The sequence below is a fragment of the Pimephales promelas genome, chromosome 20, assembly GCF_988280905.1.
Source record: "Pimephales promelas chromosome 20, fPimPro1.hap1.1, whole genome shotgun sequence".
NCBI classification, from domain to species: Eukaryota; Metazoa; Chordata; class Actinopteri; order Cypriniformes; family Leuciscidae; genus Pimephales; species Pimephales promelas.
In genome coordinates this window covers 14,460,307-14,593,471 of record NC_142788.1, presented here as the reverse complement: position 1 = coordinate 14,593,471, position 133,165 = coordinate 14,460,307, and the positions used below count along the sequence as shown (strand labels likewise).

The 133,165-nt window shown below is 38.4% G+C and overlaps 3 protein-coding genes across 3 annotated transcripts; all 3 read left to right on the top strand.

Moving 5' to 3' along the window:
- Positions 1-21,360: 21,360 nt before the first annotated feature.
- xkr7b (XK, Kell blood group complex subunit-related family, member 7b) lies at positions 21,361-84,256 on the top strand. The gene is made up of 3 exons (XM_039653155.2): positions 21,361-21,931; positions 72,218-72,417; positions 83,162-84,256. The coding sequence occupies exons 1-3, from the start codon at positions 21,468-21,470 to the stop codon at positions 84,136-84,138; spliced, it is 1,641 nt and encodes a 546-aa protein (XP_039509089.1). The 5' UTR covers positions 21,361-21,467; the 3' UTR covers positions 84,139-84,256.
- A 6,611-nt stretch (positions 84,257-90,867) lies between these two features.
- On the top strand, positions 90,868-104,219 carry ccm2l (CCM2 like scaffold protein). The gene is made up of 10 exons (XM_089124115.1): positions 90,868-91,047; positions 94,277-94,444; positions 94,517-94,600; positions 94,699-94,882; positions 96,413-97,026; positions 98,303-98,432; positions 99,272-99,335; positions 99,691-99,841; positions 101,577-101,715; positions 103,157-104,219. The coding sequence occupies exons 1-10, from the start codon at positions 91,018-91,020 to the stop codon at positions 103,435-103,437; spliced, it is 1,845 nt and encodes a 614-aa protein (XP_088980241.1). The 5' UTR covers positions 90,868-91,017; the 3' UTR covers positions 103,438-104,219.
- A 373-nt stretch (positions 104,220-104,592) lies between these two features.
- cables2b (Cdk5 and Abl enzyme substrate 2b) lies at positions 104,593-132,914 on the top strand. Its single transcript, XM_039652702.2, has 9 exons — positions 104,593-105,150; positions 117,072-117,164; positions 118,787-118,864; positions 125,076-125,184; positions 125,377-125,530; positions 128,409-128,503; positions 128,914-129,020; positions 130,213-130,417; positions 131,531-132,914. Exons 1-9 carry the CDS (start codon positions 104,657-104,659, stop codon positions 131,669-131,671), a joined length of 1,476 nt encoding a protein of 491 aa, XP_039508636.2. The 5' UTR covers positions 104,593-104,656; the 3' UTR covers positions 131,672-132,914.
- Positions 132,915-133,165: the final 251 nt, after the last annotated feature.

The window sequence follows — 133,165 nt, the reverse complement described above, 5'->3', positions numbered from 1 at the left end:
CAGTGTGGCGGCATCTCAGTGTGTCTTACATGACCAATTTATATTTCAATGCATGAATACTCTACCATTCAAAAGTTTGATGCTGTTAACATTTCTTTTAAATAATTTAATATGTTTATTCAGCAAGGACACATTAAACTGATCAAAATGTACTTTTATTTTTATTATATAAAGGCTTTCTGTTTCACTCCATTCAGTAAATAATCCTGGAAAAATCTTACACTAAATATTAAGCAAGATCTGGTTGCAGCATAATAATAAGTATCAAAATGATAATAAGAAGAAATGTTTCTTGAGTAGCAAATCAGCATATTCAAATTATTTCTGAAGCTTCATGTGACACTGAGGAGAACTGGAGTAATGATGCTGAAAATTTGCATAAGTTAAAAAAAGCAGCCCGTTCTCATCCCAAGGTGACATATACTGACAAGTTTGACAATGCGTATACATCCAACGCACATGGCACCCTTTAGCGTCAATATGAGACACAGATATATGGGTCAGAAGGTGCCTCCTAGTGGTCTAACCAAAGCGTGTTATTTTGACGCTAAAGGGTACCATGTGCGTTGGATGTATATGCATTGTCAAAAGCGTCACTATATGACGCCCTAGGATGAGAATGCGTTGAATAAACATTGTCTTGGTTTGCATAAGAAACTTTTTATTTCATTAAGTCAAACTTTAAAACAGTAAATTATTGACTCTTTCCTCGCCAGCGTTACTTCACCTCTGGAAAGATGAATGTGTATTTAAAATGGGTAATTTATGTAGAAGAAATGTGAAATTATTTTTGAATTATGAGCTTACTAGACTGAGAAAAGCCAGAAGATGTATTTGTGGCTTATGTGGATGAAAGACAACAACTCCCAGAATGCACTTGGTTCGCAGCCCTGGGAGGCCACGCCTACCGGTAACAGAGCGCAGTAGTTTTAGGTAAATAACAGGTCTGGATCTCCATCTTTTTACCAAATTACGACAACAAAAGCACTTGAACACAACAAACTGTGTTGTATATCACAAAATATTTCATAGCACGTGAATGCACCATAAACCACATCCCTTCATGCCATTCACTTGCTAAGTCTTGTTCACTCGGATGTACGTCTCATTGCTTAGTCTGCATGAGTGACCACTACTGGCAGAAACTGCAATGGGCTGAATTGGAACGTCCTAAGCCCCTAATAACTTGGAATCAGCTATGGAGTTGATTTATTATTTATTTATTTTTTTCCCTTTAAGAATTTGTTTAATCCAGCATCCAAATGTATATTGATGTGTTTGGTGTAAGAAAGGCTGCGCAGATGACTGTATAATCGTGTATGCGCAAATCTGGCGCATATTGATGCGCTCTAACACACTATAAGCGCACACGACGAGCAGTGCTCTGCTTTGTGAAGATTCATGGATGATAGTGAAGAAAGTGTGCGATGGGCATGGTTGGGGCGTTATGTAATCAGGATACAAAAATCCAGTAACTGTGATTCGTTACAGTTACATCAAAAAACGTAGTAATCAGATTATAGTTACTTTTTGAAAAGGGGGGGGGGGGGGGGATACTTTCAGGATTACAATGGTTTCATTTAAAGCGAAGTAAATCTGTATTTTGGCATAATACACTATGGCTGCGTTCCAGTCGACACGCACTTGCGAACTTCCCTAAGCACTTCCCCTCGGGGTGCGTTCCACTGAAGTGCGTTCCACTTCGTGAAGTGAATGAGGGAAGTTTATATGGACAGACACGAAAGTTCAAATGCACACTTCAGGAATCTATGTCCCACAATGCAGTATGATGTGACGTAACCACAGATCGTCTAATCACCACCACAGCAAACACTCTATGATATATTAATTAGAATTTATTTCTTTATTTTAAAATAACCCAAACACACCTATTTACATGTGGATGCTGCATTAAACAAATTCTTAAAGGGAAAAAAGTAAATAATAAGTTAACTCATAGCTGATTCTAAATGATCAAGGGCTTTGGACGTTCCAGTTCAGCTCATTGCGGTTTCCGCCAGTAGTCGGCACTCGTGCAACGTAAGCAATGACGTACATCCGAGTGAACGAGACGAGGGAAGTTAGCGTGAAGGGCATGGAAATTTTGGACTGGAACGTAGCCTTCATTAATTGCTCGCGAGTCGTGACACGAGTCACGTGTGCCACCCGCTGGTGACTGCGTAAAATAACAGCTCTCGACAACAATCTCCTCAGACAGATTAAATCACTGCTGCTAGAAACGATGCTGCCCACAGGTAAAAATGCTTTCATTTCTTGAAAATTCCGCTGCGCGCTGCTATTTTGTTTTTGAAGAGGAAAATTCCAACAACATGTTTTTTCATTGCAAACTGTGCCTTGTTGTTAGCTAGTTGGCTATGTGTTTTTTACTGCTTTAAAATTCAGTGGTTCGCTGTTGTACGTTTTCTAGCGATGCTGGAATCTGTAGAAATTAAGAGGGTAACGTTAGCTTCCTAAAATGTCCTTTCATAATCTTTTGTCAGTCTCACTTTGGGAGATGTTCGCTGCTAACGTAGCTAAGGGAACTCCCACTGCCAACGGCCCAAGTTCAATCGGGCAAGTTAAGAAAGAAGGCATTAGTCAACAGTTTATTTCCTATTTTAAAATAAACTAATATGTAGATTGTGTAGAATTTTTAAATGTTGTGTTTTGATTACTTCCTTGTAGCCTACATAATACATAATAATCTGTAAAACCATACTGTAGCCACTAGATGTCTCTATAGCCCTTTAAATAAATATATTTCAGTGAAATTCTTAATAAGTAAAAAGTTTTTTTTTTATTAATATCTGTCCTTGAAGTAATCCAAAAGTAATCAGTTACTAAAAAGTAATCAGTTACGTTAGAATACTTGCGTTACTGAATACTTTTTTTTTATTAAGTAATTTGTAACTGTATCAGAATACATTTTTAAAGTAACCCTCCCAAGCCTGGTGATGGGACGACGCTGCTGAGATTGTTCACTGTTTGGAGAGTGTTTAGATTCATATTGTGTGTGTCACTGCTGAAAAGTAAGTGTTTCTGTCTTCATCTGCTAGTTAGTGATTAAGATGATGGTGTTTGTGTGTTTCAAAAATAATTTCATATTTATCACATTGATGCTAGAGTTATTGTGTTAATCACACAGCTAGTTTATTTTCATTACTCTCCATGTATATTTCCATTATGCATCCAGTGCAAATATTATTTAGCTATATTGTGGATTATGTAGTTATATACTTTGAATCCTTTAAGTAGTTAACGTTATATTAAATACAATCCGTTACTCGTGTATTATTGCCACTCACGTTTCTGTACACGTGACACCACCTAACGGCATTTTGTATGCATCTGACTGTTAATAGTTATTGCACTGTTTAGTGTTGGAGTGTACAGTATGCATATGTATATTTAATTCATAATATTATTTTTCTATTATTTGTTTTATTTAGAACCACACATTTGAACATACAAATTGAGAATCTGGAAGCCCATGCCTACCGCAACAGCCATCTAATCGGCTATTGGTCTGGTTCCTGTGTTCTGACCGACACCCGAGAGTGATTACCACACAAAAGCAGTTCCAGCAATAGAAGTATAATACAGTCATTTTAAGTCTCCACACCATTTGGAATGTTTTAAATAATAATAAAAAAAAAAATCATAATTAATATATCATAGAGTTGTTTGTGATGGTGGTGATTAGACGATCTCTGCGGTGACGTCACAATTGTGTTGAATTGTGGTATATGGAGCTTCCTGAAGTGTACATATGAATTAGACTCACTCCCTCAGTCATAATCGAGGGAACGAGGGTCTGTCCATATAAACTTCCCTCGTCCACTTTACGAAGTGGAACGCACTTCAAAATGGAACGCAGCATCGGGCAAGGACAGGTACACCTTACCTCTCTTGTCGTCTGCTTTTGAGTTACTGCTGGGAGCCCAGGTCTTCACCAAGTTAGACCTCTGCATTGCTTACCACCTGGTGCGAATTCGTGATGGGCAGACTCACTCCCTCAGTCATAATCGAGGGAACGAGGGTCTGTCCATATAAACTTCCCTCGTCCACTTTACGAAGTGGAACGCACTTCAAAATGGAACGCAGCATCGGGCAAGGACAGGTACACCTTACCTCTCTTGTCGTCTGCTTTTGAGTTACTGCTGGGAGCCCAGGTCTTCACCAAGTTAGACCTCTGCAATGCTTACCACCTGGTGCGAATTCGTGATGGGCATGAGTCTGTCTGAACTTTCTGAAAGAACCGGTTCGCTGTAATGAACCAGTCTTCCCATCACTAGTTTTGATCAGAAGATTCGGTACTCTTTCAGAAGTTGGGGAATAGTGTCCCACTACAGTATAATTGTGAAAACAAGGAAAGGCAGAGATTTCTGTCAATGGTGAGGAAAGAGTTAATAAAATAGATTAAAATATATTTTCTTACTTTCACACACATGCGCGCACACACAGGAAGTGGTATAGGCCATATATTGTCATGTCTTCGGTCTGATAGTCTCTGTTGTCTGCATGTCTCATTGTTCATGGTTTGTTGCATGTGATCATGGTTTGTTTTGACATTTCGCCATGTGCCCCACTCTTTGGTTTTCCCATTAATCATTTTGCTCACTGCTCTAACCTGTCATTGATTGACTTCCTCACTTATTCCCCTATTTATTCCTCTTGTGCCAGATTTTTGTGTTTGCTACCTTGTACTCCAGCCAACTGAAATATCTTGTGCTGTCTAGTTATATAATGTTAGTGTCCTGTTTCGAGGCTCCAGTGCCTGTTTTGTTTCTTTTAGTTTTGTTTTCTCACATTTCTCTGGCGTCTAGACTGCTTTTGCATCTCTGCACTGGCTATCTTTCCGCTCCTCAGAACCATCTTCACTCATCAAAGGCTCTCATTCCTTGCCCACCAGCGATCTTCTCTGCGTGACATGTCACTCCGACAGATTAAATCTGCTGGATTTATTTTATTTTATTTTCTGTTGACTGCTTTTGGCCTTGTGTGCTATTATTGTAAATAAACTTGAGGTTTTTGTGCCCACAGCTAAATCTCATCCTGATTCCTGTCAAGGCGCTCTTTTGGGACAGCATGCCACAACAGTTTACCACCACTTCATAAGAGGTTGAATTCCTATCAGTTTGGGTGGTCGAACTCAACACCCGTATTGAGGAGCTCCAGTGAGATGCTCCGTTGTCCAGAACAGTCAATCCACCTGCCCAATCTCCTCTCACCACGAGCCCGGACCTCATGCCAACAGCCCATCGCCTTACGATGTGGACCCAAACTCCTGTAGATCATTTCTATAACAGTGTTCTCTGGTATTTGATCTGCAGTCCCTCCGTTATGCCATGGGGACTCTATGAGTCATATGTCGTAACTCTGCTCAGTGGAAAGGCTAGTGAATGGGGAACTGCCGCCTGGGAATGCTCAGGCACCCTTTTGTCACTATTTTGTAGTTTTCCATGATGAAATGATCAAGTTGTTTGACCGGTCTGCCCGGGGAGATGAAGCGGCTTCCAGGCTGGTGCGGCTCTTGCAGGAAGATCATTCCGTCACAGATTTTGCCATTCAGTTCAAAACCTTAGCCTCCTGTGACTGGAACGAGGGGGGCCCTTCATTTCAGGTTTCATGAGGGGCTCAAGCATCTTGTTTGGCTCTTCTCCTAGCTCTGTGTGTCCTTTTTTGCAGATGGAGACCGCAGATCTGACCAGAGTCCCGGCGGAATACCACAATCTTTAGGTATTTAGCCATGTCCTTACCTCCTCAGCGGCTATATGAATGTGCCATTGACCTCCTCCCAGGCACTTTGACCGCTTAAGGGTAATTATATTCCCTTTCTGGTCCTGAAAGAGAGGCCATGGAGAGGTATTTTCAAGAATCTCACAAAAAAAGCCTCATCCATCCCTCATCATCACCTGACAGGGTGGGGTTCTTCTTCGTTGAGAAGAACTACGTCCATTTGACCAGGGGGTTGAGTTTACACCACACTCGATGGGCACTCTTTTGGGCTGTTCAACTTTACTGTCTAGTACTTGCCAGATTCCAAAAATTTTTAGTAAAAAGCCTGATACCCTCTTTCGTCCTGAGGAGGAGGCACTGACACTGACTCAGGCCATCCTTCCAAAAGGATAGGGTTCATACCCTGGGATGTCAAGAGGCAAGTGGAGGAGGCCAGTCGAGCGGTGGAAGTGCCGGATGAGTGTCCGGAGGGTCTGTTGTTTGTGCTGTTTGCATTTCTGACACGAATCCAGTTTGGCCTGTCACCTAAGAATTCAGAGATCGCTGGCTCCCATCTGCAGCAGTTTTGGTGCCCCTCCATGGGATGTCAGACAGTTTGTATTGGCATGCTCAACATGTACTCAGAACAAGAATTCTAGCTGTCCGCCTGTTGGTCTGCTCCAGCCCTTGTCCATTCCCTCTCAACAGTTGCCGTGGATCGAATATGCCCACAACTCCCTTCTGGTAGAGTCTATGGGTGTGTCTCTTTCTCAGAGTTCTATTGGTATAGTCCAGAGGAGAGGAGTTGGGTTCCAGCTTGGGACATCTTGGACCAGAAATTGATTAAAGACTTCAGTTGGCAACAAGGTTCTGCAATGTCTGATCAACCAGATTTGTTGACTCTCGTGGTTGTCTGCATGTCTCCTTGTCTTGGTGCTCATGGCATTGTTATTGTGGCATTATCCCCACCTGCACTGCCTTGGCTTGCCATCCCGCTCCTTGGAACCGACTTCACACATCCCAATTCTTCCATTCCTCACCCACCAGCAATCTCTCTGCCTCACGTGTTGCCCCACCAAGCAGGGGGCCCCGATCCATTGTAATCTCTCCGTCAGATGTATCACCCAGCCTAGCCAGGTGCTGAGATCCTTTGTATTATCTGTTTCTCATGTTCTCCTGAAGCCCGCATGTAAGTTGAGCTTTCTCCTTCCTGGTCAGTGTATCCCTGCCTCTGCTTAATTATTTATTACAAGGTAAACTTACCCCCCCCCCCCCCCTGGTTTGATTAAAGTCAAATTAATTTTAAAATGCGCTACTTTGGCTGGCTCTACAATAGCATTTACGTGCATCTAGATGTCCCGAGGCACGATTGAGGCGTTTAGCGTGGTAGACACATGGATGAGGACCATAAGACAATAAAACTTGAATGGACTGTACTTCTATCACTCTCAACGTCATTTTCAGTTTCAATTTTATGTGACTGCAGCAGTGACATAGACACCACAAAATCTCATCTGCAGCTGATATGAGCTGTGCAGGTAAACCTCACTCTTTTGTTCTCTAGACTAGAGGTTATACCCTGAACAAGGTTCATAATTCTTCCTTTATGAACTTACTGCGGGATATCTGTTAGTTTCGGCATGCCATTTGAAGCAGTTAACATGTGTGCGCTATGTACGGATGTAACACAAGCCATTATGAGGTCATTCATCACATATCTCTGTTACACACACAGTGTTCATACCCATACTTACCTGCTCCTTTATAAAGACATTTTACCTCGTTACCTCTTTTCCTCATGTCAGCCAAGCAAGTGCTCTCTCTCTTTTCCGCTGTCTCTGTCCTCCTGGGGTTGCCTGTGAATGACGATATTCTTCTGCTTCAGTGCTTTGATGAGATTTTGTGGTGTCGGTGTCACTGCTGCAGTCACACACTCCTGCGTGTCTGTATATGTGTTTGCCTCTTTTCATTTCTTTCAGTAATGTCACTCTGCTTGCCAGATATTGGATCAATGTGCAACATAAAATTCAGATTTAACTGCAAAGGTTGTAACATTGATGGCTTTGATCAATACTTGTGTTTGCTGTAAAAAACACAAGCTTATGGGCAGATTTCTTTGCAATGTGAATTTCTAAGCCTTTCCCATTTGAAATCCTGAACGAAAGGAAAACATTCAAGAGAGAATTACTGTTGAGATCTTTATGTACAGCTTCAAGCTTCAACAAATATTGGGTTTCACAGTAGAGACTGTGATGAACTCTCTGAAGACTATAATCCAAGACATTTGTAAAATATATAGTTTCCTATTAGTATCCATTCCTAAACCCATAATGTAATATATAACTAACATAATATTTTCTCAATCAATATCTTCTTTAGTCTGAACTCACTCATCAAAATGTTTGTGGCAGTTGAGTGCCATCCAAGTTATTGTAGAAATAGTCTCATGTAGCCTGACTTCTTCCAGCCGAGAACATAGAAAAACACAGCTCGTTTTGTTTTTATATGAGGTTAAGGAATGGGCATTTCTGAAATAGTTTATACAATAATAAACCATTGAGGATAGATAGATAGATACTGTAGATAGATAGATAGACAGACAGACAGACAGACAGACAGACAGACAGACAGACAGACAGACAGACAGACAGACAGACAGACAGACAGACAGACAGACAGATAGATAACAAGAACAAGTTCATATACAATTTTTTTTTGTTCAATGGCAAGTCTGTCTTTTACAGTCATAAAATAGGCCTACTCTAAATATTTAGTAAACGTTTTAGGATGTGACAGGAGCAGCAAGAGCAATGGGTATCTGTGGGAAGAAAACCGGTATCAGGCTGTTCCAGCTCATTAAATGACAATCTTATATATCCATGTTTGAAAAGTTACATCAAAACAGCTTTACCTTGTGCCATCTCATCTATCAGACATTTAAGTTTAAACTCGTCAAACGCATTGCTCGACCACAGTCTATGCTCCACTGACTTACACAGTTTTTCTCCATTGGTTGGCTCATTTCTTGAAGCAGAAATTACATTCTCAAAACAACATGGAAAAAACCTCCAAACCACTTGGCAACTGTTCAAAACAGAATTGAATTTCTCATTCATTTCATCAAATTGCAAATGTCCATGGATGCCTTAATGTCTCAGTACCTATTTGCAAATTATTATCTACATAGCCTACATTTAGCGCAATTTCCAAGTGAATAGATCTTGTTGATCTAAACTTGATTGTTGATTCTCAGTCTAATGGTTGTTGGCTCCAAAACGTGTCAGCGTCATTTCATTGTATAAGTCATCACATGCACTATAGTCTGTTCAATAGTCAAAATTAGTCAAGAACATAATACCATATATGAATCCCCTGGAACATTTGATACATTTATTGCAGCAATTGACAGTCAGGTGAAACTGGGACTAACAAAGGAGTTTCACACATCTCAGATGACCAATCAAACAATAAATGTTTAGTTACTTGACAGGTGCTGTCCATGACTGTGAATGCTGCCAAACATGTATGTAAAGAACTTGAGCATGCAGGATCATTAGGGATATTTCAATGGTCCTCTGCCATAGTGACAAAACATTTAAACATTTTAACTTGCAATGCATACACAATGCCAAAGGAACGAAGCATTTTAGGGGCACTGACTGTTTAAATGAGAAGAACATTTAGATTTGACACATGACTGAACTGTTTTTGGGAGAGGTATGAGCTTTTGCAGGTGAACCATGGTGTTGTGCTGAACTGTAAGACTGTTTTGCCAAATTATCTTAGAGTTTTGAGAATATAATTTCTGTTTCAAGAAATGAGCCAAACCAATGGAGAAAAACTGCAAGATCCTGTTGTCAGTGAAGCGCACGGCAACTTTTACATATGACAGCAATGTCAAGTTGTGTTTCAGTCCTGGTCGCACATTCGAAACTTCCATGGTGGCGCGGCCACGTCGTTCACTTTGAGTGTATATCTGGTGTATGCTGCGTGCGTTCCAATCAGATGTTAGCTGCGGCGTAGGCTATATGTAAACAATAAAGGTCAAATGTGAGTCTACATTTACCTATTTGTACATTAATAATTTGTTTCCCCTCAGAAATGACTCTTACAGAACACCAAATGACAAATGTATCCAGTTTTAACCAGTTTTGCACAGACTACCCAACATTGGTTTACATTGATCTAACGCTGCAGTTCATAGATAGATAGATGGTTGATAGGTGATAGGTTGATATATGGGTGGCTTTTATTGAATACTCTTCAGTTAAAACACTTAGCTCTGAGTGCATGTGTGTTTTGTTTCCTCCTGTAATCCCTCACATGCTGAGATGGTCTAACTGAAGAAGACACTTTTGATGAACCAGCAGCATCAGTTCTGGGCAGAGCCCCCCCTACAGCTCGCTTGAGTAATTAAACTAAAGGAATTAAACAGGCAAATGAAAACCGAAAATGAAATAAATAAGGGAGCAATAACCGCCACTCAATAACGTGAGAGTGCTGAGTATGAAAGTCCAGGAGGTGTGCATGTTTGGCGAGGAGAGCCGGGAGACTATTTTCATTAGGATATAGGCCGGAATGATGCAGAACTGCTGACGGGGGCATTCATAGATTCCTAAAGCTAATCTTCCTCTCTTGATAAAAACTTCTCCCTCTGCTCTGTTAACGGCGCTCAATGCGCTCAGCACTCCTCCCTCGCTTTCGCTGCCCTTCTGTCTTCCTGTCTCGCTATTTAACACTCTGCAGCGCTACCATATCCTGCCTCGACAATAGGCTCCTGTCCATTACAATTAGTCATTCTGCTTTATTCTTCATCGCCCTCTCGCATTAAACTCCTTCTCTTTTCTTCTAGGAATTATGAGCCTTTTCTCTTTCTCTCTCTGCCTTTCTCTCTGTAGAAACATACTTCATATAAACCTATGTCTGATGTGTAACGTTATTTTGCTAAATATAATTTGCTGGTATGTAAATGGCAATCTACAATGTGAAAAGAAAAGAGTAACTGTATTATAATTAGAGTAGTGAGCTCTGACAACTCAAAATATTTATAGCCATAATATTTTATCACTCTTAAAGTACAGTGTGCAGTAAAGGCAATAGCAAGCCAAAGCAGAGTCTGCAAAGTGCTTTTAGAGATTAACAGTAAAGCGCATAACCTTACAATCTTTTCTCAGCTGCAAGGAACGTCAAATCCATCAGCGTCGCGTTTTGGGCGTTTTGAGCGTCAATCAGAAAGTTGAAAGAAGCTCAACTTTATGGTAATGAGCTGTGACACGATCCAGCGGCAAAACGGCAGCAACTAATCGGAAAATAGACGTCCTTTCACGCTTGCTGATTCCAGAGAAACATTCAATGTAAACTTTCGTTCCTAAACTTTCCATTCAATGTAAACTTTCAAGAAAAGATTGTGATGTTTTAGGAGAAAATGGAAGAGAATTTAATCATCGCCGCTGCTGTGTTTCCTACTGGTTTCGTATCATTTATGACATGACGTCGTTTGCTTATAGGGACCGCATGAGCGCAACTTTTATTTGAAATATTTACGAACGCTTGTTTTAAAGCCGGAATGCAATTAATTCAACCCGATCTCACGACCAAGTCGTACGAATTCGACGAATGATTAAAAAGTGGCTAATTCGTAACAATTCATACGACCTCACTCGTACGAATTAATACGATTTTGCTAAATCGTACATATTTTACGAATTGGCCAATTTGTATGAATTCGTACGAATGACCTACCCCTTACCCCGCCCCTAAACCTAACCATCACGTGGGTTTAGACAAATCGTACGAATTAGTACGAGTGAGGTCGTACGAATTAGTACGAATTAGCCACTTTTTAATCATGCGTCGAATTCGTACGAATTGGTCGTGAGATAGTGTTGAATTCATTTGCTCCTGGTGACACTGATTTGACCACAATAATAATAATAATAATAATAATAATAGCTAACTATTTTTTTTCACAACCAAATGTGACCAAAACGTTTTTTAAAATGCTGTCATTAAAAAAAGGTTTCTTTAATGTATTGCCTGTTTTTTTCTGTTTAATACATTTCATGTTGTGACACTTCTATTTTCCCTGCAACGTTGAGCGTTCAAAGCGTCCAAAACGTTAACAAGCTTCCCCGTACTTTTATACAAGCGTCCTTGACAGACCTTCTTTGACGCTCAAGTCGGCGGCAATGTGAACGTACAGTAATGGGCATAATTTAAAAGCTGAGACTCACTTATTGTTTAAGTTTTGGACATATACTGGCCATAATTTAAAAGCTGAGACTCAAAGCTGGGACAAACCAAATATTCATGATGAAAGCTGAAAAGTTACCCACTGTCTCTGTTCAACTTTTTCGTCATAAACAAATAAATACAAAATCTAGCCTATTGTCCTGTAAGTTTGTGAATAGAAATTAAAATGTGCAGTCTATAATGGCTTATTATCATTATAATATAAAAATTTTAATTACTGGTATAATAGATTATAACAGAATTGTTACGACCCTGTTAAAATGACGGACAGTGCAGAAGTACAACACGGCCTCTGGGTTGAACCCTGATTTTATTACACACTTGTGTCATGTGATTGTGGAACACAAAAGCAGAAATGTATCTGGAAAAAATACAATAAAAACATCATATAAAATAGTCCATTTAGTACGTACTGTATGTGGGGTGTTCTGAAGCCATAGTTTTGTCTGTGGAACAGACTGATATTGAAGCTGTAGGGTTGTGATGAGGCCAATTACCATTGATGATATAATCATTAAAGATCATACAAAATGTGACTCAACTTTGGGTCTGTTAATCAGAAAGTGTGAATCATTCTTTCCAGAGCTTGCCAACTAGCAGCACAGCTAAAGGGTTAAGAACACATTTGATTGAGAAAATAGATGTGGCACCAACAAGCTGATACACTTATGATTGCTGAACAGATGTGACTCATTTGGAGTTAATACATCGTTTAGACTGTTTGATACAACAACTTATACTCCTGCACCATAGATCAATACTTATAAATTACACATCTCCCATTTATTTACAGAGGGAGGGTCACACATTATAATGCTATGTCCATGTGGTTGGATATTTGGTATAATTGGTAATTGGCTGGTATAAAAGTGCTGAGTAAAACATTTGCTAAAAATGTAATAACTTGTGGAGCTAATTAAACATTCTTATTCTTATTTGTGGTGCTTGCTAAGGCAAGAGTCAATATTATTATTGAGCAATTTATTATTGGTGCTGGTAAAAAAAACGAAATATGGTAATATGTGTGATTTCAAAAGCACATCAAGAGAGTTCACGTCGACAGCCAATGCTGCGTTTACACTGGCAGTCATTAAATCTCTGAATATCGTTGAGTTTCTTGCAACCTTCAAGTGGAGTCAGAAATATCATATTTACGAGTTCTATGCATCATAACTATAATGTATGGTATGGCGGAATACCATAGCAAGTGCTTGGGAGCACTTCGACTCGGTGCAGTTATATCATCACAGGATTGTTTTATCATCTGATCACTGGTGAACACCGCGAGATGTCTGAGTTTCGATATTGATCCTCGTTTTATTTCTCCTTTTGTCCTAAAGTCTGCTTGCCATGGTCCATAATGTTTAAATGAAACAATAACAGCTTAAGGGTGCCGCTAGACGTAATGCAGTTGGCCACGCCTGTCACCATAGTTACTATGGCAGTACAAGCAGAAACCACGCAGATATTACGTTATTACGCGGATATTGCGTATTATTTGATGGATCCGTCATCAAATTGATCAGTTTAATTATATCAAGTGCAGTGAGAAAAGGCTATAAATCTCCACCTCCAACATCCTCACAAACAATATAGCTTATACTAGCCAAGACTCCTTCTTTATGTATAGATGTGATGTAATGACGCAAAAACATGCTTCCAAACTTCTGTTTTCTTTGTGTCCTTCCTCTATTGGATTTTCACAGATGACTTCAGTCGCTTCATTGCTTTTTTTACATCTCCCCCAACGTAAGCCTTTTATATGGCAGATCACCAGATTGGTGTGGCAGCAGTGGCTTGGCAGTCGTCTTACTGGGGTGAGAGGACCAGACAAACAACGGAGAGCGGGCATGGCAGCTGACAGCCTGCACGAGATTCCTGCCGCTAACACACAAACAAACTGAGCATTTCAAACACGAGACTCGCGTAACGTCACATGGCTTCAAGCAGTAGAGTAATGAGTTTGGCACATATCACGACAAACAGCCACTTAGAGAGCTTGGACTGTCGTATATGTTGGAAAAGATTGTACTTAAGAATTAAGAAAAATTAAGAAAAATTCCATTAAAATGGAATAGAAATTTTGGCACAATGTCGTTCATTAATTCAGTGTGGATCACTGAGACCATAACTTAAACGTACCTGGGACATAGACATGTGACAGATGTGCTGATTCTTTAGTGTATAACTGTCACTAACAGAAGAGGAGACGTACATTCACAGATACCCTTCATTAGGGGTGGGAATAGGCACCTCACAATCTGAAATTCGATTCCGAGAGTCATGATTTTTGATCTACTTATTTTTTTTCTTATTAATTACTTTACCGAATTTTTTAAAATCTATTTTTTATTTAATTGCATATGTAATTATAAGTAGGTTACTTTTTAAAATAAAAACAAATAACAAACATTTATTAAATAATTGTATGTTAGGATTTTTAAACATAAACTAATATAGCTTCAAAACATGAAAGCAAGTCGTAAATAATAAAGAGGAAAAAAACATTAGAAGCGATAAACCAAGAGTGATTCAGTATTTAAGAGTATCTGACTTTTTTCCATTCAAGAGCTGTGAGTGATTTTTCTCTTCCTTAGCTTCACTGTTGTAAGACACAACTGACTGTGTTTACATTATTTGCATCAGAAAACCATTTGGAGATGCAAGTACGTTTAATCACTTAAGGAGTTGTATGCACAAGCCGCAAGCACTCTTTACACAGCACACATGAGCATTTGAAAATGAAAGCAGCATTTTGTTAGTAAGTTTAATATTTTTCATATATAAGCCCACTGCATTAAATTACATAAATGATGCCTTCATAAAGCATTTGTACAGAAAACACTGTCGGGCGAGACCGCACACTGAAAGTGTAACTACCCGGAGGGCAGCTGGAACCTGGAAGAAATGGGTCACCGTAGGGACCACTGTTAAGGCCACCCAGTCTAATAACAACTCCTACAAGACCTGGTGTGGGGCAATCCGCCTTGCCTGGTGTCAGAGGGCTGATGGAGGAACTCACAAGATCACCGTTTGTTGGGGAACCAACAGAGCAAAAAACGCACGTATCCAGCCCATAGGACGGGAATGGCGTAGCAAGCTAATATGACCTAATGCCTCACACTACTGGCCGCAGCGAGTACACGGGAGGAAACAGGATCAACACGTAAGCTATAAAATCTAGCAAACGTGTTAGGTGTCGCCCAGCCTGCAGCTCTACACGTCTGCCAGCGAGGCGCCTTGCGCCAGCCCCCAAGAGGAGGCAACACTCCTAGTGGAGTGTGCCGTCAACCGAGAAGGGCAAGGCACGTCCTGGGACTCATAAGCCCAGACGAGCTGCTCTGAGGTCCTAAAGCTTTGCGTTCTGTCCATGTGACAAAGCAGAATGTGGCAGACAGAGGAAAGCTAGGGCTGTGTCTGCCTCCACTTTGGGCAGCGCTTGCAGGTTCACTTCCTGATCTACAAACGGAGTGGTAGGAAGTGGAACCTTGGGCACATGTCCGAACTGGGGTCTCAGAACAACGTGAGAAAGATCTGGTCTGAACTCCAGGCACGATTTGTGGAACGAAAATGCCAGTAGATATCATACCCACTTGAAAGAAAGAGAACAGAAGAGCTGTCTTCATAGACAAGATGTTTAACTCTGTCGCATTAAAGGGCTTAAAAGGCGGCCTCTGGAGCGCTCTGAGCACTAGAGTTAAGTCCCAAGAGGGTAAGGGATTACTAGGCAAATTTAGCCTCCTAGCACACTTAAGGAATCTGATGACCAGGTCTTGCTTTCTTAATGACTTATCATCTATTGTATCGTGATGAGCAGCTATTGTGGCAATATACACTTTGAGGGTGGAGGGAGACAGCCTTTGCTCCAACCCATCTTGCAGGAAGGAAAGCACGACTCTGATCTGGCAAGTTCGGGGTTCTTCCCAGCGGGAAGAGCACCAAACGACGAACAGGTTCCACTTCAACACATAGAGGCGCCTCATAGAGGGGTAGGCCACATAGAACCTCTGCGTCCCGTCCAGGGACCAGACATGGACTCTCCAGAGGTCTGGATATCGGTGCCATAGAGTGCCCCATCTCTGAGAAAGCAGGTCCTCCCTCAGAGGAATGGGCCAAGGAGGTGCTGTGGCGAGGAGCATAAATTCTGGAAACCAGGTCCGGTTGGGCCAATATGGAGCAACTAGCAAGACCTGCAGTGTCTGTGTGAGAAGGCTCACTGGGGGAAGGGCCCCGGGGCCAGCTGTGCGCCAGTGTATCCATGCCGAGGGATCCTCCGGCCAGGAAATAAAACAACTGGCAATGGGTTGTGCCCGGAGAGGCAAACAGATGTATCTGAGTGGGTCTGAAGTTTCCCCATATCAGCTGAACCACCTGGGGTCAGAAGTCACCATTCTCCCAGAAGGGGTGCCTGCCATGAGAGCTCGTCTGCTGCTCGGTTGAGCACACCATGCAGGGATGTGAATGGCCCGAAGCAACCTCAGATGCTTCTGACTCCATAGGAGATGGCGGGCGAGTCGCGACATGCGACGAGGACATAGACTACCTTGATGGTTGATGTACGACACGGTCGCAGTGCTGTCCGTATGGACCAGTACATGCTTGTGCAGAAGCAGCCCCTTGAGGTGGCACAAGACTAAGCGCACTGCTTGCAACTCTAGGCAATTGATTTGACAATGCAGTTGAGGCCCCGTCCACAGACCTGAGACTGCATGCCCGTTGTAAGTGGCCCCCCATCCGTTGGCAGAGGCATCCGTGAAAACCACAGCATGTCTGGACATCTGGACTAAGGGCACTCTGGCCCATAGAAAGACAGGGTCTGACCAAGGACTGAAGGTTTGGCGACAGTGCAGGGTAATGTTGACCCGGAACGTTCCACGTCTATCTCAGGACTCGATCGTGAAGCCAGCGCTGAAGCGGTCTCATATGCAGCAGGCCGAGTGGCATTCCTGCGGCTGCCATATCCCCCAGGAGCCTCTGAAACTGTTTCAGTGGGACCTCTGATCTGCCCTGAAAAGACTTGGCAGACGAGGCAGTTGAGCACTGACTGGACGCCCTCCTTGGTGAGCAGTCTGACCGACCGAGTCCAACTCCATACTGAGATTCTCTGCATGGGGCAGGGTTTGCTCTTGTCCCAGTTGACCTGAAGCCCCAAATGGCTGAGGTGCTGAGGCACCAAGTCCCTGTGTTCGCACAACAGATCTCACGAGTGAGCTATTATAAGCCAGTCGTCAAGATAGTTGAGAATTGAGAGTTGAATGCTATGTTCTCTCATGAGAACAATGGCCGCCTCCACGACTTTCGTGAAGACACAAGGCGACAGGGCCAAGCCGAAGAGTAGGACCTTGTAGTGATATGCCCAATCCTTGAACGTAAACCAAAGAAACGGTCTGTGTCGAGGAAGAATCAAGACATGAAGTACGCGTCCTTCAGGTCGATTGCTGCAAACCAATACTGGGGTCATGCTCTCATAAGAACCCGCTGTGCGCACTCAACCAAATACCAGCTGAATACCAATACCAACCGAATACCAACTGCCTTCACTCCCTTGCGTGATCCCAATTCGTTGGAAACTCCTCAGACGAGACGCAGGAGTTCCCGAACGAAAGGGAACTTATTTTATTGACATGGCCTCTGAGAACTATTTCAAATTTTTCTGTCATTTTTGCTTTATTTCCAGATTCAATCATAGGCTTGTTCACGTAGGCTACTATAGAGCACGTTCGCACATGCATACTCTTCAAAAACGGTGTGTAACAATGACTATATTTACATGAACAGCATATTCCCCTCCTCACCGGAACACTAACTACTTTCATACATGTACTCCGCAGTACATGCAAGCTCATTTACATAATGTCGCCTGGGATCTACAGTAAATTAAAGCAACGTTAGCCACAATTAGCTATAGTCTGTGGTCACACACCAAGACACCTGCCCAATTCTCCACTGATTCTCCTCACACCACAACTCTATCACAACTCTCTCTCCTCTGTCCATTTACCCTTTCCCTTAACTCTGCCCCACCCCTCTCTCGCCTAGGCGGCTCATAATTATACAGCAATGGCCCATCGTAAGAGTTGACATTAACCCCTACTGCAACCTCTTCACTGTCTGACTCCATTACGAAGAGATGAGATTTACCGGCCATTACGTCTCGTCCGATCAGATCCGTTTTGGACACTGGAAGTAATTTTACTCGCAATCTCTTTTAAAAAACTTTTTTAATGCAAATTTATGATTCATTTCTTCACACGAATCGAGTTCCTACACTATTTATCTACACGTTCATTCATAGGGATCTTCAACTTGAAAGATGGGCTTTAAGAAGACTTATATTTCCAGTGACCCGATAACCTGAAGAAAATATGCATTTAAGTAAGGAAATCCTCCAGATGATTTGAATATGGCTTGAAATTTGAATCCAGTACCATATTAATGCTTTGGTACTGCAGAACAAAAGTTTGCTAGTGATGTATTCTATTTGTGAATTTGATTTAATAAGACGCACACACACATAGCGGAGCATAACAATCATTCACTTTACTTCCGAAGATCAGCATGATGAGACCCCACGATACAATGATGCAAAGAGCTGAGGAGATGAATTTGAAATTCCGCTGACACAAGAAACAATATAGTCCGATTTAGTGGTCATATGATTATGCCAGAGGGGTTAAAAAAAAGCAGATGAAAGCAAGGTGCAAATGTGAGGATTCTCACAGCAGGCTTTTCACACACCAATAAGTCTCACAGCCCTAATCACACAACTGCTGGCAATGGAAACAGAAGCATAAGAAAGCACTGACACACCTGGAAAAAGCTTTGATTAATGCTCATGTACTCAAGTACTCTGACTGCTCCAAACGGCTCCAATTTACCATTTTAGTCACTCCTAAAGCTTTAACTGACACACAAAAGCACAATGATGCCTTCTGAAACAAAAGGGTTGGGGTGATCTATCATTTACTGGACAACAGTCTCGAAGGAGACTGAAATTTTACACAGCTTTTGTGAACTTGTCTTTGATTTCACTGCATCCTTCTGACTGTACTACCAGGGTCAGAGTCTGCTCTCTGTCAAAGCGGATGCCGTATATCTGATTTGTACAGTAATGCTAAGCGTTATTTATCTCTGTTGGAAGTTAAAGAGCCTACCCTGCAACTCTGCCAGTACGAATCCCAAAGCAAGCTAGAACGCTAATTGACTTAATGGAATAAGTGTAATTACTCTACAGTAGGTCTGCTGCTCATTTCTTACGGTCCACGAGTGATGTTTCTGGACTTCCGTTCTGTCAGATAAGGGGTTTTAAGTTGAATAAAAAAAAAAATCCACTTGAATTGATTTTTCACCAATTCAACAATCATAGGCCTATCCTTTCTCTTTTGTAAAGCTCTCTGTGGACATGTTGTTTTAATAGCCATTTAAAGAGATATCCAAAAACCAAAAAAGATAGTTAACCATGTTGTTCAAAATCGATGTTGTCATTTTAACTGTGAAACACAAAAGAAGAATTTTTGAAGAACCTTTGCTTGCACAGCTCTTTTTCATAACATTAAAATTAATAAACTTTAATAACCTTTTATTAATATTCTACCAATGATAAAATTTAAAATAAATCCCCACCAAGGGATTTTGTTTACTGGGCACACATATTTGGCAACCTAAGACTAAGCTGTCATATGAAGCTATGTCTTCCAAAAGACTTTGAACAGACTTTTGTCCAAAAAATGTTCTGGTCACCATGACTGTCGGTCAGTCGATATATGGAAATGGTCAAATTTAATTTGACCAAGTATGAGTCAACATCCACCAAAATTGCTTGAGCATTAGGGATGGTAAATTCGATTTACTATTGAGGGGGGTGGTAACATGCAGAGAGAGAGAGAAAGTTTGTGCGTCCTCCCCACTAATCAATAAACCATTTACAATCATTCCCCACAAAAGCACGGGTGCTATCATTCACCTGAGAGCACATGGAAAATATACAATGTATTAAATAAGCTAAGATGGATGGGCTAGTTTTAACCAACCGGTCCTCACTGCATATCTAACTGACGTCCAGCTCCACCTCTCGTGATGACTCTTCTATCTATCTATCTATCTATCTATCTATCTATCTATCTATCTATCTATCTATCTATCTATCTATCTATCTATCTATCTATCTATCTATCTATCTATCTATCTATCTATCTATCTATCTATCTATCTATCTATCTATCTAAAATCAAAACAAACAATAAAAGTTCAACTGCTAGGGTAAGGTATGATCGATAGTATAAGCATTATTTAAAAAGAGTGTGCATGTTTGTAAAAATAGTTTCTTCGAGGGCACCCATGGAGAATTAGCCTTCCAGGTTGGCCTACAAATGACGTCACAAATGAACAGCTCTAAATTAATGAATTATTCATCAGTAATTTCAAGAGCAATTATCAAAACTGCACTTTTTAATTATGACTGTAGAGATTTATTAACAACCAGCTAAAATACTTTTTTTTTTTACCCTAAAGTAGTTAACTTTTCCCCCTAGAATAAATAAGTGGGTCAAAAATGACAAACATGATATTAGCTGCATGCATTTCTTTATAAAACTGCAAAGAAATAGCATTAATTCAAATAGTCTCACATAGTCAGAGATGTGTATAAGGTTTTCTGAATCCTAATAGCCCCTTTAAGAGACAGTTCCCAAAAATTCTGTCATAATTTACTAACCCTTGTGTTTTTTCCAAACACACAAGAGTTTCTTTGTTCTGTTGGACAAAAAGAAGATATTTCAAACAATGTTGGTAAACCACTATGGAAGTCAGTGTGTGCCGTCAACTGTGGTTACCACCATTCTGCAAAATATCAGATAATAAACTCATATAGGTTTGGAACAACACGAGGCAGTAAATTATGACAGATTTTTCATTTTTGGGTGTAGTATCCCTTTAAATTAGTTTCTATTTACTGTCTACTTCCTAAATATAGATCTCTACATATTTTTTTCCCATTGTGCATTAGACTAGAAGATGTTTTTACTATTATTATTATTATTATTATTATTATTATTATTATTAATCCTTTAAGGAAGAATAAGGAAATACTGGAATGTCATATATATAAAAAAAGAATAAAATAATAATAAAAAAAAACTTTACCGTTAAAGAGCAGGTTACATATGGTTGGCTCATTCATTTTCGTTTCACTAAATCTGCATTTTCACAGCTTTTGGTCGTTTAGCCTATATAATAATAATAATAATAAATTGTTTCCAACGAAATTTTTGTGAAATAAGGCTAATTGTGTACCAGCACAAACCAATGATATCCCCGAGGTCTGTCCGTAACCCCCCCCCCCCCCCCTCCCCCCAATCTCTCTCTGCACTCGCTCTTTCTCTCTCCCTCTCTCCCAACTCTCCCGTGAGCTTTCGCTCACACTCTCTAACACACACCATATCCCCCTCCCCTATCATTGTACTTCGCTTTCCTTTGCCCACTCTCTTTCTACAACAAACATGGCCGCTAAATCGGATGGAGCAGCCGTGTGTGAGAGCGCTTCACGGTGTCTGCTTGGCCCTGAGCAGAGCGCGGCTCCTCTGCACCCTCACGCCGAGAAGCGCTTCTCGCTGCTGGACTGCTGCTGGGTGCTGTGCGCCCTCCTGGTCTTCTTCTCCGACGGAGCCACCGACCTGTGGCTGGCAGCGGACTACTACTTGAGGCGGGAGTATTGGTGGTTCGGGCTCACGTTAGTGTTTGTGGTGGTTCCCTCCGCGGTGGTTCAGGTGTTAAGTTTCAGGTGGTTCGTGTACGATTACTCGGAGATGAGCGCGTCCCCGACTGGGGACGGATGCGATTTCAGCACCAAGGACAGCGACCGGCGGAGAACCCTGCCTGCGAACGGCACGCGGAAATGCTGCAGAGTGTGCATGTGGCTCTTCCAGTCCGTCATTCACATCTTGCAGATCGGACAGGTCTGGAGGTAAGATGCATTACATCTGATATCCAGAACTTCTCTTAGAGAAGCGCAGCAAAGCAGTCAGTGCTCATTTCCATCTAGTCTCTGTTTTCTTGGAATGGATGTTACTCTTATTGTGGCTCGCATGCTTGGTGATGCTTTGGGAACAGATGGAAAGAGCTGCATCCTTGTCTGTCTATATCCCGACTCGCTCCTCAGGCTGCGTGTCTTTGCCAGCATAGATGGTGTGCCAAGGTGGACGGAGCACCCGGTGCCATCTCTGTTGTCCCCGTGGTCATGTCACCCTCAGGTTGTGTTGAAATGGATTTTAAACCATTAAGTAATAAGAGCAAACCATTGGCCAATAAATGCTCATTCTGATTCTGAAGACATCTTCTCTGTGCACTCTGTGCATTTGTGTCCAATCATTTCTAAAAACAGTGATTCTGAAATCATATTTTATGTAGTGACCCAAACGGATTGTATTTAATGTTGTCTATTGTATTTGATTTTGCTTTGCATATTTTCGTGGATGAGTTTGTCATTAAGTTAAATTTAAATTCCAAGAGACAATACAATTTGACTGGACCCCACAAGCCGTTTTTATATGATTATTTTGTCAATTGCATTTTATTATATGTGTTCCTATCCGGGACCTACTGTATGAGAACAGTTGAACCTCTGCCCTATAAAAAGAGACAGTTTCTGCCTGTACTTTACCAAAGCGGCACAGTCAAATCATCAGTGGATCTCATCTCAGTTTTAGAAATAATTGAAAGTCTGAGCCCTCTTCAGACAAAATGGGCATTGTGCAACTCCACAGGTTCATTATTGGCAAAGTACAGGAAGTACAGACAACTTCCATACTGGTTTTCCCCGGGAAGGATCACAACTCTTCTTGCATTGTCTGTTTGCCTTCATCACTTAAACTGGCTTTCTGTGGATGACTTCTTATTGGTTTTTAAGTTATCAAAAGTGCCATCGCTGTGAGCTTCGAGGTGACACTGTCAAATGTAATGGGGAAGCAGAATAGAAATATGTTGTTTTCTTCATGCTTTTATGGCTTTTGTGCTTCTCGAGGCCTGGAATGGGCATGCAGTGTGTTTGTGAGAGACTCCAGGCGGGCACTTGAAGGACCGAGCAGATTTGTTTTGCTAATGACAATTGAGCTCTATAGGCACTGCTGAAAGCACCCCGAGGAAAGAATGCTTTTCCCTTGTCAGATGCTTCTTTCCTTTATTCTAGAGCAGGGACAGAGGAAGCGATTCACTCCCACATGTGTGTGAGTGTTTTACTGGTATTTAAGTGCTGAATTATTAACACAGGGCTGGGGAGGACTGTGTGTCTCAGTGATTATGTGGGAGAGGATATAGCATTTCCTGACATCATTCTCCACAACAAATTCCTGTTACCTCTCTTTCCTTCTTTCAGTATCTCTCTCTCTCTCTCTCTCTCTCTATCTCTCTCTGTCTTTACCTCCCACTTGAATTCCCTAAATATGATTTATTATTGTGAACTGTTGGAAACAGAATGCTCTGTGAGTGAATTTTTGCATGGGTTGATGTGTATGTCTGTGTGAAAGAGGGAATCTTTTCATTTCCACACATGGAATCTGCACCGAAAGACGTCCTCAGGAATCTCGGATTTCCCAGCATCAGTTCTGAACTTCTGCCTTTGTGTGCTTGTTTATTAGAACCTTTTGGAGAACCTTGGTTTTGCTTCCAGTTTAAATCCATCATGCATATATGAAAATATATGCAGATTCTGTCTGGACCTGTTTGTGATTTGCCTGTTTTATAACAATATTTCTCAACTTATTTTATTATTATGTACCATACACCTATAACAGTACACCTATATATACACCATCATCTCCAAACCAGTATTATATTAATATATAGTATTTTGTATTTAAGTTGGTAGTATTTAATTTGTACTGTTGGGTTCCTGGGGTCTACCTATGCCAAAGTCATGGGTTTGACTTCTAGGGAACTAATAAAATGTATACGTCTATATATATATATATGTATACGTATATATATAATATATATGAAGAGTTCAGATGCAAAAGCCTCTAAGTGCCATTTGAAATTTTCTTCTAAAATTATCATTTTTATCAAGCTTGTATATTTCAGTTCAGTAATTTCACTTAAATGGCAATGAAGATTACCTATTAATTGTCATTTAAGTGAAATTACTGAACTTAAATATACAAGCTTGATAAAAAAATGGTCATTTTAGAAAAAAAATTCAAATGGCATTTAGAGGCTTTTGCATCTGAACTCTTCATATATATATATATATATACTGTATATATATATATATAATCCCCACAAAGATGGCAGTAACCTAAATTCTTGTGCTCCAGGGGACATTGTTTGGTCCCCATGAGGAAAACAGCTTATAAATCATACTAAGTGATTTTGAAAATGTAAAAATGCAGAAAGTTATCTGTGATGAATAGGTTTAGGGATAGGGTTAGAGTATGAGAATAGAATATCCAGTTTGTACAGTATACAAATTAAGGGAGAGTCCCTTAAAACATGAAAACATTTTTTTTTTCCAGTGTATGGAATCTCCATAGTGATATACAGGTCTGATTTGAGAAAGTGTGCGTTTGTTTACACAGTATCATGTTACATTAGGACATCTGTGCAGTGCTTTATCGGTCTGTTTGTTGTTTGTGAGTGGATGTTTCAGTTGTCTCAGATGAAAGGCACATGACCTGAGCTCAAATTGATACATTCACAGAAACACCTCTATGGACTTAGCAGGTCGACAATATTTTTGAATATCAGTACTCAAAAGTCCAACATCTAGCACTTATCTCGCAGTCAAAAAGAGTATTAAAGATGCTGCACAAAGCAACTGAGAACATTCTGCTATTGGAAGTTCTGACTCAAAGGAGCGATCAATGCACACCGCTCACAAAAACCAGAACTGGAACAGCCTGAATCAGCTGCAGAGGGCTGGAACTAGACCTGCACCTTAGTACAGTTGCTCAAAATGGTGTGGATCATATGCTCCTTTTATATATTGGTCTTAGATCACTGAATTGAATCTATCTATCTATCTATCTATCTATCTATCTATCTATCTATCTATCTATCTATCTATCTATCTATCTATCTATCTATCTATCTATCTATCTATCTATCTATCTATCTATCTATCTATCTATCTATCTATCTATCTATCTATCTATCTATCTATCTATCTATCTATCTATCTATCTATCTACTCCTCACATTTCAGCAAACATTTTAGTATGTGTTCTCAATGGACAATACTATAGAAATTAAAATTGGATATATTTTAGAATAGTCAATGTGCTGCTTGTATAGCATGTTCACTGTCCTCTGAAAATAACTCAACATACAGTACAGACATTATTGTCAAAATAGCTGGCAACAAAAGTGAGTACAATTCAATTCAAATTTATTTGTATAGCGCTTTCACAATACATATTGTTTAAGGCAGCTTTGCAGAAAGTGCACTTCAGAAATGTACATGGAAAAATACATTTAGTTAATCGTATTGATTTAGGGCATAACATATCGCCAGCGTTGATTCGTCTCTTCGCAGGCGTCGAGTCGTCTCATCACAGGTGTTGGGGCATCTGAAGTCTCCGTGAGAGGCTGGATACAAACTGGAGCTGATGAACACCGTTTTCCCGAGATAAGAGCAGAAAAGCACTGTTAGACCTTACCAAGTTTTTTACAGTAAACTACTGGCAACACTGTTGCCAGTAATTTACTGTAAAAATGCACTAAAACTAATAAGTTGTATTTTTTAGTTTACTTGAGTTTTAGTGCATTTTTACAGTAAATTACTGGCAACAGTGTTGCCAGTATTTTACTGTAAAAAACCTGGTAAGGTCTAACAGTGAGGAAATGGGAAATAATTAGCATAGCGGCTGTTCATGATATTAATGCATTCAATCTGATTCAACAGAGGAATAAAAGGTAAGCATTATGTGAATGCTTGGATAAAGAGATGCGTCTTTAATCTAGTTTTAAACCGGGACAGCGAGACTGAGCCTCGAACAATATCAGGAAGGCAATTCCAGAGTTTTTAGGAGCTAAATGCGAGTACGCCCTCCCTCCTTTAGTGGACTTAGATATCCTAGGAATGACCAAAAGCCTCGGATTTAGTGATCTTAAAGAACGCAATGGATTGTAAAGTTATAGAAGGTATGGAAGAGAGAGGCCATACCTTCTCTTCCATACCTTGGAAGAGGCCATACCTGTGTATAATAAAACTGTATATGCAAAGTGCGGCCTCTCTCTTCCATACATGCATTGTCATTATTAGGCCAGCACTCTTAAAACAATTTGAGGTATAAACTTTGAGTGAAGCCTGCTCCAACCTCCATTTATTCAGAGTTATAGAAGGTTCCACAGGTAACAGGACATCCTTCTAAATTAAAGTTGTATTGTAAGAGGTTTTGTCAGTAGTTTTTTGGACCAATAAGTAATACCTCCATTTTATCTGAATTTAATAGCAGGAAATTACACATCATCCAGCATTTTCAATGACTTTTATCATTGATAATGCTAAACATTGTTTGTGTTTCACGTTAATTTCACATGATTTGTTTTCTATTGTAATTTGTCAGTTTTAACATTGACACTAATACAAAACTACATTATCCATACTGTACAATACATTATCCATACTGTTCAAAAGTTCAGGGACTGTCATTTTTTAGTTTTCTCTTATTTGATCAAAAATACAATAACAACATTATCATTCTGATATATTATTACTATTTAAAATAACTTTTTCTATTTGATTGTATTATAAAATGTCATTTATTCCTGTGATGAAAAGCTAGATTTTTAGCATCACTCCGGTCTTCAATGTCACATGATCCTTCAGAAATCATTCTGATTTGATGATTTGATGCTCAATTAACATTTCTGATTATAATCAATGTTGAAAACAGTTTTTAATATTTATGTTGAAACCATGAAGCATTTCTGTAGGATTTTTTGAAGAAAGCAAAAAAAAAAAAATAGTAAGATTATAAATGTCTATATACTGTAATTTTTGATCAATTTGCATCCTTGCTAATTAAAAGCATGTGCGTGTTTAATACTACTGATCGCAAACCTTTGAACAGTAGTGTATAACACTAAAAGACAGACAGCCTGTCCTGTACGAACCCTATACAGCAAGTGAGTCACTAAACACTCCTTTTAGGCTACATCAAGTTTTCATTGTCTTAAAAAACACATTTTGCCAAGCTGAAGTAAAGACTTAGTTGGACCTGTTTTAACACCCTAGACACTCACACTCAGATGCACTCAAGCACAGAGCAGCTGTTGTGATATGTGTGTTGCAGGTGTGTAAGGCAGTGGAGTGTATCCGCTGGGCCATTAAGGGAGTTGATGGGGATATTCTCACCGAGCTGAAGGCATTACACCGCAGCCAGAGTGCGTGAGGAGCATTTTAAAGCAGAAAACACCTCACCCATCTCAACTACACACCTCAAAGTGACATTTTCCCAGGGCCCGGAATGGAGAAAATAATTCCTTATTAGATACGGCCGTCATTAAGAACAGGTTAGAGAGAATGGGGGTGTTGTCTTTTGTCTCCTCTCCCCTGCCATCCCTCTATCCACTTGTCAGTATGTCTCATTCCCTTCCTAAAGATCCTGATGCTGTCTGTCTTGTCAGAGCTGACCCAGTTCTTCACAGCAGATGCTGGAAAAAATACTCACAATGCAGCGACAGATACACTGAGTGTGAGTGTGTTTGTGAAGGAGAGAGAGTGTTCACAGGTTTCCTAAAAACAGCAGCTGAATATAGATTACGCTGAGCGTTGTTTACTGTATGTGAATGCCTCTGTGCACCCATCTGCTTGTCAGAGTTAAAGAGAGTTTTTGCCAGCAGATGTGTGGGACAGCAGATTTAGGGACTGTACTTATGTCCAGGGATGTTTCTTCAACTTTGGCGATGACAGCAAACAGCACATTTACAATATTGATTTAAATACTGGGTGTTTCTAAGAGCTAGAGGGGACTCATGCCCAAATGTATAGCATTTGTTCTGTGGCATTGTAACTGGTTCTCCTCACACTGCTCCAAGTGGGATTCAAACCAGTATCACCAGGATGGGAGGTGGGCACGCTAAAGTTCACTTTAAAAAAAAACTTTTGCTGATAATTTACTCACCCCCATGTCATCCAAGATATCGAGGTCATTCTTTCTTCAGTCGAAAAGAAATGAAGGTTTTTGATGAAAACATTCCAGGATTTTTCTCCATATAATGGACTTCAATGGGAACCAAACGGTTCAAGGTCCAAAAGACAGTTTCAGTGCCACATCAAAGGGCTTTAAACGATTCCAGACGATGAATAAGGGTCTTATCAAGCAAAACAATCGCTCATTTAAAAAAAAAAATAACAAAGTTTAAGTTTTATAAGCTCAAATGGTCACATTGCTCTGTTCTGTGATGCGCGTTCGTGACTCTCCTGTTCAAACTCTTTTATCAAAATGAACAAATCTTTTTTCGTGTCATTTGGTTCATTCAACGAACTAAATGAACAAGTTGACTCTGGAAAAAATTTGTTCATTTTGATAAACGAGTTCGAATAGGAGAGACAGGAACGCGCATCAAACCCTAACCCTAACAGAGCAAGGCGACCATTTGACCATTTTTTTTTTTTAAATGAGCGATCATTTCGCTTGATAAGACTCTTATTCATTGTCTGGAATCATTTAAAGCCCTTTAAACAGTTTGCAGTTTGCACTGAAACTGTCTTTTGGACTTTGAACCGTTTGGTTCCCATTGAAGTCCATTATATGGAGAAAAATCCTGGAATGTTTTCATCAAAAAGTCTTCATTTCTTTTCAAATGAAGAAAGAATGACATGGACATCTTGGATGACATGGGTGTTTAGTTAAATCAAAACGAGGGAACAAATTAGTGTACGTGGCCATTATTTAGTAAAACATTGGAACTTATTATTATATTGTGTGCACACTTGACTTAAAAATAAAACAATTTAGTAAATCGTCGTCACGATTTACAAATGCATACAAATTTTAATTGCTTTTTTAAATAATAGAAACATTATACAGTAATAATAAAATTGACCAAACCCCATAAACAGGATTACTAAGTACTTTTACGAAATAATTAGCCAATTCATATTAGTATAATTCATATCAATATTTATATTAGCAAAAGCTATATATATATGATTGATATATATGATATAGAGATATATATGATATATAAATAACACTTATTCAGGATTCAAAATTAATTTTATTTATAATAATACCTTTATAAATACTGCTTATCATTTTTTTTTTAAATAGCCTATATAATAAATAAATACTACTACAAATAATAATAATAATAATAAATTCAGCCACATGTATTTTTTAGGTTTGGGTTTGATTATTGATGGCTATACCACTTGGTGTTTTTAGAATCCTTAAATCAAAATTCTTGTTGGAAATGGTAGTTTGCATTTTTACCAAAAACCACAAAACTGACGTTAATTAAAAAAAGTGCATTTTTAATAGCTTGGCATATGAACATTTTAAACTAGATTTTTTTTTTTCTTTTTTTCATGGACATGGTTGTCAGTCATTGACCAAGCTTCTTTATGGATTCATTCTGGCAGGTCATCAGTGCTCACAGGATCTGTTTTGTTTTATGAGTACACATGGGACGAGGGGTCAACTCAGCTGCAGTGAAACTTTATGATGCGTTTGGTTTAAAAAGCAACTCATGAATGTTTGAGTGTATATGAGGGGTGACAGTTTATTTACTGTCTCAATCTATCAATCAAACAACACTCTGTGGCTGACAGAAAATCTAAAACAAATACGTTTATTAAAATGAGAATTTTAATGAAATCACTCTTGATTGTCCTTGACTGATAAATAGCTTATATTTCAGAGTTTAATATCCCCAGGTGGACACATATTGATTTACCTGTTTGCTATGATGCTGTCTATTTCCCCTGTGCAATTACGCCTGTCAATAGGATGACTATGATCTGATTGGCTGAGACAGTTCTGGGCAGCTCCACCGTTTTGAACATCTGGATTGGCAATGACCGTGGGTTAATTATGTTTACTCACAGCCACGTTTTTTTATAAGAACCAGAGAGCTCTTTTCAGGTTTTATAAAGTGATATATTGTAACCTGTTTACTGTAGAAAGTGATAAAAAGTAGAATTTGTTAACAGATGGTGAATAAATTATGCCTTTGCTCTGTCAGCCGGTGTTGATATTCACTTTGTGTCCAAAAGAACCTTGAGACACGAACAACTCTTATGTATTATAAATCAACGTTTGAAGCACCTGTACTTTACTGTTATTTTGTTTTTGCTTCTGTTTGTGCTCTCACTTTTACTTTGGTAGGAATGGAAAAAGAGCAACATGAGCGAAGCGCTGGCTGTTCTCTGTGTAGAGACGTGGAGTGGTGCATTGTGGGGGCATTTTAATTTCTGTTCTGAGTGAAAGATTTCCCCATTACAGAACGAGTGTAATAATGTCACAGCAGGAGAGGAAGAAAAGAGAGCTCCCTATGTGCATAACCTGTCTTTGACACAGTTGCTTGCATATTCATGTATGATATGTATATTCATACTGATCAGGCCAGAGGTTTAATTGAGTCTGCCACTGATTCTGTCTTGTCCTGTTTTTTTTTTTCTTTCTATGGACTGCTGAAAAGCCTGAGTTGAGAATAGACGTGACACTGGGGTTATCTGTGAGAATCAGCTGTGAGGATATATGGAAGCTAATGTCCAGGATGTAAGGATGTTACAGACTTATGTAACCAGACTTTTCACTATCAGTTTTATATATGTTTTTTTTGTTTTTTTCTGGTCAAGAACTACGCTCCACACAGAACCCCATAGGATTGTTTTCTAATGTAAACATTCATTAGATGGACGCAGTGTTGTAGTCGAGACCACCTCACTCGAGTCCGAGTCGACACCGAGACCAGAGAGAGTCGAGTCCGAGTCAAGACCGAGTCCATAGAGAGTCGAGTCCGAGTCGAGTCCGAGACCAGAGACGGTCGAGTCCGAGACCAGTGAGGGTTGATTACCTAATTTACTTTTATTTACTTGGAGAAATCCTTTTTTTTTTTTTTTTTTTTTTTACTGAATTTACTTAGAATTTAAAAAATATGATCAGTTTAGGGTAAAAAGGCCACATAGTAGGTGGTGTTAAAAGTAATTTTATTACAATTTGTCATGCGCAGTTGCGCACTAGTAAATCACCAATCACTGGGCGTGTCAATCAATTTAAAGAAATATTTTATTAACATACATTAATAATCATGAAAAATATTTTTAATTGAACTCGAGTGGACTCGGGAATAATTCCGAGTCCTAAAAAAAAAATGTTCGAGTACGAGTCAATTCCGAGTCCAAATGCACACGAGTCCATGACAAGACCAAGACCATTAAAATATGGTCTCGAGACCGAGTCCGAGACGAGTCCGAGTCTCGAGTACTACAACACTGGATGGAGGTTTTGATCATTGCACCTTGTATTGCTGTTTGCAGCGTCTCACACCTGAACGCCCCAAAAAAAGTTATTTTGACTTTTGACTTTGGATGGATCACTGTGATTTTGCCAGCTATGCATGTTCCTGGATCAACATATTTTAACATTTATATACTGTAGCACTTTCATAGACCCAATGGCCACCAAAGCGCTTTACAATTTGCCTCTCATTCACCCATTCATACACTCATTCACACACAGATGGCGTGTAACTAAAAAGAAACTCTGATTATGAATTAGTAAGTAATAGTGCGCAGATGAAAGCGTTACTAGATACTTCTGTGGGAATTACTAATTATTTGGATTCGTATTATAGAGTGAAGATCATTGGAACTAACTAGTAATGACTCAAGTGTTACTACATGATCTAGTCATGATTTGTGTAACCAAACACTAAAGTCATTTCGAGCGTTGGAGATTTTTGGTGAACTTTAGTATACTTTTAGAAAATTTCTTTTGTGACACTCGAGTCATTACTAGTGATTTTGATGATTTTGCATTCAAAATTATCTTTAAAAATATTTTTATTTATTTATATATTTATTAACCTTTTACCTAATTATGTTTAGAAATTGTTGCAAAATATTAACATTATTTGTTTATTTATTTATATATATATATAAGTATGAACCTGACATGAAATAATAATAAGTTTAATTTGTATTGCGCCTTTTATACAGTACAAAAATCAGTTCACATATGAATGGACAATAGACATTTGCCCAGTCCGAGCGATTGCAGTTTTATTACAATACAAGAAATGAAATCAAGGATGAATCACATGCATTTTAAAAATTGTATTCATTCAGAAAACAGCAGAAAATACTGTTCTGTCTGGTTTACTTGAATGCCCCAAATAAAACGAATTCAGAAGACATGTGTGCCCTTATTCTCAGAAGCTGTTTAAAGGGGTCCTATTATACAGACTAACGTTAGTCTGTAATGTTGCTGTTTGAGCATAAAAAAAAAAAAAATCTCCAAGGTTACAAAGCTCAAAGTCAACTCCAAAGGGAGATGTTTTATTTACCAGAATGCACTTTCCAAGACCTACAATGAAAGGCTCTTTTGGACTATAACACGTTTTTTTCCTGGCCTTGTGAAATCATAATGTTCCCCACGTAATTCGCAGAAAAAAAAAGAAAAAAAACACGGACAAGGCCTGGTTGAGCTGCTGCTATGTCAAAGAGACACTGTTTTTCCCACAACTCGTTTTATTGACCTTCCTAATGCTGATGAACTGGTTAAAATTGTGGTTAAAATTTATTTTAAAAGCTCTCGTATTGTACGGCTATTCACTGCCTATTAGGAAAACTAACTGTGGTTTTCTGATCGGTTACTAATTGTATTACCGACAAATTTAATAAATAAATGGTGTAACATAGTACCTAAAATGTATAAGATGATTAAAAAAATTCTTGCTTGCAAAGTCAATACTTGAAATCCGTTGTGGATGCTCCTCTTGTTCGTTAACATTGTCAGGGTGTGAATCGGACTCGAATTGGTTTGAAATTGCTGCCATCCATATATTTACACGAGCGTAGAGCTCACAGTTATGGAGGGACGGGACATTTCCTGAACACACGCTAAACGCTAAACGAATGGGCCAGCTAACCAATCATAGCACATTTCGAATATCGGAAGGAGGAGCTTCATCAAAAACGACGCGTTCAACCATATTGGGGAGAGAGGTGAAATATGTGAAATATAAAGTGTTTTTTGAACAATCAAGCACGACGAGCTGGCTGGCGCCTTGCATGGCTGACACCGCCGTCGGTGTGTGAATGAGTGTATGAATGGGTGAATGTGAGGCAAATGTAAAGCGCTTTGGTGGCCATTAGGTCTATGAAGGCGCTATATAAATGCAGTCCATTTACCATTTACCATTGTACACCACAAAAACAAAACCAAGACTTCGTAAAAGTGCATAATAGGACCAGCCAGTCAGATCGGAGATGCTGATTTTCATATAGCGGCAATTTAGTATGCAATACGCATCAGCTGCCTGAAGCTGAAACTACAACACATAGCATCCCAAATGGAGCAAATTCAGGTCCATAGCACAAATGCATCATAGTGTAGTACAAAGGGTTAGAGATTTGTCCCAATGAGCAGTATTAATAGTCACGCTTTTCTCAGCAAGCACCACTAATTATTTCCAACAATAAGGCAGAACACAGTGCCCATTAGTCACGCTATTGATTCGACAAAACGTTTAAAAAGACCAGAGTCCCTCGTTCACAATGTTCTCCACTTTCATAGTCTGATTCTTCTAAAAAGCCCCTGATTTAACAATTCAACTACACGCTCTCTCCGGCCTCCTGATGAATGCATTGAATTCCTTTTTCTTCTCTTGCGCTCGCCTCATTTTTTTTTTTTCTCCACCACTTCAGAGGGTCAAGGATGAAAAATGGAAAACAGAAGAATAGCCTGTTCCAGTTATTTTCTTGCACAGTCACAGAAAGGCTTTAGGAGACGATAACTGCATAGAGGTGTGACATCCCGAATTCCACAAACCATAATCAGCGGATTTCACCAGCGCTTTTTTACCTCAGTGTGTCACAGTATTTTTTTGAGTTTTACTCACAACACTGTTTCTTTTGTGCACTTTAGCAAAACTGTGTCAGCTGGAAACAAAAGTTGGTTGTGAAAGGGAAACGTAAGAGATGGAGTTTCTTGCCTGACATCTTAATCTTGATCTCGCAGTCGTTGCGTTTTGAACTGCTACTTAGTTCAGGAGCGTCGGTAAATATGCCGACACTCGTTGTTTGAAAATATGCCGTTGTGAGATATACATTGATTTATATATAAATATAGTGCGTTACACATATATTTTAAGAGCGGGGAGGCGATACAAGGCGGGAGAGTTATTCCCATTGCTGCAGAGTTTGCTGTGGAAGCATTTTCACAGGCCAAACAATACAGAGTGAAGAGTCTGCATTTCACACAATGCCACCGCACTCCCCCACACACACACACAAAACACATTAACACACATGCAGACCTGCGAACTTTTGCTTGCACACGGACATAAAAATGGATATTCAAAAGCATGGCATTTGGTTTAGCTTAAAAAAAATGCCATGGGCCTACGGTATATACATGTAGATCTGGCTCATGCTGTAGGGTAGAGGAGGTGTAAATGTAACACGTTTGCTCATTTCTTCATTCCATGTTTAGTCTAAATCTTTGAGCATATGCCTTTAACAGCTTTAGCAGTCATTACTTGTCAATCAAATGTATGACTTAAGTATTAATCAAGTATGCAATATGCATTCTGTCTGACAAAAGTGTGTTCCCTATCATGGATTTTTGAAAATGACTGTTCATGTAGTGTGGACTATAGCTCTAAGGGAATGAAAACATCCTGCGACGATTTATATCTGGAAGTGCACCGTATAAGTTATTGTCTTTCAAAAGTGAGAGTCGACTCTGAGTCTATGAAATGAATTGTTTTTGAAACGAGTCATTAGCTGTTTCGTAGTGACGTAGATACGCCGCACGCAGACGGGAGTGCAAACTTGAAGTCTAGAACACATTAAAAAACTTCAGATGAATAGCGTCATGTTGAGAAGACGCTGTGTTCTACATTGCAAAGACAGTTCAGCCACTTGTTTTCTTTACCCAGGGACGAGCTAGCATGTGAAGAATCAGTGGTCAGAGTTCATATTAGCAACGATACCACAACAGTATAGCCCGAACCTTGTGTTCTCATCATTTTAATGACGAATCTTTCAAAAACATAAATTAATTCAAATGTAGATTCGCAAAAATTGGTGTGTGGACACACTTCAAAATCAAATTATAGCATTAAGTAAAGATCCGTCCTTATTGCCAGCTTTGTAACTTATCCGGATATTTATAACCATCTCGATTCAGACAGTATCCGTATAACGTAACGTTAGCCTACATACTACAATTTACCTCAACAAGGCAACATGATGAACGACACTCGTCTCATTCGTGGAGGTGGAAAAACAAGTTCTCAAGGTGCTTTTTTAAAATCCATTTATTCCATGGGAATCAAACCCATGACCTTAGCGTTGCAAGCGCAGAGCTCTAGTGTTTGAGTTTTCAAGCACCTTTCACATTTACTTTAGAAGATTTTTAATATCCAGTTTCTTTCTAATTTATTCCTCAGCTGAAGTAAATACAAAATTCATGCTCTTTTGCTATCAAACCTCATGTGGATGTGTTGTATGTACAGGATGTTGCTTGATCTAATTAAGTTCTGGGATGAATCACAGCAGGTTTCACAGGCAGAATAAATATCATAACATTCACACATAGCATTCTAACATAACCCTGAGACATAAAATACATAAAAATATCTATAATCAATTTACTGCATTTGGATATTTGCCAGTTGCACAAAATTCGATTAAGTTTCTGTTTCACCTGTAGGTTTTCCCAAACTCATAAGCTGATGAAATGCAATTAAATGTAAAATTGTAAAAAAAAAAAAAATAAAAAAAAAATAATAAAGACAGTCAAATAAGAATAAACAAGGAACAGCCGACAAGACTTAACTGACTGAAACCATAGAGACTACGAAAACATAATTGTGACAGGTTACATTTATTTCAGTTAGTTTCCATCATTTCAAATTTTTCATCTAGTAATTATATTATTTTCAGCTTTATTTCAATTAACCATTTTATATATGAATATACAATATATATATATATTAGGGATGCACGATATATCGGTCAGCATATCGGTATCGGCCGATATATGTTCATTTTTAATGTTATCATTATCGGCCTGGTATGAAAATGTGGCCGATATATTAAAGCTGATAAATAATGTATTATTCCCTTCAGCTGAGACACTTGTTGAGCAAAGTTTATGTTTTTGAATTTCTTGAAATATGATTGAAATCTCTTAAAAAAATTAAAATAGGCTTCGGTACAACATGTGCAGCGCAAATCTGTCATATCGGCTATACAACACTATAATCAGAACATCATTATAATTGTGCGCTTGGGACATGGATTTAATTGTGAGACTTTCGTTTTTGCAATCAGGCTTTCAAAATTAGATCAATTTGGATTTAAGTTTATCGTCAGATATATCGGTTATCGGCTTTCAAATATAAAGAATTATCGGTTATCGGTATCGGCCAAAATTTTCATATCGGTGCATCCCTAATATATATATATATATATACTGTATATATATATATATATATATGTATATATATATATAATAGGACCTTTTGGGAATCCCTATGGAGACGAAAATGTCAGAACAAAACATGCAGTATAAAAAGTGTAAATCTTAAAGGTATAGCGGAGGATTTTCTTTTTCCGGGTGGGTAGTCTATACTATTGGTCCACCTAAGTGTCAATCATTCTGGTGATATGTTTACGTAAGGCCGTCGTAGGCTACGTGCTCATCCCTATGTAGTTTTCACTTTCAGGTGTATTATGTCGGAGTTACGGTTTCAGCCATTCCTTTGAAAATGGCTGAGGGTCGAAAGAGAAAAAATGTTTACGAAGTGTATGATAAGAAGAGAAAGGCCGCAGAATATAGAAACAAGACCAGAGAGATTTTGGGTGAATATCACACGCTGGCGTGCGCTAAAAGCACAGGTTGGGCTTCTCACTGATGCCGCAGTCGCGAAGATTCTACTACACAGGTAAAGTTTGTCACGCTATTTGGAGAAATCCATTTAAAATCACTAGTAAAAGTTAATGCAAGCTACAATGCTAGCCCTGGCACGAGTCATGCACCGCATAGACACGGTAAACATCTCAATTTGTCTAAAGTAGCCTTTTGTCCAAAATGGTAAATGGTATCACGCTGAAATATTCTAAAATATTGTGTGTTTATTATTACACAAATGCAACAAGCTACTTCTCCATATGCAACTATGTATAAAAATAACGTATTAACAATGAGACATATTAGGTTAAGGACCAACGTAATAGCACTGCTTATATGTTGCTATGTAACGGAATTGCGATTTGCAAAATAGTTTCCTCAGAACGTATTTCGTGTGATACAGGGTTATGTCTTGAGTCCTCGGTCACTCAATCGATCAGTAAATAAATAAGTAAATAAAACACGGAAGGGCATTTGACATGTTGTCTTTTTTATGAATGTTTTTTAGTTAGTTTAGAATTTGCAACATAATTGTGCAAGGCGACGTATAGACGTTCCCTCTCGGGAGCAAGAGTGTTGTGTTTGTGCATGTGCATTTTTTTTTAAAATTGGAGAGGGCGGGTCTTCTCTAAAATTCGGAAAGATCCTCCGCTATACCTTTAAGTTTCTCGAAATGCTTTTTTTTTTTTTTTTTGCTCTTCTAGCCTCAAAAACTGTCCCCTTATAGTGAAAAATGGTTAATAATGTTTGAAAATTCATTGAAAGAGGCATATGGTTGAGAATATTGGATAGCAGCTTGCTGCAGTGGGGAAGAAATGAGATCTCACTGGACCACAGAGATGACAAACTGTGCCAATACAGAGTGAAGTCAGAGGAGACCAAGAGCGAAGCTGCCATATTTAGTTCATTGATTCTGTAAGTGACGTAGATCGTATGCTTTGGCCTGAGAGCCTGAGACGTCTCAGGGCAATTGCTCAAGGAAGATCTCAGTGATACTGCCTTCTTTTCCATGATGTTCTTGTTTTGTTCTGGCAGCCTGTGCAACCTATACTATGTTCTTCCAACACTTGAATGTAGTGCATCAGAGAATTTCAGCTTCGTTGCTGCCCTGTCTCATTTGCTTTAACACTGAGATGAAAGCTCTCTAATTAAAGCACCAGAACTGTGACAGAAAAAGAACGATGGAAGTGCAGTTCGGATCAGGCATTCACATGCGTGTGTGTGTGTCTGTGTGTGTGTGAGCACTCATGCTGCAGGCATGAGAGTGGATGGAGGTGGAAACCACGCTGGAAAACTGTTCAGCTGAGCTAATTAACCTCTCTATCTCTCCTCACACACATACACATACACATTTTCTGAGTCTGTAACTCTGATGTATTCTGACCTACTAAAGATGTCACACGAGCCCATAGGCAGTCGCTGGTTGTGTGGAAATTGGGAGTTTTTTTGCTGAAACCGCTTCTTGTTATTATACACCATTAAGGAATGAAGTATTTGCTAAATAGCGCTTAAATCAAACAGTATGCGCCTGTGTCTTATCTTGGAGTGTCTCTTTTCAGCCTCTCTGCACTGCTATGCTTGAGAAGATAAAATAGCTTATGGCTAATTACAAGAAAAGGTTCTTGTCAGTTTTCTGCCAACAGTGCGAACTGTGAACAGTGATGTATTTTGACTCTACCATTATCACAGAATAGAGTCAGCGACAGAAGGAAAAGCGAGGTGATGCACTGAATCTTAAAGTCTACACAAATCCAGATTCATAATATATATTCTGAATGTGAAAATCAAATCATCTATAGAGTTTAGGGTTCATGTATACAGTATATACACTCACCTAAAGGATTATTAGGAACACCCTAATAATGTGTTTGACCCCCTTTTGCCTTCAGAACTGCCTTAATTTTACATGGCATTGATTCAACAAGGTTCTGAAAGCATTCTTTGGAAATGTTGGCCCATATTGATAGGATAGCATCTTGCAGTTGATGGAGATTTGTGAGATACACATCCAGGGCACGAAGCTCCCGTTCCACCACATCCCAAAGATGATCTATTGGGTTGAGATCTGGTGACTGTGGGGGCCATTTTAGTACAGTGAACTCATTGTCATGTTCAAGAAACCAATTTGAAATGATTCAAGCTTTGTGACATGGTGCATTATCCTGCTGGAAGTAGCCATCAGAGGATGGGTACATGGTGGCCATAAAGGGATGGACATGGTCAGAAACAATGCTCAGGTAGGCTGTGGCATTTAAACGATGCCCAATTGGCACTAAGGGGCCTAAAGTGTGCCAAGAAAACATCCCTCACACCATTACACCACCAGCCTGCACAGTGGTAACAAGGCATGATGGATCCATGTTCTCATTCTGACTCTACCATCTGAATGTCTCAACAGAAATCGAGACTCATCAGACCAGGAATAATTTTTCCAGTCTTCAACTGCCCAATTTTGTTGAGATCTTACAAATTGTAGCCTCTTTTTCCTATTTGTAGTGGAGATGAGTGGTACCCGGTGGGGTCTTCTGCTGTTGTAGCCCATCCGCCTCAAGGTCGTGCGTGTTGTGGCTTCACAAATGCTTTGCTGCATACCTCGGTTGTAACGAGTGGTTATTTCAGTCAAAGTTGCTCTTCTATCAGCTTGAATCAGTCGGCCAGTCTGACCTCTAGCATCAACAAGGCATTTTCGCCCACAGGACTGCCGCATACTGGATGTTTTTCCCTTTTCACACCATTCTTTGTAAACCCTAGAAATGGTTGTGCGTGAAAATCCCAGTAATTGAGCAGATTGTGAAATACTCAGACCGGCCCGTCTGGCACCAACAACCATGCCACGCTCAAAATTGCTTAAATCACCTTTCTTTCCCATTCTGACATTCAGTTTGGAGTTCAGGAGATTGTCTTGACCAGGACCACACCCCTAAATGCATTGAAGCAACTGCCATGTGATTGGTTGATTAGATAATTGCATTATTTAGTGGTCTTTTATTAGTCTCAACCATTTCAATTACAAATCATTGGTCAGGAAGTAATACTGTAGATGAAGTAACTTAACACAGAATAGTCTTCCCCTTTATATTCCTTAAATGTTTAAGCGTTGTGGGTGAACTTACAGACCGATTTTGTGTTGTTCCACTGTTAATGGCTTCAAACAGTTCATGTGTAGTTGAAAAATGTATCCCAGGTCATGTTTACAAATAAAATATTGAATTGATGTGCTGTATTTCTGAAGTGATTGATATCCAGAGGGGCAGGAGTTGATGTTATTTTTCAAGTCCTGCATCACTGAAGCAACAGATGGATATTTGTACAGAAAATGACATACATCAAAGGCAAAAATAAAATAATGCACAGGTTTCCAGTGCTTCCAAATATGTTACTACAGCTCCCCTTTTTCTCTGTAAAACACTTCTTTGGCGTACAAAGGTCTGTCAGATGGGATTGGCCTTGTTTGCTTGTGATATAAAGGCTCAGGAATAGATTTCCAATGGCCCTGTTTCTAAATCACCTCAGTGAGAGCAGCACCACAGCACCAAACCCCTCCACGACCTATCAAACGTGCGTGTGTTTCGGTCCTCGCCCGTCCCAACGATTCACTTCTGACATGCAGAGCATAACCGACATCTCAATCAAAACAGATTTACTCAAATATGTTCTCCTATCCTGAGACATACAGTCAGACAGAATAAAGGGCAGTGATTGAAACCTAAATTGTGTGCTTTTTTTTCATTTGAAGTGCTGACACGAACAGTTGCATTCTCTTGAGTGTTGATTATCAAAGACAGAAACCAACCTCTAATTGGGTTTAAAAGAGAAGGCGAATCAAACACAGCGAGTGAAGTAATAAGAGAAGGAGAAAAGGGAAAATAAATTACACTGAATTATTAGACAAATGGTAAACTAGGCTAGAATTTTATGAAATGTAAGTGGTGCTTTTTTAAATACTTGGGTGGTTGCCAGGGTGTTGCTATGCGGTTGCTAGGTGGTTATATCCTGGCTTTCTGGTCTTTAAATGGTTCATTCAATGTACACTAGTTTAATAAAATACCACAGTGGTAATATTTTCTTTAAATGTTTTTAAAACGAGTATCTTGCGCTAAACAAGACTTCATTTATTTGATCAAAAATACTGTAAAAATGGTAATATTGTGAAATAAGTTTTCTATTTTAATATATTAAAATGTAATTTATTCCTGTGATGTCAGCATCATTACTCCAGTCTTTAGTGTCACATGATCCTTCAGAAATCATTCTAATATGCTGATTTGGTGCTCAAAAGAGAATAATATTTATCAATGTTGAAAAAAGTAGCTTCATATTTTTGTGTAAATGTGATATTTTTTTTCCCCAGGATTCTTTGACTAATAGGCAGCTCAAAAGAACAGCATTTATTCAAAATAGAAATATTTTGTAACTTTATAAATCGCGTTACTGTCTATAGATAGATAAAATACATAGATAAAATCTATAAAATCTATTTATCTATAGATAAAATACTATTATATATATATAGAGAGAGAGATTGATACAGCCTACTAAAATAACACTGGTTTGTTTGTGTTTAATGAGTCGTTGAATCATTTAAGAATCATTATCACCGATTTGTTAAAGCTGGTTCGCAATAAGTCTCATTATGCTTATCGAAATTTCTATAAATAGGAGTAACGTTTGAACCTGTCTGTAGTGAGTAACATTAAAATGGACTAAAGTGCCACTGAAATCAGCCCGTTCTCATCCCAAGACGCTTTTGACCATACGTCAACATCCGACGTTTTAGTGTACCCTTTAACGTCAGTTAGATGACGCTATCTAACCCTAACCCTACCCCAGACCTAAACCCGCATCATCTAACTGATGCTAAGGTAAAGCGTCAGTTGGATGACACCCTAGGATCGTCATCTAACTGACGTTAAAGGGTACACTAAAACGTTGGATGTTGACGTATGGTCAAAAGCGTCAGTTAGATGACGTCTTTGGATGAGAATGTGTTGCTGAAAATAAACTGGAATGATTATGCCCTTCATTTGTTCTCTATCTGGCCTCATTACCCTTTTGTTGTGACAATCATGTCCTAATTGGTCAGGTGATCTAATCAGAGGCATCTGAAACATGATGTCATGTGGCAGCAGCCATTTTGTGTTCTGACCCTCCTGAAAACAACATCATTATGGATGCTGGTGTCCCCACCAGGTTATTTACCATGACTTACTAGAACTTACCAGGAAATGCATGATGGTGAAGATTCTGATGTGGACAGTTGAAATGTTGCTTGCACAACTCAAATTATGGCAGACATTTCAACTTTTGGGTGATCTGTCCTCCCCACCATAACACAGACAACTCTTATCATCTATTTTGTGGAGTCTATCAACATCCTGCAAGCTTGTGTTTAAAACCTACAACAAAATCAGTAGCTCCTTAGACTCTGAATTATTTGAGTTCACCAGTCCATTAAACACAAATAGCGGTCCTATTCATCACTCGCTGAGAATAATGGTAGCAGGCACTTCATCTCAATAAGCAGTTGTGGACCCGATCTCACTCATCCAATAACAAACCAATGACACCAGGCCACCTGAAAACAAAACCAAATGTGATGATGATGAGCAAGTACATAATATAAAGAATATGTAGTCAGATTCCATGACTCTTTTAAACACATTCTCTTTAGTTAGCATTATAATAACTAAAGCAAAAATATTAATACATATGTATGAATATATATTTATGTGCACACATACCATTCAAAAGTAACAAAAAATATATACTTTTATTTAACAAGAATGCATTAAATTGATCAAAAGTGACAGTAAAGACAGTATAATAATACAAAAGTTTATTTTTTTTTTGTTTTTAGGAAATTTTTAATTCATCAAAGAATCCTAATAAAAGTTAGCATGGGTTTTAAACATTGATAATAATTTCTGATCATGTGACACTGAAGACTGGAGTAGCGTTGCTGAAAATTCAGCTTTTGACAATAAATAACATTTTAAAATAAATTTAAACAGAGAGCAGTTATTTTGAATTGTAATAATATGTCATAATACTGTGTGTTCCTGTATTGTATTATTGATCCAATAAATGCAGCCTTGGTGATCATAAAAGACTTCTTAAAACATCTTCAAAAAAAAATATTCAACCTCAAAATCGTATTGACCCCGAAACAGTAAACCCAACGGTGCAAATAAGTAAAGCTGTGTTGATACCCAGTCCTATTTGTACATTTTTTGAGTTGAGGAAGATGAACTGAGTATTGTTTGTGTGCAAACACTGGCTCATTTTGTTTGAGCCATACACCCAAGAAGTTACATTTCATGCCTGAGAAACCAGCTCCAAAGGAGTATGGTAATACTGCATCTATAACATGACCAACAGAGCGTTTCTGGACAACAAAAGACAGAACAGAAACATAAGCCCTAAATTTGGACTTATTGCAGGAATGCTGCTATTTCCCCCTCCTTCGCTGTATCTGCAGCACCTACAGTATGATTAAAGTTTGTTCACTTTATACAGGAGTCATTACAATAATTCATGTGCATAGTTGCTGACTCGTGATTCCATTGTATAAATGCAAAGTGTGTGTACCATAGAGCTAGGGACCATTTTACACTTTGAATTGAGGATTAATAAAACTAACCAAGAATGCCTGGCAACCACCTACAACAACCTTTTTTTATTTTAGAAAAAGTGAAAATTAGTTATCAATTACTATAGACTCAATAAATCTGTTTTTACTGAATAACGTGTTTTTAAAAAGTTATTTTGAAATGTGTACTTCTTTAAATTCCATCTTAAAGGAGTAGTTTACTTTAAAAAAAAAAACTTTTGCTGATAATTTACTCACCCCATCATGTCATCCAAGATATCCATGTCATTCGTTCTTCAGTCGAAAAGAAATTAAGGTTTTTGATGAAAAAATTCCAGGATTTTTCTCCATATAATGGACTTCAATGGGAACCAATCGGTTCAAGGTCCAAAAGACAGTTTCAGTGCAAACTGTTCAAAGGGCTTTAAACGATTTCAGACGATGAATAAGGGTCTTTTTCAAGCGAAATGATCACTCATTTAAAAAAAAAAATAACAAAGTATAAGTTTTATAAGCTCAAATGGTCACCTTGGTCTGTTCTGTGATGCACGTTCGTGACTCTCCTGTTCGAACTCATTTATCAAAATGAACAAATCTTTTCCAGAGTCAACTCGTTAATTTCGTTCGTTGAATGAAACAAATGACACGAAAAAAAGATTTGTTCATTTTGATAAACGAGTTCGAACAGGAGAGTCACGAACACGCATCACAGAACAGAGCAAGGTGACCATTTGAGCTTTTAAAACTTAAACTTTGTTAGTTTTTTTTTTTTTTAAATGAGCGATCATTTCGTTTGATAAGACCCTTATTCATCGTCTGAAATCGTTTAAAGCCCTTTGAACAGTTTGCAGTTTGCATTGAAACTGTCTTTTGGACCTTGAACCGTTTGGTTCCCATTGAAGTTCATTATATGGAGAAAAATCCTGGAATGTTTTCATCAAAAACCTTAATTTCTTTTCAACTGAAGAAAGAAAGACATGGATGTCTTGGATGACATGGGGGTGAGTAAATTATTAGCAAAAGTTTTTTTTTTTTTTTTTTAAGTGAATTACTCCTTAATAACACCCACAATATTTGCAAATCAAACAGCATGCAATTCTTGCTTTGCAATTGCAAGGGTGTATTACATATCCCCAGTCACAGATTTATTTTTAATCTGTTTTTGTCTTTTTATCAATCTGCCGATCATTTGCAGATTATTTCGATAAATGAATCACTGCTTTGACAGAAAATATAAATTATAATTGTTAATTTAAAATGTATAATATTTATCTATATCTATATATTAAATTGTATAATCGATATTTCTGAGAAGTGCGTAAAAAGTGTAGTTTCTCATTTTTAGTTTAAAAGAAGTATACTAATGGCACACTTGAATAAACTTATTTTATTTTTTGGGGATTGCAGCTAATGAGAATTTAGATAAACAAGTGCCCCACATGAATGTAATTTCTGACACCAGATTCTAAGTGAAGTTGTTAATGAAATGGAAAATATAGATGAAGACACGAATGTTGGTGTTGCTGATGGTGTTGATGCCATGATTAACAAGAGGAAAGTACAAACATAAAGTTTCCCCGACTGCATCAACACAGATGAGCTAATGGCACTCAGCCATGTGTTTCCTTCACCAGCTAATTTGAAGCCCCCATAGTACTTAGTTCAAACACAAACACACACTTTCCTAATGTCTGCTCGGTGGGCCCTGCACCAGCTTGTTGATATTGTTCTGCTCTATTAACTCAATAATGATATATCATAAATCAAAGAAGTGATCGCCATGTTTTGTTTCCCCTGGTAATTATTTCACCCAGCTCCCACGATGTGTTTGAAAGCACAAATAGCTCTCCATGATGAGTCAATTACTTCAGCACAACACCCCACTCTCTCGAACAGAGGCACTTTGTAAATGGACAGTGAATAATATGCACATTTTGTCATTTTCCAATAACAAATCATTCAGAGGTGTAACTATTCACCAATAATACTGCCTGATGGACATAGTTAGAGCAAACATTCTTGCCACTGTCTTTCATCACAAATGTGGCTTTTATGAGATTCATTGTGTTTTACATTTTAAGGAGTAGTTCACTTTTTTTTAAAAAAACTTTTGCTGATAATTTACTCACCCCCATGCCATCCAAGATATCCATGTCATTCTTTCTTCATTCGAAAAGAAATGAAGGTTTTTGATGAAAACATTCCAGGATTTTTCTCCACCTAATGGACTTCAATGGGAACCAAACGGTTCAAAGTCCAAAAGACAGTTTCAGTGCAAACTGTTCAAAGGGATTTAAACAATTTCAGACGACGAATAAGGGTCTTATCAAGCGAAACATGAACACTGAAACTCTCATTTGGACTTTGAACCGTTTGGTTCCCATTGAAGTCCATTATATGGATAAAAATCCTGGAATGTTTTCATCAAAAACCTTAATTTCTTTTTGAATGAAGAAAGAAAGTAAATTATCGGCAAAAGTTTTTTTTTTTTTTAAAGTGAACTACTCCTTTAATATTCATCCCCTTGGGAGGTGAACATTTCCCTCTCTGAAGTTTGTGTATGAACAATGCCTTTAAATAGTTGGTTTCATGATGATTTTGTGTAATAAAAGTTTAAAATCTCCAGTCCCTATTGATTGTAATTGCATAGAAAAGAGCTACCAGTACATTCTTCAAAATGTTTTCCTTTTGTGTTCCACAGAAGACAGTCATGGTTCGGAACTACATGAGGGTGAGTATTTGAAGACAGATTGTAATTTGTAGGTGTTATAACTATCCCTATAACATATTTGATGTCCATCATGCACCTTTGGCTAATGCAGTAACTATCACTCAGAGAGACTGTCTCAAAATCAAGCCACAGAAGTTCATCTTTAGTAAGATCTCAGTGGTAAGGAAGAGGTGCCTGCTGTCTCTCAGCCCTAACTGAAAAGAATGGACCTGTGAAACCAGACACTGACACAGACAGCCTCATTTCCTGGGATCTAATGGCGCTCAGGTGAATAATTGTGCTGATCGATGGCGATATACTCCAGCCTCAGCTCTGCAGAGTAAAAAGGGAAAGATTTGGCTCTACTTCAGTACTGAGAACAGATTTTTCACCTTCAACCAGTCTAAGCTTTGTGCAATGCACGTTTCAGTACTTGAGCAGCTTAGCAGCATTTCACACCTATTGCAGATATCAAGTTATATTCATTAAAGTGCAGAAATTGTGCTATTTCAAAGGTTCCTAATTTTTCAACAACAACAGCAGCTGCAACAACTGTATCTTTTGAGATCTATAGAGTGCCGAAGTGATGACGTCACTTTGTAGGACAACTCGGAAGCTAGCGGCGCATGGGTTCCCTCGGTCGAAAAGCTATGCATTTTCCCCATAGACTTTTGGAAAATCGCAAATAACTGTGTGTTTTATGTCATAGATCAAAACGTGAAAACATTTCGAGGCTTTGTTCACCACAGACCTTATTTCAGGCGATTTAGCAAACACCCATTCAAAAATCCCATAGGCTTTAGAGCGGGGGAATCGTAATGCTAAAAAAACTCACTTCCGCGTTTTGGCCTACAGAGTGACGTCGTAACTTCGGCACTCTATTGTGATTAGTCTGATCTGTTCTGATTCGTCAGATGACCCAGTCTGTTGTGATTGGTCTACTTTTCACTGATTGGTCAAACGGCTCAGTCTATTATTGGTCCACTCTGCCCTGATTGGTCAGATCATTCAGTCAGTTGTGATTGGTCTACTCTATTCTGGTTGATCAGATGGTTCAGTGTATTGTGATTGGTCTACTCTGTTCTGATTGGTCAGACTATTGGGATTGGTCTACTCTGCTCTGGTTGGTCAAATGGTTCAGTGTATTATGATTGGTCTACTTTGCCCTGATTGGTCAGATGGTTCAGTGTATTGTGATTGGCCTACCTGTTCTGATTGGTCAGATGGTCTGTCTCATGTGGTTGGTCTACTCTGCTCTGGTTGGTCAGATGGCCAGTCTATTGTGATTGGTCAACTCTGCTTTGATTGGTCAGATGGCTCAGTTGGTCTACTCTGCTCTGATTGGTCAGATGGCCAGTCTATTGTGATTGGTCAACTCTGCTTTGATTGGTCAGATGGCTCAGTCGGTCTACTCTGATCTGATTGGTCAGATGGCCAGTCTATTGTGATTGGTCAACTCTGCTTTGATTGGTCAGATGGCTCAGTCGGTCTACTCTAATCTGATTGGTCAGATGGCCAGTCTATTGTGGTTGGTCTACTCTGTTTTGATTGGTCAGATATTCATTCTGTTATGATTGGTCTATTCTGCTCTGATTGCTCAGATGGCCCAGTCTGTTGTGATTGGTCTACTTTGATATGATTGGTCACATGGCCCAGTCTGTTAAAAGTGTGAATCAGAAAAGAAATGGCCATTACCATATATGAATTTCAGCTCTTCTTCAGCACTTTTTATCACTGTGATGCTTACAAACAGTAATGATTGTGTCTGTTTTATCATATCATATTTATTGTTCATCCTTTGGTTGTGCATGCAAAGTGGAGTTGTTTTGACAGCGCAGAAAACAGTCTCTTCTCATGTCGAAACATGAACCAAACTCTTCCAGGTCTACAGTGTTTGAGGGCGGGTCAAAGTAGACATTGTTTGTGGGCAACCAATGAAGACCATAGGCTGACATTATGGAAATTTGTTACAAACCTATTTGTTCATGCATGAAGTTAGAATTACTGATGACTCGTTTCAGACAGTTCAGAATCAGTGTTTTCTATTGGGACACAATAACTCTATTTATTGTGCACTTTGATCTTTAAAACATTGACCCTTTACATTTAAAAACAGTGATATTACACTACATAAAAGGTAATTTAGGGGCACAATAGGGGCACTTTGATATATCCATTCGATAAGATATTGTTTGCTTTTTTTTCATCCAGTTCATTGAGAGTTAATGTACTAAGTGAATAAATAAAATATTCTTCTCTGCTATCCATCTACACCTGCTCTTCATCCTGATAAATAGGGTACACATATTTGTCTGGTTCTTTTTGAGATGACTGTGGTAATAATTGCAATACACAGGTCTTAGGGAACAGATGGTGTGGTTCACAATTAATTGTGAACAGGGGATTGATGGAGCCATGTCAGTTTGTTTAGTTTGTGGGTTCTTGATGATCCTTATGTTGTGAGTGCTGTATAAGTTACCATATGCTTGTATATCTAAATTAGCATTGCGGCTTATGGATATTGTATGAATCGGGCATTGAGGAAGTCAGGCGAAGGTAATTTAAAAGGCCAATATATTTAAATTGTAACCACATTTGTGTTTTGTTCAACCCGGTCTCATCCCAAGACGTCATATTACTGACGTTTTGGGACGTCTTTTGACCATACGTCAATATTCGCCTTTTTAGGGCCCCCTTAAACGTCGGTAGATGAGGTTATGGGATCCTAACTCTACCCCATACCTAAACCTAACCCTAAACCTAACCCGTCACCTAACTGACGTTAAAGGTAAAGCGTCAGTTGTATGACGGCCCGGGATCGCCATCTACCGCCGTTTAAGGGGGCCCTAAAAAGGCGGATATTGACGAATGGTCAAAATACGTCCCAAAACGTCAGTTATATGACTTTTTGGGATGAGACTGTGTTATTTTGTTAGAGCATGTTTTTGACATTGGCTCCTTTGGCTAAAGTTTAGTCAAGTGCAAAAATTTGATAGACTGGTAACCCTTGTGACGCTTGTGAGAAAGAAGTGCACTTTATTGTATTAAATGTGCCGTTGCAGTGTACTTCAAATATATCTATAAAACTAAATGGCTACTTAAGTGAACCTAAAGCGAGTTCACTTCCATGACTGTTTCATAACACATATTAAGTACACTTATATTAACACAATTTCTTTTAGTAAGAATGTCAAATTAAAAGTTGGAGGGGTGGGGTGAGCAGTGGGCTGAGCCCTTAGTGCAACTCGCAACCGATCCGCTAAAAATCACACACCTTTAATATTAAGTTAAACTTAATATTTCTAAATACTCTCATTAAAAGTACACTTATTTTTTACACATTTGACAACATGCTTATGTTATATTAACATGCAATAAACTGCATGTTGCGATATATTTACATTTAGCGTATTAGCCTTGTAGTTAGCGGATATTGTATGCATTTGAGTACAAAGAGTAATGAAGCCAAGAGGGATGCTGATGGCTAACTGTACTTGAGTTTGTGTGTGCAAATACATAAAGGTATGCGAATGCAAACTTCCAAACCTGCATGTGTGTCAGAGGGGAAGTCACACTGTGGTTGACTGGGCAAATGGGCCAGCAGCTTCAGGAGAGACAGCTGATTCATACTGAGTGGCACTGAAGGAAGAACTATTTATAGATGCATGCGTGTAATCTCAACACTTCAGATATACCTGCATACAAACACACACTGACACTAACCAACTGAGTTAATACAAGAGTTAAAACGGATGAAAAAAGACTCTCCTCTATCACAACATAGAGAAATCACGAAATCAAATTCGGCATTTCTTTTTGTGGCAATTAGTCAAAGTCATCAATATTAATAAATTAGTTATTGCAAATACACACATTTAAAATTGAATGTTAAGAAAGCTATTTACAAACATCAATTCGTTTGGTCATTATTTTTGCATCTCTGTACTCACACAGGGATCAACATATTGGCACACATTTGGTTTATAGTTAATTAACTGAGATGTAAAATACTTGCTTTTATTCTCTTTCCAAATAGATGTGGAAAGAAATAGAGTGAGAAAAAGCGGCTTTTCACAAACACCATCGTATAAAAGGACACATTTGAATAAGATAGTCATTGTGTTTGGGAAAATTACATTTTAATTATATTGGTAAAAATCCTCCTTAACAAACACATAACTGATAGGAGTTTATGTCAGCCAACATCAAGCTTTTTCATTTTTTAAAAAGCATTAAGGAATACATTTATTGCAATACTGCTTATTCAAAATATATACTCTTGACAGACACTTAAAAAGACATGAAGCAACTCAAGGAACACAGTTCTTGCTTAACTTGAGGATTGAACCCATGACCTTGGTGTTGCTAGCACCATGCTCTACTGTTTGAGATACAGGAACTAACAATCAGATTCCTTCTGAGGAAAATTTAAATTGATATGTTTTTAGTTTAATAGAGGGGTGAAAAGTCTCTCTTTTCATATTTATTTTTTTATATTCAATGAGGACTTTCCAAAGACAATGATTTGTATACTGTACAAACTGTATATTATATCCGCTAACCCAAACTCTAAACCCTAAACCTACCCATCAGAGAAAGTTTTCAGCATTCTTAGTGTGATTTCTAAGCTGTTTTCCTCAGGGGGACTAAAACATTTCCTCACAAGAACACCGTTTTTCTCATAGGGACACATTTTTTCCCCATAACAAGGTATATACAGTACGTGAACCAGACACATGTGCACACACACAGCAAGGTAAGCTGACCATAGTGTAATTTGTATGCTACGTTGATGCATGTATTTGGATCAAAGCTGCCATACGGCCAAACAGAGATTTCTGTATCCATGGCAGCATCCGAGTGAACCCTTTATCATCTCGGCACACACAGAGCACACACCACATGCAGGGGTGTTAAACTTTCTATGGCTTTATCCATTCAGTCCAGAAGGCTTGCTATGAGAGTCATCCACCCACCCACACCCACACACATAGTCTCACTCACTTTCTAAGCATGATACAAAGCATTATTGTCATGTGTTGCATGACGTGACATAATCTGTAATCTGTATCTTGCACTTAAACCGATAATGCCTCGTTAGGTTAAGTGACATTTTCCTGGACAGTAATATCAATGAGTAACTAACACTTTTATATCATAATCAATTGAAAAATGATGGAATGCACACAATATCATTTTATCTTCAGTAAATAATCAGTCATAAATTACAGCCAATCAGAAGGGCTTGTTTGCAGGCTCAGTCTGTCATAGGTGTGTCAATTATTTTCATTCCTCTATATAGAGGAGATCACAGCAATCTTCCAGGGAAAATGGCACTGGCACACACACTTGAAGATCAAGAGAGCGGTAAATTGATAAGTTAAGGGATCGTATGAAATAAGAGATTGCAGCTGAAGTCTTGACTGGATGAGTTTAGATCAGGTTCAGGACCAACAGTCCTTATATTTAAGTCTAGTGGAGTCGGATGGGTTTATGTTCATTGATTGACTCGCCAATTTTGCACTCATTTAATGGGATTTACTGAGTCTTGACATTAGTTTGAGAGAAGAGGATAAGCTAGATAGTCGGCTAGTGTTGTGCTATAGGACGCATTGAGTGTGTTTTGGAAATCAGAAATAGTGAGAGAATATTCTGCTTGGTACATTTTTTGAGTTCAAACCAAACTTGGATCTTGAGTCGACAAAGTTTAAATCCCGTCTGGTTTGCACACTTAATGTTTACGCATCTTTTGTGGCGGTTCAACAACATGAGCGTTTACACTATGAAAGCAATCCGGTCAAATGTGTTTTTGACTGCCTCTGGAAGTAGTCAAAAGTTGGCAAGGTTTTTAGACCCCATTTACACCTTAATTTAGCATCACCCACTTTTATATTGTTGCATTGTGAATGTGTATAACTTGTGTATTGTGTATGTGTATAATTGTGTTTTTTTTTTTTGTGAGAAGCTAATAAAGTGAAATCAATCAATCAATGAAAATGTTTCTTAAAGGAGTAGTTCACTTAAAAAAAAAACTTTTGCTGATAATTTACTCACCCGCCTCATGTCATCCAAGATGTCCATGTCTTTCATTCTTCGGTCGAAAAAAAAATAAGGTTTTTGATGAAAACATTCCAGGATTTTTCTCCATATAATGCTGGTAACCAAACAGTTCAAGGTTTAAAAGATTCAGTGCAAACTACAAACTGTTCAAAGGGCTTTAAACGATTACAGACGATGAATAAGGGTCTTATCAAGCGAAACGGTCGCTCATTTAATAAAAAAAACAAAGTTTAAGTTTTATAAGCTCAAATGGTCGCCTTGCTCTGTTCTGTGATGCGCGTTCGTGACTCTCCCGTTCGAACTTGTTTATCAAAATGAACAAATCTTTTTCCGAGTCAATTCGTTAATTTCGTTCGTTGAATGAACCAAATGACACAAAATAAAGATTCTTTCATTTTGATAAACGAGTTCGAAGGCGACCATTTGAGCTTATAAAACTTAAACTTTATTTTTTTTTCTTTAATGAACGATCATTTCGCTTGATAAGACCCTTATTCATCGTCTGAAATCGTTTAAAGCCCTTTGAACAGTTTGTAGTTTGCACTGAAACTGTCTTTTGGACCTTGAACCGTTACCGGTACATTGCGTTATATGGAGAAAAATCCTGGAATGTTTTCATCAAAAACCTAATTTCTTTTCGACTGAAGAAAGAAAGACATGGATATTTTGGATGACATGGGGGTGAGTAAATCATCAGCAAAAGTTTTTTTTTTTTTTAAAGTGAACTACTCCTTTAATAGCACGTGTAAACAGCGACTAAGAAAACGCAACGAACACGAAATGCTTAATTTAACAGTCTATAATTTTGGTGATATATTGGTTGCAGTAATATATAGTTAAACTTAAAACAGTTTTAGGATTTCTAATCAGAAACTGAATAGAGTACCTATATAAATTTGCTATTGTCAGCGGGTGGACTGAATCGTTCATGCAATGAGAGGTCTGCGAGTCAGCCACAATCTTTCAGGCAGCAGACCTGGTCAGGTTTGTGGTTGAACTGAGCGATGTGATATTACTGTCAGTCCATAGGAGGCATGTGATCGTAGTATGTGTCATTGTTTGCATTGGCCACCTGTCCCTCTAATTTTCCATCTGTCTCTTTCCCTGTATGTCTGCCTGCTGTTTTGCTTATTCACTTGTCATCCTGTCTATTGTAGCTTGCGTTTATTTGCCCTTCTGTCAGCACGTTTGCCTTATCAACTCTCTTTCTCTTCATGCTATGGACATCAAACAGGCCTGTCACACTGGACCAGGACATTATTATTGCTCACAGTCATTGTAGAGACTGAGACATTGTTCCCAGTTGTCTCCTCCAGAGAACAGTACCTGCGCAAAAGCTGCTTTGTAGCTGTGACTGTATGTACAGCAAGATTATTCTTTTAATACTAAGTCAATGAAAGTCATCTTGATTATAGATTGTAAAAAAAATGACGACTTTATTTATGTCTTGCTCACTTGGAAAGGTCCATAAGCTCTGCTTACTCTGCTGCAAAAATGAGAAGAGCTTTGAAGGAAAGACTGAGTTTTTAGATGAAACAAGAGAGTGAAGAAGAGCGAGTGAGAGATAGAGGAAGAGAGATGATGAGGGTTTATGCATAGAAAAAAGCTTGTAATGACACTCATTAAACACTCAATAATAGTTAGTTCCAGTCCATGAATTCGATTGGCTGAGCATTTTAAGAGTTACAGTAGAAACATGTGCTGATATGTCACATTTCTGCAATGATTAACATTGTAAATGATGATACTTTTGTTTTATATTGCCCTGACATTAAGTAACAAAAAAAAAACGCTCTATTAGCGGCGGGGTTTAAGGCAGTTGGTGGCGATAAGTGTCTGTCTGTGTGAGTGTGTCATTTAATCACTCACTTCACAAAACAAGTGATTCATTGACTAATTCACTTAAAGGGATAGTTCACTTTGAAATTAATTTTTGATATGTTTTAGCTTACCATCCAAGATGTAGGTGTCTTTGTTTCCACAGTATTTTCAATTTTGATATTTTTAGGTCAAACTGTTCTTGTCTGTCAGTCATATAATGCAGGTCTATGGGGTCCACCTCAAAGAGCATGCACAGAGAAGTCCAAATTAAACACGATTTAATAACTCGTAAATGTAAGTACACATTGATGGCCTAAGACACGAAACGAGCGGTTTGTGTGAGAAAACGAACAGGATTTATATTGTTTCTGTGCATGCTCTTTGAGGTGGTGACCATATACCTCCATTATATGACTGACAGACAAGAACGTTTTGACCTAAAGATATCAAAATTGAAAATACTGTGGAAACAAAGACCCCTATATATTTCAAAGTGAACTATCCCTTTAAATAAAGTGATTCTTTAAAAAAATCGTAGCTGCCTGCACCCAAACATGCATACTTCCCTTCCCTTCGAGGCCAAAGAGAGGATTTGTGAAGGACATAAAGCGATGCTGGTAGGTCACACGATAATGAAGTACATCAATATTACATTCATACACACATTCATACTATAAAACATTCTTTTTTTTAACATTGTGTACGCATTTACCTACTCAGAGAGTATGTGATTTTGGACGCAGCCCCTACTGTGTTGCTGAGAGTTGTATTCAGTCTACTTTGACTCTGTTTGGACCTATTTTCGTAAGTGGCAAACAAACTACCAAGTATCAGCCTAAATGAAATGTTAACCCAATTTTAACTTCTTGATTGTTGAACTGTTTTGTCAAAGCAATATCATACTATGCACAATTCTGCTATCATCTCCGACACTAGACCACAGCCAGGTGATATTCAGAAAAACAAACACACAAATCTGATTTAGCTTATTTACTTTTATTCAGAAGCACTATTTTGTCTTATCTCAAGGACGTGTGTGTGTGTCTACGGTCCTAAATGAGAATTGATTTCAGTCTTGTCTGTGACTGACCTACTCGTCACTTTTCTTTTTCACAATATGCCCATTCAACACGGTGACAGCGCCACACTAAGTGACAGTCTGACTTTTACACACTTGCGACAAAGATAGACCAATACACAAGTATAAACGTGTCATCTAATGCAATTACTGACGTGCTTAAACGAACATACTATGCATTGCACATTTACTTAGATGTGTGCAGCTTTTTTCATGTCTGATTTCTTTTGCAAATGAATGTGTACAGCTCACAGACAGATCCTATCAGAGCTGAAGAGGTTGACAGCACACATTGATCACTTGCCCTCGATCCTCGTTGTCTCTCTCGCTTTAAATACCTGTCTTTCTCATTCTGTCTTTCACTTGCTTGCTCCTTCGCTGACTTTCCCACTCTCTGATGTCCTATTGATGGATAGATCTTTGGGTTTTCTAATGAAAAAATAGATGACTATAACACACACACACTGGTTTCATCAAAGCGTTAGATATTGAGAGTTCCAAGCTCGTCCTTTATTGCTTCACTCACTCTCTTTTTGAAACACCATATAACCTGGAAACTCCATGGAATGAATACGATGTCATTCAGTATCATGTTATCAAAATACTCGACATGAAGGTGATACCATGTATTTTTATTTTATTTTTTTCCTTTTCGTTGGATTCATCCTCTCAACAGTTTTTGTTAAATATTGCTATGGTAATGCCACAAGTTTTTGACATGCTTTGACATGTCTAATTCAGTCAGTCGCATCCAAGCGTGACGCACAAGCCCTCAAAAGTGAAGCCAAACATCTAGATCGCCCCCCAGTGGCGGGTCCTAGTATAGGTCATAAACCCCGCCTCCCCATGCTATTCAACGGGATTTGAGACCAACTAAACAATTCAATTACACGTCACGTATCCTTTTTCCAAAGATAGTTTCTGTCATTTACTGTAGTTTATCACGCTGATGTAATTTCAAGTTTGTTTTTAAAATAAGTTTGTTTTTAGTTAGTTATTTGATGCTAGAAAAACGGTGCTGTGACATCATGATTGACCAACACTATCTCACGACCAATTCGTACGAATTCGACGCATGATTAAAAAGTGGCTAATTCGTACGACCTCACTCGTACTAATTCGTACGATTTGTCTAAACCCACGTGATGGTTAGGTTTAGGGGCGGGGTAAGGGGTAGGTCATTCGTACGAATTCATACGAATTGGCCAATTCGTAAAATATGTACGATTTAGCAAAATCGTATTAATTCGTACGAGTGAGGTCGTATGAATTGTTACGAATTAGCCACTTTTTAATAATTCGTCGAATTCGTACGACTTGGTCGTGAGATCGGGTTGGATTGACAGGTTCTCTGTGCGAAGTAGTCACTGAAGCACCAGCGGACTTTTTTCATAATGTTGACTATGTGGTTAGTAGTTGTATTTACCTTATTTTAACGAGATATTGCAATCAGCGGTGCGTGTGCTTGCGATTGATTCTGCGAGAATGAGGGCGGGGCCTTGATTTTGCGGCTTTACTTCCTGCTCACGACTGCGCATGTCCGGTCCCGAAAACGCAAGTGCGCAGACTCAAGTCCCAATATGTCAGCGCCATATCGGGACATTGGCGGCTTCAGTTCTCTCCGACGGAAAAGAGCGAAGGGGCGTCGTCCATCTTTTTTTACAGTGGTCGCATCTAATTTACTTTAAACTGAAAATTTAGTCATCATAAATTGTCCATTAAACTAAAATTAAGTATTATTTTACGTGGCATCATATCAGAGTGTAAAAAAATCACCGTACAATACAACCACGTTGCTATAAGGGCAGATGTTTGTGAAGAGCAGCCACACTGGGATGTGGAGGACCTGTGAACGGTTTGAGACACAGCTATTTACCTGAACAGCTCCTCTGGAACAGCTCTGTTCTCCAGACATGTTAATTATTAAAAGAGCAAGTACTGTATGCCACCACTCTCATATCTCCATGGAAACAGTAGAGGTCATGGTAGCAGATGACATCAAGTGGCAGACAGCAGGGATAAGAGGGAGAGAGCAAGACGTGGAGAGACCGATCAAGACAGACTTCGGCAGTTCATATGTCTGTGGTTGAGTGCTAAACCAAGTTTATCCAATCCCACAGAGAAAAACTAAACCAGTTCCTTCTGATCAAGACCAATGATGGTGTCACTTAATACTCTTCTTTTAGGCTCTGTAATCCTGCTTGGCTTTGGGAGAGAATTATGGAGTCTTTTTACTTTATGATAGCATGCCGTATGTAAATTCAGTGCCGCTTTTTTAATAGATACATATTAAATCTACAGCTTAAAGGGGTGTTCTGACTTCAATCAATTTGAGTTCCACAGACAGTTTAAAAGGGATAATTCACCCCAAAATGAGCATTCTGTCATCGGTTATTCACTCTAATATCATTCCAAACCTGTATGCCTCCCTTTCTACTGCAGAACACAAAAGAAGACATTTTGAGGAATGTTTCAACTGTTCATTTCTATACAATGAAAGTCAATGGGGTCCATAACAACACTGAACCCCAGTTTGCACTGACTATTTTTCTTCAAAATATCAGTTTCTCCATTCTGCGGAAGAAATGAAAAGTCACATAGGTTTGGAACGGTGATTAATTTGATTTAATTTGCCTCATTTAGGAAGAAAGCCATTGACTGTGACTGTGCAACAGGTAAAAAGAAATACATAAAGACTCAGATCTGACTTCCTGCTAGCAGCAGTGTTCCCGTTATAGAGCTCACTGAAGATATTTAGCTCGGAGTCGACACTGAATCCAGAGCCTAATGTCTCTCCTGCTGCATATTAGTTCAACTTTGTGCGCCACTGGTTGATGTTACCCACAGGCATCATACATTTGCATGCTGTACTTGCTAAAGATCTTGCTTTTGCATTTAGATTTAGGACTTGTATATTTAACATTTATTTGACTGAACATGTATATTTAACGTTTATATATTTAAATTGAACATAGATGAATTTGTTTTGTCTATTTAAATATTTACTTACAGACATTTTTAAAGAAATGATTAATGCCTTGATAGCACTTGAATAGTGTGTGTGTGTGTGTGTTGGGTGTACCTCCTTAAAGGAGAACTCCGGTCAGTTTTAACATTGAGCTTTTTTTTTTGTAAATTTGGAGTGCTGTCAGTACAGACAAAAACGACAAAAATCGGTGTTTCCTACACCGTGTTATCGTCTTTTTAAAATTCGTACCCTGTTGACTTCAATGGGGCATGTTCTAAACCTGCTTTTAGCACACTCATGTGAGTGGTGTTATTAAGAGTGAAAACGGTCAATCTGACGGCAGTAGATGTGAAAGATATTAATAAATATGGTGTAAATTCAGCCAGCTCACATACCTCTATTTACTTCCTGTTTTCGGTCGAAGCCCACAGTAGTCGATTGTCGAGTTCATGCACGCGATCATTAGTGAATTTCATCTCAAACCTACCACTGTGTGGTGTTCTGAGAATATCAGCTCAAATGGATAGTTCATCCGAATCAGATGTTGAACACACAGTGGAGTCGCGAGCGTGAGATCGACAATCGACTATTGTGGGCTTCGACCAAAAACAGGAAGCAAATAGAGGTATGTGAGCTGGCTGAATTAACATCATTTTTTTAATATCTTTCACATCTACTGCAGTCAGATTGACCGTGGTCACTCTTAATAACACCACTCACATGGCTGTGCACTCGTAATGACAAATCAAGGATGTTAAGAGGCTAAAAAAGCAAGTTTAGAGCATGCCCCATTGAAGTCAACAGGGTGTGAATTTTAAAAAGAGATTAACACGATGTAGGCAACACCAATTTTTGTCGTTTTTGTCAGTACTGGCAGCACTCCAAATGTACAACAAAATGAGCTCAATGTTAAAATTAACCGGAGTTCTCCTTTAACTATATTTAAGGGGAAAAATTTGTACCAAGATGTGACCAAAACCTGACAAAATCTCCAAAAACCTCTCTTTAGGGGTGTCTTCATTTGTAAATCTGGTAAATAATAAAGTAAATATTTTTACATTTATATACAGTATACAGTTTGTATAGTATACAAACCATTACATCTATGGAATGTCCCCATTCTAGCTAGTAAATGTGAAGTGTGTGTGTGTGTGCGCGTGTGTGTCATGATGTGTTCTGTATTTCCAGAGCCAATTTAATGAGGGAAGAGCCAGGGTGGGAGAAAAACACTGTGCTAATCCCGTAAAGACATTTTGTGCGTCTCTTTGTTCCAGACCACTGGCCTCACTAATTGGAAAGATTTGCTCTGTCTGAGAGAGAACTAGATAAACTAATAAGGAGAGAGAATCATAGCATTTTAAAACCAAACCGTCACTTGACCTTGACTCTATAGAGGGTTAATTTAACTTTAGAAGTAAAGTAAACTCTTTCCACCAGCGAGTGACTTTCTGATGTCACTAAGCCTTCTGTCTCCATGGCGATAATCAGTGTTTTTGATTGGCAGGCGAGCAGCATGAGAGAAGGCATAGATGGACAGATTGTGGGCTTGAGTGGGATTGTTTCACAAAGTTGGTCTTTGTTCCCGTTCTCTAAAGCATACAAGAAAGTGACAACTGAAGAAGACGACAGAAAAATGAAGATCATTTTGAAGATTGAGTCATTTCAGCTTTACATAGTTTGACGTGATTTTTCTCTTTTTCTTTATCTCTCTCCAGCTCTTTGTTTTTTCTGAGTTTTGTCTTTGCTGGGCAGAATTGAGGGAATGAGAAGGACAGAGAAACAGTCCAAAACTTGAGCTGCAAAACTTGATACTCACTCACTCATGCACTAGTACACATATGCACCAGTAAATAAAGTATGAAAATGGCATTAGATACTGTTTAGGGTTCATAATAACACTGGGGGAATTCTGAAGTGACTTTTCCACCCTTCATTCATATCCGAAAATGATTTTTCTTACTAAATTTACTTCTATTTTCCACTGTTGATTCCTCTTTGTGGAAGAAAATGGGAAATGTAGTTTACTGTATATGTTCCCCTTTAAAAATAGCACTGGTATTGCAGAGGCTTATCTCTCTCTGGAGCGCTGAACTTTATAAAAGTGTTATTCAAAGCCTCGTGGCACAGGACAGCTGTCAATCAGATTCTGGACTTCTTGTAAAAAGCAAGAGTCTTATCACTCTGCCTTTTTTTCTTTTTTTCTTTTTTTGACAGTGCTGACTACTGTTGACCAGTGCTGGACAAGACAGAGAGAAAGAGACAGTGGTACAGCAAGAAAAGAAGTGTGTGTGTGTGCATCACATCAATAAACATTCCTGAAAATGTGAGACACTGTGCTGTCTGCTACATACATAATGCAAGCAAAAGCAAGTCTGCATTCAAGTAGGAATATTTCGATGCATTTTTTTGAATGCATAATGAATAAAAAAAAATATTTTTAATCATGACTTTTTAACCATATACTTCTCAGGGTTATTATTTTGAACAAACCCCTAATCCTTAGTGTTTAGTTTTAGCGTGTAACATCCTGCTCTATTTGTGTTACGGATGTAAGATGTGCTATTCATTTTCCGATGATGACTTTTGCATGGTAAACATGAAAACAATTCTCATCAACTTTAATGGAAGGACCAGAATATCATAGACACTTGAGGGCACCTTTCTTGCAAGTAAACAAACACCTGGCAACCACCCAGATTACTCTAGTTTGTGGCAGCACATTTGTGCACACACAAGCACCACTCATATTTTCTTCAGAAAAACTTGAATCTAATTGTATTGACACTGGCATTTCAGCTCACCTATTCAAATTTTATATTTATCATTTTAATTTGTATTAAAAGAGCACCTACAAGGTTTGATCGTTGTGATTGGCTGCATTATCTTTGTCCAGTTAGTTTCATTGTGTGTGACTGGCTGTCATGTGACTCGTATCGTTGGACATCTCTAATTAGATGAACTTTGTCTCTGGCTGATTTATTATGTTTTAAAAAACACATTTTAATAATCTTGATGTGAATACATTTAAAGGAGTAGTTCACTTTAAAAAAAAAATTTGCTGATAATTTACTCACCCCCATGTCATCCAAAATGTCCATGTCTTTCTTTCTTCAGTCGAAAAGAAATTAAGGTTTTTGATGAAAACATTCCAGGATTTTTCTCCATATAATGCACTTCAATGGGAACCAAACGGTTCAAAGTCCAAATAAGAGTTTCAGTGCAAACTGCAAACTGTTCAAAGGGCTTCCAGACGATGAATAAGGGTCTTGTCAAGCGAAAGGATCGCTCATTAAAAAAAAAAAAAAGACAAAGTTTAAGTTTTATAAGCTCAAATGCTCGCCTTGCTCTGTTCTGTGATGAGCGTTCATGACTCTCCTGTTCGAACTCGTTCATCAAAATGAACTAATCTTTTTTCGTGTCATTTGGTTCATTCATTTTGTTCGTCTGGAATCGTTTAAAGCCCTTTGAACAGTTTGCAGTTTGCACTGAAACTGTCTTTTAGACCTTGAACTGTTTGGTTACCAGTAAAGTCCATTATATGGAGAAAAATCGTGGAATGTTTTCATCAAAAACCTTAATTTCTTTTCGACTGAAGAAAGAAAGACATGGACATTTTGGATGACACAGGGGTGAGTAAATTATCAGCAAAAGTTTTTTGTTTGTTTTTTTAAAGTGAACTACTCCTTTAACTGAGAAAAAACATCTTCAGTGTTACCTTGTCTGTCCTGTTTTGCTATTTAATATCTAAATAGTTTTGTTTTGTTTCACAACTCATGGGTTTGACACTGTAAAATTTGATTAGCTGGTAAAGTTTCATTATTAAAAAGCAACAACGCATTGACCAACAAACAGCTACTTCTATTCTTCTTTGTATAAATCTTTGTATTTTTAGGGGATTCTATGGTACTAAACTATATTTACGCTGTAGAAAATATGCTCACTTTTTTAACCATAGACCTAAAAATTAAATTTTCAACTTTAACTGTCGTAAATCTTACGTGAAATATATATATTTTCAAAAATACTTTTTACTGTAAAACTGCAAGAAAATCAAAGCCGTAAATCGAAACAAGCTGTGTTCCAAATTTGACTTGATATCTCCTTCAGTAATATTTTGTTTGGCTGTAGTACCAAAAGTTTCCACTATGCGGCCATTTTTGACCACAAAGTGGTTTCGAGTAAGAGCGTAATGTTGTAATTCATGGAGCTGTGCAGGTGTGTGCTTGTTTAGGCTCAACAAAGGAGGGTTGAACACTTCTTCATCTGCCTATTGGCAGAGAAGGATTTACTGCACTCAGGTTTATGTATTAATGCATTCAATGGATGCCATCACCTCACCAGCTTCTTACTCAAATCATTTCACAATGACAGTGGTGAAAGTATGTTTGAACCCAGAGTGCTGAAAGCATGTTTGCACAACGTTCACTGTATGCATTATAGGGAACAAACAGACACACACATTTGTTATTGGCAATGATATTGACATTGAATTGTTTTTCTGAATCGGGACTGTCACCAAAGAAGGTTTTCTCTGATTCAGCTCACTCCTGAGGGAAGTTTTGTTCCCAAACTATAGCTAAGTACACACACTAAATATTGATGATGTCTTTGAACTGTAATTGCTTAGTGGGTTAAATTTACAGTTTAAGTAAAGTCATTTAGACAGTCACTCACCTGGGTTTAGTGTATAATCCATGGCTTAAACTGGACCCTCTCCATTCAAATAGGATAATTACCCTCATTTAGTTAAACCACATGCAGCAGTGTAGTTTTCTAACTGCTCGTTTTCTTTCTTTCTTCCTCGCTCTGAGGACTTTATGTCTTCCAATAAAAGTTACTGCAGCTGTAAAAAGCATCCCGACAGAGAACTTTCCACTTCGAATTACGTTAGAGTTCAAACGGGTCAAAACAAGGTTCAAAAAAGAACCATATGAGACCAACATTTCCCTAGAACTTTCCAAGAATTTGTCATCGACCCATAAATTTGGCTTAATTTTCTTTTCACCTTTTTTTATTATTATTAGAGAAATCATGGTGAATGAAAAGAATGGATACAAAGATCTTGATGTAATGACAGAGTTCACTTGAACAGAAATGTGTGTGTAGACAAGTATGAAGCACAGGTGTGTTTAAAGAGGGCTTCGTTTCTGTGTGAGGAGGATTATATTTGCTTCTTGCTATGGATAAACATGTTAAGTAAAATATTTTCCAATTCAAACCAGGACGGATTTCTTTTATTGAAGTTCAATGTGACGTTTGAGGTAGAATTGGCTGATTTCTTATTCAAAGCATCCATAATATCATTGAGTATCTTGTCAAATCCTTTCAGTCAGGCTTTAATGTGGTGGCAGCTGTTTTATGTATGTATGTGCGGATGTGTGAATGTGAATGAGAGCGAGAGAGAGAGAGAGAGGCTCTTCACCTAGAACCCTGCGCGCCAGCTGCATCTTCCCTGCTTCCGTATTTTGTGGGCGCTAAGCCTCGTTTAGTCTAATTAGCTGTATTTGGCTAAGTTAATGAGTTCCCTCTCCATTCTGGATACTTGTTTTCAGAGGAAGTCTGTCAGTCAGAAAAAGACTCTACCTGGGTATGGCAGACTCCATTTGGGTATTGGTGTGTACTTGTCTATGTGTGTGTCTGGCTGTAAAAACCTCCCAGGCCTCATTCACACTCAATACGAGCATTAATCACGCTAATTACAGCAGATCTACCCTAGGGGTTGCTGGGATGGTGGAGGACTAAGGTGGGGACAGGCTGAGAGACAGGAGATGTTAGTCACACTGCTCTTTGCTTTGCAATGCTAATGGAGTCGCGGGGAACTTGCCATCTTGGCTTTGAAGCGGCATGTGGCTCATATTGAGTAAAAGTAGATAGCATCAAATTTTTTCATCCTTGATTCACTCTAAATTGAATCATTTTTTTTTTGCGCAGATCATGATGTTAAAGTAAGCCACAGTATGTGCAGACCAGCCATCTTAGACCAGCCATGATAAAAAATATAATTCCCCCTCGGGTTAGTCCATGTGGTATCTCCACAGGTTTTCGCCCTACAGTTAGGAAGTGGCCTCCGTAGCGTCCCTTTCCATTAGATTAGGGATGCTTCCTCAGTGTTAACAACACTGGTCATGGCTAAAAAGAAAAGTGAAAAATGGGAAGCCTCAGATGCCACGCCCACTGATCGTTGGCTGAATGCCTGATGCATATAGCACACCTTTCTGGAAATACTTCAGGAGTTTCAAAGTCGTCACCTGATTGGTTGAATTCTCTAGGTTGTCTGCGTGTTGCGTTCTCTGTGGGTCCGCCTGGAACGCTGTAAAACCTGATTAGTTAGTTCAACTCAAACCGTTTGAGGAAACCGATTGCCTTAAATCATTTAAGTTTATTAACTCAAACAATTTAAGCATAAAAAAAATATTTGATTTGTTTCCAAATAACTCAATAACTTCTTGTTAAGATAACTTGGGTAAATTAAGTTAATAGTACTACTAATTCTATGAAGTACACTGTAAACCCGAATAAGTTGGCCAAACTCAAATCACATTTATTAGCATAAACTTAGCTTTAAAAGCTAATCTGCTTAAGTAGTAAATGCTAACATATTAGAAACAGTATGTTATAAGCACTTACTAGCACAGAAGCATTTGCTGTATGAGCGTAATAATATAAAGGGATAATTTGCTCTCAAATCAAGCTGAATGCACCACTTGTCACCTTGATGGTAACTATCCTAAAGCCAACATTCTTCTAAATTAGCATAACAAAACATTAATCACTACTAAATCTCACACTTAACATTAATCTTACACAAAAAAAAACATTATATTGCACTTAATTTTAGCATTTACACTCTCTTTCGTGTGCCATTGGCAAAGCATGCTGGGAAATAGTATCCCAGCCATTTCGGTTAAACTTAAGTTCGTCTAAATGAAAATAAATAATTTCATAAAACTCAAAACAATGAAACAGTTCAGTTTACTTAAAATATATCAGTTCTGTGAACTTGAAAGAAAAAGAAAGTGCTAAATACTCTAAAAAATTAATTTGACTGAACTAATTCAATTAAATTAAGTTTGACCTACTCAAACCAATTAATAATTTTGACCGTTAGGGTTTACAGTGAAACAAATGCTGTGACGCCAAAACCCCTCGTGGAAGAAAGCTGTCGTGTTTACAACTGAGACAATGAGCTCTTCTCTCGATCAACTAAACTGACCGATCCTGACTGAGCGAATGCGAGTCGCCATCTTATATATCCATATGTACGGGGGAGTAGCTTGGCATGCAAATTCCTCTCACCAATTCCATTGGCCTCGAGGTGATTGGGATTCCAAATTGACTCTTCATTTTTTCATTTATCGACATAACATCTCTGTTCCCTCCATAGGGGAACGAGGGTTACGACGGTAGCAAGATGTTGTTGTTGTTTTTTTCCAACTAATTTTGCACGTATGCTCACATATTTTAGAGCATGCACTTTGGAATCCCTGTGTATCTGAGAGGCGATTGATGTACTTGTGTTTTTGATTCCACATGTTCACAGTTTAGCACAAGTGTTTACCTCCTTGTCACCTTAAACACCCACACCAGCTCTCGTTCCAAATGAAAAAAAAAAACTGGTCATACCACCTTTAGCAAGGGTGGATTATGGATCGAGCCAATGGGGCCAGCTCCCTGGGGTTTCTGACTGCAAGGGGCCTCCAGACTCCTGGAAACAAGCCACTGCAGATGCAATATTGATATAGATAGATGAAGAGCACTTGAATGTGTGCCAGTAACATCGCCACAGTGTGCAATAAGCAAAAAAAATAAATAAATGCAATCTATTATAACCAGTACTTTTGCAGATTTGGTGTTGTATAGCAGTTTTACAAACGCTAGTACACATTTCTCAACACTTTTTTCAAAGCTCTTCATGCAGTTCTCCAACTAGGTACAGCAGTTAATTTCACATTCAAATGCACTAACACTACCAAAACAATCTCTTTTGCAATATATTGCACATAAAACAATTTTGTTTGTCCAACTATATGAAAAACAACTCTGACTGCAATTTACAAATTAGTTTTGCAATTTTGATATTGTTACATTATGTAAATATCTCATAATTGCGACAAAAGGGGACCTCCAAAGAGTCTAGAGTCCAATGAAATCTCCTTGAAGTCTAGCTCTCACCTAGAGCCCAAAGTATACTTCAGTTTTGATGTGAATGCTTAGTGTATGTCTACTGTCGAACCTTTCTAAGTACATTCTATTTGATAGCTTGCACAAACACAGATGCTCGACACATGCACACTGGGAATTTCTTTCCAGACGTTAAAATGTCTGTGTACTAATTTAAACTAGAGTTGCGTTTACCTCTTAACCCCCTCACACTCATCAGCATGGCATTGTTGTTGTATCTCCAGTATAGTTTGTTGTTGTTGTTGTTCTTTTCCATGGGTGTCAGTTTGGTTTGAAATGTGCTGGGGACAGAGACGCTTTCGGAAGTGTATTTTCAGAAGTGCTGGGTATAATGACGCATTCGTTTTTTGTACTTTCTTTCTCGCAGGTCATGTTTTGAAAGGCGTTTTGAAAGATTTCTCTCTCATATTGCTCCTCATAACCACTGAAAAGGGTAAAAAAAAAAATTGAACCCAAAGTCCAATTATTATGCCGTTTTCTGACTTTAAGTGTTTCTGCTTCACATTTTCAGCTGTGGGTTGACTCCCCAAGGCTCTCGTGGGCTTTATACACTCACCTAAAGGATTATTATGAACATCATACTAATACTGTGTTTGACCCCCTTTCACCTTCAGAACTGCCTTAATTCTTCGCGGCATTGATTCAACAAGGTGCTGAAAGCATTCTTTAGAAATGTTGGCCCATATTGATAGGATAGCATCTTGCAGTTGATGGAGATTTGTGGGATGCAGATCCAGAGCACAAAGCTTTGCAGTTTTCAACTGTCCAATTTTGGTGAGTTCTTGCAAATTGTAGCCTCTTTTTCCTATTTGTAGTGGAGATGAGTGGTACCCGGTGGGGTCTTTTGTTGTTGTGGCCCATCCGCCTCAAGGTTGTGTGTTTTGTGGCTTCACAAATGCTTTGCTGGATACCTTGGTTGTAACGAGTGGTTATTTCAGTCAAAGTTGCTCTTCTATCAGCTTGAATCAGTCGGCCAGTCTGACCTGTAGCATCAACAAGGCATTTTCGCCCACAGGACTGCCGCATACTGGATGTTTTTCCCTTTTCACACCATTCTTTGTAAACCGTAGAAATGGTTGTGCGTGAACTGAGCAGATTGTGAAATACTCAGACCGGCCCGTCTGGCACCAACAACCATGCCACGCTCAAAATTTCTTAAATCACCTTTCTTTCCCATTCTGACATTCAGTTTGGAGTTCAGGAGATTGTCTTAACCAGGACGCGTACCCACCATCCCCATCAAAATTGACGCCAGTTCATTTCCTAGCATAGGAGAAAAAAACAGAGTAGACTTTGTGCTTAAGGTGCTAGCTATGAGAGCAGAAGGGACAACATGGCACAGATACATCGCCTTTAGTGCCGCCTTTGAGTAACTCCACATAGACCTGGAGTGGAAAAACTGAAAGATGTAAGGAAAATTATGGATAAAGAAGGGAGTATGAGGGAAGGAGAGCAGCATTCGGTTCGAGCTTCCTGTTGCTTCGATTTTAACACAATTTTAAAGGTGCAGTGACATAATCACATAAATGACACAATAACAAAAAATATATTATGTCTGATTAGTGAAAGACATTTTTTTAGTCTAAGCTGTGCAGGAAATGAGCCGAGCTGGACTTGGCTGAACCTTTAATGGAATCAACTGAATTGGAGATCCTCTGTTGATTTCAGTTGTGAGAAATTCAGATTCAATTGAATTAGGAAGTTTTCACGCGTTCCTTCATTTCTATACACAGCAGATGGCACATCTGCTAATAGACACCCGATAATAATGCTGTTTACTGCTGAAATTCGGATGGCGTTAAATAGTGTTGACTGTAATCGTGTTAGACAAGAATGCTTTTCGGCAGTCTCAACAGGGACAGGGGTGCTAATTACTGCAGAGGATAAATTAACCACATGCATACACACTCAGTTTCTCTTTTGCTTTCTGTCTCTCTGTATAGTTCCTTACATGGAACTCTCTGCTCTCCTTCAGGTCCTGTGTATAAAGTAATCAGGGTTCATTATCAAACAAAATCTTAAATTGTATTCTAAAACAAACTGGTAGCCAATGAAGGGAGGCAAGGACAGGCGTAATGTGATCTTCACCAGCCTGAAAAAGGCATTTCTCTACAATATATTTGTAGAAAAATTTGATTCTTGCTGCATCTGAGGTGGTTCTCTGATTTTCCCTCCAAACCACTCCAGAGCCCTGGAGACCTCAAGATGAATTCATCCTTTTGATAATGGATGTGCTGGAGCGCACTTGCTGACTAAACGTCTTGTCTGTGACAACACACACTCAGACAGCACAAATTGTAGCATATTGTTTCTGATTTTATTTTTTAATTGGCATGTCTTTGCTTTCGGTTCTGTCTTTCTCGTCTCTCTCTCTCTTTCTGATACATTTTTTTCTACATTCACTTCACATAGAGGACTTGGCAATAGATCATCTCAAAATCTCCCATAGTGTTACGCAGGCTCAGTTCCCTTAAAACCTTTAGCCTATCAGAGAGGACCATGAAATGCAATCTATGGCCCTCACCGCCTATCAGAGTTAAGCATGAAAAAATCCCTCCGGTTGCAGGCTGAAAGTGAAGAGCTCGGGATAAAGTATTCTTCTGCTGCCTTAAGATAATGCAGCTGGCCTGAAGCTGGTTAGAGCCAAGATAGAGGTAGAAAGAAAAAGACAACAGACCTGAGAACCAGAGATTTAATTGAAGTTCTACAAATTTTCACAATACATAAAACATAATTTATTTGAATTAAATGAATACAAAAATTCTGTTATTTTCATCAAATCAGTGTTGAATTGTTTAACTGAACCAATTTAATTTCAGAATTCAGCTTGAAAGTGCAATAGAAGACATTTTTTTATTACTTTTTTTTTTTTGAGAAAACCATCCCAGGATTTTTCTCCATCTATTGCAAATGAACGGGGCTCACCGTAGTCCATTTTTGATGGTCCAAAATACATTTTAGCCAGCTTCAAAGGTCTCCACATGACCCCAGGCAATGAATAAGGCTTTATCTCTAGCAATTTTTCTGAAAAATATATAACAATGTATATACTTTTTAACAACAAATGTTCGCCTTGATCCAGCTCTGCGATGCGCGTCCACCAAACAGTTTACTTCACGACCTCTCGGGTGACGTATGGAAGGTCACACTTCAAGTTGGCAGCAAAACTTACCCCCAATTGATGATTATTTATGTGACAAGCAGGGCGAATAGTGAGCATGCACCACACCGGAGCTCCAGAAGGATAAAGGGAGGAGTGATGAAAGTGAAGGATGAGAGAGGACTAGACCTGGAATTTGTTGTTGTATTGTTTTAATTTATGTGGCAGTTGTCCATGAGGGGCTAGTGCTTTATTTTCGTTTTGTTGTTTGTTTAATTGGTGATTAAAATACGTTGAACAGTCGCCTGTTCCCGTCTTCTTCTTTCCTGAGCCTTTAACATTACTCCAAATCAGTTGAACTAATTGAGAATTGAGAATCTAATTGATTATTGAAGTAAGTAAATCAATTTGACAGTGAAAAGGAGAAATAGATTGAATCTAATTTGAGAAATGAATCTGAAAATTGTCTGACAGAGAAAGAATCAGTCACTCAGTTATCGTTGTCCATGGACTCAATCGGTGCATCCTTCTGGAAAAAAAGAAGAAAAAAAAGATGGCTTGAGCTTGTGCTCACAGCATTGACTGCGTGTGTGTTTATATGGTATCGGGTTGTGTCTTTTTCTTCTCCTCCCAAAAGCTGCTGACAGGTGAAAAGCGCTCAGTGCCACACTCCTGGTGTCATATTGTGATGGGCACTTTGACAGTCAGTTTGCTCAGCTCAGCCAAAGCTTGTTTTCAGATAGTTTAGGTAGACCTGTCTCACTTGCCATTCAACCAGGTTTCCACCAGAATTCCCCCCAATTGTTTGATATTTTGTCAGGCTTTTTTATAGATTGGCCAAAGAGAAAGAAAACACTCCTTTAAAAAGCCACAACTCAAATGTAACAACATTTAATGCCTACCTCATAAAATATTCATGCCCTTTGTGTAAGTCACACTCATTCACACACTGCGTTTAGTTTCAGTGTCTGAGGAGATGAAGTTAAAAATGTCAAAAACAGTGATGGCTAATGCATTAACTGAACTGATAGAGAGGCAGTATTGTGTTTGTGGTATTTTTCAAGAGATATACAGTAAGACAAATAGTTAATTTTTGTTGCAATGTTTCGCATATGCGAATATTCAAACAGGTTACATCATGGTCATGTCCAATCAATGTTATTAACTCCATGAATATGCAAATAAGAATGTTAACTACATTTAAATAAAACCAATATCATTGTCGAGCAGCAGTGTCAGAAGTTATTCTCCTCAACTGGAATTTATTTTCAGCGCAGTTTTTACCTTAAGGCTTGCTTTTGGAATCATATATGACTGCAAATAATTCATTTGAATGAATTAATTCGAATTCTAAATCTAAAAAAATAAGTGCTCTGCTAGGGTGGACTCTACACTCTAAAAAAACAGATTACCCAGTAGAAAGCTGCATAAAATAACAAACTGGAAAAGAACAAGGAAAAACAGTGCTGAATTGCAGAGAAAGGCGGATGAGAAAAGCCGAGCATCCAATCAAACTCTTTGGACAATTTATCAGTCACTTTATATACTGTCACAAATACAAATATATTTGGAGAAAATATTTGGCCCAGTGTTTGTTTTATGTGTTTGGCTGGTAAATCAAACTTCTGCTGTTGTTTATGCACGTTCAAAACTGTTAATATTTCTTGTCATAAATATGCATATTGCTGAGCTTATGCAGTTCTTGGTAATATCAAGATAAGTTTGTTTGTACAGTAAACCATCCCCATGCATTGGTGGGATTCCACCACAGCAGAACAAAACACTATACTAAATGCATCACTAATTAGGCCTGAATATAGGGGTGTCCATAAGACTGACACGACACCTTCATAACCATGACATGACATATGTCTTGAATATGAAGTAAGGTGACAACTGTCATTAAGTGTCTTTTGCTCAATAATGACATTTTGGATGCAAATATGACATTGTTTAAGATGTCTTTGTTATGAAAATTTGACATAAACCATAACATCATAACCTGTCAGTGTTGTTTTCATGACAACTTGACATTAAATTAAGTTAAACTGTCATGTGGTTGGCTTTGACATTGGCTGTCATGAGGCCATTATAACTGTCATGAATATTTTTTGTGACCTCAACTACAGTGGTACTAATTGAATTTGTCATTAAAAAGTTATAATGGCTTCATGACAGCCAATGTCAAAACCAACCACCTGACAGTTAAATGTAATGTTAACCAATAAAGCTAGGTGGTTTCTTAAGTGTGATAATTAATCTGCTATATCATGTTTATGACAGGTTGTGTTGTCGTAATGTCAAGTTGTCATGACAAAGACACTGACAGGTTATGATGTATTGGTTTATGTCAAGGTGTCATGTCTGCATTAAAAATGTCAAAATTGAGCGAATGACACTTAATAATCATGTCATGATTATGAATTTGTCATGTTAATCTTATACTCACCCCTTCAAGTAAAGTGTTACCGAATAATTATTTAATACATTTAATAATTGAATAATTGGCATTTTGAAACCTTGGTTAGTTTCTGACCCTTACCTGCAGTAGTCAAACTGTTAATGTCTATTTACAAATCTTTTTTAGAGGAACGTCATTTGACCTTTAATTACTGAACCTAAATAACAACTTGACATTTCCCTTCTGCTTGTTTCTAGGTACGTCCACACCTTGTACCTGGGAGTGCAAAGTCGTTGGCATAGCGACCCGGGTCAGCGTCATTTCTACTGGCGTCTGATGTTCGAGAGCGCTGACATCAACATGCTTCGGCTGCTGGAGGCTTTCCTGAAGAGCGCACCTCAGCTCGTGCTACAGCTCAGCATCATGATCCACAGCAACCACATACTGCCCCTACAGGGTGAGAGAACACACACACACACACACAAGGTTTCCCATGAGATGCTTTTAGTTGTGCATATATAATGGGAAGTGTTGAGAACGAGAAAGAGAGGACAGAACACTTGTGCGATTGTGCTTTGATCGTCATGACTTATTCATCTGGCCACTCCTGAGAAGAGTTTTGCTTGTGATGAATTAAACAAAACGTTTAACATGCTCCACTCTGTGCAATGGCATATGAAATAACTCTGGCACCTCAGATACAAGAATGGGGGGGATGAAAATAAATGATGTCTCCACAAAAATATGAAGCAACACAACTGTTTTCACCATTGCTGATAAGGAAAAATGTTTCTTGAGCATCAAATCATCTTATTATATGGATTTCTGAAGGATCATGTGACACTGAAGACTGGAGTAATGATGCTGAAAATTAAAGGAGTAGTTCACTTTTGAAAAAAACTTTTGCTGATAATTTACTCACCCCCATGTCATCCAAGATATCCATGTCTTTCTTTCTTCAGTCGAAAAGAAATTAAGGTTTTTGATGAAAACATTCCAGGATTTTTCTCCATATAATGGACTTCAGTGGGAACCAAACGGTTCAAGGTCCACATGAAACTTTAAGTACAAACTGCAAACTTGTTCAAAGGGCTTTAAACGATTCCAGACGATGAATAAGGGTCTTATCAAGCGAAACGATCGCTCGTTTTATAAATAAATAACAAAGTTTAAGTTTAATAAGCTTAAACGCTCGCCTTTCTCTGTTCTGTAACGCACTCCTGTTCGAACTCGTTCATCAAAATGAACAAATCTTTTTCTGAGTCATTTGGTACATTCAGCGAAAGTAATTAACGAATTGATTCGGAAAAAGATTTGTTCATTTTGTTGAATGAGTTCGAACAGGAGAGTCACGAACGTGCACCACAGAACAGAGCAAGGCGAGCGTTTGATCTTATAAAACTTAAACTTTGTTTTTTTTTTTTTTTTAAATGAGCGATTGTTTCGCTTGATAAGACCCTTATTTATTGTCTGGAATCGTTTAAAGCCCTTTGAACAAGTTTGCAGTTTGTACTGAAAGTTTCTTTTGGACCTTGAACCGTCTGGTTCCCACTGAAGTCCATTATATGGAGAAAAATCCTGGAACTATTTCATTAAAAACCTTCATTTCTTTCGACCGAAGAAAGAAAGACATGGACATCTTGGGTGACATGGGGGTGAGCAAATGATCAGCAAAAGTTTTTTGAAAAGTGAACTAATCCTTTAAGCTTTGACCACAGGAACAAATTACATTTAAAATATATTAAAATAGAAAACATTCACAATTATATATATATATATATATATATATATATATATATATATTCTATTCTATTCTTATATTATATAGAACAATGAGATTTAATGATGTATACAAAAATGCCTTTGCTTTCTCAGAAGTCCAGCACACACACCACTGGGAAAGAGAACAGCACTCAGGAGACAAAAGATGAGAGGAAAAGGATAGTCAGCAGAAAAAGACGAGAAGATAGAATGAAAGAGAGAGAGGACAAGGTGTATAGCAGCCGGACGGAGAGCTCAGAGCGACACGATGCAGACTGAACAGACTCAGAGATGTTCTGATTAATTCTGGGTCATGAGTTTGGTTTCCAACTACCATACAGAAAGGCTTTTCCTTGTTCTTATTGTCATCTTTCACTGGCTTTACCTTTGTTTTGTTTTTTTTTTCATCTGGTCTCATGGCTCTGCCTGTCAGTCTGTCTCAGACCTTTGACCTTTACATTGTGTCAGCAAATTCCATTTGAAAGTGAGCGCCTGTATGCCGCACTCACTGTGGAGAGCAGAGCACTTGAAGTGAGCGCTCTGAGGGGTGCAGTCTCCTATACTATGGCAATGCTGTTTTATTCAATGATTCTGATGGGATGATAGTTGTTTTTCTATAACTGCACTGCTATGAAGTAGAGTAGCACCTAGTTTGTTGAGCACATTACAGTTTCACTCAACTAAGCTTCAAAAGAATGGACCCACAAAGAGATGTCGGAAAGAGATACAAAGAGATACTAGGAATATTAAAAGGCACAATGTTTAAATCCAGAGAAATCAGCAATCTGAACCAGGACCAGGATGTCAATGACATTATACACTCATTTCCCACCCTGTATTTGGCTTGCTGTCCGCAGTCGAGGGGCTCAAAGAAGCAACGTCAACTTGAGCTTAAATATATATATATATATATGTATATCCCCCAGTGGGACTACTAATGCTTGGATGATGAGTATGGTATCAAGATGCTTAATTATGTTGGTGGAGTCAGGGAGGTGGAGGGATGCCAAAACAGATGATAGCTTTCCATCAGATGTGGAGGTAAAGACGACAACTCCCATGAATCTATACGCTCATTCACGGCATCATCAAGCCACGCCTTTGTTTTGAATAAGCGACCTCTAGCGGCGAAATTTACTTTTTGTGCCTTTAATGATATATTCGCTATGATTTTCCTGACTATATAAAATTGTAAACGTTGTGAACTTTGGATGGCTTTTAAAATGCTTTTATTGATTGATTTTTTTAATATATAAGTTTCCTAAAGCGCATAAGACTTAAATTACTTTTTACATTTTACATTCCCTACTTGTCTCGTGACTTGCAAGTAAAGCATCAAGATATTTATTCAATCTGATTTAACATATTATTATTATTATTATTACATTAGTGTGTTAATTAACAAAGCATGTTGGTAAGTTTTCATGAAATTACGATCTGCGCATCACTAATGTGTGTGTGTGTATATATATATACAGTATATATATATATATATATATATATATATGTATGTATTAGTGATGCGCAGATCACAATTTGACGAAAACGTAATATATATATATATGTATATATATATATATATATATATATATATATATATATGTGTGTGTGTGTGTGTGTGTGTGTGTGTGTGTGTGTGTATGTATAGCCAAAGTGCATGAAATTATTACAAGTATTTTAAGTATTGTAGGCCTGTTACAAAAAAGAAGCCAAAATTATTTTTTTCCTATAGCCAAAAAAACTGTAATAATGTGAAAAAATCACTAAAGTATTTGGTTGACAGCCAGAGAAGCCACAGGTAATCATGAACACATATCGATGGTGATGCTTTTAAATAATAGCGGCTCGGGCTGTTTTTAAGCAAGATGGTTTTTCACTAACATAAGAAAGTAATACACAGAAGAGCATTTTAGAAAATGAAACAACACAGACATGGCATGCAAATCAACAGCACTATCAGCCAGCACAATTCATTCTTTGTGAATCCCCCATTGTGTGCTTTAAGGTCCTTGAAGTCTTGTAAAGAGTTTTTTATTCTTTGAGGACTTGACTGTAACTCTTTCTCTCTCAAATTTCAATTTCAAATTTTCTTCATTTGCATAACTTTGTTGCACAATGTTGCCAAAGCATCAACATATTATATATAAATAATAAAACAAACAAGTAAAACATATGTATAAATCATGTCATATGTAGCATTGTAAATAAATCTTAATAAATAAATACATAGGGTCACTCTAGAGAATTAGCCATCTTGTTGTGAATATGGCGCAGTGGATAAGACACATGCCTTTGGTGTGAGAGACCCGGGTTCGAATCCACTGTGAGACACCAATGTGTCCCTGAGCAAAACAGTTAACCCCTCGTTGCTCCAGAGGCGTGCGACCTCTTGCATATATAGCAATTGTCAATCGCTTTGGATAAAAGCGTCAGCTAAATGAATAAATGTAATGTAATGCAAACGAATAGCTAACATTTAACATTTTCTCCGAGTGAGAAGGACATTTTTTTCAGTGATGGATGGAAGCAAGGTTTCAAGTCTGGGCAGAAAAGTTTCTCTTATATTTTTTATATTTGTGACAGAAGAGCAGAAAGTGTTCCTCATCCTCTATGTGTTGTAGATCACAGTGTCTCTCTCTTTGTCCAAGTTTATCTATGCCTTCCCTCTCTCTATCTCTAGATCATGGTCACTTAATCTGTATTTGGAGAGGATTTGTCTTTGTAATTGTCGAGTAACATTGGAGTTTATTTTGGAGGTCAAAACTTGCTTTTAGTGATTGATCATGAGTGTCTTTTAGATGTATGTGGATTTCTTTAACAATAGTTGTGGGGCTGTAGCTGTGGTCAGTGGGGAGTGTAGTCTGATGGACGAGTTGAAGAGCGAGAATGAGGTTCTGCTGAGCTTTCATCGGCGACGAGGGCTTTATATTGGACTGACTCTGGATCAGACTGATGGAGGTGATGCCAGAACTGAACACATCCCTTCTGAATCTCGATGTTCAGCGGTACATCTCCCTCTCTTTTTCTCTCTCAACACTGGCAGTGCTGGGCTTTAACTTGTCTTATCCCTTTCTCTTTAAACTGCATTCTAATCTGAGACAGTCTTTGTGGCAGTGGGCTTGCGCTGCGTCTGATGTTTGATTTAATTAAGATTGCCAGCACATTGCTCCATGAGAGCCTCTGAAAAGAAGCCGGGAGAGAACGTGGAGAGCATGCGGGCAAGCTGGAAGCGGAGCGGGAAAACGCAGACTAATGCTTTCAGATCTGTCTCTAATTAAGACCTCACTTAATCTGGATCTGCACCAAATGAGTTGCTCAGAACGAGGGCTGAGAGAGAGAGAGAGAAAAGTGAGTGAGATGGAGAGGAAATGAAATGCAAAAGAGTAAACACTCAATAAAAAGCAAGGGTCAGGCTTGCGCAAAAAGAAATATGATTTATACTAGTGGTTGACATGGTCAATTTATAATTATCGCCATCAGCTGATACGTTTTTTCCGTTTAGCTGATAAGCGCTTGACAGCGCTAAGAACACCAGACTCATCCTCTAGCTCCGTTTAATAAATTAGTATTCAGAACTGTTTAACACAGAAAGTAATCATTTTTAGCATGTTACTATACTTTAATAGCCAGCCCATTCTCACTCCCAAGGCGTCACCTAACTGACGCCTTGGGAAGCATTTGGACATGCTTCAATATCTGACGCTTTAGGCGCCCTTTAGCGTCAGTTAGATGACGCCCTAGGATCGCGTGTACCCTACCCCCACCCCACACCTAAACCTAACCGCGTCCTTTAGCAGACGCTTTCCTTTAGCGTCAGTTAGATGACGCCGTAGGATCGCGTCATGTAAGTGACGCTAAAGGGCGCCTAAAACGTCAAATATTGAAGCATGGTCAAAGGTGACGCCTTGGGGTGAGAATGCGTTGTAATAGCATACACTGTAGAAAATTATCGTGATTTTAACAGTAAAAGACTGTAAAAATGCTGCAGTGAAAAATTGGTTAACAGACGGCTTCCTTAGTATACGGTAAATAACTGTGATAGATATAATGGTACATTTAATGTAATTTTACTGTAAAATACCGTTAAATTTACAGTTTTGGAAGTGAAAAAGATCAAGTCGGATCATTTTCAGTGAAAAAATGTTCAGTGAAATTGGCATTCCCACAATTCCATTACACTTCACATTTAATGTACGTATTTGAACTGTTTCTTTATAATTTTCTTAGTTTTTTTTTTTCTAATCAGTTATGTACATTCGGTTTTATGTTACATGTATTGTTGTTAAATTAATGCTTATTGCATTTTTTAAATTTCAAAATGCTACCACTATGGTGTTTAATGTTTGTCTGAAAGACACTGCAGCTTCTATATAATAGTATGAACTTTCTTGTGGAAGAGCTGATTATAATGAGCTTTGATTGATCATTTGACTCTCATTGCTGCTGTGATTGTTGGCTGTCAGTGTATTACAATTGAACAAAACAAATAGTAATACTTCAAATGGTCAGTAAATTAACATTTTATCAGATAATGAAATATGTTTTTTTGCTGTAAAATATTAAATACGGTTAAAAGTCTGTAAAGCCTAAAATGTTGCTACCATATTTTTTACAGGAATTTTCTGGTAACCACAGCTGCCAGTTTTTTCCCCTTAAATTTAACTGATTTTTTTTTACAGTGTACATATTTGGAATTTTCAAAATTCATAACTGGAGCAAGTGTGTTTCAAGTTTTTATCTGTATATTTCATTCTCACTTGCTCCAAAAAATAAACCATGCAGCGCAGATATTTCACCATGTCTTCTTCTAATAAAATATATGTGCAAAATGGACACTGATACAGCAGTACGTCTGATTTTTGAAAACGATGACAAGATGGATTATTCTAATACACTGAAGACAATGATGTAGACCGAAAATTCCTTTTTGTATTTCTTTCTTTCCATGTTTCTTCCGTTCTTTCCTCTCATTGCCCTTTCCTTCTCTTTTCTTTCCTTTTCCTCATTTCATTCTTTTTTCCTTTTCCTCATTTCATTCTTTCTTTCCTTTTTCCCATTTCGTCCTTTCCTTCCTTTCTTCCATCCATCCAGTCACATGTCTGTTTCATTCCTTCCTTCCTTCCAGTCACATGTCTGTTTCCTTCCTTCCTTCCTTCCATCCAGTCACATGTCTGTTTCATTCCTTTCTTCCAGTCACATGTCTGTTTCCTTCCTTCCTTCCTCCCTTCCTTCCTTCCTACAGTCATATGTCTGTTTCCTTCCTTCCAGTCACGTCTGTTTCCTTCATTCATTCCTTCCTTCCTTCCTTCCATCCAGTCACATGTCTGTTTCATTCCTTCCATCCATCCAGTCACATGTCTGTTTCCCTCCTTCCATCCATCCAGTCACATGTCTGTTTCCTTCCTTCCATCCATCCAGTCACATGTCTGTTTCCCTCCTTCCATCCATCCAGTCACATGTCTGTTTCCTTCCTTCCTTCCAGTCACATGTCTGTTTCCTTCCTTCCTTCCATCCAGTCACATGTCTGTCTGTTTGTTTGTTTCCTTCCAGTCACATGTCTGTTTCCCTGTTTCCTTCCTTCCATCCACCCATCCTTCCAGTCACATCTGTTTCCGTGTTTCCTTCCTTCCAGTCACATGTCTGTTTCCTTCCTTCCATCCATCCAGTCACATGTCTGTTTCCTTCATTCCTTCCTTCCTTCCTTCCTTCCTTACTTCCTTCCTTCCTTCCATCCAGTCACATGTCTGTTTCCCTGTTTCCATCCTTCCATCCACCCATCCTTCCAGTCACATCTGTTTCCGTGTTTCCTTCCTTCCAGTCACATGTCTGTTTCATTCCTTCCATCCATCCAGTCACGTGTCTGTTTCCTTCCTTCCTTCCTTCCTTCCTTCCATCCATCCAGTCACATGTCTGTTTCCTTCCTTTCTTCCTTCCTTCCATCCATCCATCCATCCAGTCACATATCCTTCCTTCCTTCCTTCCTTCCTTCCTTCCTTCCTTCCTTCCTTCCGTCCTTCCTTCCTTCCTTCCTTCCTTCCTTCCTTCCTTCCTTCCTTCCTTCCTTCCTTCCTTCCTTCCTTCCAGACAGGAAAGGAATCAAGCACCAGAGCAAAGCCAATCTGCCAGGACCCACCAGATACACAAACATGCAGTGAGCTGTATTTAAGAGCTGATCCCCATGATAACATCAGCTCAGTGTGGAAGCCTCCTGAGATTTCTGCACATCTCTCAATCACACACTCACACACACACACCTCCTCTTCACCTTTTCACTCTACCTTGCACTTTAGGGTACTACTCGCAAACACAATATAAAGCGCCTGTTTGTCTCCCTTGTCGGCAAGTCAAACACACACACTCACACTCACACTCAGTCTCTCTAGAGAGACATCCTTTCAGGCAGTTGGGGAACAAGCCCTGCGATTTGTTGTCTCAGCAGGTGTTGTAGCTTCTAGGAAATATTCTTTGAAATCAAAAACAAGAGCAACAAACGTTACAAAACTTTGAAAGGTTTCTTTTTTCCTGCCATCACCCTCGAAAGAGCAGCTCTCACATCTCTGCCAGCTCACGTCAGTTTGTGTTTCACAAGAGCCGCCGTGATGTCTGGAATTAAAATCGCTTTGCTTCTTTGCCTAGTAAGAATGTATTCTCTCAAAATGATGCAAGGTATATTCGCACATTCATATATTATGAGTCCAGAGAGGCAAGCGACATCAATTAGGGCCTAAATTATTCATGTTTTGAAAGTTAATTATTCAATCGCATGTTCATTTAGCAATGAATCATATCTAATTAAATATTGAAGGCAGAAGTCTGAGAATGTGGAAATGTAGAGATTCTTAATGATTTTGATTAGGTTTTATATTTAGTACTTTTTTCAGGCTATTTAACACTAGAACAGCCATGATGGTCATTTTGACCGTTTTGAATCTTATATCTGCAATAATTTAGTTGAAAAAAAAAATTTAAATTCCTCTGGTACCTGTCTGTATTTTCATATAAAATGTTTTTCATATAAATTACACATAAGGCAAAAAAACAAATGAACATTTACCTATTTCAGCCATAGCCGCACTGAACTTCACGGTATTCTTTTGTTACAAGCTAGCCAGTTGTACTGTTAGAGGGGCCAGTGACATTTAGACCTATTGTTGTCATATCATTTTCTGCACTGCACTGCAGGCATAAACAGGCAAAGTACCATGTTTATAATCATCCAGAAATGTATTTGTATTTCAATTATATTTGCATTTGCATTACATATTCAGTATCAGTCACAGTAATTTGAATTTCCATTACATTTGCATATACATTGACAGATAAGGCCAGGATATAACTATAAAATATGACATGATTTTAAAAGTGACCTAGGCTATAACATCGACTATGCAATAGACTTTAATTTATTTAGTGCCAATACAATTATTAAGCCTATTTGGAGAGAGAGATGTTTACAATGTGACAATACGTCAGTCATTGTGTGATAACGAAAATATGACTAGGCCTAAACTACTTGTTCTGAGCAAGTGTTGTCAGGCTGTTAAACTGTTGGCTAAGTTACAGACACTCATAGAAAACTGATGCTAATTATATGGGAAACATTCTCTAACATCAGTCAAGTTGTCACTGTTTTTGTCAAACAAGTTGTGAATTTGTTGCAACAATAAAACAGGAGATCATGACTTACTCCGTGCTCTAAGCGATGCTTGGAGCTCCAGAGGTTAGTTTCATCTGTGGGTGAATGAAACTTTCGGAGGATGTTGTAGCACAATCACGTGAACAATTCTAGGATATTCTTTTTTTCATTGGTTATTGCGTTAAATCTTACCCAGATACAATAGTGCTCTTTTCTGATTGGCTATTGAGTAGCACCTTTCTTTTTTTGATTGGCTGATTTGTGGCAGGGTTTACTGCTGAACTCCAGGGGAGATGGTTCCATAGTGAAATTGAGAAATTTGAAATTTGAAAAATTGAGAAAGGCCAGAGAAATTGCGGCATATTAAATATATTATAAGTAGTTTTTCCGCATGAGAAATACAATGTGTTACAGGGAGGCCATGACAAAAGACCGAAATGAGTGACTCACGCATTGAGCATGACAGTAAAAAATGTTCACACTCCACATTTAGGGGGGCCACAAGGGGGTCCAAGCTTGTTGTCACAGGGGCACTGGCCCCCCCAGGCTCCCCCTTCTAGAACCGCCACTGATTTGGATAAATACCAATTACAGTAGCATGTATCAAGGAAAAACTAATGCAGTAAACATAAGCCGTTTCAGCTGGTATTATTAAAGGTTCAAATTAACAACTAAAATCAATAATGCTATCTTAGACATATATTCTGCTTTTTGTGCACGAATACTATATGCACAGGTGGGGGTCAGCAGTTTATAGTCTTCTTGCACGATGTGTGGAAATTGTGATTGGTACATTTTTGTGATTAAAACCTACCTTGTTAATATGTGGGTCCGTATTACATTTTTGTGTATCATTTCTTCAATTTGTGTGGTTTAAATGAGTCACCAGTCATTTTCTCACTCAGACCTGAAGTGTGTGAATGCAAACACTTCTAGCTATGCAGGCTTGATTTCATGCATCGTTGCCTTTCAAAATGTGTCAGAATGCAATTCTTAACACAATGCACTGCATTCTCAGCTAAGGCATTTCAAGCTGAAAATTTTAAAAAGAGCTGGTCACCAGCATGTGTTGTGTTTTGTTTGCTGGAGCCCAGCATGGGATCATGTTGTACTCGTGTTCGAGTTAAGCTTCTTGTCAAGTCTAACCAAAACGCCATTTTTCAAGCATTTCTCAGCATCACCTGAAAAACCAAGCTGTTTTGCTTGCAGGGTTCTTACAGTTTTTCGCTAATTTTATTTTATTTGTGTTTCAATTTTCAGTTTAATTTAGTTTTCCAGAATGTCCATACTGTAGTTTCAGTCTATTTTATTATTTATATATTTTTTTTAGTTTTAGTATTTAGGGCTAACAAAGTTTCGTCTTGTTAATTGAGTGATCTTTTCAGTTTAAATATGCCATAAAAGTAAAAATAATTTGTGGCCTTTTTTTTTTTTTTTTTTTTTGATTATGGAATCCTGAACATTATTTTGTTTAGTTTCAGTTTTTTCGATTATTATTTCAGTTCATGAAAAGGTTTTCATTTTAACATTGCCAATAGCAATCTACCAGCTAGACTAGCACCACACTAGCAAAAACTAACTTGGACCAGGAACTTCATGGCACTGATCCAAGCTGTTCTTTTAAGCAGCAGTGGTTTAGCATCATCTATGGCTAATTTACTGTTATGGTGTGGCAGCAGTTTGAAGGGAATCTTGCTGAGCACGTTAGTTAAGAATTAGTTCAATTGTTGACATTTCCGTGTTTTCCGGCTCTATGCTTCATTACTTAAGCTGTCTCTCTGTTCTTCTTGCTGTGTCTCTGTAGGTCTCTCAGCGTCTGCCTCATTGGTTTCACTGGCCTGGATGATCGCTTCCTACCAGAAGGTTCTGCGCGACTCTCGTGATGATAAACTCCCCATGTCCTACAAGGCTGTGATTGTTCAGATGCTCTGGCATCTCTTCACCATCGGTGCTCGAACCATCGCCTTCGCCCTCTTCGCATCAGTCTTCCAGCTTTACTTCGGGATCTTCATCGTGGCCCACTGGTGCGCCATGACCTTCTGGATCATCCAGGGCGAGACCGACTTCTGCATGTCAAAGTGGGAGGAGATCATCTACAACATGGTGGTTGGCATCATCTACATCTTTTGCTGGTTCAATGTGAAGGAAGGCCGTGCCCGCTTTCGGCTGGGTGTGTATTGCTGCGTGACCTTGGTTGAGAATGTCGCACTCACCACCGCTTGGTATATTCACAGGGGACCTCGCACTTTGGACTTCTACGCCCTGATCGTCGTATGTGTGGTTGTGTGTAGCTACGCTTTGGGGACGTTCTTTATGTTCGTCTATTATTGCCTGCTCCACCCGGACGGCCCCATCCTGGGCGCTCAGTGGAGCTGTGTGGAGGAGGGAATGGGGGTAATCGGCCTGGGAGGCGTCGGGGATTTGGGGACACCCTTGCCCCAACCGGACGTGGTTACTAGCCCTCCCAGAACACTCCAGAGGACTAACGGTGGGGATCGGGAGATTGGGGCCGGGGATAGAGACAGTTGCCTGCCTGTGTTTCAGGTGAGGCCTCCTAGTGTACCCCCAGCTTCTTCCCCACGTCCATCAAGAACTGAAGGTCCCATCATCCGCATCGACCTGCCAAGAAAAAGGTACCCGGCCTGGGACGCCCACTTTATCGACCGTAGGCTGAGGAAGACCATCCTGGTGCTAGAGAATACGTCTCCCGTGACGCCCCGAATCCAGTACCAGAGCTTCAGCAACCCCAAAGAAGTGACGGAGTACGAGACTACGGTATAGTGTTGTTCATACCTCCACCTTCCATATGGCATTTCTATGCAGAGGTGGGACTCAGGAGGCAGATACCACCATGAGGTTGCAGTTGCAGATCATTTACGGTCGCTACATGGTGCTACACGGTGGGACCTCGGCATGTTTGGCATCCGGATGCCTGGGAGCGCTTGACTGGTCCGAGAGTGCACATCAGGCTGGATGGGAATAACGTGGTGTCTACATGACCTGCATGGGAAGTGAATCTAGGAAAGGGACTTGACTTTCTGCCTATGCACTGAACATTAGAAAAGAGCTTAACTGACAGTGATGAGAAAAAGTGGACATTTGTAAAATATAGATGAACTGACCAATCAGTATTTCTCAGGTCCATTCTGAGTGACTGTTTTGGTCTAAGTTTAATGTTTCAGTGATCTGAAAACAGTACAAATTGTGTATTATTGCTTCTGTGAATGGTGAGGTTAGCGAGTTCAATCAATCATCCATTTCCTCAAAAGAGTTCTTCTGTAATTATCGACTTATTTATTTATTAGATTTATTTTTAATGACTCTGTGGCCATGTCTTTGATATAATTCTTCTAATTGAATATTCATAAATATATATTATCTTTTGTTATATGTATACAATAGAATGGTGCCAGTGTGTTGGTATGAATGTTTTTTGGGGGGGTAGGGGGGTCTGTATGTTTGACTGGTCATGCTGCATTGTTTATCTGTAAAGATGAAGAAAATATGTCATATAGTAAGACAAAAAGTTGTGATCAAATTGTAGTTGGATAAAAATAATGCTGTAAAAAAAATAATTCAGATGACAGCCTCGGAAAACTATTAAAAAAAATGGAATATGCGTGTTTGAGTGTTTCATGAAAATGGTTTTGGGACATCTGGAACCAACAAGCTTGCAAACGTCTGAGTGTTTGTGTTGCATTTTTACACGGAGAACACAAATGATTGACTGTGATTCTAATGCTGTGTGAGAGCTCTCTTTACAGTAACTAAAGCAGCGACCAACGAGTATTGGTTTGCTCCGTCCGCAAGCCTCAAAACCCTTTTACATCTGTATGTGTTCATTTCACTCATTATTTTGTTATTTGGATGGGGTGGCCATTGTTGTGGTTAGGATGATTTTAGATTCTGAATTGATGGGGGTTTTATGGTTTGGCAATTGTAATTGCTCTCCTTGGCCATGAAAATCTGCACTTAATGACGACTATTGGGGACAAAAATGTGTGTGTGTAAATGCTTGCTTGAGAGAAAGAAAGACTTTTTTGTCACCTCATAAAATGTTAAGATCTCTTTTTAGTTTAACAGCTTAGCTCTGTTCCAGGGCTTTTTTGAGTAACGACAATTGTAAAGAAATCACCCCAATTACAAGACCAGCAAAAGATACTGTATCAGCTGAAGTTTTTCATGCCTCTTTCTCTCTTCATATGTGAGGTCTTTCTTGATGCTGTTAAATTCCATTGCCAGGAAAAGAAAAAAAAAAGAATCCAAGAATCCTGCTGTCCAGTCTGAAGACGCTGATGGAGAGCAAATGATGCTTGGGGCTTGTAATCACACTGCCTCATAGGGGGATGTTCACACTTACAGTACAGTGATTTTATTGCAGGATGTTGTGGAGAAACTGTGTTGTTGTTTGCAAAGGCCATTCCTTCAGCTAGATACTTTAACCTCATTGGTAGTCTGCACACCTCGCTCAAATCTGATCACATTACTGGTAAAATAAGATGGATCTGATTTCAAGTCAATTCAAAAATTCACAAAACAGCTGAAGACTTCTTCCAGGAGCACTTAACTAACTAGTCTTTGAAGAAGTCAACCCTTCTGCACTCTAGCATTGAAATAATCTGATACTTTGGAAAGTTGGTATAGTGGCACTACTTGTGTAGAGTTTGCCTTTTCAATTAATTCCTTCTGCTTGAATTATTCTCACTCTGGGTAAAAGTGTCTGATTAAGGAATAAATTTAAATGTAAATGTAATTTGACAAGCCAAAAAAAAAAAAAAAAAAAAAAAAAACCACAGCTAAAATTAATTCAGGAGTTTGTATAGAGATTGTCACAGTCATCATACAGTGTCAAGAACAGGATGAACAATAAGCAATGCATAAATTGAAATGCTATCAACTTTTGACATGAATTTCTATGAATTGTTGTTTAATTATAGCCCTGTACATGGGCATAAATAAATCTTAGAATCGGCAGAATCACACCCAACAATAACTCTGATCTCATGAAATGGCGTATGTATGTCAATTCGTATTTCTATTTTTTGCGTGCCGTGCTAAACGCATAATCGCTTGTGCGTGTTTTTGAACGCCGTTGACTTAACGTTACATTACTGTAAATATATGACCTACCCCAACCCCGTCAACCTACCCGTCTGGGGTTAATAGCATTTATGAGTCTTGCCCTACCATCCTAAGAAAAAAATATCGCTCCCCAGATGTAGATCTACATTTTGCTTCGTTTCGCTCGGACATTTAACGGCATGTAGGCTACAGACACGGAATCACTCGGACATTTAATAGCGTAGACATACACGCATACACGCTAATAGCTCAAAATAGATAACACGCCTCTTAAAAGTGGCATGTATGTTTACACAAAAGTCATGATTTCATGTTGAATAACTAGCCTACGTTTTACAGTATCACTGTAAACTACAAAATGTCACGTGATGGATCTCGTCCTATTTCTTGGATCTCTGAGAGTTGCTGCTCATTTGCATAATCAAGCCCATATCACAACACCAACAACAGTAGGCTAACTATCATTTGTTTTATTATTTTACTTCAATTTGATCTGCACTTTCTGAGGATCATGTTATGTTTGAACCAGGAAAGGTCTGCGCATGATCTACTGATGACACGCAAATTAAAGAACAATGACGCCGCCGGATCATTTCCATAATGACAAACAGCCCATTCTCACCCCCAAGGCGTCACTTAACTGACGCCTTGGGAAGCATTTGGACATGCTTCAATATCTGACGCTTTAGGCGCCCTTTAGCGTCAGTAAGATGACGCCCTAGGATCGCGTGTACCCTACCCCCACCCCACACCTAAACCTAACCGCGTCCTCTAACTGACGCTTTCCTTTAGCGTCAGTTAGATGACGCCGTAGGATCGCGTCATGTAAATGACGCTAAAGGGCGCCTAAAACGTCAAATATTGAAGCATGGTCAAAGGTGACGCCTTGGGGTGAGAATGCGTTGTGACAAACGCAAGAGCAGTGCAAAGTATAGCGCCTGGTTTAAGACATGCTTTTGGGGGGTTTAAATAATGGAGCAAAAACCAGTAAGTTGACTAGCGCTGAGGAAATCACCTTGCATGATTTATCTAAAGATCTCTCTTGCCATACATTTTGCGTCCGAAAGAGAAACTACAAATGCAAATGCAATAAGATCAGCCGCCAAAACATCCAAGTTCACGTCTTATCAGCGCTAATATTTCACCTGTCTTTAGTAAATCCTGACAGTAGGTTTTTAACTCCACAAGAGGGTTTGAGCTTGAACAAGCTGTTAGTAAATCTATACATTATACAAATGTTTGTACAGCAACGAAGTATGCTACAATTTAGTTGCTACTGGTGAGTACATTTCTCTCCTATCATTCTACATTATTTCAAATGTAAAGCTAGCATAGACTATAGTATGTGACATTATGACAAACATAAACAATCTAGTGACAGAAAGAGAGCATGAGACAGATGACTCGTATCCTTTCACAGGTTGCTGTGGTAACTGAAGAATCATTAAGCAGGGCTGCAGGTAAATGTGCTGTGTGTGTGTGTAAGTGTGTTTGTAGTCTAAGAGCTTTTCAATGTGGCCCCTCTTCTGAAAACTGACCCACCATTAGCTCTCCTCCCTTCTCCACTCATACCCTTAAGGGGGTCAACAGTGTCCTCATCTACTGTAACAAGCACACACACACACACACACACACACACACACACACATGGGACACGCACAGTGAGGCTCTCCAGGTCAACAGTACACTCAAGAGAAAACCCTTCAGGGACCACATGTACAGTACATGCAATGGCATGCAATGCAGTATGGTATAATTTGCAATATCTTTTATATTTCCCTAATATGACGTAATAGTTTCAAGCAAAGGACGATATTCCACCGGCTGGACTTGAATATTTGAGTTCCATAGCAGAATGAAGCCAACCCTAAATGTGTGTTTCAGTGAATTATAATTATTTCAGGGGCTTTCTGACCAGCACATGAAGGTCAAATTCAACCTTGAGCATCAAATCCCAAAGGTAACACTTTTTAAAGTATATTGTAAATTACAGGGTTAACTATTGGCAAGATTTTAGTCAGGCTGCATTATGTAGACATGGGCCTAAACAACAACTTATAGCTATTTGACTAACAATATTTTCCCCATCTGCATAGCCTGGGTCAGCAAAGTATTATCCTTCTCAATAAGACAAAGAACACGTATTAGGTTTTGATTTCACAATGACTTTAAACAAAATAGTGCACTGCTAACTCCTCAGCGTCCCCTATGGCCCAGATCTTTGATTTTAAGGGTCTGTTGGCCACTGTCCCAGTATGACATTGGGTTATGTTCCCCCTAAACTGAGCTACCACGTTCCCCTGGGCTGCTTAACAATCCAGATCAATCCAAGCACAGTGTCTCTGACAAACTGCATGTTCTGCATGACTTTAAGAATAATTCAATTTACCCCCAAGATGAAGTTTTATTAAATTACTCTAGTATGTCATAGGGCGTGGTGAAAATGGAAGTGTTGCAATGCAAAATCAAATAGGCAACTCTCTCAATTTGACATGGGTAAACAGGCCAAAAAAAAAATGCTAACTGCAAGACACTGTTCCTCTACAGAGTATAAAGGATAACAAAGGTTGTTGTGTTTTCCAGCTCAAGGCAATGAGCGAGCATGCCGTCTTTCTGCAGGTGATTAGCTATCTTCCAGTGCTGCCTCACATTGCCACTCCCCATTGAAGTGCAAGAGCTGAGCCACATTGCCTCCCAGTGGATGTTTTGAGTAACTGCGAGTAACATTGATATGACTGGATAAGGTCAAATTCAAACCACTGAGAATTGTCTTTTTTTTTTTTTTTTTTTTTTTTTTTGCACTCAGGGAAAATAGTGAAATATTGAATTTATTCTACATTAGGACATTGTAAAAACTATTATTGTAATTTCTTCTAAATTCCACAATCCCAATTACTTTCTATGAAGTTACATTTTTATATTTTTTTTTTCTGCTCACTTTAGTAATGTAGCCTACTGTTATATGTAGGCCTTTTATTTATTTTTATATGAATCACATTGTGTGTGTGTATATATATATATATATATATATACAGTATATATATATTAATCGTGCTGTTCTTGTATTTATTTATTTTAATCTCATTTATTTTTTTGGGACTACTTATTGATTTTATTCTTATTTATTTATTTCAATGTTTTGTTTGATTGTTTACATTTTTTCAGTCTTTCTCTTCCTCAGACCCCATGTCACTCCCTTGAAAACCCGTGTTCTAAATGATGGTTTATAAAAGCACGTGTCGTTTTAATTTTAAAGGGGCTATATGTTAGAATTTTCACGTATTGATCCCTTTTTTATTGCCAATGTGTAAACAAAAAAAAAACATGTTAACGAATCTGTGCGTTTTTGCCTAAATATAAGGATGTGACGTTTACTTCCTGAGTTTCAGCCAGCTCCTTGTTTCCTGTCTGCCATTATTGGACACATTATTGATTAATTCAGGTGTGCTTGACCTCAGTAGTCATGGCAACAATAATCAGACACACCTGAATTAATCAATTTTGCCCAATAATGGCAGACAGGAAACAAGGAGCTGGCTGAAGTAGTGCAGCTGTGCATAAAGCCCATTAGAGACGGTTGTGAGTGGGTCCAATATCATTGGTCTTAAAAATGTGGGTGAGTCTTCTCCCACCCATATACAATGGTTCCGACCATAGAGGTTCCGACGCCCATGATTTATTACAGTTTATGTAGCTAAACTTGCTTCTTTTGCTTAAAGTTTGCTGTCATCGCAGTGTTGCTTCTTGTTTACAATTTACAGACATTTGCTGTTGTCTCAGCACTGTTGATGAGCTACTTATAATTGAAATCATTTGCTACGCGTTAGTGACTCGCAACTTTTTGCTGTTTCGTTAATTAAATCGTTAATTAAATTTTGATAATTGTGTAATTGAACTCTTTATGCTGTTCGGGGTCTTGTGATAAATGAAACCCAGTCATAGTAAAGTTCTTAGACACTATAGCCACTTTTTATATTTTAGTTAAACACGTTACTGCAGCATTATTTCAGGTCACACTGAAGTGCATCCACAGTGCTGACATGTTCACCTGTTAGCTTATCCATGTTGAGTGTACAGAATAAATGCAATCAGTCAAACATCAGTGTTGTGATCACAAAAACCGAAAACACTCTTTTTTTTTTGCTGCTGAAATGTTGGAGAATCATTAGTTTTCTCTTTTGCCACTTGCAGTCGTTTTTGTTGTCTCAAGTCTATTGCTAATTTGTTTCTTAGCACTGTAGCAGAAAACACATTATGGTTAACAATAAGGGTCAGAGAGAGGGTGAAAAATGGTTATAAACCAAAAATATGACTCTTAACACTCTTTGTGTGTGTGTGTGTGTGTGTGTATACAACCCCATTTTGTGTACTGTATGAGTATGTGTTATCAGTACTTTGAGAGTGGAGGTGCTTAGGATTTTAGATCAGACTCTCTGGTGGAGTTTCCTGTCCAGCAGGAAGTGTGTTTCCTGCCCAGTCCTGCCTGGCTCCAGAGGGCTGAGAGGAGATTGGGCCTGTGCTAAACAGAAACACACAAACACACACTCTTGGACACAGCTAGCCATCGGGCTGGTCAATATGGACTATGAGCCCAAGCGAGCCAAGAAGGTAAGTTGTTTTGTCACATTGTACATTGAAACTAGGTGGTTGTGTATTTAGGAATATTTGTTTGTTGCCATGTATGTTGTGTATTCTATGTGAACCTGGTAATGTGACAACTTATGTTTACATTTACATGTAGCCTACTGTGTGTGTGTACCACATCACATGATATGCTAAAATTCCCATGTGTGATAACTGTGCCAGTAATGCTGTTTGCAAAATGCGAAAACTCATTTGGAATTTCATGTCTTATATACATGTACATTGATAGAGGCCTATAGTTTGTTGATTAAGAACAAATGAAGATGTTTTCATATTCATGTTCACAAATACATTTTTCATATTCATGTTCACAAATACATTTTCAGTTTCTCTTGCATGCAATCATTACCTTCAATTGTACAGTTTTGTGTCTACGCATGGTTTTTTTTCTTCATCAAGACTCATCTGACTGTGTATAGATTTGATGCTCAAGAAATATTTCATACTTTTGAATTATATTGTCTAATTTTCCATCACACACATAAATCAACTCAGTATTTACATTTTATTACATTTTTATCTTTCCTTGTTTCATATAAGGTGCAGAGCCTATAGCATTCTGTAAAAAAAAAAATATTTTCAAGATTTGTTATCACAACATTTTTTCTTTTGTCAAATCAACTTAAATCATTTATTTAGTTCAGATAACTTATTATTTTGAGTTTCTGATGATTAAATCAATCTCCTTCATTGCATTAACTCACTTTTTCCAGTTCAATCAACTTAAAATGTTAAGGCAACCAGGTTACTTAATTTTTTTAAAGTTAAACCAACAATATTTTTTTTACAGTGCCATGTGGCAACACAATTCCTCCAAAATATTTACAAATATTTATACTGACTGTGTTCCATTTAAGTAGAAAAAAACCCAAAGGTATCATAATGTGATTGTGTACCAGAGAGAGTTCAATTATTAAATGGCAATATGGAGTGTGCTTGATACCAATTCTTCTGAGGTTATGTTTCCAGAGATTGCAGTGCTGAGCCACATCTCAGTTTAAAGCGTCGTCTCAGAGGACTGAAGCTCGCTGGTATAACTGTTGTAGGCCAGTAAGGGCTGTGTGTGTAAACCTCACTCCCCTGATCTCAAGAGCACTCTAATTACTGATGCTATGGTCTTTAGCGTCCTTGTTAGTGCATCCGCCTCCCACGCCAGAGACCCCCGTTTGAATCCCGCCTGGAGCGGGTCAAGTTGGACCGGTTGCACTGGCAGCAGGACAAACTTAAAGTCGGCATGAAATCAAATTTGACAAATCTTTTTATATGTAGTATTGTAGTGTTTATTATAAATGATTTATCTGTGCACTTCATTATTTTCTAAAAATGCAGGAACCCTCATAATCTTTAATCAAATACATTACCCATCCCTCCCCCATGGAAACGGCCTCTATTTCGGTCACGTGGAATGTTGCAAGGTTGTGGCCAGATCCGATGAGGGTGCGGCTATCGGTGCACCGCCTCTCAGAGACTCGCGTTCAAATCTGCCTCCATTTTGTTTGCAACAAACCAACCTCCAACGATCCAATCAATTCCTGAAGGACGAAATCAAGCCCCGCCCTACATTTTTTTCCTAATTTCAGAAGCCGTTTCACTCGGATATACGTGATACGAGGAAAAAATGACAATATCAACTTCCATTTCACGCCGACTTTAAACTCCTTTAAAAGATTTCCTAAACTAACACAGTCTTATCCCAAGAAGTCATATAACTGACGTCTTGGGACGTCTTTTGACCATACGTCAACATCCGCCTTTTTAGGGTACCCTTTAACGTCGGTTAGGTGACGGGGTAGGTTTAGGTCTGGGGTAGGGTTAGGATCCGATAACGTCATCTAACCGACGTTTAAGGGTACTCTAAAAAGGCGGATGTTAAAAGACGTCCCAAGACGTCAGTTATATGACTAAACGGATAACTGTAGTCTGAAGGCTACTGAATCCATATGCGACATCATCAGTGCCATCCCGCGCTGATCACATCAAGATAAAAATAGTAAAGTTTTGGAACATTTAAAACAAAGATACATTGTAGTATGAAATGGATAACAAATATTTCAAGGTTCTGCTCTATTTCTGGACCACAAATCCTCTGAGCCATGGGACACTACAGTATAAGAAGGCCAATTAAAGCTGTATATTATCTTCAAAGGGTGCTTATTTTGTATTTCTGTGAAAGAAATCATTGTAGCTGAAGTGCGTTTTAACTAACACACTGAAAGCAGTCAGGATGATTGATAAGCCCCATTAGATTACCGGCAGGATGTGATTGATTCACAGCTTTACACATTCCTTACATATTTTGCTCTTTTCCTCAAACACGCACCTAGCCTACTGTATAAATCTGCAGGTTGTCAGTAGGACATGTTGTCTCTAATCTGTCTTCCACGTCAAACAGCTGTCTCGCTGATGATGTCACAGTTGGAGAAGCAGGATGATGTGTGTTACATCATCATAAAAGCAGATTTAAACAGGCTTAAACTGACGTCAAGCAAGTGAACTTAAATTATACACACTGTGGTGACTTTGTGCATGCTCATATTCTGAATCATTTCAAACCTGAAAAGGGTAGTGCTACTAAAACAAAGCTTATATTTCTAAAATAGTGCAATATATGGACTTTTTACTAATAATATACAGGGGTTTTTTGTATATGTGTAACGGAGGCCAGCTAGTAGTTGCTGTGCGAGTAAACCTCACTCCCTAGCTGATCTCAATAGGCGCACTAGCGACAGACGCTAGAGGCGGCAGTCTTTAGCCTCCTTGTTAGCGCGCCTGACTCTCATGCCGGAGACCCGGGTTCGAGGCCCGCTCGGAGCGGGTTGAGTGGGACCCGGGTGTGAGGGGTTACATATGGAAACCTGTTTCTGCCTGAGTGTAAAAAGGGGTGGTGATGGCGCAGTGGATGAGACACATGCCTTTGGTGTGAGAGACCCGGGTTTGAATCCAGTGTGAGACACCAATGTGTCCCTGAGCAAGACACTTAACCCCTAGTTGATCCGGAGGTGTGTGACCTCTGACATTTATAGCAAATGTAAGTCGCTTTGGATAAAAGCGTCAGCAAAATGTAAAAATATATACGTAAAGGAACTCGTGCCATAGGCTATTGCAACTTTTTATCTCTCACTTGTTATTTTTCCCCTCATAGTTACACCTTTTATCTCTCGTTGTCACTTCTCTATCCAATCTCTTCTCTCAGGGATTTGTGTCTCCTATAAAGCGTCTGGTGTTCCCTAAATCTAGCCGGCGACAGGCGGACAAAGGCAGCGTGTACCGTAGACCCCTTCACACTGTCCCCCTCTATCCACCCGACTACCTCATCCACCCAGAGAGACTCATCTACGATTATGTGGAGAAGGAAGTCAAGGTTAGTTTGGGAATTCAAACATGAACACATTCACATAAGACTTTTGTGGATATTTGCAATTGTTACCAACAGTTCCTGGGACACCTGACATGGGTGTCATGTTCCCTGAACCCATCGAGCAGAGACGAGCTGCTCCAGCTTCTGGACACAGCCAGGGTAAGAGCAGTTCCTCAAAAAAGAGTCATTGTAATGTTGTTTTTAGATTCAGAGGATGGCTTAAATTATGCTTTCAGCCTCTCTCTTTCCGTCCATAGAAGCTGAGGGTTTTGCCTCTGAAGACCAGTGTGGAACAGGACTCTATTCTCAGTCTGTCTGCTCGCTGTCTGCTGCTTACCTGGAGAGACAATGAAAAACTGCTGCTGAGAATCCCCACACATGAAATCGCCGCTGCCTCCTACCTGCGGGATGATGCACTGCATCTACTGGTGCTCAAAACTGGTCAGTAGGAAGGTCGGGAAGGATGTACATGTAACATACCAGAGTTTACCCTGGTTACGGATACATTTGTAAATGCATACATTTGTAAATGTCTAAATGTCTTTTTAGTCGAGTAGATTGCAACAGCAATCTTTGTACTTAATTTGACATACATTTTAGGGAGACAGTACATTGCATATTTGTAATTTACCTTTATTTATTTGAAGCAGATACATATGGGAATGTAATATCAAAGTTTGAGACACAAAGCAAAGTTTAAGGCCTTGGTACTAACAACACCAATGTCATGGGTTTGATTCCCAGGGAAAGCATTAAAGGGTTAGTTCACCCAAAAATGAAAATTAAGTCATTAATTACTCACCCCCATGCTGTACCAACCCCGTAAGACCTTCGTTCATCTTCGGAAAACACAAATGAAGATATTTTTGATTAAATCTGAGAGGTGGATCACTCCTCCATAGGCTTCCTAAGGGACTGGCTCTTGACGGCCCATAAAGTCATTAAAGAAAATGTTTAAATATTCCATGTGCCTACAGTGGCTCAATTATAAGTTTGTCAAGTGACGAGACTACTTTTTGTGCGAAAAAAAAACAAACATAAATAACTACTTTATTCGACTATTCCATTAATTCCTTGTGGGCCTTGAGACGAGACTTGAAGAGATTTCCAGAACGCATGCGCGAGAACTGATGAGGACGTTTTTCTTCGACTACTTCTTGTTACCGGCTTCTCACCGCTATATAAGGCGCTCCGGATTATAAGGCGCACTGACGAAGATTAAAGGCTTTTAAGTGCACCTTATAGTGCGGAAAATACCGTAATTGAAAAGCGTATGTACAGCGCGCATCTTCCTCTGCTTGTAAACAGAAAGTTTTGCGCTTCCAGCTATATCAGCAAATCATCTTATATGGTAGGTGGCGGTAATACTCCTAAGCGGTGAGCAGCCGGTAACAAGAAGTAGTCGAAGAAGAATGTCCTCATCTCAGTTCTCGCGAATGCGTTCTGGAAATCTCTTCAAGTCTCGTCTCAAGGCCCATAAGGAAGTAATGGAATAGTCAAATAAAGTCGTTATTTATGTTTTTTTTTTCGCACAAAAAGTAGTCTCGTCGCTTGATAAACTTATAATTGAGCCGCTGTAGGCACATGGAATATTTAAACATTTTCTTTAATGACTTTATGGGCCGTCAAGTGCTAGTCCCTTAGGAAGCCTATGGAGGAGTGATCCAGCTCTCAGATTTAATCAAAAATATCTTCATTTGTGTTCCGAAGATGAACGAAGGTCTTACGGGGTTGGTACAGCATGGGGGTGAGTAATTAATGACTTAATTTTCATTTTTGGGTGAACTAACCTTTTAACCGATACCTTCAATACCACTAATGTAAATCACTTTGGATTAAAGCATCATCTGTCAAATGAATACATTTAAATGGATGTGAGACATTTAAGTGGTTTGAATTTCCAAGGTAAGCTTTTGAAATAAATAATATCCAGGATTGGAGGGATCTTCATTAATGTATTTGTCTTCTCAGGTCTGAATGTGGACACTGTACTGGCTGTTAACAGTCTGGAGAACAGGCCCACTGGTCTGGAGAGCCGCAGACAAACTATAAGCAACACTGACCCAAGGCCTGCAGGGGGCACCATGGAGCGCCGCCACACCATCTGTGGTGTGGACTGGAAGCTCTCTTCCCGCCATGAGCCCAAACAGGGTAGTGCGGTTGTAGGAGGTGGGACTGGGGGCGGAGGAGGCGGTGGTGATGGTGGCAGCCTGGAACGGAAGCGAGTGAGCGGGAGTTGGGAGCGTAGGCAGACTCGGAAGCCATGCGGAGGTAGCTGGGAGAAACGGCCAGTGAGTGGCAGCTGGGACCGGAGGCCTGTAGGGGGCAGCTGGGAGCGTCGGGGAGGTGGTGGGGTGGTAGGAGGTAGCTGGGAGAAGAGGCACGGGACTGGAGCTAAACCAGGTGGAAGCTGGGAACGGAAACACACGCCAGGTGGGAGCTGGGAACGCAGGCAGGCTTGCACGGGAAGCTGGGAGAGGGGAAAGTCCTATGGCAGCTGGGAGAGGAGGAACCACAATCCTCTGGAGCCCATGCCATGCCCCAATGCCTACTGCAACCTCATCATACTGGCTGTGGAAAACAGGGTGAGGTTAATGAGCCATTTGGATGAATGGATGGATGGATGGATAGATTATTAAGCAATGCTTGTGGATGGATTAATAAGCAATGGATGTGCATTGATAAATGGGTTAAAAATCCATTATGGATGGATGGATGGATGGATGGATTAATAAGCAATGGATGTGCAGTGATAAATGGGTTAAAAATCCATTATGGATGGATGGATGGGTGGATGGATAGATAGATTATTAAGCAATGCTTGTGTGGATGGATTAATAAGCAATGGATGTGCATTGATAAATTAGTTAAAAATCCATTAATATGGATGGATGGATGGATGGAAATGTTAAAAAGGGATGGATGGAAGGAAGGGTTAACAAGAAATTTCTGGATGAAAGGATTAAGTCAAGGATGGGTTAAAATCCATTAATATGGATGGATGGCGTTAATATGTAGTGGGTGGGTAGATGGAGGACAGGGTTAAAGGGATGGGTGGATGACAGTGGATGAAAGGGTTAATAATGGATGGACAGATGAAAAGGTTAAAAGTGATGGATGGATGGATGGAAAGGTTCAAAAGAGATGGATGGATGGGTTAACAAGAAATGCTTGAACTGAAGTGAGGGATTGGTTAAAATTCCTATGGGATGAGTTAATATGTAGTGGGTGTGCAGATGGATAGATGGAGGTCAGGGTTAAATAATGGATGGGTGGATGGATGGATAGAAGGATTAACAAAATGTCTGGAAGTAAGTGAGGGATGTTAATGCCTTTAATGTGGATATACTGTATAGATGTTCAACACAAGCTGTCAAACCTTGTTTTTGTGACACTTGGATAAATACGTAATTGCTTTTGTATATATTTAAGATGATTATGAAGAACGCCTTTCTCTGTATAAGTCCTAATCAGTGTGTGTCAGCATCAGGAATATGAATGCTCCGCTGAGCTGTAGCTGTGTTTTTGCTGACGAGATGAGTTGTGTCAGCTGTGATGTAAACGGTGCGCTCAGAGTAGACTCCCCTGTGATGTAATGCCCAGACTTATGTAACAGCATGCTGTGTCAGTGATCTGTGCGCCTCTGTGTGTGCCTGCGGACATTAATATGGATGGGATTATGTTGACCCACATTACAGTCTGGCTGCTTTTGTGGGTGTGCAATATATGCATCTGTGAGACAGAAACACAGAAATGTGAAGGCATATAAAAGTTGTATGTGGCTGGATCCCTGTTTATTAGCACTAGAAAATTGATTTTCTCTTTATTTGATTCTTATATTGAACACCTATACACGCACAGGATTCTGCAGAGGAGTACTGCGCCCTCATCTGTCAAATGTTTCAGATCATCTATGGACATCAGACCATTGAATGTGTCGACAGGGCGGGATATCACTACACCATGCCTGACCGCTATTGGCTGCAGAGGAGTGAGTGACAAGTGTTTTTAACCTTTCATCAGGGGCACAGGCCTCATCAAAAAGTGTGCCCATATTTTGATATTTTTTAAATCCTGTTTTGGATATAAATTGTCTTTAACTGCAATATAGAGTTGTTCAGAAGCTTGTGTCCTTGTAAAAAGGGTCTAGCACACCCTACATTAATCCCAATTGTAAACTATTGATCTAAATCAATGGATTTTCGATCTTGTTGATGCCAAGATCCCATTAAAATGATGATCCCTGTGAGGGACACCTTCCAAAACATCAGTTATGAATGAAGACAACATTAATACTTAATGAATTAATTGGATTTTTAAAGCAAAATATTATCTGAAAAATATTGTATTTATTTCTATCTTTTCTGCTCAATATTAAATCATAATATGTACAATTATGTAAATGTGTTTAAAAAAAAGGATTGTTAAATATTTTGTGACTTTTCTCAGAATTGTGAGATATAAACTCACAATTGCAACACTTTGAAAAAATAATATTATAACAGCATGGTTTCTGCATTGCTTTTGTCAGTCTAATGTCATTTAAGTTTAAATGACTTAAATATCAACAAGTTGATTGTACTTAAAAATTTTAAGGTAGCAACTCTATTTTTATGAAGTTATAAAGTCCAAATGGTGAGGTTTGGACTCACAATCTGAAGAAAAAAAGTCCAAATTGTGAAATATATACTGGTTATTGTGAGACAAAAAATACCTTTTAATTAAAAAAAAAATGCTGTTATTGAATATGTGCCGGAAACAAGCAAATACTGCATATTTACACTAAAATGCTTTAAATGTTTAAAAATTCTCCATCAATTCTTGTCCAAGGTGACAGCTGCCTTTCTGACATGACATATGGCTATGACACAGACTTCAGCTGCTGCAGTTCATAGTGAGTGTCTGTTTGTGCCTCATAATCTCTCAAAATCTGTTTATGAATTATCATTACATTCTTGCACTCTTTTAGGTTGTACATTTTGATTTTATTAATTGCCTTTAGTCACTAGCAGCTCAAAAAGATATTATAAAATTATGACCTTGTCTACCATTGTTTGTGCAAACAGGTTTCCCCATCACACCCATTTTTTGATTGACTGACATATGCTGTAGTCTGTTTTTGCCTATTTTTTAAACCCTATTTATATGTATTTGAGGTAGCAGGGGTTGTGTGCCGTGTTCAAAATTCCTTTGAAGCTCCGTCACATCTGACTTCATGAAGTGTGCATGTGTGTTATCTCTCCTCACAGTGATGGTTCACAGGAAGCATTTGATCCGTATTATAGTGAGAACTACAGTGAGAGCTCATCTCTCTCCTGCCATGAGTCACGTCGAAGCCTGGCCTCCACACACAGCGACCCTGAGCCCTCGAATGCCAGTCTGCAGGAGTACATGATCATTGTAAGATGCTTACACAAACACAATTGTGTAATTCATCATTTTCCCTCCCTAGCAAACCCCTTAAAACTCATCTTTGATCACAAAAATTACATATTTATTTTTTTTCCCCTTGAAGATCATGCCTTAAAATTGCTTGAATGTAATTTGACACCCTTGCCTCGTTTAGTATACGCGGTCTTATGAATATGCAAATTAGCCCCTTCTCCACTCACTCACACCAGCTCAGGGATCCACTCATTGACGATCACACGTTGACGTGATTGGTTACAAGGTAGTTTGTGACGTCAGAAACACCAGCGATTTCAAACCGCGTTTTTGAGACTGTCTTTTGGTTCACTGCAGTTTTAAGAACTAAATACTCAGCAATTCTGTTGCCTTATGAATTTGTACATGGTTTGTTTCAAAGCATATGAAAAACACCACTTAGACTTAGAAACAACCTTGATTTTCACACCAGGGGGACTTAAAGTGTCACGCTGTCTACAAGAGAAATCATCTTAAAATGTATTCAGAACATTTGTGCTACATATTTCAAGTCTTTTGACAACTTTGTGTGAGGAACAGACTGAAATTTAAGTCAAACATTTAAAACTAACATTTCATTAGCACTTATAATCAAGATATTATTATTATTACCAATTTATTTTAATTATTAGTTCAGGGGGTTATTAGATTTTACTGTGTTAAATCAAGTTTAAAGTAAAGATCTAGATCCTCTATTAGGTTGAAATTCTTTGGCTGGTGCTATAAAACATAAAATCAAGATGTACAGTGAAATAATATTTCCTAAGGTATAAGGGCCCTACCTTATAAACAGGTTCCGGGCTATAGGAAGGTTTAAGGGTGAGTTACGCGGTAAAGGAAGGGTCAACAGTGTAAAAAGAGATGTAATTACAGAAATCCGTCACATCTTTAATTACATAGCACTATGCAGTTTTTTACCTTAACTGAATAGCTTATTGAAATGGTTATATGACAATTTTTGGGTTGAATGTTCGGCGTCCCCCCCCCCCCCCACACACTTCCGGACGAAGCATCAGGAAGTGTCGCCGCCGCGTGATATCATCTCGTGATGTAACGAATTGCTTTATGGCAAGAAAGATCTGCTAAAATGAGCATCAAAACGAAATAACCCTGCGCCGTATACATGTGGTGTTCGAGGTGCATACAATACAGACTACTGACAGTTCAACAGCTCTTAAAGGGGCCACACCTTATTTCCACTCGTTACAGCTTCCATCCTACTGAACAGGTACCGGTATACAGGGGGAGGGCCGTGAGTGCAGAGACATCTCTGCGTGAATGCTGTATACGACAGTACAAATACTCCACAGCGACTCTAGGGGTCACAGTTTGACCAAAACGTAAATCCTCCATAGTGCTGCTTTAAATATTAGTACAATGTAAAAACGTACACAATTAGTGTGTTGTGTAAAATTATTCATTTAAATGTTGCATAGTAGTTAAAGACACCTAATATATGGACCAATTTTTTTTTGAAGAAGAAGAAGAAGAAGAACATGCAATTCTTGAAACTTTTAAAATCACAGAATCGTGATTATTTTGATATACCAGTACTCCCTGTCTAAAAACAAGCAGGGAGGTTGAAATAACCTGAAGATGAGTAAATGACAAGCATAATTTTCACTCAGGGATGAGCAACTTCTCTCCCTGCAGCTATCCTTAATAATTGTGTCTCTTTGTTGTTCTGTTGTATTGTTTTCTCGTCGGTCAGTTGAGGAGCAAGCTGACGCCTCAGGAGATTCAGCAGTTTGCTCTGTTCCTGAGAGAATACAGACTCGGTGCAGCGATCGAGCAGTTCTGCACTGACCTGCTGCAGCTCTATGGGGACTCACGCAAGTTCCTGCTGCTTGGTGAGAAACACACAATACAAAAGTCACCACTCTTTCTTTGCTGCTTTTGAACAATCTGAGTGCCTGTTTAAATTCTCAAGGGGGCTTGTTTGTTCCACTGGATTTATTTCATGCTGAGATCCTCTCTTTATACAAGTCGTATTTGAAAAAATCATGATTTATCAGAACTGACATTGTATGCAGAGTCCGTGTAATTGCTGTCTGTCTATCATTAGCTCATTAGAGGGATTAGAGTAACATGAAGCCTAATGAATATGCATGAGCACCTGGCTTGCAGCCTTTCCAACAACATCACACTTTCACAGCGTGACAGAATTACAAAACTCACTAAAACAACACCAGTCAGTCGCTGTGGGGAAAAGAAACATGACACACACTATAAATAGCTCTCTGACCATGATTCACAACTATAAATAACTACCATCCCAAATAGATCTGTATCTAATACAGATTTAGAATATATGAGTCATCAAATAATTCAAATGAATTGTACAGTATTCCCACTGAGACGCAAACTTGTCCAAGTTGATTAAAAAACCTTGTGGATACGCGAGTTGGTAAAGGATAAAGCAACCCGCAGCAGTTGTGTATGACAGAGACACAATTACATAAGACTTACTGAGCCACTTATACCTCATCTGTCCTGACACTCAAGCTTAATACTGGTCTGAATGAGTGTGAGACTGTCCACTCTTTGACTGTAATCACCATTCAGTATTGTTAGTGTTAGTTGCAGTGCTGAATGGAGACATTTGATAAAATCGCTTTTAGGAAAATCAAAAATCAGTTTAAATGGAATTAGTATGTTTATCTGGTCTAGATCTCATAACGTGAAGTGGATTTGTGTGCGGGTGTGCGTGTGTGTCCTGGTAAACCTACATTATGGGGACAAAATGTCTCCACAAATATGTAAATATCCGAAATCCATGTACTTGTGGGGATATTTTTTGGTCCCTATGAGGAAAACCTAAATCATACAGAAAGAGGTTTTTAAAAAAAAAAAAAAAAAAAAAAAAGAAAGAAATTGCATAAAGTATGATGTGATGTGTAGAATATAAATTTAATCACATTATGTAGTAAATTATGAAATGTTTAAATACAAATAAAATGTATTTATACTATATAATAATTCTAAAAATATTTTTGTATTAATTCACAAGTCTCTTATGCTCACCAAGGGTGTGATTGTTTGATCAAAATTACAGTAATATTGTGAAAAATGTTGGAAATGTCTTCTGAATATTTTTGAGGCAACTGTAGTACATTTTTTTTCAGCATTCATTAAAAACAGAAGTTTTTACTTACAATTTTGATCAATTTAGTGTGTCCTTTCTGAACAAATGTATTCATTTATTTTTTTAAATGTACGACCCAAAATGTTTGAATAGTGATTTATATATCTATGGTGCATTCTCACGTATTTCCTCTCCTCTGTAACCAGGGATGAGGCCCTTTGTTCCAGACAAGGATGTAGGAGTGTTCGAGACATTTCTGGAAGACATAGGGATCCGAGAGGGTGGGATTTTGACGGACAGTTTTGGCCGGATCAAGCGGAGCATGAGCAACACGTCGGCCACAGCAGTCCGTGACTACGACGGCTGGACCCTCCCCTCCGGTTCCCAGGATTTCAACCGCAGAATTGATGACATCACACACAACATTGAGGCTTTGGGATTTGAGGAGGGGAATGGAGACATAGAAGAGGAGGACTATTACCTGTGAAACGTACAGAAAGACCTGAGAGAAATATACAGTACATATATTGGAATTTTATTAGGAAACATTTCAAATAGTTACACATTTACAGTATATGTGCACTTTATTAGGCCACTAAGTTGCTGTTCATGAAAAAAAGTTTTTGCATCCGATTTGCATCTGTAATCTGCGTAATATTTGCTTGCAAGTTTGGTTATGTTCTGCGTGTTGATTTACAAAAGAGCTTCAGTGCGGTGAGCAAGTGCCACAAAAGAAAACAAGACATGACATTATTTGGAGAAAAGGTCACTTAGATATGAAAGAAGAAAATGAGAAATATGATGATGAAGAGTTTGTTTTCCACCCAGTGTACACAGTAACCTCCTGGAGCCGAATGGTTATTGACTATGATGACCAATGTCTGCAGGGAGCATAACTCAGCCTTGACATTCTTTCCAGTGTCAGTCACCTTGCCACAATGATGCCCTTCCCCTCTCTGCCCTCTTATCTGTGCCAACCACAGGCGGTTGATGGGCACTGCGCCCAGCATTAGGGGTTATCAGAATGGCACATACATCTGTCAAGCTAAACGTTTGTTATGTAATGGAATGGAATAAGAGACAGAAGAACAGGCAGGGTTTGGATTAAAGTTAAACCTCTTCTCACACCCAAATAATCGTAGTACACAAACCAGCAGGGGACAACTGTGAACACATTTTGCCCCAGGCCCTGTGACAAGGGGTCAAATGTCCTCTGTGGCAAGTCTATTGAGTCAGAGGATGGAGAGCTCATACATAATATCATATACAGCCTTGACTCAAAAAAAGGGCTAATTTGGAGACTTCTGAATATAACAATGTAAAATATAATAAAGTAAAATATTGTTATACCTAAAATGTGAGTTCAAAAGACACATGTTGCTACTCTGCAATAAGGCATTTAAAGTAAGACTAATATCAGAACGCCTTGGATATAGACTTTGATCTATGCAATATGAATATTTAAAATAAACATAATAAAACAGCAGAAACTGCTTCAGTCCTTCATTTTCTCTTTCTCTCTCCCAGAGAGATGCTTTATTTCAGACGCTTTAGGACTCATCAGCCAATCAAAATTCACGCATGCTCGATCTATTTACTAAATTCCTCTACTCCAAGCCAATCAGATAAGAGTGGGCGTGTCCGGATGAGTCGTGGCGGGGAAGAAACCGAACTGAGCATCAGCCGACGGTTTAATTCACCCGAGAATGGCGGCTGCTGCTGCGTGCAGTCCGCAGAGTTCACTAACCCCATGCACTGGCAAACTGCACAGAGAGCATCTGCGGAGAAGTAAAGACTCGCGGAGGAGACAAGCCGCGCTTTTATTTCTCACTAATATATCCCTGGACGGACGGCCTGTGCGGAGCAATGCGGGACCCCAGGATGCCGAGTTTCAGTGCGCTGACATCGGCGCGACTGTGAACGAACTGCCCGCTGCTGCTGCAAGTGGCGATGGGACCTTCTCCAGCCTCGCTGTGCCCAGACACGGGCTGCTCCCGCCCATCCTTGTTCTTCCGTCGGATTCTGAGTTCAGTAACGTCGGGAGCACCGAGGTGTTCCTGCAGAGGGAGAGAGGCTCGTTCTCCTCGCAGAATAACCTCCTGTCCCCGTGCAGTCTGCAGCCCACTCCTCTCGGGGCGCGGAAGTCTCCGACGCTGCTGTCCGTGCAGAGCTGCGGCTCCTCGCTGGACTCGAGACCGCGGTGGGTTCAGCTCTGGTTTCCGAAGAAGGTTTTCACTTTACAGGCTTTGCGCTCGAGATAGCGCGGCGTAATGCACTCTGACAGTTTACATGAACTTCTGAGAGAGACAGTCCACATGGGTTGTGTGTGTCTCAAAATCTAGTGAGCTGCCTAGACAGCGTATTTGGGCATCAGAAGGCATTTAAACTGTCAAGGTGGCATGCTATTATTACTCGACTTTTTGTCTAAACGCTATTCATGCTTATATTTATTAATTGATTTTCTAGAAATGCTGGACACATTGTATTTTCTCTAAAATTATTACTATTAGATGTATTGAACCGTTAAAGAAATCTATATTTTGCATATTCTATATATGTTAAGTAATGCATCTGTTGATATTGTTTTGATGCTGATTACGTCACGTTTTAAAATATCTGATACGCAGAACCAACTTTCCACCTTTACTATTTGACAAAAGATTATATTTAAAGTTAGTAGTTCACTTTAAAAAAAAAACGTTTGCTGATAATTTACTCAACCCCATGTCATCCAGGATGTCCATGTCTTTCTTTCTTCAGTAGAAAAGAAATTAAGGTTTTTGACAAACAATCCAGGATTTTCTCCATATAATGAACTTCTTTGGGAACCAAATGGTTCAAAGTCCAAATGAGAGTTTCAGTGCAGCTTCAAAGGGCTTTAAACGACGACACTTTAAACGATGAATAAGGGTCTTATCTATTATCTATCAAAAATAAATAAAGTTTAAGTTTTATAAGCACAAATGCTCGCCTTTCTCTGTTCTGTGATGAGCGTTCGTGACTCTTCTGTTCAAACTCGTTCATCAAAATGAACAAATCTTTTTTTCAAGTCATGACTCGAAGGGTCCTAGATAAGACCCTTATTCATCGTCTGATGTTGTTTAAAACCCTTTGAAGCTGCACTGAAATTCTCATTTGGACCTTGAACCGTTTGGTTCCCATTGAAGTCCATTATATGGAGAAAATCCTGGAATGTTTTCATCAAAAACCTTAATTTCTTAACTGAAGAAAGAAAGACTTGGACATCTTGGATGATATGGGGGTGAGTAAATAACAGCAAAAGTTATTTTTAAAGTGAACTACTAACTTTAAATATAATTTTTTGTCAAATAGTAAAGGTGGAAAGTTGGTTCTGCATATCAGATATTTTAAAACATGACGTAATCAGCATCAAAACAATATCAACAGATGCATTACTTAACATATTTAGCATAAATTCATTTTCACAATAATTATAATTGCAGAAATAGTGTATGATTAATGAACATATCCAATACTAGTTTAAATTCCCAATTCTAAAATATATGGGTAAAAAATTGGAAAATGTCCAGAGAAGGCATATTTTAATTATGGCTTTTATGCAACACTGCATTACACATCCATTTACTGCTTACACTCCTTTTTGTGGCACAAAGACATTTTAAAACATTATGTGGTCACAGTCGCACTTTACTTCAGTGTTCTTTTTTACTTATTGCAACAGTAATGATGTTGAACAATATAAGATTAATGTGTAAATATTTTTTTTGAGAATTATAATTTGCATTTATTGCTTCTTTAGTTAAATATTACAGCATAGCATGGACACATGATGTAAGAGGCTAGTCATCATTACTCTGATCAGTTTTAATAAGCATGTTTTGTAGCGAATTTGACCCAACCTACGTATTTAGTGGGAGAGGCACCACAGAGTCATTCAGTCTAATGATACGAGGAGTTGGAAATGTTTGTGAGACATGACTTAATGTTGTCAACCTCATCTTTCACGTCATATTTTTAAATTATTTACTATAAATTCTAAAGAACTGTTTACAGTAAATATATACAAAACGCAAGTATATTATGCAATTGTATTTATGGTTGGAGGAGCATTTAATGTTTCTTCAAATGATTTTGAGTAAGTATACTGTATATCTGTCCAATCAGAGTTCAATTTGTTTGTGCTTTAAAGGGTTAGTTCACCCAAAAATGAAAATTAAGTCATTAATTACTCACCCCCATGCTGTACCAACCCCGTAAGACCTTCGTTCATCTTCGGAACACAAATAAAGATATTTTTGATTGAATCTGAGGGCTGGATGACTCTTCCATAGACAGCCTGAGGGACTGCCTCTTGACGGCCCAGAAAGTCATTAAAAGAAAAGGTTTAAATATTCCATGTGCCTACAGTGGCTCAACTATAACTTTATCAAGCGACGAGAATACTTTTTGTGCGAAAAAAAACGTAAATAACGACTTTATTCGACTTTCCATTACTTCCTTATGGGCGCATGCGCGAGAACTGAGACGAGACCGTTCTTCTTCGACTACTTTTTGTTACCGGCTGCTCACCGCTTAGGAGTTTTACCGCCCCCTACCGTATAAGATGACGTACTGATATAGCCGGAGGCGCAAAACGTTCTGTTTACAAGCAGTACGTCATCTTATACGGTAGGGGGCGGTAAAACTCCTAAGCGGTGAGCAGCCGGTAACAAAAAGTAGTCGAAGAAGAACGGTCTCGTCTCAGTTCTCGCGCATGCGCCCATAAGGAAGTAATGGAAGTCGAATAAAGTCGTTATTTACGTTTTTTTTTTCGCACAAAAAGTATTCTCGTCGCTTGATAAAGTTATAGTTGAGCCGCTGTAGGCACATGGAATATTTAAACCTTTTCTTTTAATGACTTTCTGGGCCGTCAAGAGGCAGTCCCTCAGGCTGTCTATGGAGGAGTGATCCACCTCTCAGATTCAATCAAAAATATCTTTATTTGTGTTCCGAAGATGAACGAAGGTCTTACGGGGTTGGTACAGCATGGGGGTGAGTAATTAATGACTTAATTTTCATTTTTGGGTGAACTAACCCTTTAAAGGGATACTCCACTTTTTTTTGGAAATGGGCTAATTTTACCACTCCCCCAGAGTTAAACAGTTGAGTTTTACTGTTTTCAAATCCATTCAGCAGATTTTCTGATATTTAGAAGAATATCAGTAACCAGACAATTTCTGGTCCCATTGACTTCCATAGTAGGAAAAAAAATATACTATGGAAGTCAATGAGAAAAGAAACTCTTGAGTTACTGATATTCTTCTAAATATCAAAAAATCGGCTCAATACAGTCGAAAACGGTAAAACCCAACTGTTTAACTCTGGGGGAGTGGTAAAATGAGCCTATTTCCAAAAAAAAGTGGAGTATCCCTTTAAATATAAACCCCTCTTTACAGTGAATGAACCATCTACACTACGTACATCTGTTGGTACCTGGTTTGAAACGCACCTTTTCCAGTTTTCTAACAAATTCCTTTCCAAATAACACCTTTACCAATAGCAAAAAAATGCCTTTTGAAAAAAATATTTATGAATTTTCAAGCTTCAGACTGAACTACTGATAAACCGAGGCTGAAGTGACAAGCCACATCAATAGATTTAATCTGCTTGACTTTTAAATGTTGTTGCAGTATGTGAAAAAGACTGTGTTTTCAATCTCACTAGTACACTCATTGACCACAGACTGAACAAGCCCTTTTCTGGAATCCAGATGACTTCACAGCCAAATAAACGTTGCCTAAAAATGGCCATTTATTTGTGCATGAACTGGGTTGGTTTATCTCTGCCCATGAGGAAGTAAAAAGACTAGTGAGAGGACGACGTTTGTTTTGCTCTCAATCTCGGTAATAGTTCATTGAGCAGTAGGAGGTATTTATTCCCTTGACTGTACCTCAACCCCAACCCTCTTCCCCTTTTTTACTTTAAATAGGGTGTGGCTTTGACATGTAGATTCAAACCAGACTGACGGCCAATGCTTTATCAGCTGGAGCTTTGAGGTCAGTCCGTGCTGCGCTGCACGCTGCTTTGTGCACATAGTACCTGCAGAGATTAAAGCTGAAGACATTCTGTCACATTCTCAACCCTTCAAAGGGTCTCTGCAGGCCTGAGGGAATGAACCGTCTCCACACTGGAGAAGAAATCAGGGCTACGTAGCATGAACTTGCTTGATTCAAATGTTACGGTTTCTTAAAATAGTTCCTGAAAATGCATCCAGCATGTCCTTGCTTAAAAACCACCTTTCTGGGTAAATTATATTTGTAGAGCATAACCGTTCTTATTGTGGGTTTAGATGGTCTGAATAGTCCAACAAGTAGGAGCTTGTTGGCCACTCTTGCCAAATTATCAGCGTCGTGCATTGTCAGAATGCTTTGAGGCTTTAAACTGTTTATGTAGTTGCTCAAAACAAAGCTGTAATTAATAGCTGAAATATTTTTGAGTTTTACAAAGATGTTGTATCTTACTGTGTCTTTGTTTAAGATGTTCTCATGTTGAGCTTTTGATGAAAAGATCATGTTTGATGAAGACATTCCAGGGTTAGTTATTCAGAAGTGAAAACTCTGTCATCAGTTACTCGACCTCCTGTCATTCCAAACCCATAAGACATTTGTTCTTCTTTGAAACAAATACATTTTTAATGAAACCTGAGAGATTTCTGAACGTCCATTGGAAGTCTGTTCCACCAAAACTATGATGCTTCAAAAAAAAAAAACCCAAAAAAACGTTCCATTTACCATTAAATGTTGTGCTCTATTTATCAAAGTGTATAAATAAAAGTCCAAATTATATGTATTCATCGTAAAAAGAAATTAAGTCTCTACAGAAGACGTTGATTAAAGCGCTAAATTCATATGATTTGCTTTCAGTATCCCTTTATAAACTTTTTGAAACATCAACTTTTGGTGGAATGGGTGGAAAGAAATCTCTCTGGTTTTACGAAAAACATTTTTGAGGTTATGTCTTGCTATTGACCCTCAACATAGGCTATATTTTGACCTATCAGCTTTCTTTAATTCAAAATCATTCACTGGTTGATGCAACTGCTTATTGTTTTGCGCGCAGTAGCGGAAAGTTTGGAGAGAGTTGACAAATTATTACAAATTATTAAAAAGTCGCCAAAATGTTAAGACAGTCAAGCATATTTTCATTTTTCATATCCACCAACACAAGTAAAGATGATGGTGTTTCTGATCAAAAGATATCCCGAGAAGATGGAACTGCACAATTCTGCTAATACAAATTAGCAGACATGAATATGGAAGATTGTTTCTGCCACGGAAAAAAAAAAAAACTATTTAAAAGATAATTGCAACTTTTTGTCGTACTATTCTGACTTTTTTCTTACAATTGCAAGTGTATATCTCGCAAATCTAACTTAGTAACACAGATTTCTGATTTCGCAATTTCTGACTTTATAACTCTCAATTGCGACTTTATATATCACACGATTCTAACTTTATAACTCGCATTTGCAAGTTTATATCATTTAATACTCCATATCAGCCAATACTTAATATTAAATTATTTGGTTTAGGAGCCTAAAAAACTTGATTGGGACCTCCCTAATTAGGTCTACCACTATGTGTCTGATGATTACACGTGGATCACATGACTTCAGTCACTCCTGTTCTGTACATGCCAGGAGTAGAAATAAATAAAAAACGACATCTCTGTGTGATGACCGTTATGTGGATTCATCTGTAATGGCTAAATAAAATTGTAATAATGTGAATTTCAGTGAAAATAAAGTGAAACCGTAGCTTGAATCAACATCATATTGACAGTGGAAACTATTGCTTTTCCTTGTTCATGCAAGTCCTTACATGTGAGTTAATAACTGGACTAGTAGTAATGATGAGTGTATCCGTGTTTGCTGACTGACCTTGGCTCATGCTCTTATGTCAATAGCACCTGAAAAATTGAAGCTGAGGTACTCTGGAAAACACTCTTCGGTCTGAAGGGTGTTAATAGTGTCATTTGGCTGTCCTCTACCATTGCTATATTAGATATGGTAAATATTATTAGATCTGATGTGTTATATACATAAATAATGCAACAGGAAGCTCTTCTACACATTGCCGTTTCCCGCTTTGTAACTAAGGCGGCTGCCTAAGGAACACACACCTGCCGCCTTAACTATGTCTGCAAAAAAAAAAAAAAAAAAAAATCCAGGCGCACCTATGCCTTGGCTAACATAGCTGAACAGGGAGGGTTTTTATTTCCATAATCTCTGTCTCCATAATTATATCTAGTAGACTAGTAAAGCTACTGCAAGGGCTAGAAATCCATTAATCCTTAGCTGATACGTCCTCGTCGTCATCATGGAGATCGCAGTTTGTGGTTGCATGCATAGCAACGACAGACTAGCCTGGTTAAAACCAGACCATTCTCAGTTGTAACAGTTGAGTTATGGTCTGGCAAAGCGTCATAGACAAATCATTTCCAGAGGGGCGTCACCAGCGGATGTCGCGGGTAGACCTAAAACCAATCAGAGCGATGAAGGAGATGACGTATGCAGAGCGGTGGCCGGCGGAGAAACAGAGAAACATCTCCGATTGTTGTTCTTTGCTCGTTTTTTAACAAAAAGGAAACGTTCAAATCGCTTAAAACAGACGCGATAGCTGAATCGAGCGAGTGATATTCAATGGCGGCGTCCATCCTTGTAATGTAGGCTACAAAATCTGCTTCAAAATCCCCGCGCTGTCGTCATCGTGTAAAGCCCGCCCAACGTTTCTGATTGGTGCCGTGATTTCTGCGGACTGGAAATGGGCTTGAATGAGCTCTTTGCTTTGACTAAGTTTCGGAGCAAATCAAAATTTGCCGGAAGTTGTCTGGGTTTTCCCAGGCTATCGACAGATGCCACCGGAGCGCAACCGCTTGTGGGAAGGAGAAAGTGGCGCGGCCGTGCTTTTCCATGTACATGCTTTTCCGAGATAATCCATCCACCTCACAGGAGTGGCATATCAAGATGCTGATTAGACACATGATTATTGCACAGGTGTGCCTTAGGCTGGATGGATTATCTCGGCAAAGGAGAAGTGCTCACTAACACATATTTAGACAGATTTGTGAGCAATATTTGAGAGAAATAGGCCTTTTGTGTGCATAGAAAAAGTCTTAGATCTTTGAGTACAGCTCATGAAAAATGGGGGCAAAAACCAAATTGTTGCGTTTGTAACTTTGTTCCGTGTATTTACATGTATTATCCAAACCAACCTGATTCTACATGAAGTTGTTTTAGATAATGCTAACTCAAATATGGCCTCACAAATTGTGTTGTAACCCATGTAGCACCTCCCACAAGCCCACTGATTGAGGCCCGACATTTCACCCACTCGTTTTTCTGTGGCACTTCCTCTTTAGCCTGTAATAGTGCTTCGACATTTTGCACCAGGGCTGGTAATATAGCCTAGCCTTTCGTGTGCTTCATGTGTGCTATTTGAACATTGAAAGCATGGAATCAAGCCATATGTTCTCTTAGAGCTTTAATACTGTGCTTGTCCAGTCCTGGCAGGATTACGCCAGGGTATTTATTCAAATCCTTGTGACGTGACTGCGTCCAGTTGGCCAGGAACAGTGATCCCCTGGAATGAGGAGCAGGGATCTACTGGACCTGAGATTGTGAGATATATAACACAAGTGGTAAATAAAGAGAGAGGAGCAGTGGTACACTACACGTATGGAGAGAGGGTTAACATTCCCTCTGCCTCTTGAGTTATTCCAATAGGGTTGTACATTCTTTCTTAACTCTTTGTTTATCTTTGCCAGCCTGGTGTATGCGATTCCTCAGGCTGATGACATTCATCCTCTCCTGTGCATTTTGCCCTAAAAGTTGTTTCACACTTGTTATTAAAAGTTGTAGTATTAGTTTAAAAGGAATGTTTCTTTGGCATATGTCATAAGGAATGTCATAACACACTCAGCTGTCATAACATTTTCAATATGCTATTCATTGTGTGCACAAAAGTAAAAAAAAGTAAGTAAAATTTATTGGTAACACTTTACAATAAGGTTCATTAGTTAACATTGGTTAATGTATTTACTAACATGCACTAACCATGAGCAATACATTTGTTACGGCATTTGTTCATCTTTGTTAATGAAAATACAGCTGTTCATTGTTTGTTCATGTTAGTTCACGGTGCATTAACTAATGTTAACAAGATTTTAATCAAGTATTAGTAAATGTTGAAAATAACATTAACAAAGATTAACAAATGCTGTATATGTGCTATACATTATTAGTTCATATTAACTAATGTAGTTAACTAATGTTAACTAACGAACCTTATTGTAAAGTGTTACCAATTTATTTATATAGCACCTTTCACAGACAAGAAGTCACAAAGTTCTTTACAATCTGTTAAAAAAAAGGAGTTTAAAGAGTTTAAAAAAGCGTTTTACTGTAAAAAATAGCGTAAAACTGCCATCATAATTGGATTTTAACGTCAGCAGCATAATTTCTGTTAGAATGTGCTTTTTTGCTAAATGCAAATTATTATAGTACTACTTAATAGTAAAATTAATGTAGGGATTAGGGTTGTCGCAGTACCAGTAGTCAGTACCAATACCAGTAAAATGTCACGATTAATCTCTACCCATTTTGATACCAGAGCAAAAACTGTTGTTGAATTAAGTACTTGGAAAAAATAGTGTCCCGTTTTGTCTCGTCCAATGGTTATCACTGTCAATCATCACCATTTTCGATTCAATTGCACATTTAAATACAGTTGTCTCAAACTCTGCAGTGTTCACAGCAGCATGAAGAACTAAACTTGACTTGTATTCAGATTGTGAATGGATTATAAACAGAAAGAAAGAGAAGAGCCTCCCTTTATAATTACAAAGGCTGTCAATCTCTAAAACGCAAGCCTCTTGTGAAAACTCCCATTCTAATACAAATGCTGTCTTAAATGTACAATGAATATTTACATTGTGTTTAAACTTTTTTGGTCACAATGAAAGAATTTGCAAGCTTGCAGATCACGTTGAACAATACAAAATCTGTGTTTTTAGCAGATTCTGGACTTACCGACTAGCACCTCTGATTAGAGCCAGACCGATATATCGGCAGGCCGATATTATCGGCCGATATTAGGCATTTTCCAAACTATCGGTATCGACAGTTATAATGGCCGATAAATGAATATTTCAAAAATAAATAATAAAAACGGACGAAACACTCTTGAACCATGTCATGAGTTCATGTCATGTTGGAGTTGTATAGTTTGTCCACCAGAGCGAACTCTACACAGTTCCTGTTGGCAACACTTGTTGAGTTCGTCACGAGACTTACATTGCTTGAATAACAATTAAAAGAACATCTGCATCAGTTCTCTTAACTCAAATAAGCATGACAAAATTTGTGACTATCATGTCCAGTTTTGCTGCTGTTAAATAATCCGAGAGTGAAGCGGAATTAGCTAGTAATAATTAAGTTACGTTGTTACAGTGTAGTTGACTGACTGTCCTTTTAACTTTTGACAATGTGACTGAAGTATTTCTTTAATAGCGCGTGACAGTTATAGCAATGAGATGTATCATCTCTCCTTGGCCTGTTATATTGAAAATGTATGTTTTACAATTTGCAGTATGACGTAATCCATTGCATCATAGACTAGCTAACCACAAAGCTAGCTAATGCCACTATCATCAGTCTGTTCTATTGTGACAATAAAAGAAAGTTTCTTTTTACATTTACATTTTACATTTACATTAAAATGCATTATCATATTATTTTAGTTAAAACTCATAAATAACTACAAATTTTAGGAAAATCTATTCATATTTTGTTGCGCGTTTCTGAAAATAAAAATATATATATATATCGGAATATATATATCGGAATTATATCGGAATTTCGAATTTTAAAACCAACAAATATTTGTATCGGTATCGGCCCAAAATCCTTTATCGGTCGGGCTTTACCTCTGATGAGCCATTGCATTCACATGCTCAATGTCACGTGCTCATGTCTTCCAACACAAACACGAATGGGAGCATTTGAAAGCAGTGTCTATAATCGGATACAGAATATTCCTATTAATAGCACTAGTCATTGAAAAATACCATGAATATCTATTTTCAATACTGTACTGGGTTTTTGTTTTAATAAATTGTATAATATTTTCAGCCATATGTGAACATTTTTTTAGCTTAGAATTCCAGAATTATAATATCAGTGCACAAGTAAATATGTTATGAAAATATTTGTTTTCGAAGAAATGCTTTTTTTTTTAAAAGTGGCATCATTGCTACACACAGTGAAAAGACCCGATTAATCAATAATGAGAAACGCTCTGCTGCCCACTCTGATTGTGTGTGATTCGATATGACCTTGAGTGTCCCATCTCAACAAGCTTATGTCTTAGTTTCCTCTGCATCCCATTTTCTGGGTTTGAGTTGGATGCAAATGGATAGAGGATTTACTAGGAAATAAAGAGAGAGAGACAGACAAAAAATTACATGTTGGAATCAAGTGAGTGACAGATGGGCCGAGAGAGAATGAGGTTTACTCAAAGCTGGCAGCTGCTTCAGACTTTTTCATTCTGGATATAAAGAAATGAGCTGGAAGTCATTTGTGTTCAGTCACAGCCTTCAGTTTTTCGTTGCTCTCTTCTTCTCACTCGCTTGCAGACAGGTGCGGTTCCCCGGCCTAGGTTATGATAACAGTCATTTGGATTCTGAGGGAGGGTGTATCACCACACAAATGGCGGAGCAGATGGAGAGTGCGAGTAGGGGGAGCTGTTTGTGTTTGTTCACACACTAGGGCTGTGTAATACTTTTCAAACCAAACAGAACAAAGATGTGGCCTGCTTTGCTTTTGTGATGTGTGTGATGCTGATGTAATGAAACTATGGTTGGAAACATAATCCTACAGGATGATTTTTTCAGCAGGATTTTGAAAGGGAATTTTCTGAGATATTAATTTAACATTTGTGATACATCACGTTTGGGGTTCCTTAAGTCAGACAAGTTGAAGTGGCATTTTCAAAACTTACTAAATCTATCAAATGAGTTTTGACCAGATCTGGCACTGTGTATTTGGTCTTTAAAACTTGATCTCCTTTAATGCTCCATAATCCAAAGAATTGCAGAGCTCTTGGCACTCTTGTACATTCCTATGCATGTATCGTTTGGGTTGTTTGAAAAATAAATAGTAAAATCACAAAAAAATAAAAAGTGAGGACTGGAGTCAGAGCTGTGGCATAGCAGTTTGGACACATGCTCTTGACATGATGAGCCATGGTTCTGATGTGGGTAATTTAGGTTTGAGCTTGACCCATCTTGACCCCGAATAATCTTTAGTCTTACTGTCTCCACTTAATAAATATGGTAATGAATAAAAAACAACGGGAAGATGAATGTCATCATGAAAATTATTTTCTATAGGATTTTAAGTCAGTATGAAATGAAAATGGACCATATTGTTGGAGCCGATTGCCTCATGGGCAGGGCTCTGAAACACTGTGTGTTTGTGCTTCGCGCAACTTGATCTTTTAGTTTCGGTTTATGGTACTTTCCGATCTGGTTCCCCTCACACATTGCAATCCTGTCAAATCTTTATTGTCCTACCAGCGAGATACCAGAAAAGTAAATCGTAAATATTTGAATATAAAATTATACATTTATTACAGGTTCCAGGCTTCATTGTGAATGATTAATCAATGCACATTTTTCTAAAGGAAATGGTCTCAGAATGTAATAATTTGCCTCTAAGTAAAATGTGAATGTAGTTGGAAGTTGATAGAGCTATGAGCTGTAATGAAGGTACCATGCGGAGCAGGTTATGGCCAGTTTCATTAGCCAGAATAATGACAGGAAACAGCTGTAAACCGCACATCCCATTAGGTCTGAACTATTGCAAGCTGGAAATCTGTGTTGGGTTCTTTCCGTTAAAGTGAAGTTGTTAAGTTTGGGTTAAATACTTGTGGGCATTTGGGCTGTTTTGCATAGTACGGACTACTACGTCACAGCAGCATGTATTATAAAAGTTGTGTGTTGTCTTAAATCAGTGGTTTACATAACAACGAAGAGGTGAAGCCCAATATGATTTTCTTAAGTCCAATGTGTTTCATGTTTTGCCCATGTTTTGTCCCTCAGGAGTCGGAACCTATCTGGTTCTCCTCGTCCACGACCCGTGAAGAAAATCCACTTTATTAAGAACATGAGGCAGTACGACACCAGGGGCAGCAGGTATGTTTGTTCATCTCTCTGTGTGGGTATTAGGGTTGTTAATACCGATGATAACAGCCGTGTGTTTGTGTGTGTTTTTGCCTGTCTTTTCCACACTATGTAATGTTTTCCCCTCTCTGTGCTTCAAAGCAATCAATCTGCCTCTCGTCTTCATTATTTTCTCAGTTTGAAGGTTATCTGTTACACTTGCTTCATGCTGTGCTTATGTACGATTCATCATGTGAGGTTATCATATCTGACAGTTTGAGACAATGTAGAGGGGAAGTTTTTTTTTTTTTTTTTTTTTACAGGATTACAAAGGCACATGAATGAAAAAAATAATAAATATGATGTGCTCAGATAAATAATTTGTAATAAATACTGCAATATTTTGTAAAAAATAAGAATTGATTTTGGCATAGGCCGCTCAACATAAGGATTGTTTGTTGTTCTTTTAATGAAGTGGTTGTTCTCCATGAGATCTGGCCTTTTTCCATCTGAGGAACAGCAGCTATGTTTACTAGTCCCATTATAAACTGCCCCAAATAGACAGCGGCCCTTATTTTCCGCTTGTGTTCCCAGGCTTTGGGTTTTCACACACAAATATGCATGTTTCTACTCACATTCACAGGGTCACAGACAGGATTGGGGTAAAATAAAACTTATAGGATATTTTCCACTGGATGATCACAGATCCAGATAAGCTTGGTGTTCAGTGGTCTCATTTATCGCATAAACGTGATACGGCAGTGTAAAAAAAAGGGGCCAGCAAATGCTGTAGACTAATAACCGTTCCCTGTGAGAAACAAAGTGGCACTGTAATAAAAAGTCAACATAATATCCAATTATTATGACACACTATCTAAAGTCAGTTCAAAATTTGTAACTCATGATGTCATATCCTATTTTTGGGATCAACAGTTCTAAGTTTATAAAACAATCTGAAATTGTGAATCCTCCATTGGGCTGCATTTGAATCTTAATATGTTTTTTTTTTTTTTATGAAGACATTTGTACATGAATATTATGCTTGTTGAAATCTATTAAAGATTCCTATTAAGATAAAAGTGTAAATCGGTCTTTGAAATCTCTAGAAAAAGTTAATTGGCAACGCATACTCTATATTATTTCTGGTGCCATTTCACTGTCATGTAACTATTGACGAAAAAAGTCTCATGGCTGCTGCGGCAGACCCCTCAGTTTCATGTTAACTGCCACTTTACTTTTCTGTCACAATTCTATGGTTAAACACAGTCACATACCCATAGCTAACACAGACGCCATCCCACTTCCTGTGTGAAAAAAGCGAGAGACAAGTGTACACAGAGGCTGATGCAGGTGTTCTGGCTCTGTGTGTGTGTGTTGTGGGGACAAAAAGGATGGTAATACCAGAAATCTTTGTCCTTCGTCCTAAGATAAATCGCTTATAAATCATACTAAGTGATTTATTTATTTTTTTTTAAATGTAAAAATGCAGAAAGTTTTCTGTGATGAGTAGGTTTAGGGTTAGGTTACAAAATACACAGTTTGTACAGTTTAAAATCATTTGTGCCTATGAAAAGTCCTCATAAAACATGAAAACACAATGTGTGTGTGGGAATTAAAAGTGTGTAATGTTAACTAGTTTGTGTTTGCCACTGCAGGATCGTCCTTATCTGTGCCAGGAGGTCTTTATGTGCTGCCTTCTCTGTGCTGCCGTATGGAGAGAGCTTCCACATCAGGTATTCAAACAACACACACGTGTAAAACATGTAAAACTAGGATAGGCAATTTCAGAGAGGCTTACAATAGTGAGCTAGCTCTGAAAGCAGAAGATCCCACCTCTTTCAGAGCATCTGAAGAGAGCAACACATGCCACAGCCAGAGCAGAGTCTACAAAGGCTCACAAGAAACAGGGTTAAATAACCTCATCCATCAAAGCACAAAACATTACAATAATAATTAACTAAACAACTTAAAGAGCTCGCTATTGTACCACCTGACTGCTGCAGATTCATTTCGGCATTGATATTGTTGACATACAAATGCATAAATCCAGTGCTTTTAGTCTGCTCATTTTTTCAGGACAGATTCATGTTATTGCAATTTGAATTATTCATCTGTGCATATTTAATGTATTTGTATTTATTTATTACCTTCTTTAATCAAAAGTTCTTGACTAGACCTAAAACCATGGACTCTCTCTTCTTATGTATACAGGACTTCTCCCGTCCCTGTCCCAGTGTTTTTACCAAAAATATTATTGTTTTTGGTTATGTATTTGTTAACCCTCTGGGGTTGTTCGTTTCAGAGTCACACTTGGGCTGTTCGGGTCCAAATGGACCCAAAGGGCGGGATTCATATTTAAAAAAAAAAATCATGATTTTTTTTTTATTCGTTTTTTATAATATTTTTTCTTTTCTTTTTTGGTGTTTTGAGAAAATTTCAAAAATATATATTTTTTTTATAATTAGTATTAATGCAATTATTATGACAATAATTGACAATAAACAATAATTTCCCCCCATTGAACATAATAGAAAAAATATTTGAATTTTTTTTATTTTTTTTTAAAGCTGTATTTCTTTTTAGAGTCAAGCCTAGGCCTCATAAAAGCAATTTTTGAAATGAGATGGATGCCATCTGGTGGACAAACCGAGCATTTTAAAAATGCAAAACACGTGTATAATCTGAATTTTGTTGGTGTGTTTGTGTATAATAGTGTGTTTGTGTGTGTGTGTGTCTCACTCTGGATGTGTCTGTTTTGCACTCTTGATGTTTTATAGATTCACCCCTTCACTGTTGTGTGCTTTTTTTCAAGATCGTGGCTGATTTGTAGATTGTACGCACAAAAAAACTCACTATTTTCACATTTTTGCCAATTTCCCATTTATTTTCCATGCGGGTCCATTTGGACCCGAACACCCCAAGTGGGACTATTTTTTTTTTACAACCACTTAGACTATTTACATCCTGTCCCCAATTTTTGGGGGAGTTCAAATACCAAATACCAACAAAGTCACCAAATTTCGGACCATTCCGAGGAAGCTGTGATTTTTAAAAAAACAATTATTTAAATTTTTCGAGTCCATTTGGGCCGAACAACCCCAGAGGGTTATTTATTTAGTTAGCAGCAGTTATTCACAAATGGTTGACTGGTTTAAAGTTTCTATACTAAAATATACTAATAAATTAAAAGAATCATTGATTATTAAGGATGCAGAATTGCTCATTGGATTCCCAGCCTTTACTTCCACGATACGTGTCATTGCATGATTTTTAAATAGACAGAAAAACACAGAGATATTTTGAGTTGAATGTGCAGTCATTTGGGTTCCTCTGCTCTCCTCTGGGGATTCATATCCAGGGTGAGATTCGGGGAAAATGGGGCAGGGAAGAATTTTTCCCACATCCTTGAGCTGGGCCTAGTATGACAGGAACGACAACACCCTCTCCCTTCCCACCATCTCCATTACAGTTCCAGAAAATGCCGGGAAAAAAAAAATAATAATAAGATTGAATACTTGTGAAACTTTATCTTATCCCACCTTTTTCCTGAACACAAAGTCTCGCCCAACTCATAGCAGAATTATCTTTTACATTTCTGGTCTCCGGTGTTTCTAGCCAAATTAGCTGATAATGTAATGTTAAACCTATGAAAAAAAATAAATAAATAAAGCACATGGCTCCATATTACCATCACGATACAATGTTGCTGTGACCGTCTTTTGTTAGTGTCTCACCCGTCAAAGTTTAATGAGTGCGTAGATGACATGAAGCTGCTGACGTTAGCTATATTGAAAACAGATGTGCCGATCAGTTGAATTTAAAAATAAGAGTGGACATATAGGGGTGAATTTAGGCAGGTCATCTTTATTTCAAAAAACATCCCAATCACCATAAATGCATCCTAGCTTTTATGGGGAGCATTTTAACTTAAGTGCTGTAAGCCATGCTCGTTTTCCCTTGTCAGTCTTTGGCATAAAATGCAAGGCATATGGTGCTGTACATTCTTTTCAGATTTATTGGTGCTCAAAACACATACTTTCCAGGAATTTCTTCAGTTTATTGCTGTCGTTGTGGCAGTCAACAACAGCACAGCTTAACCCTGTCCTCATTTTAACTTTAGTGATGTTCAAAAAGTGTGTTATTTAATTGTTGCTCTTTTACCCCATTTTAACAATGGGTTCCTACGGAGATCGGACCCAAATGGAAGTTAGAATCCGTTATGGCGGCACTCATCATTTGCTCAGGCAAAAGGTGGATACATCACATTTCTGAAAGAGAGAAGAAAATGACACAGTCATGCTATGCAAGGCGGTTTGAGACTGTAGATAAGGGATGCTAGAGGAAGGGGATATATGTGTGTGTTCTGCTAATGATTGAAGAGCAGAGATGTACACAACACTCTCAGTTACTTCTTGAAGGAAAAGCAAATGATTGGGTTATTGGGTTGAATTTGTCTGTATTAGGTGAATTAGACCTGTAATTGTTGAGTTGGCTCTGTGTTTGAACTTTTTTTTTCTCTGGTGCTCTTTAAACCAGATAACATTGCATTTAATGAGCAAACATGTCTTTCCATCTTTTTGGGGGGTGGGACATATTGAAAGTCTCACAGAGCTGCACAATTACTCATTAAAAGATTGCATCCTCAAATTCAAACACCCTCACAATCTTTTTCCTAAATGACAGTGAACCGACTATGTCTATTAGACATTTGACAAGTACGATCACAGCAAGTCGGAACTGCGTTGGCTCTGGCACTGACACAGAGAGAGCAGTTATCAAGTATAGGAATAAAATAGCTTCACAAACTTTTCACCCACACGGAATCATTATTTCTGTCTTACAATAATTCACAGAAGTACTGGGAAAAAAACTTTTATAGTTTGTATATAAACACTGGTGTCTACAGTAGAGATTAAAATAGAGTAAATCACCTTTTGAAAGTAACTTGACTCTTCAAATAAAGATTTTAATCAATTTTACCATTACACCAGTAGATGGCGACAAGTGACTGTTAAAAAATGTATTTGTCATTGAATCATTCATTTAAGAGATTTGTTCAAAAAAGCTGATTCATCCAGTAATGAAACATGTGAAGTCTTTATAAGTGGGTCATTGAATAATTCATAAAAAATAAAAATAAAATTCAAATTGATTAGATAACTGCAGCAATTACCATTTTGTCAGAACCTCTTGTAAATTACATGTTATTCTGTTTAGTTGTCTCTCCAGAATCGTGGGAGAATCGTGATCTCTGTTTGAAACAATGACAAAAAATGTGATTCTTAAAGTCCCCGTGAACCGGAAGTTGCAAACGATTTTTCTCTAGTGCTGTGACGTAGGGCTGGGCGATATGGCCAAAAAATCATATCTCGATATTTTTTGGTCAAATGGCGATATACGATATATATCTCGGTACTTTCTACGTTTTCTATTTAGATAAAGAAAATCTTTATATTTAAATATATATATATATATATATATATATATATATATTCACATTCGGCCCAATGATATCCTAACAATGTTGATATTGAAGGATATGGAAACAAATATAATATAGGCTATGCAATATATTATGTGCAAAAAGCTTTTGTTTTTATATTGACTAAAAGCTAAACTAAAAATGAAAATAAAAACAAAAACAAAAGCACAAACTAATTATATTAGCCTGCATTTGATTACCCCATTATAATCACTTTCACTTTCATTAAAAATATATACTTGTAGGTTTAAAATTCCACATAGGGCACATTTATTTTCTCCAACAACAAATATTTTAGCAATATGTTTATTTTAGTCAGAATTATTGCGTACTACGTAGTACTATTCACGCGCATGCGCGCGCCGGCGCTCGTTCAAGGAAGCATGAATTTTAGCGGAGATTCACTTCCAGAAGCTCGTCCTCTTCTGACATGGACATATTTGTTGTGAAATGGACATATTTGCTTTACTTTCTAACATTTACAGATGGAGAATATGTGAAATGTAAGTTGAGCACTGAGGAAAGCACCACATCTCAAACGCATTAAACAGCGCAAGTAGATCTGTCAGTCAGCAACAGTGTCTGTCAGAGCATTTGACAGGGCGGCAAGCTGCCTTAAACTTGTTAACTATATCAAAGTGATTTTGACGCAATTAATATAAGCTTGTGTCATGTTTAGGACAAATTGTACTACGTAGCCTAGCTACTTTCACTGCAGCAGCTCACACTGCAACCTCCGCTATTTTTCAGATGTGCTCATATCAAACTACTGTATCGATATAAATGGTATTGCCTCATTCCATATCGTTTAAAAAAATATAACGATACATCGTACATATTCGATATATCGCCCAGCCCTACTGTGACGTATTTCCAAGTGAAACGGAATATTGAACAGAGGGCAGGGTTTTACTCTAGCGCTCCTCCTCTCCATCTCTCGCTCATAGCAAACTAACGGTTTGAGGGGAGTGGTTAAGCGTTTCCCCACCCAAACTGTGAAACCTACGTCATCAGAAAAAGAAACTGTTCCAGACCGGAAGTAACTTTTCAGATTTTGATTAAAGATTACCAAGGTAAAACATTTTTTTAATATATATTTACTTGCACGGATTAATTGTTCACCACAAGACTAGTAATATGCGCTAACAAAGTAAATAGGTTCAATTTTGATTTCACGGGGACTTTAATATATCCAGAATCGTGCAGCTCTTAGCTCATCTTGAAGGACTTTATTTGGCCAATAGATGTAGTGCTAAGCAGAGGTTGGGTAATATGTAATGGGTAATGGTAATAGGTGGAGGGACATTACAGAGATCATTTGATTGGACAGTTTTGTGACTGCAAGATGATTCATCAATATTTTTAGCCTGTTTTTTTTTTTATTCACATATCAAATAAAATACATTTCATCAACTACAAGGAGTACACTAAAATATGGATCACCTCAGAGCTGTTAGACACATAGATAAATACACTAGACGTCACCTTGGGGTTCTAATGATGCGTCAAATCACCGCCGCCATCTTGGAACGAGGGTGTTGTCATAGGAAGTAGGTAGGTAACGCTGCTATCGCTGCCTTTACTTCAAATTAATTGATGGTGGCGGACTTTTGTGATGTGTTGACACGAATGAAATCTGAACTAGGAAGAATGTTTAAATTTTATTTATTTTATTTTTTTTCTGGAATCAATGATAAATACATGTCTGACCGTGGGAACGAACCAAAAAAACAAGAAAAATCGCATTCATGATGATTCATGGTGATTTTATTTCCGTTAGACCTTTGTCTACATTGACGCTGATCCATTAAAGTGGAGGGGCTCCCCTGTTCCAAGATGGCGGCTCTATTGACGCATTCGTTCTAATGAACTGCCGTAGCCAAGGGGACATCTAGTGTATATATCTATGTGTCAGACATAGACGAAAAGGCCACAAAACTCTCATTTTCATACAGACACTTTTGCAGAACAAAAATATTAATCCCTAAAGTTTATTTATAATATTTTGTTAAGCTTTCTCTCAGTCAAAATTGGTTTTACATGATCATTGCGTGCTTTCTCTGACCCTGAATTGAACAGGTTTGCTTTTTCCAAATGCATCATAAGCCTAAGTAGAACCATTCCCTCCAGTTACCACCGATGCGTTTGAGAAACGCAGCCCAGGCTGTTTTTGCTGCTGTACCTTTAAGACTTCTATAATTAAATCCCCTCAGTAATGAAAATCATGTAATGTTTGCTCTTAAGCTCTCACGGTTTAGGGTTAGTTGGTAAAAAGCTAATAATTAATTCAATAATAAAAATATATAATATTTTATTTGTTTACCTGCATGTCATGTGACAATAATCCCACATTAGAGAACAGTTAATGTGCAAACATGTTGTTAAATTATTTTTTTAAAAATTGGGAATCCCTGTTCTTATCGATTTAATCAATGAAAACCACGCTTCTGTCTTTGTCTCAGTGACCCTCGTCTGGACGGTCTGCGGCGGAGGCACTCATCCGGAGGAATATCCACCACCCTGGAGATGCTTCCCGGGCTGGAGGGGGTTGAGCTGGACATGTACGGCAGGGTAAGAGCCTGTCATCCCATCACTCACCTGTCAATCAGTCAGTCAGGGAATGTCACAGAGCATTGTTCTCAGTGTACCACTCGACCTGCTCGGAAATGACAGGTTTATATCGCCTCATTTGATGCAGCCAGGGGCTGTCAGGATGTTTCAGGCTGACAGACGGCTTGTTATGATCTTATATGTTTATTGCAGACGGTGTCCTACGCTCAGTTCCTGTACCCCACTAACGCTCTGGACCGCCAAAAACCCGCTGTGGATCTCGCACTACCCCTGCCCTATTCCAGAAACAGCATCACTCACAGCTTTCCTCCCTCTCGCCTCAACAGCACCGTCGGCCTGGACCTGGGTATGTCACACACTCATAAACACATACACACAAACTACTACATCTAGCCTTGTGAGGACCTCTTACTAAGTCTAAGACTAACCCTAACCCTATTACCTACACATCCTTGGCTTTATTTGGTATTACTTGACCAATTTAAAACCTATTAATACTTTTATTCAACAACGATGCATTAAATTGAATAAATGTTACAGTAAAGGCATTTACAATGTTATAAAAGTGTCTTTAAGTACTATGTACTTACATTGAAAAATAAGTATAATGTACTTACTGTGCTCATGTTGTATTGTAAAACACTTGCTACTATTGCTGGAAAGGTTAGGGACAGGCGTGGTGGTATGGGTAGGTTTAAGGGTAGGTTAAAGTGTAAGGGATGGGTCAAATTAGTTACAGCTGTAATTACATGCTTGTATTTTTACAATATAAGTACAATGTAAAAACATGTATGTACACAATAAGTCCATTGTATCAAATGCATCGTTTCAATGTAAGTACATAGTACTTAAAGCCACTTAATATAAAGTGGGACCAAGATTTCTATTTCAAATAACTTTTCAACTTTTTAAAAAAAAAAGTACGACGGTTAAATAATCAGATACGTTTCTTGAGAATCAAATCATATTAGAATGATTTCTGAAGGATCATGTGACAATGAAGACTGGAGTAATGATGCTGAAAATGTTAAAGTTATTTCAAAAACATAGGGAATGAATTCCAGTCAGTTCAATTCGTTAACGTTTCATGTATCGGGTACAGTACGTGTCAATTTTTCTTACGAAATGTGAATTTTTTTTTTTTAGCTCTATGGGCATTGAATGGTTTTCCTGAGGTAAATGTAACGTTAAGCTGTTTTATTTTCGCGGTTGAAATACGGGTTGAGCAATTACATGATATATTTCGGCAAGTTCTACTATATCTTTCAACAAAACATCTGATGTTTATTCATGTTTATCTCTTGCAATATTTGGCCCTCCCACATGTAACAAAATGACACGCACCCTTTCTCTGCTCAGTTCTGTAACCACTTAAATATCAGCCACAGTGAAGTTTGACAACATCTGTTACTGTTTTCTGTGGCGGATTCCTTTGCTTGAGACCTTTTTGACTTTGCTAGACTTTAGATGTTGTGTGTCTGTGTGTGTCTACTTGTACAAGTATCTTTGTGAGGACCAGTTTGAGTTTTATCCCATCGTAGTCTTCACTTTCTGAGAGGTTTAGGTTTGGCAGTTAGTTGTGATGGGTAGGGTTAGAGTAATGGTGAAATTCTCTTTCATACATGTCTAAATGGTCACATTAAATCACACAAGCATGCGACACACATACACACTTGCACAAAGAAGAGTGTAGTAACTGATGGGAGCTTAATAAAGGTTTTAATGCTACATTACTCACAGAGAGTGGGTAGGGACATTTCAATCAACTTGATAAACACAGTTATTATCACACTATTTTAGGCACAGATGTGCAAGTGTGTGTGTAAATGTGTGTGTGTGATAATTACTAATATTGCTATCCCTGCGGTCTAATACTTAGTGAGTGTGTGAGTCATCAACACAGCTCTTTCAGCTCTCTGTATTCTTGTACCTTATTTCACAAATTTAGCTACACTTGTGTCAGCCAAGTTGCTGCTGATTGTAAGTACTGAGTACAAGTGCTGTTAATGTGTGTTATACCATGGTCTGGGTGAATACTCGATTCTGATTGGCTGCAGGGTGTCCGTTAAAAAGTGATAGAGGACACCTAGTAAAGTAGTTCTGGTGAAACTGCCTGTTTACCATTCGAAATTAATAAATAAATGCGCTGCCTACAACGGCTGTGAGTAACCATAGCAACAGGCAGTCACATGCTCTATCTCTAACGTTAGATATTATAGCCTAATACAACAATGAGCGACTTCGTGCTATTTCTTTTAACATTTATGGAGAATATGGCAACTTTGACGACTGGTATGCTGCTTAAGAAAGAAAAAATGTAAATAAAACGGAGAAAATTACACCGCTGCTGCTCTGCTCCATTGAACGCTATTGGTAACGACGTAACTTGCGACCATAGTTGGATAACGATGCTTTCGGGAAACGCACCCCTGAATGAGACCCTGCGGGAGTTTTACGCAGCTGTCCAGACACCCAAGGCAGGAGAAGGCTGAACGTTACAGCGTTTCAAGCCTAAGGAGCCTGAGGCAAATGACCCTCTCTTTGATCTGATTAATTTATTGCCCTCTATAACGTTAAGCGCAAATCGCTGGAGCTCAGAGCTAATTGTTTTTTATTGTTGTTTGATTAATTGTTTTATGTGTAATAAAAAAAAAAACTATGCCTACCTACCTTTGTGTTTCATGAAAAAAAAAAAAAAAAGCATTTGTGAACCTGAAGGGATACGAGCTAAGCGGACTATAAATATCTCCGGTTGCTAAATAAACAGTCAGGCAAGGCAAGTTATTATTTGTAAAAACTAGATTTAGCCTAATTAAAATATAAACTAATGTTTTAAAAATGTTTTATTTGGCAAGTGACCATGGTATAAGCGGGTTAATGCCCTCCGAGGTGTCCATTGTCAGGTTTTAATGGACTTCGGCGGAGGCAACCGTCCTCCGCTGCGCGTCGGCCGGTTTACGCCTCGCCGTCGTCCATTAAAACCTGACAATGGACACCTCGTCGGGCATTAACCCTTACTTGTTTTAAAGGGGTATCATCATTTACTCACCCTGACAGATGTTTCTTTTTTGGGTGAACTATGCCTTTAATATAGCTCTGCTCAGTCAGTGCAGAAAGATGCACCATTTTCTCAAAAACATGTATATACGTCGTATTTAGTTACTGTATGTTATCTGTGGTTTGATTGGATCATTTGACAGTTGTGTTTATGTTTGTTTTTTCAGGCCTAGAAGATGCTGAGTATGACCCTGATATGCTCAGTGACCCTCAGTGGCCATGTGGAAAACACAAAAGAGTGCTCATCTTTGCCTCATACATGGTGAGATGGAGATACAGTACATAGTGTATATATATCCATTAATCTATTGAAAATATACAGTAAACATATATTTTTTTTTTTTTTTGTATATATAACCTGGACTGAGAATCATCCCCCTATAACACAACTGCTCAGCTGCTTTAGCTTTTCACAGATGTTTGTGTTTTTGGAAATTTAATGTAGCCCAGTTTGGTCATGTTTCTTGTTTTTGGACATGAATTTACACATTTATAGGGATGAATGGCTATCTGTGTGATTTAAGGTGCGAATAAAAATAACCTATCCAGCTGACGTCATTACTGACCATTGGAAAATACTGCTTATACACTAATTCTTTTTTACTGCTGAATATCTTAGTAACATGTAAATCCTCAGTGTTTACTGTCACTCTCACTGTGGTTCTCTCACAGACGACAGTAATAGAGTACGTCAAACCATCGGATCTGAAGAAGGACATGAATGAGACTTTTAAAGAGAAATTCCCCCACATCAAACTCACACTGAGCAAAATCAGAAGGTACTACACACAAATTTGAACTCTTATTTCAATAACTGTTTACATGCACAGGAATATTCAGAATATGGTCATATCGTTGTATGCGCGAACATGTTAATCCTTTATCCAGTTTAAGCCAAAATTCCTAAAAAGACAGCTTTAACCCTTGTGAAAAAGAAAGTACACTGTAGCATACCTGTAAAAAGAGTACCTATTTTAGAAATGACGTGCTTTAAAAGAATATGCTCAAGTGCAAACTGAATGTAATGTTTTTGGACACATACTTGCATGTTTTTGCAATTAAATGAAAATGTATTATAGACTAAATTTATTCTAAATGCAATTTGCTGAACTTCCGAGTGTTTTGGGGTACTTTTTGTCCCAGGACTTGAGTACATATTTTTAAGTAAAGTCACAATGACTTTTATTGTCTTATATGAAATATGGTTCAAGTGTACTGCCGAATGTACTAACAAGCATTCATGGTAAACTAAAATATACTTTAATGTAATTTCTAGTGAAACCTGAATGTCATAAATTTAAATATATTTGTAATTATGAAATGCTGAATATTGAATTACACAATACAGTTGGAATTAGTACTTTATATGTGCTTTAGTATTTCAAATATTTATTAAAACAATGATTTAGAATGTACTTTATTGTAACATTTTGACATTATTACAAAGTGCACTTTTTTATAAGTGTACTTAAGTGTGTTAAAAACCTAGGCCCTGTTTACACCTGGTGTTCTGTCTCTTTTGTCCACTTTCGACCATTTCAGTCCTGGACAGGTAACTGTGGGATTTTTCAGATCAAACCACACAATTTACATATGAACGTGCCTGGAGACGACAGAAAACATTTTAGACATCAGGAATGCTGCGAGAAGTCTACATTTTTTTTAAGTTTAATTTATCGCGCATCCTATAATGTTTACACGTTTGGTCAGTAGGTGGAGAGCAGGTGGTCTTTTGTGGCTGTTTGAGCGCATTCGACCACATGAACGAAAGCAGTCTGGTCGAATGTGTTTTCGACTACCTCTGGAAACTACCACTTGCGATCCAAACGATGAAAATGCTACTTAATACCAGGTGTACACAGGGCCATAGCCATAGCTCTTTGCACATTCAATACTATGACAATTATTTAACCTTTTTAATTTCTTCTCTTTATCTCTCCTAACCTCTCTGTCATAACCTCTCGTCATCAGTTTGAAGAGAGAAATCCGTTCAGTGGGAGAGGAGTCTTTGTTACAGCCGGCCACCATTGCCATGGCATTTGTGTACTTCGAAAAGCTGGTCCTACAGGGGCGTCTCAACAAGCAGAACAGGAAGCTGGTGGCGGCCGCGTGCCTCCTACTCGCTGCCAAGATCAGCAGCGACCTGAAGAAACAAGAGGTCAAACAACTGATTGACGTGAGTTTGCCGCACACTTTCCAGTCAACACTACCGTAAAAGTTTAGTTTTTTAAAGAAGTCTCTCATTCTCACCAAGGCTGCATTTGATTTAAATGAAATACAATAAAAACAACTGTTTTCTGTTTCAATATATTTTAAAATTGAATTTATTCCTGTGATGTCAAAGCTGAATTTTCAGCATCATTACTACAGTCTTCAGTGTCACATGATCCTTCAGAAATCATTCTAATATGATGATTCGATACTCAAGAAACATTTCTTTTATCACTTCTATTATCAATGTTGAAAGTAGTTGTATTGTACTAAGCAGCTGCTTAGTATTTTTACGAAAAACTTGATGCATTATTTTGATGAATTTGATGAATAGAAAGTAAAAAAACACATTTTTTGAAATATACATTTAGTATTAAAAGTATTCATTAAAAATTAATTTAAAAAAACTGACTCTTTTAAACAGTGGTCTATAAAATAAATCTTTATCGAGTGCTGTGTCGGCCAAAAATTGGCTGATATTTTGAAACTTTTATATGCAGATTATGTACACTTTATAAAACGGTTAGTTCCAATCCTTGATTCTGATTGGTCAATAGCTGTGCTTTATTCATGAAAAACACTGCTATGTCCGCTTCACCCAACGGTTCTATGTATCACTGCGCAACACTGCAGTTCCTATGTTGTTTTTATTTGAGCTTTCATGATTTGGTAACGCTTCCTTTTACAGTACAGTACTTACAGTGTAAAATAAGTGTAAGTACATAGTAAAATAAGTACATAGTATTTACATGGGTAACTGGACTGTAAAAGGAAGCGTTACCCATGATTTTATACATTGTAACGTTGTTGCTGTTCACGGTCAGGGACTATTTTTTTCTAGCGGAAGGAAGGCTTTTAGTGATTTTACTTCATGAAAGTTGCACTAATACATTTTTTTTACTTTAATATTTTTATTGTGTGGTAACCATTTTATAAAAGCAATAAGGTACTTGAGGCAAGTGCTGTATCGTGAATAAGTAACAGATGTTACTCATTCACGATACAACACAGCCTCTCGTACCTTATTGCTTACATATATATATCTGTTTTTTTTTTCTTTTTTTTTCTGTGCCCTCAGAAATTTGAAGAGAGGTTCCGGATTAGCCGTCGGGAGCTGATTGCTTTTGAATTCACCATCTTGGTAGCGCTGGAAATGGCACTTTACCTTCCGGAGAGTAAAGTCATGCCCCACTACCGTAGACTGGTGCAGCAGACCTGATGTGGGCTCAGGGCAGTCGTGAACATGCAGATGAGACGCGTAAAACAGCCCGAAGTGTGGGACTCTGCGTTCCCATCATTGCGGTTTCAGGTATCAGAGCGAGTACACATCAACACAGGAAGAACTGATGTTCCCAATGATGCTTTTTATAGCAGTCGGGCCTGCGGCATTTGTTTTTCGCGGCTGTCTGTTTTTGTGACCACCATGGGAATACTGCTAAAGTGAAACAGCAAGGATTGTCTTTTATTGAAAACAGAGGGTTTTTAACTCTCAGACGACAAGGGAAGAGTTTCACTTGTGTGAAATGTACAAGTGTGTATGCATGTTTTTAACATTCCATTTCTATTTACCAAAAATAACTTTTATTTAATGTAGACCTTTCCTTTTATACAGAAGCACCTACCATTCACTGTAACACTAAAGCACTTTTTTATCTATACATGTACTTTATCTGAACCGTATGCAATTATAATAATATAATCATTAGCACAGATTGCATAACATATATTAGTAGCATACTCTTGAAAGCGTTATTGTGTGACTAAATCTACCTTTGTAGCCCCATTGTATTTGGGGCTTCATTTTACTGTGAAGAATGCTCTATATTAGAGCTGGTTTCAAGAAAAGCACATTATCAGTGCTGTGTGTTCTCACTTTTTTCTTTTTATAGAATTAAAATGAAATCCACTTTTTTTCACAGTAGAAAGAATTCCCTGTAAATTAGTAAATTATGACAAGTTTTTTTGGGGTGCTGTGTGTGTTTATACGTGTGTGTATATATATATATATACACACACATATATATATATATATATATATATATATATTCAGCAAGGATGCATTTAATTGATCAAAAGTTACAAAAAGGACATTTAAAAATGTTTAAAGTCAACTGTTTTCAACATTGATAATCATTATTAATGTTTCTTGGGCATCCTATCATCATATTAGAATGATTTCTGAAGGATCATGTGACACTGGAGAGTGGAGTAATGATGCTAAAAATTCTGCTTTACAGTACCATCAATAAATTACCATATAAATTATATAATAATTATATTTTAAAATATAGTTATTTAAAATTATGACATTTTTATAATATTATTGTATGTTTTTAATCAATTAAATGTAGCCTTGGTGAGTATATTTATGCTAAATTCACTGTTTATTTATTAACTGCCATAAAACATTGTGTTCGGTCTCAATTTTTATTGACTAGTAACCATATACTGTATTATGAGAATTATCATGAAAAAAAACACAAAAAAAACTTGTTACTTGTAGAAATGCCAGCCATTGTGTTGAACTTAAACAAGTTTTAATTTCTTCCAGCAGCCACAACCTATGCAATATTTGTAATTCTTTTTGTCCCATTTCCCCATGAAATATCCCATTCCCAATTCAAATCACACATTTCTGCCTGATATTATAGATTATATTTCTGTGCAGACTGTTGTGAATCGGTTATGTGTTGTGTGTCGGTAGCCAGTTTGC

Bases quoted from the DNA above. Each gene is read 5' to 3' on its own strand.
- xkr7b (XM_039653155.2), top strand. From the start codon at position 21,468: ATGGCCGCTAAATCGGATGGAGCAGCCGTGTGTGAGAGCGCTTCACGG. The intron at 21,932-72,217 runs GTAAGATGCATT...GCTTGTTTCTAG, and splicing joins CAGATCGGACAGGTCTGGAG to GTACGTCCACACCTTGTACC. The intron at 72,418-83,161 runs GTGAGAGAACAC...GTGTCTCTGTAG, and splicing joins CCACATACTGCCCCTACAGG to GTCTCTCAGCGTCTGCCTCA.
- ccm2l (XM_089124115.1), top strand. From the start codon at position 91,018: ATGGACTATGAGCCCAAGCGAGCCAAGAAG. The intron at 99,842-101,576 runs GTAAGATGCTTA...CTCGTCGGTCAG, and splicing joins TGCAGGAGTACATGATCATT to TTGAGGAGCAAGCTGACGCC. The intron at 101,716-103,156 runs GTGAGAAACACA...CTCTGTAACCAG, and splicing joins ACGCAAGTTCCTGCTGCTTG to GGATGAGGCCCTTTGTTCCA.
- cables2b (XM_039652702.2), top strand. From the start codon at position 104,657: ATGGCGGCTGCTGCTGCGTGCAGTCCGCAGAGTTCACTAACCCCATGC. The intron at 105,151-117,071 runs GTGGGTTCAGCT...TTTGTCCCTCAG, and splicing joins TCGCTGGACTCGAGACCGCG to GAGTCGGAACCTATCTGGTT. The intron at 130,418-131,530 runs GTGAGTTTGCCG...CTGTGCCCTCAG, and splicing joins AGGTCAAACAACTGATTGAC to AAATTTGAAGAGAGGTTCCG.